This window comes from Micromys minutus (assembly GCF_963924665.1).
Source record: "Micromys minutus genome assembly, chromosome: 4".
In the NCBI taxonomy this organism is placed as follows: domain Eukaryota; kingdom Metazoa; phylum Chordata; class Mammalia; order Rodentia; family Muridae; genus Micromys; species Micromys minutus.
This window is the reverse complement of record NC_137973.1, coordinates 35613814-35757992: the sequence shown is the minus strand read 5'-3', so window position 1 is coordinate 35757992 and position 144179 is coordinate 35613814. Positions and strand designations below refer to the sequence as shown.

The 144179-nt window shown below is 47.8% G+C and overlaps 1 protein-coding gene across 3 annotated transcripts; it reads right to left on the bottom strand.

The window, feature by feature from the left end:
- Positions 1–38907: 38907 nt before the first annotated feature.
- On the bottom strand, positions 38908–120831 carry IGSF3 (immunoglobulin superfamily member 3; the record flags this gene model as incomplete). Of its 3 annotated transcripts, none has more annotated exons than XM_080915127.1 (11): positions 38908–39158; positions 40570–41046; positions 43157–43564; positions 46960–47370; positions 58726–59130; positions 62920–63321; positions 65570–65629; positions 67012–67401; positions 70949–71359; positions 73525–73902; positions 120789–120831. In XM_080915127.1, 11 exons carry the CDS (start codon positions 120829–120831, stop codon positions 38908–38910), a joined length of 3636 nt encoding a protein of 1211 aa, XP_080771253.1. The 3 variants fall into 3 exon arrangements, with proteins under 3 accessions (XP_080771253.1, XP_080771254.1, XP_080771255.1); XM_080915128.1 differs by having other exon boundaries at positions 65570–65626; XM_080915129.1 differs by lacking the exon at positions 65570–65629.
- Between the last annotated feature and the right edge of the window lie 23348 nt (positions 120832–144179).

Below are 144179 nucleotides of genomic sequence, written 5' to 3'. Positions count from 1 at the left end.
AACTCACTGCCCACTGAGTTGCCCATTACACTAAAATAAAGTTTTATTGAAACACAGCTATATATACTGTCAGATCATTCACTGTGTGGCCTTTATAGAAAATGTTTGCTCGGGCTGGAGGGATGGCTCAGTGGTTAAGAGCACTGCACTGACTGCTCTTCCAGAGGTCCTGAGTTCAAATGCCAGCAACCACACGGTGGCTCACAACCATCTGTAATGGGATCCGATGCCCTCTTCTGGTGTGTCTGGAGACAGCTGCAGTGTACTCATATAAATAAAATCAATAAATCTTAAAAAAAAAAAAAAAAAACAAAGAAAATGTTTGCTAAACTCTGCTCCAAGTAATAATGTGACTAATTCAAAGTATTACTGTGTGAAGGTGTTTCCCATTGTGCTGGGTAGTTTCTTGTCAATTTGACACAGTTATCAGAGTGGATGGAGCCTCGACTAAGAAAATGTCTTTATGAGACTGGGCTGTAGCCAAGCCTGTAGGCATTTTCTTAATTATTGATCAGTGGGAGAAGGCCCAGCCTATTGTAGGTGGTACTATTCCTGGGCTGGTGGTCTTGGGTTCTATAAGAAAGCAGACTGAGCGAGCCATGGGGAACAAGCCAGTATGCAGCATGACCCCTGCATCAGCTCCTGCCTCCACGTTCCTGCCCCGTCTGAGTTCCTGTACTGACTTCTTCAATGATGGACAGTGTGAACCAAATAAACCCTTTCCTCCCCAGCTTGCGTTTGGTCATGGAGTTCCACTGTAGCAATCGTAACCCTGACTGAGACGCCATTCATCTCCACCCTCATTGGAAGTCATTTTGAAAGTAGTCCCAGCTGTTCTGCAGATGAGGAAACTGAGGCCCAGAAAGGACACGGTTTGCCCGAGGTTACACAGCCGGCAAGGGGCAAACCTAGAAAGCATGCCCAGACATCGGCGCTCTGAAGAGGGCTTGGTGAACAGCCGTTGCTGGAGCCTGGATGGACTTCTTTGATCCACCCAGCAGCAGAGCAGCAGCTGCTCTCAGTGTCGAATGAGAGAGAGACTTAGGAAGCAACTGCACACTACGTAGACACCCACGAGTAATCTCAACTAGCAGCGGGTGTCACCAGAAGCTTCCTGTGCATAGGAAAGAAGGCTAGCAGACAGGAGGCTGCCCGCTAAAAGCCAAGTTTGGCTTCCGTAAATCTAGAACAGTTAGTCATGACTAATCAAGCCGCAGCAGTCTCACTACCCCGGGCTCGGACAGGCCTTTCTCAGCTTGTTAAAGGGTTGCTCTAAAACCTCAACAGCTGCCACATCACCTGTGTGGGTGGGCTGCCCTCTAGTGTCCATTTCTGGTATCACCTCTCTTGCCATCTGCTCAGCAAGACAGCCAGGACACTCACTAATTTCCTAAGCTGTTTTTATAGTCTTTGAGGAACTCTTCTAGTATGAAAGGCTAAACAGTGTTGCTCTCTTCAAAGTGGCCTGGAGAGGCTGTTACAGGCATAGCCTAACAACACTACCATAGCACACAGCCAGCTCCACGGCCCTTCATAGGCTTTGGAGTTCAATATGCCGACAAATCTGACCTTCCACAACAACTTGACATTTGGAAAGTGGTCTCAGTTGCCTTCAGCCAAGCTTTGTTTCAGCAGGTGTTTTGTGTTGTCTGTTTGGGATGGTTAACTTTTGTGGAGATTTGAAAAATATTTTTATTGCATTTTTATTAATTTTGTGTTGGGGGGTATGCATGTTTATGGGGAGGGCAGAGGACAGCATGAAACAGTCAGTTCTCAATATGTGTCCCAGGGATCAAATTCAGGCTTGGTGTCAAGTGCCTTTAACTTGCTGTCCTCAATGAGGATATGTTTGAAAGGGGGTGTTTGAGGGATGTTTGAGATAGGTTCTTGCTGTATACCTTAGGCTGGTCTTGAACTCCCTATCTTCCTGCCTCTACCTCCTTTGCACTGGGATAACTGGTGTTAACCACCACCTAAGCTGTCATTTTACTATATTTTAATTGTTTACCAATATTATTCACATTGGGACTGTCAGTATGGCTGGAAGGACCAGGTGACACTTGTTTTGAGTCCTTGTGTTCAGAAGTACTCAGAAGCAGTCCCTGAGGCTCGGGAGCTACTGTCCCATCTGACAGGTAAAGATTCTACAGAGGTAAAAGTCCACAACTTCCTGTTGCTGATCACTTCCCATGTAATCATCGAGAGTCATCCTTATGAGAGTCGCTGACCTGGGGGACAGGCGTGTGCTGAACCCCTGTGTGCTCTCATTTCAAGCGCTGAGGCAGGCACTGCGATTCCCAATTTGCAGACGTGACTCGGAGTTCGAAGCTCTAAACAGCTCTCCCACAGCCCAACAACAAGCACCCGACCTATGCGTCAAAGTGCCGTGGCCAGAGAGGCCTGGATTTAACCAGAAAACAGCAGCTGTCAGACTATATCTCCCTCGGGTTGCTCTGAATTCCAGCTATGGGCCTGAGCATCTCCCCTGTTGAAGAATGGAGTCCTCTCAGTGTTTCCTCAGGAAGAAGTTCTCAATCGCGAGGCTTCCCTTTCTTTCTGTACATAATGGATCTGAGAATGGCTAACCTTCACCTTTACCATAAAGGAAGGCAATGGCTTGTGGTAAATACATGTTCCCTTTGCTTTCTGCTGAACATCTATCTGCCTTGAGAGCTTACAGGTGCTGGGTGTCCGGTGCTCTGAGGCCCCCCAAAGGGCCCTAGGGGTCAAAGCTTTGACATGGGGTTTAGGTCTGAAGTCTGAGCATTTTGCCTTCCAGATTTCCCCTCGTCACCCCTTTGCCCATGTGTCCACTGCTGTGCCCTAAGCATTTAGCAGCTTAGCCTGGTCAGCCACTTGAGAGGTTAAATGTTAATGAGCTCATTTGATCTCAACCCTCATTTGCTGTTAGTTAATCCTGAACGTACTTCTAGCTGAGGCCCTGTAGAATGAGTGATTCCCTCCCCCAGTGATGATGCTTTCAGAGGTTACGCCCAGTCTGTTCCCCCTCCTACCATAGAATGTCTAAGTGGCAGCAGGGAATTCTGCCACACAGAGGACTAAGCAATGGAGGCTTACCAGGCAAGACACTCCATGATGGGAAGATGGCCCTGCCTTCCCTGGCAGTACTGTGGCTGGGTTTGTTAGCTGGGTAACCAGTCTAGGAGGAGGAGGAGGAAGTATTACAGATAATAAAGCTGAGTCAAAAGGCTGAGTGAGCTAGAGTCACATCGAAGTAAAAAGAATAACTAGTTGCAGATTCTGCACAATTTTCTTTTCCTTTACATGGTCTCACATAGCCCAGGCGAGCCTTGGGTTTGCTATGTGACTAAGGCTGGCTTTGAACTTCCGATCCTCCTGCCACCACCTCCCAAGTGCTAAGATTTCAGATGCTTACCACCATGGCTGGTTGGGATTCTGAGCAAAGTCTTATTCCATGAGGCAATATAGCCTCAAAACAGAACATGATGCCCGCATGCCTTCCCAGGACAAGAAGAAAGAATCAGATGGGGCTGGAATGAGCTATTACGAAAGGAAGTTCACAGGAAGCTGCTGACCCAGGGGGCCACAGCCCCCAGCTGAATGACACCAGCCTATGGACAGAGAGAAGAGGGGACAGACCAAACTCCAGAGTAAAAGAGGCCCCCACTAGCCAGACATGGTGCTGTACACTGGTGATCTCAGCACCGGGGAGGCTGAGTCTGAAGGCTCATGAATCGAAAGCCCACCTGGAAAACAGTAAACTGGGGGAGAAACAAACCTTCACTTAACCACTACACAAATCCAGTGTGCCCTCTTAATTCATATTCTTGTGATTTGTCTAACCCAAATCCTTACGCCCTCAGTGGCTTTCTATTGCACTGATGAACACCATGACCAAGAGCAGCTTGGGAGGGAAGAGTTTCTTTGGTTCACACTTTATCCCTGAGGGAAATCAGGGCAGGGAGTCAGGCAGAGACTGTGGACGGGCATTGTGCACTGGCTTGTTCTCTCTTATCTCTGCTCGGTTCTCTCTCTCACACAGCCCAGAACCTCACACTGAGACACAGCACTGCACACAGTAAGCTGGGTTCTCCTGTACTGATTAACAATCAAGGAGATGCCTCACAGACATGGGCCAATTTGATGGAGGCAAGGGCTGGAGTGAGTCTCCCTAATGTCACTCTGGGCTGTGTCTAGTTGACAGCTGAAGATGGTAAGAGACCGTCCTCCCTTCTTAATTCTTTCTCAGCCAACTATTTTCTATGATAACATGAGCTCTTTTGCAATCATATAGCCCTGACCTAGTGAGAAGGTAGTGTGTGTGGGGGGGGGCAGTTGTATATCTCAAAGGAAGATGTAGTGCCACTCCGTTGGTCTGAGTGCTGCGGCTTTACATCCTGGTACTGAAAGGAGACAGCGAAGTGGGGGTGCGGGTGGAAAGCATTGTAAGTGTTCTTACCAGGAGGAAGCACCTGCCTGGGGCCTCTTTCAGGGTGTGTGACTTTGGCATTGAATATTCTGACCCTCTTTTCTTACCCACAGAGGACCAGACCCACGGTGTCTTTTTGTTCTGTGGCAGGGTTCCACGTCAGACAGTTCTCAACCTGTGGGTTGCATTCTCTTTGTGGGTGGAATACCCCGCATTATTAGCTACTTACATTACGGCTCATAACAGTAGCAAAATTACACTTATTAGCAACAGAATCACTTTATGGCTGGGGCTCACCACAGCATGAGGAACTGTATTAAAGGGTCGAAGCGTTAGGAAGGTTGAGAAGAACTGATACAGCCTAAGTTGGCATCTAACTCACTATATAGCCGAAGATGACCTTGAATTTTTAAATCCTCCTGCCTCCACTTGCTGGTTGCTAAGTGTGACACCACCTGGCAACCTCTACGTCATCTCCAGCACAAGCCTGGGAGTAGAGGCTGAAGATTAAAAAGATGGTTGGTTAGGTGTCACCTGAGAGAGGAAGGTGGGAGAGATAACCAGAGTGGGGGTTGCGGTGTAGCTGAGTCACACGTGTATCAGGCGTGTGCACTGTGCATAGAGGAGTACACACTTGTGATGTGCCCAGGCATCGATTCAACTCTTTCATGTTTACTATCAGCAATCACATGGAAGTGGGCACTAATGTTCTACTATACAGATGTAGAGAGCAAGGTCCAGGAGAGGACTGCATCCTCACACACGAAATAATTAAGGTTTGAGTCTTGGTCTGCTGATGCAGCCCCACAGAGGCCTGTCACAGCCTCATAGCCACTGACCTGAAGGCAGGGAAATGTCCCAGGTCACTCCTGCTTGGGGCTGCTCTGGGAAGCCCAATTGCTTTTATGTAGTGTACTTGAGACACACACACACACACACACACACACGCACGCACACACTCTATGGGTGTTTTGTTGTTGTTTAGCTGATTGGTTAGTTTTCTTTTTAATGATTATTTGTTTTTATTTTATGTGCATTGACCTTTTGCCTGCATGTCTGTCTGTGTAAAGCTGTCAGAGTATCAGATGCCCTGGAACTGGAGTCACAGACAATTGTGAACAACCATGTGGGTGCTGGGAATTGAACTTGAGTCCTCTAGAAGAGCAGCCAGTGCTCTTAGCCACTGAGCCATCATCTCTCCATCCCCAGTTGGTTAGTTCTTTAAGAGAGTCCTGCTACGGACTCAATCTCGAATTCACGGCAATCCTCCCTCCTCAGTGTCCAGAGGGCTGGAATTACAGGTATGTGTTTGTCTACCCAACTCATCATCGTGTTCTTGAGGGGAAGAGAAGAACGTGCCACAATGTAGTAGCAACACCATCCTGAAGGGCGAGCTGTAGCTTACCATCGCACTGAGACCTCAGAGACATCTGTACTTACCGACTCCTCCGTGCTTTCTGGGACGTCCAATGGCCCCTGTGAGGCAGGGAGGGTCGATGTGATGGCTTCAAGAGGCCTCCTGACTTGCTTTTATGTAAGTGTACTTGAGACACACACACACACACACACACACACTCACACACACACACACTATGGGTGTTTTGTTGTTGTTTGGCTGATTGGCAGCAGGCATGTGATCTGTGGAGCTACACCAACTTCTGCATTCATGGCGTCTGCCACCGAAGTGGCCCCCTTCCCTTCACCTTTGGGTCACAGCCTGTGGCCATTCTAGATCTCTCCGAGTTTTGTCCTAAGAGGCTCTTGTCATGGGAAAGCTGATGGGGGCAGGGAAAGGATGTCGGCAAGAGCAGGAGCACTGAGAGCAAGGCTCTGCCCTCTCTCTGGGGCCGGAGCCAGTAAGAGTGACAGTCTCTTAAGTACACCCACCCTTAAACTTGCTGTGACAGTTACCTCCCTGTGATGACCAGCTGAGGGCGTGAGGCAATATCTGGGCGGGCTGTTCACTTCAGCTGACCCGATGTCACTTGATACAGAGACCCTTGCTAACAGTATGTGTTACCCCTCCCACCCACCTCAGGCCCCAGGGAAGCCTTATATGGCTGAATCCAGCCTTCGGGTCCCCTGAGCAGCCTCAGCAAAGTGCCCACACCCAATGTCAGCACTTCTGATCTTTCCCATTTCCTCTTCAACTCCCACCCAGGCCCAGCTCGGAACCCAGCCTCAATCAGAGCTCTCATGGGACCAGTTTAGTCCCCACTGGAGACAGCCTTTCTGCGGTCTCAGGCTAGGGGCATGGAGCTAAATGATGTTTCTACAGTAGCTGAATCTGACCTTGCCCTGCTGTCTCAGGTCTATAATTCTGCTTTTCCATCAGTACCAAGGACTGCAACTGCCAAGGCTTCGGAAGGGCTGAGAGGGAACCAATACACTTAGCATAGAACCTAACGCACAGCAAATTTGCAGCGAATGGCAGTGTTTGTGTGCGTATGTATGTGTGTGTATGTGTGTGTGTGTGCACACACACACGTGTGCATCTGAATTTTGAACTGACTTTACATTTTCATACCATATTAGTTTGTATACCACATGACTCATAATTTCTATCTTTGCCCATATTTTATACTTCTTTTACGTTCTAGCCTCTTCTACATTGTATACAGGCCTTCTCAGCCTTTGCTTTCTGCTTGTTTTGAATGGTTTCTGATAGCAACAGATTAATATTTATTACCACCTAAGTCTTACCCATCAGCATATAGCTAAAAGTTATGATTCTGTATGGACCAAGTTTTTCCTTCCTTCAGTGCTGGGGACAGAACCTAGGGTCCTGTGCTAGGTAAATGCTTTATTACTTTGTTATTTAAAATATTAAATGCACATACCTCCTGATTAAGTATTTCCACAGAAGTAAAAAGACCCATGGCTGTATGCATGGGGTGTAACAGCCTTCAAAAGCAGAGGGCGTAGAACTGTTCTTCGGATATTTAAAAGGATAATTTGGCAATGTCATCGGATGTTTTCAGGACTTTATGAATCATTGAGATCAGACCAAGGGCAGAGAACTTGAGTGTAAATTTACTGCATTTATGAAGTCATGTGACCTTCCCCATGCGTGGCTGATACTTGGGTAGGGGAAGGATGTCAGGATCCTCTGCTAGCTAGACAGGTTTGGGCAGAGCGGGGAGGGGAAGAAAAGGGGAGGACAGAATGCACTGAAACAGATGTGAAATTCGAGCTCTAATCTTATTTACCAATTACCTGAAATGACAGGTATATGAAGGTTCACATATCTGTCTGTCTGTCTGTCTGTCTCTTTGTCTGTTTTTGTGTTTTTCGAGACAGGGTTTTGTTATGTAGCCCTAGCTGTCCTTGAACTCGATCTGTAGACCAGGCTGGCCTCAACTAAGAAATCCCCCTGCTCCGGCCTTTCCAATGTCGGAATTAAAGGTGTCTGCCACCATGCCTGGCTTTAGGTTCCCATCCCTTCACCAAGATCTCAACACAGAGCCCAGATCTTCACTGGGGGCAAGTGTCTTCTGAGGGCTTGCAGCATCTCCCGTGTCATATCCTGCCACCCCACCCCCAGGGCCTGCGTGCCACTTCTGACTTTGCTTCTGTAGAGGACGTGAGAATGTGGAGGGAGCACAGGAGCATTTTAAAGTGTGCCGGTCCCCTTCATCTCTTCCGTTGTCTTGCCTACACCCCGTCGTCAGCAGTCACCTTTGTGGCATCTCTCCTCCAGTGAGTCTTTGTGAAGCTGTCAGCTCGTTGTCTTTGGCAATCATATCTCACCAGCTTACCTGACGTGGATGCACACAGAGGAAACGCAAAAGGGGCTCGGCAGCACGGCCCGCCTCAGCATACTCGGCAACAGGAAGATGTCTCAGCCGCCTATGGTGGTGACGTGGGCTGCCTTCCTGCCTGTACATCCAGCACACCCACAGCAGGCAGCAGGGAGTGCAAGGTCATGTGACCTGGTGAGCCAACACAGGAAGCAGAACTTCACCTGGAAGCCCTCCTGATCTTCCAGTACTGCCTCTGTCATTGCCTCTGTAGCTGAAGTAGAAGATCATGCTGTTGCTGGGTTTTTACTATTCTCCAATGTGTGGAAAGTATTGGGACAGACAGCCTACGTCACTGTCTCACTCAGGGTTTTTATTCCTGTACCAAACATCATGACCAAGAAGCAAGTTGGCAAGGAAAGGGTTTATTCAACTTACACTTTTACATTGCTGATCATCACTAAAGAAGTCAGGACAGGAATTCACACAGGGCAGGAACTTGGAGGCAGGAGCCGAAGCAGAGGCTGTGGAGGAGTGCTGCTAACTGGATCGCTTCCCCCGGCTTGCTCGACTTGCTTTCTTATAGAACCCAAGTCTACCGGCCCGGAAATGGCACCACCCACAATGGGCTGGGCCCTCCCACTTGGTCACTAGTTGAGAAAATGCCTTACAGCTGGATCTCAAGGAGGCATGTCCTCAAGGGAAGCTCCTTTCTCTGTGATAACTCCAGCTTGACACACAAAACCCAGCCAGGACAGGCACTATTAGAAGTAATGACCCCTTAGGAGATAGTGCCGAGGAAAAAGAAGTTAGGTCTTCGGGGGTAGACCCTTGAAGTAGAAATTAGGACAGCCCTATATAGCCAAGAATGACTATAGGCTTCTTCCCTCCACCTCATAAATGGTGGAATTACAGATGTGTGCCTCCATGCCTGATTTATGTGGTGCTGCAGATCAAAGCAAAGGCTTTGCACGCTAGGCAAGCATGCAGAGCAGCCATATCTCCAATCCTCCTGTCTGCCATTTAAGTTCGTTTCTCTTAGGCACTTTGTCATAGGAATGGATAGCTGACAACCACAGTGTGGTGTGGGGGGTCTAGAAATTATAGTCTTCTTTGTACAATACAATGCACAGCACTTTGCTGATGAAGCACCTTTGGGGTAGGAGGTCTCTCGTGGATAGGGCAGACAAAATGCTTGCCATCCTGTCTTGGAGCAGGTGATATGCACTGTAGAGACAAGACTCAGACCCCAGGTTAATGCTGGGTGACTTTGGATATACTCTTTCGCACGTCATCACATTTGTCCCCTTGTCTACAAGGTGGAATGATTTCATCTGACCTACTAAGTTGTTCTGAGACTCAAGTGAGACAAATGTTCTTAAAGGGATATGCCACCGCAGCATCGACATATGGGATTTCTCATACTTGGACACATCTGTGGCAATGAGAAGGAACCAGGGACTCTACCCTGCCACAAGGTGCCAGACTCCTGTGGAAGAACCCACTTCATGGGCAGGAACAAGGCTCTGCATATTGCTTTCTGTTCTCATTAAGATCTAAATAATCTGACACCCCTTAGCTTCCATAACTATTTCTGACCTGAGTTCATATTTCTCTCAGCTGGTAGAAGATTGAAGCCCAGGTTTTCCTGCCCCCTGCCCCCTGTTCTGACATAGTGGATAAAGCTCTCACACTGTGAAGGAGTTGCATATTCCTTGCCCTGCCGTATCTCCTGCCACTCTCTATTGCTCCCAGGATATACTCGAAGAACTCACACCATACATTAGGAACCAAGAAGGAAATGAGCTCATGGCCACAGAGCAGAGCAGACCTTGTTGGGAACTGCAGGGAGATGCCCACTTCTCTCGCTGCTGCGATCAAATGCCTGACCAAGACAACTTTGGAGAGAAAAGGTTTAGTTTGACTCACAGTTCAAAGGGAAACAGTCCACCATGGTGGATGAGATGGCAGCGGGAAGAAGAGGTCAGCTGGTCACACTACATCCACAACCAAAAAGCAGAGAGGGGGGAATTCTTGTGCCCAGTTCAATTTCTACTTTTTTGCTCAGCCAGGATTCCAGCCCATGGAACAGTACCACCCATCTTTAGGTTGTTTCTTTCTACATCAGTGAGCATACTACAGGTAATTCTTTACACGCCCAGAGGCTTGTCTCTTTGAGTCTAGGACCTGTCCAGTTAATAGTGATTGTTATTAACTACCACACTCATCTAAAGACAAGTAGTAAGAAATGTTTAGCACTGGGGAAGTGGAGGGCTTCCCAGTGTGGTAGGCAGAGAGCCTCCTCAGTGCCCTGTGAATGTGCTAGGACTCTCTGCAGGGCTCTGCTGGGAGTGTTCACCCATCTCAAACTCTAGAGTTCTCTGCCGTCCCCAGTAAGTCCTCTGCTCCCCTGGCACTCTTTACTGGCTTCCCTAATTCTTTCTTCCCTGTGGACCTTTGCCTTGTTGTTTCCTATAATGTTTAGCTGTCCTCAGCAAAGGCAGCTCCACAAGGTGGATTGTTGTTGTAGGACTTTGGGTTCTTAGATCCCAAGTATCTGCAAGAGTACATGGCACATGGTGGGCCCTTGGTGTGTGCTGGGCAAAGGGATAGGGGAGCTCATCGTTGGACTAATGAATTGGATTCCTTCATTTCTTCCCTGCAACACTGGTGCTAATCTGAGCTGCTTAGCAGGGTTGGGGCTGGGATGAACAATAACACATTTGTCTTGGGCATAAGGTTTAAGGAAGCATCAACAACCCTGTGGATTTTACTTGTAGATAGCGTCTTATGTTGCCCAGGCTTGCCTCAAAGTCACTTTGTAGCTGAGGGTGACCTTGAATGTTTGGTCCTCCTGCAAAGTGATGGAGTGATGGGAGTATAGATGTGTGTCATCATGCCCAGTTTCTAAGGTGGTAGGGATGGAGCCCAGGCCTTCATGCATGTGGGTAATTACTATCTGAGCTACATCCCCAGCTCAAAAGGAATAACAGTTTAAAGCAAGCATTTTCCCAGTAGCAGGATTGACTTTGCAGCCTCACATATACTAGACAGGCTCTTGGACACTAAACCAGATCCTAGTCCTCTACCACCTACTTTTTGGCTTGAGGCAGGGTTTCACTAATGTTCTCCAGCTGGCCTGGAACTCACGCTATAGCCCTGGCAGCTCTTGAATTTATGATCCTCTTGACACAGTCCTGGTTTGCTGACATCTCAGACATAGTCACCCAGCCTGTTGTCTCAAGAATTTTCTCCCTAGGTAGGAACAAGGCAACTCCTTTCTTCTATGATTCTAGTGACAAACCCAAGTTGGATTCCCCCAAAGTTGACCCTGGGGAATCCCAGGGTTAATCTGGATTACTTATATGGCAATGGGTTTGGAGTTTCTGACAAGACTGAATAGTCTTTAAGCAGCTACACCAGAGGATCTATACCCAGCATGGGTTATGGCTCCCTGTGGCTGTCGAGGTCAAGCCCCTTCCTTCAGCTTCTCCACTCCCCAGCCTATATACTCTAGCCTTTCCCCAAGACCCCAAGAGCATGTGAAATTAGAGCAAAATTGAATAAAATCAGCTGGGAAAGGTGGCTGGAAACTCAAGTCAGTCCAAAGGCACTTCCTAGTCACACTTTCTTCGAGGGACCCTAAACAGTGAACAAGCTGAGATGTACTAGTCTGTTGCAAGCAGACACAGCTGAGCTCACAGAGAGCTGCTTTTTGGTTCCGAAGGTAGGACTGTATAGTACCTGCATGCCGCAGTTTCAAAGGTCACAGCAAATGCAATGAAAGATGAGGAACAAAATAAAATAAAATATCACTCAAAACACTTGCAATAGAATGAAAGTTAATTAAAGACCATTAAACATCAGCACTTGGTCAGGAGAAAACCCCAAAGATGGCAATGTCCTTAATTGATTAAATTAATTAAAACAAGATAAGCAAAGAAGTGGATATTGAAGTTTTTATTAATGAATGCCAGGAAAGTAGTATTTGAATGTATGCTAGTTTTCATCTTTTTAATAAATAAAATATTTAAACTTAAAATAATGGAGTCTTAATAAACTTACATTTCAATATTTTAAAGCTACCTTAATATTCTAGAACAATTAACTATTAATAAGAGGCATAAAGATATGCTGGTGAGGGCTCACATATTTTTCTTTTGCTCCAGGCACCAGGCATTGTCTGGGCTGGCCGGATGCCAGATCTCAGGAGACACCGGATGATGAGGTGGTTTAATGAACTGTCCCTCCCAGGAAGATGTCCATGAAGGGCAACATTACTTCACAGATGTAACACACAGCCTGAGGAGAATTGAGGGGACCCCAGAGGCTGGTGAAAGAGACCTTGGGGGCTGGGGTGTTTTTCAGCAGTCTCTATATCCAGACATGAAGAGCCCCTTTGACGAGCTCACTTCTCCTGACTTGCCAGTTAGGTGTTCCTGGCTGCTCTTTCAGAAGACCAAGGTTCAGTTCCCAGCACACACATGATGGCTCAAAACTGCCTCTAACTCCAGTGCCAAGGGACCCAATGCCCTCTTTTGGCCCCTGCAGGCACTGCATGCATATAGTGTACTTACATACATGTGAGTTAAACACTCATACACATAAAAAAAAATCTTTAAAAAATACATTTAGACATTTGTTCTCCCAAAACATTTACTCCTTGGATAAAAACTTTTTCAACTGCCTTCTCTAATATTGTTTAATGGAGAGCCAACAGGCTGATACTGCATTACCAAGGTGGGGGAAGGTGTCTTTGTGCTATTTATAGCTTGTAATATGGAAACAGTGCCTTGAGAAATTACATCCGAGTACTAGTGCTCCCAAATAGCCCCGCTCAAACTAGCCAGCAGAGATTTTTCCACTGATAGACTGTCCACCAGCTACTATATACCTCTATGCACCGAGCGTTTGTAATGTGTCTATCATGAGGCCAAGGACTAAAATTTAATTTCAGGTGTGTGTGTGTGTGTGTGTGTGTGTGTGTGTGTGTGGTTGTTGTTGTTTTGTTGTTCTTGAAGAATATCTTACTATGTAGTCTTAGTTGACCTAGAATTCACCATAAAAACCAGGCTGGCCTCAAACTCATGGAAATTCACCTGCCTCTGCCTCCCAAGTGCTAGGATTAAAAGCATATGCCACCATGCCAGTCTGATTAAAATGTAGACTTAAAATATAAAAACAGGACTGATTCTATTAAGTCACCACATGTGGCCCCTACATAGACACGGCGTGCCGGGGACGCTGAAATCTGGCCTGTAAATCTGACTGTAGGATTCCGAAGTGAAATAACATGGGTCTCAGATGCCACTCACTACCTCATGGAGAATCTACTCTGCAGTGTTTCCTGTGCAGGAGAACTGGTCTGGCAATGCCGCTTTGGTGACGGCTGATGGGAATCACCTGCTCCTCACATTTTCATCCTGGTTAATGTCCTTTAAGACTTAGGGGGTTCCTGGTCAGCAGGGAAGGATGGGCTGAGACCAGGCCACCAGCTGTTCAAGGTGTGTGGCTACCCCTAGTGCTCCAAGGGGATGGGAATACTGGGGAAGTCCACCTCGGTACAGCTCCCGTCATCCCTGGACGGCCACCTTCCCCATCCCATGGAAGTGCAGCAAGTAGTAGGCAGGAGAGAAGGGTCCTTGGCAGAGTCTGACTTCAGGCCAGAAGCAGACTATGTGTAGAAACAGACCACAGCCACAGGGAGGCATTGGAATGAGTCCCGGGATCACTAGGCTGTGTTCCCAAGCCTACAAAGTACTCTGTGACTCAGAGCGCCAACGCTCTGGGGAAGGACCTGGCAACTCCAGACAACAAAGAAGACAAAAAAGCTTTTGTTTCTTTTCAACTGCCTAAAACGTCAAACTTTGAATCCTTCTTTGAGACGTTTATTTTCTAGCCTTTGAAAAGCCAAGTTAAGTTTGAAATTAATTTTCTGAAGAAGCGTTTGCAACTTTTAAAAACAGAAAAACACTGGTCACAATGACAAGCAACAGAGCTGTTGTGAACAGCAGCCTGTGCCCTGAATAAACAGCACACGGAAAGAAATGGAATTAGTCAGACTAATCAGAATAGAGACTGTCAAAACAGGGCACGCTGCTATCCTGGAGAGACTGAGGCAGGGGATTACTACTGAGACCAGCCTGGGCTACACAGCAAGACCTTGTTGCAAAACAAAATAAACAAGCCACATATACTGGGAACTGGAGAGATGGCTCATCAGTTAAGAGCCCATACTAAACTTCCAGAGGACCTGAGTTTGGTTCCCAGTACCCATGTCAGGCAGCTCACAACTGCCTGATAACTCCAACCTCAGACGGTCTGATGCCCTCTTCTGGTCTATTCAGGTACCTGCATTCTCCCCCTACCCCACCCCCCAACACACACTATACCAGCAGGGTTCCTACTTGAAATTTGCTCCCTTGGATAAGATTTGTGTGTGTGTGTGTGTGTGTTTGTGCGTGCGCACACATATGTGTGTTTCTAGATTCATTTATTTTATGTATTCATATACATAAAATAGTAGCTGTCTTCAGACACACCAGAAGAGGGAGGGCATCAGATCCCATTACAGATGGTTGTGAGCCACCATGTGGTTGCAGGGACTTGAACTCAGGACCTGCTGGAAGAGCAGTCAGTGCTCTTAACCACTGAGCCATCTCTCTATCCCCCTTAGCTGTTGTCTTAACAAGTATCAGTCAATTTATTTAGTGCCACCTTTTTTGTATGTTTATGATTTTTTGTGTTGATTTTGTGGTTCTTAATGGTTCCTTGTAGATTGTCCTGAAGCTGTTGTATCTTAATGTTAATTCCATTTCCCCAAGAAGTGCTGCCTGGTCACGTGACTCCAACTGAACCTTCCCATTTTAATTAGTACACTAAAGGAAAGCCAGTGACTGGGCAGGGCGAGGGAAGTAGAGAGGGCTGAGAGCTCTGAGGAGGTCAGAGGACGGAACGTGAGGGTTGTCGTGGCAACATGAAGCTTCCCAAGAGCCAGCTAGACCCAGGTGATATTAATTGGTGTTAAATAGCTATGAATATTAAGGATTTTATAGATCTAGCATCTATAAAAGGGCAGTTTATATTTGTCTATTTGATGTAATCTTAATGTGTAGAGGGTTTGTGGATTGAGAGTTGAACATATAAACCTGTATGAAAAGCTATTGTGCTGTAGAGTTGTGTTTGTGTGGGATTTTGGGGTACAGAAATACCCCAGGACAGAGGTGGAGAACAGGCGGTAATAAACCGCCAAAGGAAGGGAGTTGCACGGACAAGTTGGGCTGTGGTGGTTCGAACCAGGCTCCAGAGGTGCGCCTGGCTCCGTATCAGGGTCGGGCCTGAGGAGTGAGACCCCAGGGCCGGTAAAGAGATAAACCGATTTTTATTTTTTAATATTTACTACAACAGTTCCTATGTGTGGTGTTGAAGCATGGATAGTCCCTAACTGCAAGAAAACTATTATGTGTTATTAAGAAAGCATGTGTTAACCAAGCTGTATCCAGGCAATAGCTGTGGTGTGGTTGGCTGGGAGCACTTTACTAGTAAATCAACAGTGTGTGTGTGTGTTGATTGATTTTCTCATTGCTGGGACAAAATACTTGACAAGAGTAACTTTCAGAAGGAAAGGGGGTTTGCTTTGACTGACAGCTCAAGAACTCAGTCTGTCATGGTGGGGAAGGCATGATAGCAGGGTGAAGCAGCTGGTCACTTAGCAACCTCAGACTGTCAGGAAGCCGGGAGAGATGGGTGCTCCTTAATTTGCTCTCTCCTTTTGATTCATTCTGAGGCCTGCAGGATGGTGCCATCCTCAGAGTAGATTTTCTGGATGTACTTTATGGATGTACTGCCTTAGACATACCCAGAGTTTGTTTCCATGGCGACTGAAATCCCAGCAAGTTGATAATCAACATTATCCATCTTTAAACAGAAGTGTGAAACAGAGCTGTCGGGGCTCAGGGGGTGGCTAATGAAGATGCTTTGATCAGAGGTCCCTGGGAGTCTAACCCTATATTCCTTAGGAGCAGTGGTTCTGGGCTCACTAATTCTGTGTTCATTGTGACTTTATGGGGCACAGCTGAGACAGAACAAACATGTCTTAGTGAGGGTCACTTTTGCTGTGATGAAATATCATGACCAAAGAAACCTGGGTAGAAAAGGGGACCCGAGTGACATGTAATTTTAATTTTTTTCAAACCTGATTTTTAAATGATGATTCTTAAACTCTTAACCTCCCTTGTAGCCTGCCACCCACCAGAGGTAGTGGGAAAGAAAGGATGGGGTGGGGGAAGTGGACCTATTTAGAAAGGTTCTTTGGAGCAACCCCCGTCTGTGTTGTTTGCACATTGGCAGTTTAGGTCACAGGTCAGCAGGCAGCGGCAACTCGATTCACTCGAAAACACCTCACAATACATCCAGTCCAGTAGAGTCGGGTTAGTAACAGCGGTGACACGACCTAGCAGAGACAGCCAGGCCTCAGCCTTGGCTTGAGTCAGCAGGAGGGACCATCAGGGACACCAGGAGCCGTTCTCAGCTGTGCCTCCCTCAGGGAATCAAAGACCAGCAATGATTCAAGGCGCACTAGCTTTGCACAGCCGGCTGTACCAGCACCCGGGGAGTCCTATTTATACCTCCAAACACCATGTGTCCTCCATGTGGCTTGTCTCAGCACGTGCATCCAATCAGCCTGCGTCCGTGTAAGAAGCTAGAAGCCGCAGCACACCACCAGGAGTTTTTTTGGTGCATTTCTCTCTATGGCGTCCTGACAAATGCAGCTCAACTCTGCAATGTAAGGCAGACCAATGCGTGTGTGTCGTTAGCAAAGAATCTCTCATCACGTGTCCTTTCACATGTTTGCTTTAGCAGAACATCCTCTATCCTGTGGCTGCTTCAGTGAAACATTTCTTCACGAGTCTGCCTTAGCTGTTACCTGTGTCCACCTTAACGAAACATCCCTTTATGTATTTGGCCCCAGCAGGACACCATCCAACAGACTCTCCACAGGACCTTAAGTTTCTACACTTGTGGCAGCTGAGCTGGTCAGCACACCAGCTCTCCCTTATCCACGGCACGAGGACAAGCTCTCCAGCCCTGTTCCATCTAGCCCACTCATTGCTACCACGGGCAGGAGGCAGGGTCAGTTCTCCCGCTCTTGTGTGCCAGTATCTTCAGGACCAGCTCCACTGTGGCGCCCAGTCCCTCTGGACTGGCTCACTGGTGCCTCTGCCATCAGGGCCAGAGTGAAAGGCCAGCTCTACTGTGCTTCTGCCCACAGGGCTGGCTCACCTGTGCCCCTTCCACAGGGCTCTCCTGTGTAGACGTCCAGGTAAGATGCAGGCTCTGCTCTCCCGAGTGCTGCCGCCATGCACAATAGGGCCAGCTCACCTGCTCCCATGACTCCAGGGCCTGCTCTCCTGACTGCCTTAGGTGGTGAGGAATGAGGTGGTGGAGTACATCACACACACACACACACACACACACACACACAACACACGCACACATACAACACACACACAACACACACACACACCACACACACACACACACACAACACACACACACATACAACACACACACACACAACACACACACACCACACACACACACACACACACACACACAACACACACACACACACACACACACACACACACACACACTGCCTCATTGAAGACCAGTGGCAGGGCACAGTTCTTGCCCTTGGGCTTGGCTCACCAGCACCTCTTGACCAAGACCAGCACTACTGTGCTGTCCAGATGGTGTGTGTTTTCAAAGGGTCTCATTATGCATTCCTAATGGTTCTGGAACTCACTACATAGACCAGGCTAGCCTTGAACTCAAAGAGTTCTGCCTGCCTCTGCCTCTTGAGTGCTAGGGCTAAAGGTATGAACTTCTGCACTCTATTCTCATCAATAGTCAATAATCCCACCAAGCCAGCCAACCTCTCTAGCTATCTAATCTTCTAAGGTGTTCGTGGATTGTAACTGATGGGCCTGTGTGGATGAAATGCAATCCTTTTCCCTAATGTGTGTGGGTGTTTGCCTGTATGTGTGTCTACGCACCACTGGTGTTCCTGGTGCCTGAGAAGGACAGAGAGACATTGAGTCCTCTGGACCCAGAGTTACAGACCGCCATGTGAGTGCTGGGAATTGAACCTGGCTGCCCTGCAAAAGCACCCCTGTTCCTAACCACTGAGCTGCCTCTCCAGCCTCCAAACCAGCCTTTTGCTGCTGGCTTTGTTCACCGCCGGGACTGACATGACCTTCCTCACGTATGCATGGATTTTGTATGCATAGGATGATGATCCCGGAGTGGGGCTAGGGCTGCCGAATCAAAGAGCAAATCAACATTGTGTTTTCAATAAAAGCTGCTGCCCTCCTTGCAAAAGAGATGCTACAGTTCCCATTTCCATTTGTGATGTCTGAGACACGTTTTCCCGGTGCCCTTTGGTGTGTGCCTTGCACTTGCTACTGGCCACCGGCAACCTTTCGTTGCTATTTGAAGATACACTTTTCTGACCTTTGGGCTGGAAGCATTTTCCCTGGTGATGGTTTACATTGCCTCTCCCGAGATCAATCTCCTCGCATCCTTTGCTGTCTTCTGTCAGATGCTTGTCTTTTTCTCATCAAAGTTTAAGAGCTCCTGGAAGATTATGGTTTCTTTTTTTTGTTATCAGTCTTAAAATATATTTTTTTTAAATCCAGCTCTGCTGGATGACTTTAATAAATGGATGTCTTCTGCATAAAGTTTCTAAATAATCAAAATGTCTACCTGCTCTGGCTCGGTATGGGAGGAGCAGGGTGAGAGAGACCGGTCAGCAGGTCAGGTGGAATACATAGTAAAACCCTACCTCAGAAAAAAATGTCTACAACACCCCCATTGTGATAGTTCATCTTGTAAGGACTTGTACCATAACTGCGGTTCAATTGTTAACCCTTTTAGTTAGACAATATGATTATTTTTTATCTATGCTGTTGATGAGTAAGGAACGCTCAGCCCCAGCCACAGACTCCTCTGGCAGTTTTCACCTAGGTCTTGAGGTTGTTTGTAGCTGATAGCGTTTCCATCGGTTTAATCTGTTACTGCATGCTACTTACCTAGAGGCTAACCGGTCTTACCAAATTTGGAGGGCAGGATTTCTTTGAGTTTGTTCTTAGAAATAAGTGATGTAAGTATTAAAACTTTATTTTCATGCTCCTTGTGGTCTATAGATTTAAGCAGTTATGACGCTTCATTTTAAATTTTAATTGTCGATGTGACATAATCAATAATCACCCAGAGGGACTGGAGAGATGGCCCAGTGGTTAAAAACACTGACTGCTCTTCCAGAGGTCCTGAGTTCAATTCCCAACAACCACATGGTGGCTCACAGCCATCTGTTATGAAGTCTGGTGCCCTCTTCTGGCACACAGTTGTACATGCAGATGGAGCAGTTATGTACATAAAATTGATAAAAATTTTAAAAATATTTAAAAAAGTAATTACCCAGCAATGAATTCTCAGTGAGGGTTGTGTTGCCCCATGGAAGCACCCATGTTGGAGGAAGGATTATTAATGTAGTTTTTGAAGTGGAAAGACCCTCCCTGAATGTGGACTGCACCATTCATGAACTGGACCCTGGAATGAATGAAAAGGTGCCAGCGAGCGAGCAAGCGAGTTAGCACTGGCTCCTGTGCGTGTATTTGTGTGTGTGTGCGTGTGTGTGTGTACGCACATGTGTTGTCTCTGTTCTTGATTACACAGACCATCTGGGCAGTTGTTTTATGTCCCTCTTTCCCCCCTTCCTCCTTTTCTGCTGTGATGGAATGTAAGCTGGAACTGTGAGCTAAAATAAACCCTTTCTCCCCTGATTATTTCTTTAAAAAAAAAAAAATCATCGGACAACAAGAAGTCTCCCAGAGTTTCGTCACTCAACTGTGTAGTTTAGATCTTGCCATTTCCTTCTGGATATTGACATCACAGATTAAAGTCTCATCCCAGCCCTCAGACATGGGTGGGGGTTGGGGGTGGGGCAGGGAGGGACAGCTTTGTTTCCCATGGAGCTCTCTCCTCTCTGTAGCTTTGGGCTCACACAGTGGCTCCTCCTTGTTCTGCATGTCTGCATCAGAGCGCACTTCCATGAGAAGCTCTCTTGGACAATCAAAGCAATGGCCACCTGGGAAGCAACGTCTTCCTCCACATATCTGCTCATCCACACAGCAGGAACAGCTGTCCTTCAGATATCTAGGCCTGATTGGATAATAAATTATTGGCCCTAGTAAGTCCAGAAATTCTCAAGTGAGTTGTTCCCAGTTTGGGCTGTGCATGTTCCCTGCCTATGTAGACGGTAAAGAAGACAGCCACTGTCTTTATACTCATACAGGCGTGAGCAGCTTGTTTCTTCCACCCACCAAGCTCTGTAGAGCTCCACTGCAGTGACACTTCGGCTAAGTCTCTTCAGAAGGAATGTTTAACCATGGAAGCTGCACAAACATTTTCAGAGAGTTCACTGTGTGCCAAGCACTTGTTCTAAGAGATTTACCTACCAACTAATTTAATCCTCAAAACTGAGAGTCAGTCTTAGTTCTTTATTCATTAATCAAATGTTTGTGGAGTCCCTCATATGTGCCAGGCACTAAAATTAGTGCTTGAGGCACACTAGTGAGCAAGGAAAACAGACCTCCTGTGCTCTTGGAGTCTGTGCAACAGGGGCTGCTGAACACACACTAGAATCTCCTGTGATGGGTGGTGTTAAGTGCTGGTGAGAAAAAACAAGCAGAATATGGAGGGGGGTTGAGTACAAATGAGGGGTGTTGCGACAGAGCATGGGTGATCCTCAGCAGGCACCTGAGCAGAAAAGGTGAATCTGAGCACATGGGCAGGGGGGGTAGAGCACCCTGAAGGTAAGAGTCATTACACCATAGATGAAGACTGTCTCAGAGTTTTATTGCTGTGATGAGACACCATGACCACAACTCTTTTTTTTTTATTATTATTTAATTTATTTATATGTAAGTACACCACCGTAGCTGTCTTCAGACACACCAGAAGAGGGCATCAGATCTCATTACAGATGGTTGTGAGCCACCATGTGGTTGCTGGGAATTGAACTCAGGACCTCTGGAAGAGCAGTCAGTGCTCTTAACCACTGAGTCATCTCTCCAGCTCCCCCCTTCCCCCAGACCACAGCAACTCTTATAAAGGAAAACATTTAATTGGGGCTGGCTGACAGTTTCAGAGGTTCGTCATTGTCATCATGGCAGGAAGCATGGCGGTGTGGAGGCAGACATGGTGCTGGTAAAGGAGTTGAGAACTCTACTTCTGGGTCAGCAGGCAGCAGGAAGAGAGCCTTTGGGTCTGGCTTGAGCTTCTGAAACCTCAAAACCTACTCCCAGTGACACACTTTCTCCAACAAGGCCACACCTACTCCAATGAGGCCACACCTACTCCAGGGAGGTCATACATCCTAAGCTCTGTCAAGTAATGCCACTCTCTAATGACCAAACATTCAAGTAGATGATCCTATGGGACCTATTTATATTCAAACCACTACAAAGACTGAGCTCAGAATGGGGCTGACAGGGGGCACTCAGCCAGACAGAGACATAGCAGATGTCCTAGCTCTGACCATAGCTTTGAAGCTAAGTGACACCTTGGTTGGAGTCATCTGTGTCTTAGTTTATCACTTTACCCTCAGTCTGAGTTGATGATTTCATTTTTCTCTGATGGCCAGAGGCAGAGATCTGCCTGTTTCAGCCATTTCATTATGGCTCCACAGTTTCAGACCATAACTGCAGCCATCTACCCTCCCAGTAGGTTTCAGGCTTCCTGGAAGCTTGCCTCAAGTGTACCCTTAGCAGCCAATCTATTTCGTGAATGGCTTGTGCAGAACTGAGCTGGAAAATCAGTGTCCTTTTGTTTTTTCTTTTTCTAAAAGTATGTAAAAGGTTCATTTTATAACTTGTGTGTGTGTGTGTGTGTGTGTGTGTGTGAGAGAGAGAGAGAGAGAGAGAGAGAGAGAGAGAGAGAGAGAGAGCTCACAGGCACGTGAGTGCAGGTGCCTGAAGAGGCAGGAAGGCACAACATCTCCCAGAGCTGGAGTTACAGGTGATTGAGAGCCACCTGATGTGGGTGCTGTGAACCAAATGCCCCCCCTTTGTAAGAACAGTGCATATACTTAATTAACCTCTGAGCCATCACTCCTGCCCACCTCTGTGCTTTCTTGCCTCCCATCCAACTGAATTTTGATTTTTTCATTTCTGCCTCTGCTTCCCCAAGTGCTGATAGCAGAAGAGTGCACCAACACCACTTGGCTCTTTTATATTTTTATCTATTTCAAGTTCCCTTTAGATCTGCATGGTCCAATGCAGCAGCCACCAGCCACTCACCACCAGAACAAATTGGAATGAGGTATGAATGTATAGCCCACTCCAGACTATGAAGGTTTTAATATAACAAAGCAGACTAGAAAAACTTTCATTAGCGTTTTCTTATAATAACGACATGTTGAAAGAAAATGTTGTAGACTGACGTCTTAGTTAGGGTTTTCATTGCTGTGAACAGACACCAAGACCAAGGTAACTCTTATAAGGACAACATTTAATTGGAGCTGAATTATAGGTTCAGAGGTTCCGTCCAGTATCATTAAGGTGGAAGCATGGCAGTGTCCAGGCAGGCATGGTGCAGGAGAAGCTGAGAGTTTTACATCTTCATCTGAAGGCTACTAGGAGAAGAATGGCTTCCAAACAGCTAGGATGAGGGTCTTAAAGCCCATGATCACAATGATACACCTACTCCAACAAGGCCACACCTCCTAATAGTACCATTCTCTGGTCCAAGCATATCCAAACCACCACATTCCACTCACTCTCTGACCCCCATAGGCTCATTCAAACATGTGAATCTATGGGGGTCATACCTACTCATAGCATAATAAAAAGACATTTATTCCAAATTTCAAAGCCCCCACAGTCCATAGCAGTCTCAACATTGTTAAAAGTACAAAGTTCAAAGTCTCTTCTGACACTCATCCAATCACTTAACTGTAATCCCCAAAGCAAGACAGGAAATCAACTGGGCAAACTCCAATCTCTGCATCTCCATGTCTGATGTCAATGCAGTCTTCAGATCTCCAACTTCGTTCTTTATCTTTGCTGATTGCAACAAACTTTTTTTCCCTTGAGCTGCTTCCACTCCCTGTTAGCAGCTTTTCTCAGCAGATAACCCATGTCTCTGGCATGTTTTTTTTTAAAGATTTATTTATTTTATATATGTGAGTACACTGTTGCTTCTTCAAACACACCAGAAGAGAGCACCAGATCCCATTATAGAGGGTTGTGAGCCACCATGTGGTTGCTGGGAATTAAACTCAGGACCTCTGGAAGAACAGTCAGTGCTCTTAACCACTGAGCCATCTCTCCAGCCTCAGCTCTGGCATCTTAAACATCTTGGTGTCTCCAAGTCAACTTCAGCTTCACAGCTTCTTGTTCCAATGTCTGGGATCTACACATGATCTTCTGGGCTCCTCCAAAGGGCTGGTTTCACTTCTCCAGCTCTGCCCTTTGTAGCACTCTAGGCTCTGGTTGACTCCATACACTGCTGCTGCTGTTCTTGGTGGCCATCCTGGTACTGACATGTGCAACATGCATATGGTGGGGTCTTCCACTACAACTAGGCTTCACCAATAGTTCCTCATAGGCTCTATTCATGGTGCAAAGACTCAACTATTTTGCATGATTCCTTCAGTCCCGGCCCATCAACTGCAACTAAGGCTGCACCTTCACCATTAGCCTTCCCCGGCCTCTCACAGTGCCGAGCCCCAACTGCTCTCAGTGACTCATGTCTTCAAAACCAGTACCATCTGGGTGAGTCCTTCATATTACCAAGTACAGCTGCAGCATGAGGTACAACCTTGGCTGTCTCTGGAACACAGCTTCTTTGTGCTCTCCGAAAACATTACCCAGAAGATTTCACCTCAGTGATGCTGGTCTCTTCTCAATCACTGCTAATTTCTTAGCTCTAGATAACCAGCATCACTTGTCCCAATGGTCCCACTATTCCTGACTCGAAAGCCAGAGCGACACAGCACTTTGCTGAGGCTGGGACATGGCCAGCTGTCCCCTTTATTCTACTACCAGCTGTTTTCAACTTCCTCACTGCCTAAACTTGGCTGTCCTGGAACTTGCTCTGTAGATTGACCTTGAACTCAGAGATCTGTATGGCTCAGTCTCCCGGGATTAAAGGTGTGTGCTACCATGCCTGGAGTTAAGTTTTTATTCACCTACAACTTTATTCAGTCCCAGTCTGACCTTGTACTCAGAGATCTGCTTGCTTTTGCCTCCTGGGATTAAAGGCTTATACTACCACATTTAGACTTAAATTTAGGTGAGTGAAATCTTGCCCCAAGGTCACCATTCCCTTAATTCAGTTTAATATACTTGAACACAGGATTCAGCTCCATTTCACTTCCTGGTGCCCTTTAATACTGGAACCATATATTTTGTATTTTTCCTTTCTAGGCTTGCTATGTCTGTTCAAAATGCTTGTTCAAAATGAGACTTACATAGAACAAAGTCTCTCTCAGCTTTTTTTGAGACTTCTTTTGTCAATGCAATTAATCTGAGTCTCTTCACCTTAGCCTTAGGCAGACTCTTCAGACAAGGACAAAAAGCAGCCACATTCTTCACCAAAATACCACAAAAATAGTCTCTACGCTGCACACTGAAATTCTCCTCTGAAACCTCGTAGACCAGGTCTGCACTGTTCAGATTACTCTCAGAAACAATCTTCCTCATTCCTACTAGGATAGCCTATTAAGCCTTACTGTGGATTTGCTACTTTCCAAACCGCATTCCTCCAAACAATGTGATGGTCAGGCCTATCATAGCAATACCCCAGTCCCTGGTACCAACTTCTGTTTGGTTATGGTTTTACTGCTGTGAACAGAAACCATGACCAAGATAACTCTTATAAGGACAACATTTAATAGAAGGATCAATATCATTGGGGCTGGATTATAGGTTCAGAGGTTCAATCAGTATCATCAAGGTGGGAGCATGGCAGTGTCCAGGCAGGCATGGTGCAGGAGAAACTGAGAGTTCTACATCTTCATCTGAAGGCTGCTAGGAGAAGAATGGATTCTAAGCAGCTAGTATGAGGGTCTTAAAGCCCACACCCGCAGTAACACACCTACTCCAACAAGGCCACACCTCCTAATGTCCTTCCCTGAGCCAAGCATATACAAACCATCACAACTGAGGTTAAATAAATACACATCATTAAAGTTAATTTTACCTGCTCCGTATTACATCTGTATTTGACTGCTCTGTTCCAGCCTGGCCTTTCAAGACGCTCAATCATGCTTGAGGTCACTTCTGACTCTTCCTTCGTTGGGTGGAAGGGAGCAGAGAGCTAAAATACATTTGGAGGAAATGACTCTTACAGAGCTATTTAAAACTCCACAAGGCTTTTAAACTCTGTTCTCCAAAGTCTGATACATGGTATTTCAATACATTATTGATCATTCTATTAAAATCGTATAAAATCCCTGCTATTTTCTAGACACCCAGTGCCTAGTTAGGAAACTGTACCACACCTCATCCATAGTGCACAGCTTATGTTTCCGTCTTATTAATCCGAGTGCCTTACTATTTTCTGATTTCATCTGTGGAACGTCTTGCTTTCTTCTTGCTTTTAGTTGTTGCAAAGGAAACCGTGCACAGACCTTCAGATCAGGCACCTCAGAGGAAACTCAGGCATGTACTGGAAAACCACAGTCATACTGGAGAACACTATGTGTTTTCATTTGGTTTTGTAGTGCTGGGGACTGAACCTGGGGCCTTGGGCGTGGCGGGCAAGTGCTCTTCCACTAAACTACATCCCGGAGTTCTTGGTACCGTTGTGAAAAGGGAGCAAACTCTTTTCAAATAGTTGTGTCTGGCTTTCACTCACAGGCTTGAGTTGGGTGGTTTAATTTGTGGGCAGCTCCCTCCCCCGAGTACAAGTGTCTGGTCACCACACAGAAGAAGCTAAGGACAGTCTCCTGTAGCCGAGCAGAAAGGACCTGGGAAGAAGCCCACGAGAGACGTGTGTAAAGTGTGTTTCTTGTTCTAACTCTGTTGTGGATGTCTTGCTTTGGTGGTAAATAGGCTCATAAAATGTGTTTGACACTGAGAGTGTGAGGTTTAAGGAAGCTCCACAGCGTCCCTCTTAATGCCAATTCTAACTGCACGGAAGTCCATTAAGTGGTATAGTCTTTGAGTCTGTTTAATCTTGGGTGTGGTGTTTTTATTTATTCCCAGGGCCTCTTTTCTAAGAAAGTAAATAATAATAATAATAATAATAATAATAAAAAGAAGAAGAAGAAGAAGAAGAAGAAGAAGAAGAAGAAGAAGAAGAAGAAGAAGAAGAAGAAGCAATTGTTGCTGCTTTTCTAATGCTTGGGGAGGGTGGATCATGTAACTTTCCAAACCTTCCTTTCTTTCCTCTTCCCAGGAAGAAATGTTTCAGTTCAGAGGAAACAGATATGGAACACTCCAGCCCTTGTCTGCTCACACATCCTTCCCGTCCCTCCTCCCACAATGTTTTCTAAGGCTTGGAATGGGTAATATAGACATCTATTAGTTTCTTTCTTCAAGTTTATGAGTCTCCGCAACAAAAACCAGCAGACAAAACCAGCAATCAACGGCTGTGAATACTAATTATCAGAGGACAAATTGACAGGCATATCACATCCATTTAACTAAAACAGTAATGGCTTCCCCACTGGGGCCTACAACCTCCCTGGCCACAGGCTTTTGCCTTGTTTTCCTGTTTTAGACTTAAGTTCCCTCCTGTGAAGCAAGCCTTAGATCCCACCAGCACGGCATTGACTGCATTCCTAACCTTTGTGCCCTATTACACCGAGCAGGCGCATCTTTCCTGGTGTCTTGGTGGTATAGCAGCCAGGGCCAAAATAAGGACTGCTGGTGACCCCCTCCCCCAGCAGCTGGGGACCACCCTCCCCCAGATGTATGCCCAGCACCTTCTCTTACTACAGATGCCACCCATCAGGGAGCCATCAGCTCAGCCTCAGCCTGATCTCCCGCAGCCAAAGCATGCGTTTTCTTCAACAGTAGTCCTAGCATAAAAGCAATAACCGCGGCAATAACTTTTATGGCTTATGGGACGTCAGGGGGCCTCCATGGCTAAAACTTGTAGAGAGATTAACTAACCCTTGACATTGGGATTTCTGCCTAAATGTATGGGTTTTGAGACTGCCTCTTCCCACCCACACGGGATGTTCCCACTCAAACTCGTTAGCTTCTGTTTTTTGCTGTTCTTTCAGCTGCTTTCCAAATCCGCAGTGCATTCAAGTATTAGCGTTATGGAATAGAACACCTCCACAGTGTGTTCTGGACCATGTGACTGGACCATGGAAGGCCACTGATCTGCTTTAGCATCTGTTGGTCTTGCACTGGCTAAAGAGATACTAAAAAGGTCCAGGGCAGCATGCTCAGACGCTGCCCCCATCTGGCCTTCTGAATCCAGTCTTTTCCCATGATGCATTCTGCTTCCTATGCTGGGTGCCATTGCTCTTGTAGAGCTACTGTGCCTCCCTTTCAGCCCTACTGGTCTTGGCGGGACTAGCTTATGTTGCATAGCGTAGCCCACTGTGCTGGACCAGGATCTGACAGGCCTTTCCTCTGGCCCACACCTAGCTTGTGAAAGAGCCCTGACGCTCTGGATGAACAGTCTCCACCTCCATACTCCTGTACACTGCCTTTTATGGAAGAAATGTATACCTCATACTTGCAGAGGACACTTATCTACTTCATAGGCAAGCTGCAAGTGACTCCAATGGAGCACCTCCTCGGCCAGCCGTCATTTCCACTGCCTATAATCTCGGGGAGGGGGCCTTAAAAACCTTGTAGGTTCCTTAACTCCCTAAGTCTTGTAAGTTGTGAGAGTTCACTGAGTTTTATGACACCCCCATTCCCCAGCAATGGAGAGGGAAAAACTAAGCACAGGTAGGCTTGAGCTACCATGCCATTTATGTGCTGTGTGAAGTTGTGCGAGGTACTTAACCTGCCTGAGCTTTGTTCTCTTCACCCAGTAAAACTGATGTTACACCCAAGTGCAAGGGCAAGCACTTACAGCCTTGGGTACTTTGGCGACTGAGACAGAAAGACAGTTTAAGATCAGAAATTGAAGGCCAGCTGAGACAACAGGTCAGATTTTTGGAGAAAGTGGGAATGGGGAAAGGAAAGAAAAGAAACGCATGGGAAGCTAGAGAAAAGGAACAGAAGTTAGGAGCATTGCTGGTCCTCCAGAGGACCTTGGTTTGATTCCCAGCACTCACATGGCAATCCACAACCATCTGTACCTCCAATTACAGGGACCTGATGCCCTCTTCTGACCTCCATGGTACACACTAAATGAAATGAACGTAAGACAGAAGATGGTGTCCAATACAGAGCATAAAATAACATTTCACTGCTACTAAGCATTACTTGTCCACCCGCTATAACAGCTTTGACTTGAATTACTATGTCTAAAGAAAAACACACGGCTGTCTGAATGTGGCTACAGCAAGCCATGTGGACATGTGTCATATGAGAGTGTGAACTAACCACAGATGGACTGACAAACACTATCCTGCTCCCGTTGAACACTCTATAGCATGAAAGAAAAAAAAAACAAAAAAAAAAAAAAAAACTGAAGCAAGTCCATGAAGGGAGACTTTCGAAAGAGGAAATCAGCTCCTCAGTACGAGGAACTCAATTTCTGGACAGGGAGACAATTGGTAAGTCAGGGCTCAACCACAGCAGAATAATCGGGGTCTGCGGAAGGTGGGAGATGATAAGTGGTAGACGACAACCTGGAGAGATGACTCAGTGGTTAAAAGCCCTGACTGCTCTTCCAGAGGTCCTGAGTTCAATGCCCAGAAGATGGCTCACAACCATCTGTAATGGGATTCGATGCCCTCTTCCAGTGTGTCTGAAGACAGCTACAGTGTACTCATATAAATATAATAAATACATCTCTTAAAAAATAGTGGTAGATGGCAACCAAGGTGCTAATATTTTTTGTCAAGGCCAGGTTAACTTGAGTAGAATATGGACTTTGTAAGATATTTCAAAGAATAAGGTTCAGCACATTTAAAAATTGGCCAGACAGTAGTGACATATGCTTTTAATCTCAGTTCTTGGGAGGCAGAGGCAGAGGCAGGCTAATCTCTGAGTTCGAGGCCAGCCTAGTCTACAGAGTGAGTTTCAGAACAGCAACACAGAGAAACTCTGTCTCAAGAAGAAAAGGAAAGGGAAGAAAAGGAAAGGAAAGGAAAAATACCCATACAACAGTTTATATGTCATATAAGGTATCATTTGGACAACTCCTGTCTTTTATTTATTTTTTAAATAAAATATAATTTCCTCCTGGGGGCCTTGCCCATGTCCCCCCCATTTTAGGCCCTCAAATAATCTGGGGGTCCTTTTTCTTAATCATTTACGGATACTATATATATATATATATATATGTGTGTGTGTGTGTGTGTGTGTGTGTGTGTGTGTGTGTGTGTGTGTGTGTGTATGCATATATGAATACCACCTGCTGAGCCTGTTTAGTGTTGCTTTTATATACCTGACTTCAGGGCTGACCACATTGTTTGGCTGGAAGCCCTCCTTGACCCCACAGAAGCTGAGAAATCCCTTCTGCTCTTCTTCCCCCAACCCTGCCCACACAGAAAAGACTCCGGGCCAGCATATCATCACTTCTCACCTCTTCCTTTCCGGCAGCCCACCCGAGAGGAGCTGCCCAGGGGCTCAGTTCCCTTACCATCCTCATGCTCCTAGCTGACACATCATCATCCCCGCACACACACTTATTAAATGCCCTTGTGTTAGCCCAGGCTTGCAACTCCACTGATGTCCTCCTGTGAGATCAGTGAACTAGCCAGAAGACCTGCCTCTCAATAAACCTTTTATTCTCTTGATTTGGCTTGAATTGGCTTATTGCATCAGTGGAGAAACCTATTAACATCAGGTATTGAATAATCAATTAGAGGACTCATCTGTGGGGAAGACTAACCCTCCCTTCCTTTCCAGTTGGTAGTTGCCTATAGTCCTGTCTAGGGTGGGGATCCCATGAGGTCTCCCCCTTGTCACGTTAGGTTAGTATGTTTACTGGTATTGTAATTGTAATTGTCTGTGTCTTATTTAAGCAGCCATATCATTGCAGCATCCCGAGTATAGCTTCCCTGTCATGTCTAGGCACCATTGTAGGCAGACCTCACATTCATCTGGACCTTATGATCTGTCCACTCCCTCTTCTCTGAGCCTTAGGTGCAGACTTGTGTTGTAGGTGTTTCTGTTGTGGCTGGACACCCCAGGATTGGCTCTTCACTGTACTTTGACCAGCTGAAGGTTTCTGCAATGGTCTCTGTTACAAAGAAAGCATCTTTGATGAGGAAGAGAGCTACATTTATCAGGAAAAGGTGGCTCGAGAACCACACCCTCCCAGCTTGCTTCTTGCTCAACACAAGCTGGGTCCTGTCAGCATGTCCTTGAAGTCAACCAGTGCCAACCAGTGACAGTTCTGCCGTCACAGCAAAGTCAGGCATTTCTTGCTTCCTCCGATGCCAGTCCAGGCATCCACTCGTTTGTATGAGTGCTGTTTCTGGGGCCCTCTCCTCTCCACAGGCTATTCTTCACACAGCAATAGAATTATTAAACACACACACACACACACACACACACTCCTTAATAGATATCGTATTGATAAATCAACATGTGTTCTCTCAGCCTATGCAGGGTGTGCCCAGAGGATCCTTTGTCCCTTTTCCAAATGCTGGCCCCTTGGCTGTGTGATGGGGAGAGGGGAAAAACAACAAGCAGCTATTAAAAACATTGTGTCCTTGAGAACAGCTACAAAGGGAACCTTTTCCATAAGAGGTTACTGTTGCTTATTTCAGGATGTAAAAATGCCTGCTGTGGGAACAGAAAGCCCATCCACGGAATCTCCCAGGTGGTTCCAAGTCTATTTGAGTTGAGAATGAAGTTTTTAAATACCAAGGAAAATTACTACCCTAAGCGCTTGTGTCTCCTCTCCTCTCCTGCCTCTCCCTCGCCCTCTCTCTCTCTCTCTCTCTCTCTCTCTCCCCCCCCCTCTCCCCCCCCCCTCTGTGTGTGTGTGTGTGTGTGTGTGTGTGTGTGTGTGATCAAAGGTGAAAATACTGATCCAGCTACAGAGTTGGGGCTTCTCAACACTGTTTCAGGTTTCTGGGGAGACAGGCTAGGCCCCCAGGGGGCACACCTCTAATGGGACCACAACAGTTGCAAACACTCTTCATTCATGGCTATGCAGAACAGATGTTATACACAGGTTTGCTGGCTGAGATGACCTGTGAACAGATTCATGAATTCAAGGAGACACATTACAGAAGTTTTTAGGGTACAACATCAGGTTCTGGAAAGTCCAGAAAACTGGGTTCAGGAAAGCTCATGGATTTGCTAATGAAGAGGCCAGAAAGAAAGGAATTTAAGATAAGTCATGGGAGACTAATTCAATGCAATCTCACTGGGAAGAGGAACAAATAAAGGAGTCCAGTGACCCCCTAAGTCCATATCTAGGGTCCTGACATGAGGTTTAGTTTTAAATAGAGGGAACAATTAAGTATCTTCAGCCCATCACTCTCCTGTTGTCCCGAAACCTTCTCTGAGGTTCCTGCAAACCCTGCTGTCCCATAGCCACTTCCCCTGACTGGAAACAGTTCCTCTTGGCTGGAAGGAGGCTCTGGGCATGCAGATCTCCATCACCCTTCACGGTGGGGTAGGCTTTGTGGTGATGCACTTACCTCTGAGCCACCCATGCTCCAGGAAGCCCTTGTCTATGCTGTGTGTGACGGTAATAAATTCATTTGTTCACTAAGCTAGACCTGGGTGGAATTCTATGGCCTACAGCAGGGCCCCAATTTGAGTGGATGTGCAGTCAGGGAAACAGGCCTAGAGCAAGAGGAGGATGGAGGAATGCCCAAACCCTAGAAATCTGATCTGGAGACCAGTGGTAGCCAGGTTAAACTTCCTTTCCCCTTATAAGACCATGTCCTTATGCAAACAATGCATTCCCATCACCTTAGTCCTGGCCAAAGTTGTGGGCTCACCCCAAAACCTCTACCTACTGCCCATAGGTTGGACTAGCCTTGTTTCCCCTACTTAAACCAGGTTCGCAGTGAATTTGGGTGAGAAGGACCAGTTCACAGGCACACAGTGCTTATGTATCTCTGGGAATGAAGCTCCCCTCAGGTGCCCCCAGTAGAAGCAAGCTCTGCTTCAACAAGAAAAACAAAACAAAACACAACTTCTAAGGCAGAGAGTGGCTAAGTTCATATGGCTGAGTTTTAAACCATTCTGTGGAGCCTGACCACAGAGCAATGGCTGGGAACTGGACAATTGGATGGCTGTCAGTTTATGTCCTGGAGGTGTGGTGGGTTGATTTGAGAGTCACTGCCTTGGGAACACCAGGTGGACAGTTGAGGTACCTTGGGAAGGATTCTGAGATAGGGCAAGTTCCCAAACAGCACAGGAGCTCAGTCCCTCTCCATCCCTAACAGAATGAATGAGCCCCTAGTCAAGGTTTTCCTCCAGGATGAGATAGCCTCTCTGAAAAAGGCTCCTGCCCACTGACATTCCCCTGCAGCAGGGATGGCCGTCCAGACCTGAACCCACCCAAATCCACCCACCCCCGGAGCCCCAGGGACCTCTTCCATAAGGGTGGACTTCACCGCCCAGGACAGGGGGAAAGTGGCCACAAGTGACCTTCAAGTCCCTGATCTGCTCACACTCCTCCTCCATCCCGAGTAGACAGTTGTCCAGTCCCCTGCCTCGGTGCCTTCCATCCCCAGCTACCACTCTGTGCTCAGGACCCACAGCATGTTTTAAAACTCAGCAATATCTTCCTTTGAACCCCACAACTCCAGCATTTATCCTTGACCATATGGACCTAATAAAGGCAACTAGACCTGGGATTATCAGGCTGGGACTGTTTCTCCTAAAAAATGTGCATATGGGGCTGGTCTTGAACAGACACTGTGACAGGACAAAAAGCATCATTCCATTGAGAGGTGTTTATTCTTTTCCCCTCATTATTCGGTCTGCACAAGATAATCCCCCTCCTACTTTTTCCTCAACTACTAAAAGGGGCCCTTTGAGACAACTGCTAGAATGTGTGGATTTCCTGGAATGCCTCATAAACTTCTTTTTCTTAATCCTCAAGGCACTACCCACTGCCCTGTTGCTGGGTGTATGAGTGCTTATACACCATGTGCGTGCAGTAGCCATAGAAGGCCAGAAGAGGGCGACAGAGCCCCTGGTACTGGAAGCACAATCGCCATCTAGGTCTAAGGAATTAATTGATCTTAGTACTCTTAAGAGCTCTCTCTCTCTCTCTCTCTCTCTCTCTCTCTCTCTAGCTCATTGCTTTTTGTTTACAGATAGGGTTTTTGGTTAGCCTACGCCAGCCAAGAACTTGAATTCCTGATCCTCCTGTCTCCACCTCCCAAGTGTGCGGGCTACAGACCGTTCTCACTCAGTACCCCCAGGGAACACAGGGCAAGCATATGTGTCAGCAGCCACACCCCTGCTCCTCTACCTCCGTCTGTGCTTAGGCTGTCAGATGCACTCTCCCTCAGGACCCTACCTCCGCTACCTCCTGCACCCCAGCTGTGATTTAGCTTTCAAAGGCTTGGACTCTTCCACTCCCTAGACCCCAGACCTGCACCCCCAGATCCTTTTTCCTTCCCGGCTGTCCCCGTTCTTGCAGAGAGAAGCATCCTGCTTGGCCTGGAGCGGCCGAGAGACTGAGGGAACACTTACTCTGCGAGCATGACTCTCTGCTGTCCAAATGGACACTACGCATGCTGTCACGTTGTGAGCATGAAGCACGCTTCTTGCCGTCATCTTCCTTACTGTCATGCGGGGCCCAGTCACATAGGCATGTGAACAGAAGTCCATGAGTCACGTCTCAATCCAGTCTTAAAATCTTAAAGGTCTTTCACTAAAGCCCTACCCCATGAAGCCTACTTTACATCACCGGTAGATCCTGGGAACCCAATCCTTGACCGTCAGAAAGGCAGGAGAGGCCAGACTACATGTACCAAGCAGCTGTCAGAACTTTGCCTTGGAGCTAAAAAGGGGACAATGAACGTGTTTGGGAATGGATGGGGGGGCTTGGTAAGCATGTCACCTGGCTGGATGGAACAGGATTGCTGCCTCTGTCTTCACAGCAAGCAAGGTGGCTTGGAGAAAATGAATGGCTTACATAAGACACGGTGAAGGGCCAGGTCTAAAGGCTCCTCTTGGGTTTACCCACACATGAATGGACTGAGATGAATGGGGTTTAGGGACAAGCTGCAAGAGCTGTCAGTACAGTCAGGGGCAAGCAGCAGAAAGGACTGCCTGACTCCTGGGGCGGGGGACGTGCCTTGAGTCATGGTCCCCATGTACTGACTGAGGATGGACTTGTTGGACCTTCCGTGATTGTACTCTGACCAGTGCCGGCTCATTAGGAGAAAGGCCATGTCCCCATCAAACATCTCTAGATGAATGTGCTGATGGGCCCTGCCTAGCAGACTCCATGAATCAAAAGTGGCTTCCGATGCCTCCTAATGAATTCAGCAGAGCCAACGAGCTCCCTTCACATGCTGAGGTTTGTCTCTACTTCTCCTTCTTAAAGGATTGCGTGTGTTCATCCTGTGACTGCTGTTGTGTGGTCCAGTCTTCCCTTCTTGTCACTGTGGGTAACTGTGGATGAGAAGGGTAAGAAAAGGTGGCCCAAGAAGCTTGGACGACACTGTGGCATGCCACTTTCTGTTGCCCTGGACTTTAGCAGACCTGGAACATAGTGACAAGACACAGCGCCTAGGCCCAAACACACTGATGGTCATTTTCCTCATCAGCAGGTACATGGTCACTTAACCAAGGGCTTAATAGGGGTAATCTTACTACACAATACTTACCTTTTAAAAATTTAGCTCCTGGTAGAAATAGGGCATTCTGGGTGGAGGGAATCATTAAGAAATAATGCGTAAGACTTAACGGGAACCATTTTGTGGCTACCTAAGAAATGAACAGCCACGTTTCCACCTCATAAGCAAAAATAATGCATCTGAGACTTAACATGGAATGGCTGTGGGCACCTGAGGGATAGGCAGTTGCAGCCTTAACTTGTGGCAGCTGTAGAGAGGTGATAAGAAGGAAGCAAACTGGGACCAGAGGGAGGCAGACAGCTGAGCCTTGGGGAGGTGGGCTGGAGAAGGGAGATGGAAGGCAGGGGAGAGGAAGGGAGGGTGAGGGAGGAAAAGGGAAGGGAGGGAAAATCTCTACTTTTAGCCTTCTGTCCCCGCTCCTCTGCATGGCCTATAAACTGCCAAGACCCAACTAAGTGTGATCGCTTCTGGGGCCTGCAGAGTTCCAATGTTTCTCAGTTGGCAGCTGTCAGTCACTAACAGCAATAACTGGTGTCCAAGTCTCACTGCCTGGGACTGTCCAGCTCCTGTCTAAGGCCTAGCCAGGAAGAGCCCCGTGGGCCTCTTCCATTCAGGAACATTAGCAGGGCTTGGGAAGGACAGTCCGGTCTCGCTGCAGAGGCCCCGGTGAGCTGTCCTCTTACCACACATGTCCCACCAAAGAACAGACAGTCATATAGCCCATAGCAACGCCAGCTTCCCAGTCTGCCTAACAGGCCCCAGGGGCACAGGTGTCAGCTCCAGGGCTGCACCCTTAACTGGGTAGGTGTAGAGTTGTGATACATTTCAGCATGTGGCAAAAAGTGTTTTGAGAAAGTTTTTTTTTTTTTTTTTTTTTTTTTTTTTTTTTTTTTTTTTTTTATCATTTGTACAAAAAAAAAACCATAATTTAGGCTGGGTGAGGGCATGCATAGAAAAGCTACAGCTTGTAAAACTCGAATCTGGTACATCAGTGCCAACAGCAAAGCTCCTGACCACCCACCGAGACCACCCACCGAGACCACCCACCGAGCACTGTCCCGAAGCAGGAGGCGGCTGGTTCAGTGAGGGGCAGGACATCAGACTCCGGAAAATGTAAACAGCGTATTGTCAACATAATTTACTACAGGTCTCTGCAGTGGATATAAAACGTCTTTGTGCAGTGGCTTACAAATAGCTTCTTCTTTAAAAAAATGAAACAAATCAACAGTTCTCTACTTCATGCATGGATAGTCTTATCCCATCTCTGTCTTCAACATGAATGCAGAGACAGCACTGTTTGAAACAAATATGAAAACTTGCTACAGAAACACCCGGATGAGAGAGGGTGTGGTCATATAGTGTCCTGGGACATGCCTAGCACAGTGGAGATTCTCATAAATGTGACACTGGAGAGGACAGATGTCAGGAGTCTCTGAGTACTCTGAACTCAGAGGACCAAAGCCCCAACAGACAACATGCAGTGAAGCCTGTTAGCCACTGGAGGGCACCATGACCATTTATCTGACAACACGTGTTCATAGAACCAGCTACAGAGAGGTCCTGAGGGTTTTTTAGGCTTTTCTTTTTCTTTCCTTTTCTTTTTATCCTTTTCTTTTCTTTTCTTTTTTTGTTTGTTTTCATAGAAAGCTCAGAGTTTAACCTTTGATTGCATACCCCATCCCCTCAAAAAATGCACGCAAAAAGTGGTTGTTAAAATACTGACATAAATTTCTTTGCTTCTTGCAAACGTCCTGCGGTTGCTTCACATGTCTACTTGCATGGTGAGTTTTCTGCTGCTCCAGAGCAGGTCTGAAATCTTAATCCAGGCCAGCCCTCTGCAGTCAATCTTCCCTCACTGACTCGGCCTAAAATTCAGGAGTCAGCAATTACCCACCAAGAGCCCACACCCATGAAACGAAGGAACAGAACAAAAGACATTCTTTCTTCGTGACTGAGCCAATTTGGTCCCTCTGATGTGTTCGTGCAGCAAAAGTGAGAATCAGCAGGGCAGGCACAGGAGGGATTAAGGTGGTGCTGCCTGGACACTTCTCAGAGAACAAGGGACCATGACGGAGGAGGGAGGATTGTCAGGCTACATCCTGCCTCCCTTTCTCTGCCCAGCACAGGACCTACACCTAGCAGACACCCTGGAAGAACCCATACCAATCTGCCCAACGGCCTGAGAGTCCTGCAGCGTCTGCGTTGTCTGTTTATTCTCAGGACCAGGCTTTGCAGAAACCTCTCATTAGATTTACTTCCACGATTTTGGGCAGCTTTTTCCAAGGAGCTCTATCTTGGGACTCAGAATGCAAATTCCCCAGAAAAGGTATGGCCACTGACGGATTTGGGAGAGAAATGGAGGCAGTGAACTTCGGATTGTGGGCTGAAAATTAAAAGCTACCAGTACAACCAAACAACCTGAACACACGTGCATACACACACACACACACACACACACACACACACACACACACACACGTGCATACACACATACACACTCGTGTACACACACACACACACACACGTGCACACATGCACAATCCAACAAAGGACAGTGACAATTCCTGCTCTGAGTCATCTGTTGAAAGTAGAGGGCCAATAACGATTGCAAAGGGCTGTGCCTGGTCCTATCCCTAGGACAATATCCCCACAGCACTGAGATTCGGGAAGAGCAGCGATGGAGGAGGCCCTCACCGTCTCTGAGGAGGAAGAGGTTAAGTATTCCTCCAGACTCTCAACACCAGGCTCTAGACCCCTTTTAACCCCCAACTCCCCTAAGCTCAGTGTGATAGCTCAGCACTGTCCACTGGACCTGTGCACAGTGGCCACTTTGGCCCTCCGCTCAGGGCAGCCCCTTCTGGCGACACTGGACATGTCCCCTTGAAAATTTGGCAAAGCGCCTACAGAAGAAAGCTACCTGCTTGGGGCTAAATCAAGAGACAGAACTTGCCAAAGTCAAGCCAACAACTAGTCCCCCTACCCTCCAATCATTGCCTTCAATACAAAGGTCGGTGTGCTCAGGGCAACCCTCAGAAACCGGGTACCATCTGGAGCCCTTGACCCATGAGACTGAAACGTTTTTGCCTCCCTGACAGACCGGCTGGCTGGACACCATCTACTCCTAATGGGGTTCTGCGTGGTCTCTTCTGCACATGCGCAGTCCTTTGAAGCGAAATTCAATGCTTTCATCTTGACTATAAAGTGGTTCCAACGACTCCGACTGAGGGAAGAGATAAGATACAAATTGGGCCCACGCTACACATATTTTTCAAGTCTTGCTAAGAAAGTAAAAAAAAAAAAAAAATGTTTGGGTGTATTTTGATCCACGGGTGGCATTTCCAAATGTGCAAAAACAAAAATGTCTTGGAAGAGACTCCTTGTTACTATGAAGACGTATCCTCTTGCGTATCTGTTGTGAGAGAAACTCTTCCACAGCATCATGGGATCCAAATGGAGACGACCAAAGGGGCTTCAAAGAGTACATTACACAGAAGAGGAAACCCCGTAGCACCGATCTGAGAACTTGAGATAGACTGTCGGGTAGATGCGGCACCTGGAGCTACGCACTAAGTTACCAAAACCAAAAACTAGGAACCTAGGACGTTGGCATCACGACACCTGGGTGTGAATAGCTAACCAGGACCGCCGCCCGGAGGCAGTGATCTCCTGTCACCGGAAGCTTCCAACACGTTCCAGGTCTGACTGGTCCCTGCAGAGAAACTGCAGAGTTCGGGTGCTGTCGCCTGTCCAATCACAGAGCACGAAGCAATGAGGAAAAGCCCACAGGGCTCCCCTGACCCGACCCTGCCATGAGCACCTCCTTAGTCTATGGCTCCTGGGTGGATACTGAGCACAGGGGGCTCCAGGCAAGTCGGGGAGTAGTTGAGGTGCGGCTCCTTGATCCACAACAGGGGCACCCCGTTCTTCCCCTCTGAGTTCTTGCTGGAGTTCCGGCTTTTGAAACGTACCAGCAGAATTGTGATGATGAGGATGCCAAAGATGGGAAAAGGGTAGAAGAAGACAAAGTAGAAGAGGGCATCGTTGGAGCAGATGAGTGACTGCAGCGTGGAACCTGGAAGGCAGCAAGGAACCATGAGGGCAAAGCTTAGACTCTATGGGCCTGCTCCCTGCTCTGGAGAGCCCACCTGCCTTGATGAAGCTCCCCCAGACACCCTCCTAGCCCTCCCTGCCATCGGGGTAAGAAGCTCACTTCTATCCCTTCTTATCCTCCTACATGGTAAGAGGATAGCTAACACGGCTTTCTGTACCTAGTTCTACTGTAGACTTCCAACTCAGGGAATCTAGCACATTCCTTTCCTGCCTGCTTCAGGGAGTAGCTGTCCTAATAAAGGCACTTGCTGAACATTATCAGCTCATATACTGTCGCAGACTAATGACACTGTCCAGGGTCTGTGGTCCACAGGGTGGACTTACAGCTGGGTATGGAAGAGAATCAAACCTGGAGCCCTGACAGTCAGCGCTGCTCGCTCAGTGATTCCTATGTTTGTGAAGCTTAATTAACTACAGATGTCCACAGCGTGGGTCCACAGGTCAAGTGTGGCCTCAACATTCTCTCTCTCGTTTCCAACACCAAATGCATAGTTCATTCGGGCTTTCTCTATCTTCCCTTCCATTGTACAGAATGGCAAAAAGTCACACAGTTTACTCTCACGCTTTGCTAATATATATCCAATTACTGATGGTCAACACTTTCAACCCATAAACATTTCAATTTTACTTAACATGGTGGTGAGAAGGTGGAACGGGCAGAAAGGGAGCTGAGAAGCCCGAACCTCTATTGAGAGGATGAGGTAGGGCATCTTAACTGAAAAGAAGTTGGGCACTTGAGAATTCTTTGGTGTCTGTATTCTGACATGACTCTACTAACTCAAACACTGTTTCTACTCTACATTTTGAAGACGGTCAATCAAGAGACCTCCAGTCTTTGTTCAGAGTAAAAGCTCTCACAGGATGGAAACTCTGTTTGGGGACCATTTGGAGGTAACAGGTTACTCTTGTTGCCTCCAAACTTCCCCAGCTCTGTCCTAGGCTGGTCCCAGTAACCAGGCAAAATCTACTGCAACTGCCCCTAAGTCAGCCCTTAAAATACAAGTGACCCAGAAACATGAGGGAAGTATGAATAACGGGCTTTTCCCCTTTTCTTCCTCCTGTGAGTCTAGAAATACTTGCTAATTCACAGCATACTGACTTGGCATTCTCCAGTATAACTAAGACACACTAAGCTAGACACTTGCACAGTGAAATCTTACTGAAATGGACTCAGTCAGAGGTCGGGGTGATCACTCCTAGCCCTGCTTGGTTTTTTTGTTTTTTTGTTTGTTTGTTTTGTTTTGTTTTTCATGGGTAACTGAGGGTCAGCTGTGTGGGCAAGTATGGCAAATTCTACATCTCAACTCCTGCTAACATGACAGACACCTCGGGGACAATGGTGACACCCCTCTTCTGTAACTGGGGAAACTCACTTGTGTCCAGAACCCGGATGCCAATGGGGGCAGACTCCTCCTCTGTCAGCCGATACCACTCCTTCTGAGGGCTGGGCAGCCACTCCTCCACGTGGCAGGAGTAGTTGCCTGTGTCCTGGGGGCTCGCCTCAAGCACTGTGAGGCGGTAGAGCAGGGGTGAGAGCCTCTGGAAGCGCAGCCTGCCCTCCCAAGGACTGCCTTCGGGACCAAAGACAGCATCAGGTCCCACGCTCAGCAGGACTGTCCTCTCTGTTGGATCTTCAGAGTCCTCCTCTTCGGACACCTCCTCCTCCTCCTCTTGCTCATCAATGCCAAGACTGCCTCTTTTCCCTCCGCCTTTAGTCCTCAGGGAGTACCAGGCCACAGCGAAGCGGGAGTCCTGGCTTGATCGAGACAGAATGCTGCAGTCCAGTTGGAAAGCTGTCTTCTCAGTCACGGTGGCATTGGGGACCACTGTGTCCACCTGGAGGGCAGCGTCTGCGGAGGGACAAGGAACAGAGAAGGGAGAAAGGACTCACTCATTTCCTCAGAACAAACAAAACAGGACAGAAAGGCGGCTCAGCAGGTAAAAGAGCTTGCCACGCTGGCCCGGCAGCCTGAGCCCACACTGGCCCAGAGCCCATGTCTGTAAGCCAGACCCCTGGGATCACAAGAAGAAGACGTATGCAGAGAAATGGCTCCACAGTTAAAACACCTGTTGATCTCACAGAAGACTGGTGCCATTTCCAGCACCTAAACAGTGGTCTAAACCACCCTTGATTCCACTTCCAGGAGATTCAATAACTTGTGCTGACGCTGCAGGTACCAGGCATGTGATAAATGTAAACACACACATACACACACACACACACACACACACACACACACACACACACACACACACACCTCATACACATAAAATTTAAAAATGTAAATACATCTTTAATCCCAGCACTTGGGAGGCAAAGGCAAGCCGATCTCTGTGAGTTCAAGCCCAACCTGGTCTAAGAATTCCAGGGCAGCCAGGGCTACATAGTGAGGCCTTGTCTCACCACCCCTATAAATAAATTAATGCATAAATGAACAAGATGGGGGAAAGAAAGATGGAGGGGGATCTAGACTGTATACAGGGTCTCAGGCTTGGGGCCTCATCGGGATCATACAGGTGGCAAGATGGCAGCCACTTGCAGCCACTGCGTTTCCTTTTGTCGGCTGTGTAGAAATCCCCTTCAAGATTCATTTCCCTTGTCAGAGAAACGGACTCCTGGGAGCTTTAGGAAGACTAAACATCAGTCCAACTGGCAGGGATGTAGCTGGTTCTCCATAACCGTCTGTCTCCTTCCTTTCCATGGGAGGTGGGGTGTAGGGGAAGTCCCCCCAGTGTGAGTATGTGTGTTCATTTTTCATTTCCTGCACTGTCACAAGCAGCTGCAGCCGCAGCAGGACAGCCAGCTACATACACAAAAAAAACCCGCTAATTCTGGTGGTGGTGGGGCATCTCCTCCAGCAGGGGCAAGTACAGGTAAAGGCAATTAATGCCCCTCTCCCAAGACAGAGGTGGATGAACGGGACACAGCACAGCTGGGACCACAATAAGTCGTGGTCAAGGGCAGCTCAAATCGGATGCCCCAGTATAAGAAGAACTTGTAACCGTCAGAGTGAGCATCAAGACAGAAGACACGAGGCTAAGTGTTCACACCGACAGGTCACAAGTTCATTTCCGCTCCATGTCCTTTCTGCTCTGATAAGGATCAATGGTGCTTCGATGCTACTCTTCTTAGCTCTAATTATATGTTAAATCTAACAGTAATTACACCCAGTAATTATACGCATTTGCACACATTGGGAGCAGCAATAGAGATGAGAGGAACAAAAGGCCACATGGAAGAGTCCTCAGAGCCGATGGAATCACCGCAGCCGAGTGGAGGCTGGAGGTGCTCGCCACTTAAAGAATCAATTCTTGGCCACTGCGAACCCAGCAGCAGAGCTTCTCAGCACACGGCTCCTGCTTCAAGACGTCTGTCACACTAGTCACCCTCTCTGATCAGAGCGCATGCTTTAAAAAGAAAATATTCCTGGGACCTAGAGTAACTAACGAATTGCTGGCTTTTATTCTAATTAAGAAATCTAATCACCCGAGGACCAAGCCAGATGTACAGTTTTCCCCTCACAGAGAAGACAAGTTGGGAGAATTTAGAATACAGATGTGTAATGTAAATGTTCGTATGCTTAACTGCAAATAATTTCATAGCCTCATTATACTGAGGACCGTATTTTGAATCACCTAGGAGACACACCGCTGAGCGCATCTGTGAAGGATTTTCCAGAGAAGGCTCTAGAGAAGGCCCACTTACCTGGGGTCTGGGCAGCATCACCCAACGGGCTGGGGTCCTAGACTGAACAGAAGGCAGAGGAGAAAGCTTCTAAGTACCAGCGTGCACTCCCCTCTGCTTCTTACTGGAGCACAACCTGCGGCCTCAGAGTTGTCAAATCAACCCTTCCTCCCTTAGCTGCATGTCACGTACCTGGTCACTGTGGTGAGATAGGTGACTAATACGAGCATCCGAAATATTTTTAGAATGAAAACACCGAAGACTAGGGGCCTTACCAGGTCGCATGACAGTGACGGCCGTCTGTCCAGCTGTGTCCTCAGCCCGTTTATACCACACACCACTGGGGCTGGGCAGCCACTCCTCCACTCGGCAGCTGTACGTTCCGCTGTCTTGCACGGCCACGTTCTGGATGAAGAGCCTGAACACGCCGGAAGATGGGCTCTCCAAGTGCAGCCGGCCCTTCAGGTTGTTTTTGGCAGCCTGCTCGCCATAGTGGAAGGTAGTATCTCGACTCAGGTGGGCCACTACTTCCCGCTCTGGGTGGTTGGGCTTCCATACGAACCACTCCACCACGAGCTGGGAGGCCATGCTGGTGCGGTTCAGGACCACACACTCCAGCTGTATCTGCCGGGTCTCCAGAATCGACAGGCTCCCCTGGGCTTGGCTGAGTTTCAGGCGGCTGTCTGAACAGGGAGGAAAGAGACACTGTAGCAAGACAGCCAGCAGTGAGCAGCACCCGAGAGAGGGTAGCTGAACAGGTGGAGCACAGGAGAGGTCTCAGGCATGTTTCTCAAGCATGGTACCTTGAGTATGTTGAATCCCTGGCCATGTGGGAGCCTAGGGTTCGGCAATAGCTGTCTCTGGTTTAGAACCCTCAGAGGTTCCGATGTTTGGGGGAGAAAAAAACATGAGCAATAAAAGACGAACAACGTAGCCTCTGCAGTGTGTGGCTGATGGACAAGGTAACTAGCAAGATAAGGGTGGGCAGGGGCAGAGTGCCAGCTCTTCTCTAAGTAAAGGTAAAGCTGAGGTTGAACCAGGGTTCTGCAAATGCCAGGTATGCACTATACAGCTGAAATATTACTGTCGTGGTTTGAATGAGAAAGGCCCTCATAGCTCATAAGTTTGAATACTTGGTTCCCAGTTGGTAGAACTATTTGAGAAGGATTAGGAGGTGTGTCTTTGCTAGAGGAGATGTGTCACTGGGGCTGGGCTTTGGGGTCTCAAAAGCCTACACCATTCTCTCTCTGTCTTGTCTGTCTGTCCATGTCTCTGTCTATCTCTGTTTCTGTGTCTCTGTCTGTCCTCCCCCCCCCCCCCCGTCGCTCCCCACTACCTTGGGTTTGTGGATCAGATGTAAGCTCTCAGCTACCGCTCCAGCACCCTGCCTGCCTGCTGCCTGCCGCCATGCTCCTCACCTTGATGGTCATGGATTCCCTCTCAGAACCTGTAAGGAAGCCCCTAATCCAACACTTTCTTTTATAAGTTGCCTTGGTCATGGTGTCTGTTCACATCAACAGAACAGTAAGTAGTATAATCGCCAACAATTCTAAAGTTTTGAGGCAAGGTTTCACTACACTGCCTAGGCTAGCCTTGAGCTTCTTTAGCCTGGCAGGCCTTGAACTTGTGATCTTCCTGCCTCAGCTCTCTGAGGACCAAGGATTATAGGTCCTCCCCACCAGACCTGGCTAGGATAAACGTTTCAGTCTGACCATGTGATAAGTGGACTGACTTGCGCAGAGCCAGAAACACAGAGGAACTGCTGAGGAGAACACAGTTTACTATGTGTGGGCGCTGTGCCTCCAAACTGCTTCCTTTTCAGGTGGAGCGAGAACAGTGTGACATCAGCAAAGGAAAGACAGTACTGATGGGGCTGAGAGAGCTAAACACCCACAGACAAGGTTTTCCTCTGTGGAAGAAGCATCATGGACCATAGCTCTTGCTGATAGCATGCCTCCGACATCATAGGTGACCCTTTCTGGACCAGTAGATGCCAACAGCCATGATGCTGTAAACACACAGCAGAGCACTGGGGCCTCCATCCCTGAGTGACTTGACGAACATGCTCACCCTTGCTACTCTCCAGTGCTGTTTGCGTGTTTCATAGTGCATAGATGAGCACTTGCAATCAAAAAGCCGAAAAACAAGACGAAGAAGGAAACCTATTTCTCAACAGTCTGGCCAAAATATACATGTGAGATGCTAACTCTGGCATTATCTCTGAGGGCATTTCATTGTAGATCCCCCATTGCCCCCAAAGACTCATCAAGAAAAAGGGGAAGGAGGAACAAGGAACAAAAGAGAGAGAGAGAGAGAGAGAGAGAGAGAGAGAGAGAGAGAGAGAGAGAGAGAGAGAGAGAGATGCAAACCATAAAGTCAACCGAAAAAGCCAAAGCCGGCACAGTGAGCATCCCGTGAGTTTTCAGTGCTAAAGTTCACCCCGGGAGAGATGCTGCCACGCTCACAACAGGTCTTTACGGCCTTCTGCACTGTCTCACTTGGGTCCACAGCAGCCTCAGACAGGGAAACCCCTCCAATATATTTAGGACCCAGAAATAGCTTCTTGGCATCAAAGCAAAGAGAAAAGGAAGAAGACTGGGGAGTAGAGACCTTGGAGGTGGGCTCGGAGCACCCAGAGCAGTGCTATACTAACGGAGAGAAACTGGGGTGAAAGGCAGAGGCAAAGCAGGCAAGAGAGCATGGGTGGCCCAGACCACAGCCCTCAGCTCTCAGAATCCCTGCAGCACAGACTGTACCCTCAGCTTCTTGGGGGCTGAGGCAGGGGATCTTAAGGTCAAGGTCTGCCTGGATTATGTGGTTGAGTTGGGAGAAGCCTGGAGTTCATAATGTGGCCTGGCAGCAGTCGGGACCCCGGTCGTGGTGACGGCCACAGGAAGCCTCTCAGAGGTGGACCTAGTGCTCTATGCAGGAGAAATGGTTATCAGGAAATGTCACCGTGTGGCCAGAGGGGATCTCAGAACACAGAATGAATCGGAGGGAATGGTGTCCTGGAATCTAGCATGAGTCAGGCCACATCTGGATTTCTATCCCCAGCCCCATGGCTTTGCTGGGAGTCTGATGAATAAACAAAGTCTGTGTACTCACTGAAGGAGCTTCATCTGTATGAGAGACAGGCAACAAATATACCTCCCCCTCTCTCCCTCTCCCCTCCTCTCTCTCTGTGTATGTGTGTGTGTGCCCATGTGTGAACATGTGTGCGAGCATCTGCATGCGCATGTGCTTGTGTGTATGTGTGCATGCATGTGTGCATGTGTGAATGAGTGTGCATGTGTGAGCGTGATTGTGAGTGTGTGTTTGTGTTTAAATATACAAATAACATGTGAGCTGATAAATGGGTTCTAAGTATAAACATGAAGAAGTGCTTCATAATAGTTTACATATGAATAAGTAAATGAACAGGATGGGCGGGGCTATGTTCTGTAAAGGCAATGGGAAGAGAAACCAGTGACAGGATGCTACTTTAGTCAGAGTGATGTGGGAATGCCTCTCTGAGGAAGATGGAGACACATGGCCCTGAAGGAAGCACAGATGATTACAATACACAGAGGACACATGAAGGAAGATGGGTGGACAATGCATTGAAGGCCACCCTACAAGAATTCAGAAGCCATGTTAACTTAACAAGAGCAGAGATTTGTCATGTATTGTTCTGGGGCCTGGAGTTCCAGGGAGAAAGCTAGCCAGGGATGCCAACAGTCTAGCCAGGACCACCAACAGTAGAACTGAAGCTTGAAGGTCAGCTTGTTGTTCTGGATGTCACCTGCACCTGGAGACCTCAGCTGCCCTCAGAAGCTCACTGAAGAAGCTCCCATGAGAGAGGTGAGGATGCTCCTGAGCCCCATCAGCATCAGGACCACAGCAGGTCCAGTAAAAAGCCTGCAGGGCACCAGAGTTGACAGCCCATGCACTTGCAACCATACCCATGGTATCTCTGCATGCATGCGTGCATGTGTGCATACGGGGTATGGGGGGATGGCTGGAGGGGTACAGAGCTCTCCATGCCCTAGAATTTGCAGGAAACCCATGGGCCAACAATGGCCACACCTTCTAGTCTTACCTGGCTGCTTCACAGTGACCTCTGTGCGCCCTGAAACCTCCTCAGCCAGCTTGTACCAGGCATAGTTGGGGCTCAGCAGCCACTCCTCCACATGGCAGTAGTAGCTACCACTGTCGCTGACCTCAGCTCTCTGCACAGTGAGGCTGAACAGGCCCCCTGACACGTGCCTCTCGAACTGCAGCCGGCCTCGCAGGCCCTCCTCCTCGGCATAGGTTCCGTACTCGAAGGCTGAGCTGTGCGTGGTTTTCAGAATGAGCTTGCCATCCGCGTCCGAGGGCTTGTGAACATACCACAGGACGGCGAAGTGCGAGTTCGGGCTGGTTTGGGACTTGACTGAGCAGTTCAGCTGAATTGGCCAGTTTTCCACCAGTGTGAGGGTTCTCTTTGATTTGCTCACCTGAAGCTTTGTCACTGTGAAGGGAAGGGGGCAACTTAGAAGGAGTGACATGGAGCGTGGGCCTGTCCCAAGCTCACTTGTAAGCTGGAAGGCTGTTCCAGCAGGGAACAGCATGAATGGGCATCCTCCAAAACCTCCCCGTGTCAGCCGCCCATCTGTCACATCCCGTCCCTTGTCCACTCCCCCTGTGCCACTGACCACACCCAGCCAAGATACCAATCTGCCCAGAGCTTGACCTTGCTTAAAACATTTAATGGCTCCCAACTGTCTGTAGAATCTAAGGAAAAATTCATTTGGCCAGCACAAAGCCCCTCAGAACTTGGCCCCAGCTCAACTGTCTTGACTCATCTCCTAGGACTTAGCCTCAGCTCCTCCAGCTTCCCTGACCCACACACTTTACCCTGAACCTTGGCCACTGCCCCACTGTTCAGTCTTCTCTCTCCCCTCCCCACCAGATTCTCCTTTCCTTTCCACTCAATCTCTTCCTGACACCCAGATGCCCCCCCTTCTCTCCTCTCCCCTAGACCCCAAGCACCCAGGAACAGGGATGAAGGTTTCCATCCAATCAGCAGATGTTTTCAAGCATCGCCCTATTCAGGAGACACCCAGAAAGTGGGAAAGCCCCAGCCTCACAGAGCTTGCTGCCAGTGTGCTTTCTCCCTCCTGCACCTCACAGCCTAGCACAGTGCCAGAAAAGGCCCCCTCAGTGTCCAATCAGATATCAAGATGTGGGGGCAGGCAGTCTAGGAGGCCGGCACAGGCCCTGAGGTAGTGAGGGCAGCGACGGTCAGAGCAGAGCCAGCACCAGCCGTACCTCTCCCACCATCGCGGCCTAGAAGCAATGGGGATGGGCCAACTCCAGAGAGCAATAATAGAGATGGGCAGCTCCACAGAACAGAGCAAATGTTCATCTTTGAGTTGCCAAGAAGCCAAACCCCAGTAAAATGTATGTTTGTTATCGGAGATTATCGGAAATTATTGGAGAATCTTCTATATATCGTTGCCCCTGTGTTCCTACTACCCTGAGAAGGAGAAGACAATTCTCTTAATGGACCCCCGCCCCCCACATCTTAATTCTGTGCCACTTCGCCAGCTGAGGAAGACCCAGGTACGGTACAGGTCCCACACGAGGGAACAACCAGAGCTTTCCCATCTCCAGGCCCTGCTGAGCATCCTTAAGGATGCAGTCCAGGCTCTGGAATGTGCAGAAACTACCCAGGTATTCCACTGGACCCTTGGTGGTGCCCTGGGATTCTGGCCAGTGAGCTGGCCTGCTTTATTAGAGGCTTCAAGGGCTAAGACCCATGTGTAAAGAAGGAGAGTGACAGCCACAGACTGCTCCTCTGTGTGTCCAGTAACACAGACAAATGTTCTGAATAAGCTCAAAGCCTTAGTGAGAAGACACAGCAGGGTCCCGAGCCAGCACCATTACTACAAAAGCATCTCGGAGGACCTGTCTCGTGTTCCTAAGACTCTCCCCTCATGGAGGACCTTAGAATTCACACACAGACCTTAAGCCATGGAGAACACATCAGGACGAGCCATGGCCCCGTGCTCCGGTTTCACCTGTTTGTACCAGCCAGTTCCTCCACTTTCCCCATCCTTCAAACACAGGTCCTTCAGGGCACACTGGGAATCCTAGCCCGGACTGGCACTGGCCTGCTGGTCAGCTAACCTGAGTGAACTCCTGTGAGATCTGGAGCGACCTGTTCCCTTTTCACCCCTTTCCAACCCAATTCACCACTTCCAAATGGATCTCGATCACCAGATGACACCACCTGAATTATCTGGTATTTGGCCAGATGAACTCAGTTGTTCTGTGTAGAGTAGAAAGAGCTTTAAAATGTATTATTAATTGGGGCCAGATTATTTTTGCAACTGTTACTAAGGAAACCTCAATTGCTATAGTAACTGCATATGTTAAACTAGGATCCTATGACTCAACTTCTATTCCATCACATGGTCAAAAAGCCACAAGCCAAGGAAGAGAAATATTTCAAAGCATTTCCAGTTTCTTCTCTCTCGCTCTCTTTTTTTAGCCATCCCATGTCAAAATATTATGAAGTGTTGGGGAGCTTAAGAGAGAGGTACTTTTGAATTTTGGTGCATTTCTGACAGATGGGCAGGAGGTCAGCTCTTACTATCTGCTCTGCATTTCCTCTCACGTCTCAGGGGTCGGGAGGGAGGACACATCTTGAAGGCAGGAGGAGTCAGGAGGCTCCACAGCTCATTAGGAAGCAGTCACAAGCCCGCCTCTGCATTGCCCTGGGCAAGGTGCATGTGTGAGCTCGGTCCCCCACTCCAGCCCCCCACCCCAGCCCCCCAGGACCAGTGTTTTTTCATCTGCACATGGGAGCAGCAACAGTGTGTATCTAATTCACCCAGAGTGGCCTGCAGATCAAACGCATTAGCTCTGGAGGAGTTATGGGTGAGGCTGAGTGTACCCTAAACAATAGGTACGCTTAGCTTTCCTCACTGCCTGTGGTTTGTATTCCTGGTCCCAAGCTCAAAGCTCTTCCTGACAAATATAATGGCAACCGAAATTCTTTTTTCTTTTTCTTTTCTTTTTTTCCTTTTTGTTTTGTTTTGTTTTTCAAGACAGGGTTTCTCTCTATAACAATCCCTGGATGTCCTGGACTTTGTAGTCTGGGCTAGCCTTGAACTCACAAGACCTATGCCTGTGCCTCCTGAGTGCTTATACCCTACACAACTGCTTTTTCATTAATTTTTAAATTTACATTATATCCCAATCACAGCTTCCCCTCACCCTACCCCACCCGAACTTTTTAAAGGTATTGCAGACAGGGTCATCAAGATGGCTCCGAGGATACGGTGCCTGCTGCCAAGCCTGGAGACCCAAGTTCAAATCCAAGGACCCAAGGAAGGAGAGAACTGACTCCCAACAGTTATCCTCTAACTGCCACATGTATGCTATCTCAGTACCTACTTTCTCCACACCACACATACACAAAACAAATGAAATAGAACAAAGTAAGTTCTAGGTCAGCAGAAATGGCTCGGTGGTTAAGAGCACTGGCTGTTCTTCCAGAAGGCCTAAGTTCAATTGCCACCAGCCATATAGAGGCTCACAACTGTTTGTAACTGCAGGTCCAGGGTATCCAATACCCTCTTCTGGTACCAGGCACACACAAAGTATACAGACATACATGCAGACAAAACACTTATGTACACAAAGTATTAATAAACAACCCCCCAAAATCCCATGCTCTATGGATCAGCAGCATGAGATCCACTGGGCAGATTTCTCAGAAACAGATGCTCAGACCTACTACATCACCATCTCCAACAGAACAAGGTTCGTGGAGATCCACACTTGCCTTCAGCCATGGAAACCCCGAGTGTGGCTGCTCAGCATGTGAACTTGGGAGAGCCAACGAATGCAAAGAAGGTAGGCTTGGTCAGTGCCCTCACTCACACAGCAGGAGAAGAGAGAATGCAGCAGGAGCAGGGACAGGCAGCCTGGATGGTAATGCTGGCCCGTGCAGTACACGGTACACTGCCTTCCCAGAAGCCCCCTGTAGCTGGACAGCTTTCTTCCCAGGCTTTGGATCAAAGCTAAGAGAATCTGTCCACCAGGTAAAGGATGCCCCGCTATGGGCAGAAGAGGGCTGCGTGTAGGACTCAGCAGTGGAGAGCAGCAGTTGCTTCCCTAGACTGACCCACCCCTCCTCTGGATCAGTTTCTGTGTGCACTGCCCATGCAGAAGGCACTTACTCCTGCAGTAAATGATTCTCCTTAAACCCGACCATAACTGCCTCACATCAAAAGCCATTTTAAAAGGACTCCTCTTTGTGCAAATGCCTGGGCAAAAGAACTATGACCCAATCATTGCTAATCACATTAACTAATAGGTGATTGAATTAAAGAGCCAATTAATCTTTGAAAAGAGGGGTCATTAATTCTGACTGTGATGAAAGAGAGAGAACCTAGCACAAAGTTGTGATCCCTGAGCAGGGCTCTGAGAAATGAATGAGCTGAGGTCCTACAGGTGAAGAAGAAAAAGAAGAGATCAACCACAGCATGCAACAGGGCCAAATTCCCTGTGTACTCATGGGCAGGAGCCAGTGGTCAGGCGTGGCGGATGGTGTCAGAAAGGGGAGTGGCTAAGACTGAAGGAGGAACTAGTTCTTGTCCCTGCCCGCTATGGCTCTCAGATGGGATTTGGAGGATGGCCCAGGAACCTGGCAAGTTAGAACTGTACTGGGTCAGAAGTGGGGTAAGAGCAACTCCAAGGAACCTGTGGTGTTGTGAGCCTGCGGGCTCTTCTGTGTGGCAGATTCTGGCAGGAGAGCAAGGCAAGAGCAAAAGAGAGTCGAGGAGAGGTCAGGAAAGAATGACGATAAGGAAGGGAAACTGCTCTTTCTAAACATATGACAGGAACAGCAGGGACAGAGGAAGCCAGTGGCTGAGGTGGATAAGATCCTTCAAGTGCAAGGAAATCAGGTCAGTCTGGAGACTAGGGGACAATGGGGAGCTCTGGGGATAGCCCTCACTCAAAATGCACACATGCACACACACTCTGGGAAGCAAGTGGAAAAGGCACCTGTCATTCATGAGCTTACTGCACCTGAAGTGTTCATGTCCCTGTCGTGCCTTGCTTCCTGTTCTTTCTCTGCATGACCGTGCCCTACCTACCAAGTCCCTAATAAGCTCTTCCTCAGACCTCAGCCTCAAGGCAAGTCTCCAGCCTCCATTTCAGCTTCTCTGAAAGGAAAGCAAGAGAGTTGTCACTTCCAAGCTGAGAGCCTGAACTTGGGACATCAGTTCTCTACAGGGCAGACACCCCCCACCCTGACAGCCCTCTGGGGCCCATTCACACGCCCCGCCCCCAGGCCTGTCCCCCAGGAACAACTCCCCCCTGTCCCCTTCCCCATTACCACATACAATCCCACCTCAACACAGGAATCTGGAGGCAGAAGGTCTTTTGGTTTTTACATTGGTTTAGGGAATGGGAGATATTTAATGTCTCAAATTCTCTCCAGCAAAGCTCGGTCCTGTGTCCTGTGTGATTTTCAAATGACATTCATGAGAATTCTGCCTTTGAGCCTGGAGCCTACTTTCCTTTTCTAGTACATACAGCGCTCTCTTTTTTCTCCTCTTCTTCATGTTTTTAATATATAGGGTCAACCAGGAGAGACCTCTTCTTTATCTTCTTCAGTCATGCTTTGTAATGGCTGTCACTCTACGGCTAGGGCAGTAGTCACAGTCCCTTTGGCCATAATTGCACCTGTCTTCAAGTTATCATATGGAAGGATGCATTTGCTACAAAAACCTTGTTTATACATCCATTTCTCCTAGATAGGTATGGTGGCACACACCTATAATTCTAGAACTTTGGAGTCTGAGGCAGGAGGATTGTGGGTTTGAGGCCAACGAAACCAAACAAAAACAAACAAAAAGCGCCACAGGGGCTTGGGGGAGCTGATGATGTCTAAAAATTATGACTAGAGATGCTGTATCAAATTTTATTTAATTTCAGGTTAGCAAAGACACACTGTCATTTAATCTGTCATTTTAAAGGAGGGCACGAGGGCTGGAGAGGCAGCTTAGCACTCAAGAGTGGAAACTGCTCGCAGAGATGTTCCGTTCCCAGCTCAGATTAGGCAGCTCATAACCACCTGGAACCCCAGTTCCAGGAGACTTGACGCCATCCTCTAGACTTTCCAAGTACCTGCATTCCTATGTGCGCACACACAGACATACACACATGGTTAAAAATAGAAAGAAACTCTTTTAAAAGTGGCATATTACCTACACATGACCAAAGTCTCAGTTCCCCAGGTTAGGGTGCACTGATGTGACAAACTCTCATCCCAGGTTATCCTCTACCATAAGCTCTTTACAAATACTAACTATGCTCTCCTCACCGGTCCTATCAAGTAAACACTACTCCCAATTTTACAAGGATTCTTCCTCAGTCACAGAGCCAGTGGTCTGGTGGACTGGAACTCCCACCAGGACACGTGGCTCACCCTCACCTTTAACAAGAATGAACTGTGGCCTTCTCGGCTCCCATACATCCATTCCTGGTGCTGGCGCAACCTCCATTCTGGAAGGTCTAACCCTGTTCCCATCCGCAGTCCACACTGAAGTCCTGTGTGACACACCCACACCTGCAGTGCTAGCAGGTGCTCAAACATGCCCACAGAGGCACAGGCAAGTAGGCGAAGGGAAAGCAGCAAGGGTTGGGACATAAAACAGCAAATTGGGAGAAGCCAGGCACACCCTGCCCAAACTGTCTACAGACAGAGCATTGACCTTCACTGACTGCCACCAGTCACTGACATCAGACAGACACCTGCTGCCACCATGGCAACAAGGCTGAAACATAGATGCAGGGATGAGACTGTCTCTCGAGGCCCTTACACTCAGGCTTGCTCTGTCCCGCATAGACACCAGGCAGGTAGAAGCTGCTGGGATTGGAAGGAGGCGAACCCAGGCTGTCCAGGGAGAATGCAGGGCTACTTCCGTGGTCAGGACAGCCCGTGTTCACATACCCTGGACTCTCGGCTAGCCCAATCTGCCAGGTCAGCAGAGAACATGAAGGAGTCAGATTTGGAAACATGCAGAGGGCATTAAATATTCATCTGACTGCCCATCAGTCTGATCCCAGCAGAATACACCCACTGACAAACAGCCATCTACCACCGGACGCTGTCCGCCTGGAGGCTTGTTTATTGCTTTGTCAATTTTAATGCACAATGTTTAATAGCTAGACCAAGGGATGGCTATAAACATTTGCAAAGTGAGTGCTGACATTTCCCTTATTGCTTCTGTATTTAGCCACATGAAATTGGAGGGTGTTTTTGGAACTGAAGAAAATCAGAAGGAAGCGAGATGATGCTTCACAACTAAAAGAAAGAAAGAAAAATCTAAACGAGAATGGGGCACACTGAGCTGGTCGTGTCTTGCCTCAGTGCCCCATGAGGGTCACAGTATTGAATCAAATGGATAAGACTAGACTAAAGCAAGGACAGAAAGGGAGGCTAACTATGGATCGATCAATTGATCGATTGCCTTGGGGATCACAGGATCCGTAGCAAGCCTGTGGACTGGAAGCAGCCAATGATAAATCCACAGCAAGTCACTTCCCCACAGCAAGGTGTCCACACCAGCTAACCAGAGAGCTCGATGAAGTGATCAGCAGGAAGTAATCAGGGTACAGACCACCCAGAATATGGGACAAAGGCCTTTGAGGCAGTGGAATCCGATGATAAACAGACTGAGTTAGTCACCGGTGCCTGGGTTCCTTGTTCATTCTCCTCAGATAAGAACATTCACTAAGATATTCCTGAGGGGCAGAAGGCATCTCTTTGGAAGATGCTAAACCAGGCTTGGAGAGGCAGGCTCCACAGGGATGGGGGGAAGCAGGCCAGCCCCGGTTTTCCCTGATCCTAGAGCCACCTTGTGGCAGAAGTTAGAAGAAATAAAGGAACCTGACCGAGGTAGAGATTTGGTGCTGCCTTTAACAACAAATGTCTCAATGAATGATACCCAAATGTTTTGTGTCCCTAATGCTACAAACCAAAGACCCAGGGAATCCAGATGACAAACCAGAGCGGACACACAAGGAAAGTGCCCGGTGCTGGGTACCCTGGGAGTACAATGCTTGTTTGTACATCAAGTCCTGCATTTCCTGTGTTTCTCTCTTTCCCTCTCTCCCTACCCCCCTCACACACACACACACACACACACACACACACACACATGCACACATGTACGTATGCATGAGCACATTGTGCCATAGGCTGCCAGCAGGAGAAGAAAGCATAAGTCAGTAAAAATTTGGCTCACCGTCTACAAAGTATATGATAAAATTAAAAATTTAGCTCTGGGCCAGACAGACTGCCTGTTTAGACTTGAGTCCTGGCTCTGCCACTCATCATGAATCACCAGGCAACTTATTCACCCTGGGTGGCAGCGTCCTTATCTGTAGGCTGCGTCAGGCACCCACATACCCATTGACCCTGCATGGATTAAGGAAAAATCAAGTTAAGTTATCAGAAGTGAGGTGTTCACAATGCAGACAGCCACACATTGCTACTGTTATTTTAAATCCTACCACAGCTGAGGCTCTGGCACACCAGGGACATGCAAGGAAAAATATGTTCCATAAAGGACGTCTTGGTTCGAATGCAGAAGGAATAAATGAGATTACACGGTTTCAAAAAAGGCAGGGGGGGTCACAGTCTTTCCACAACCAGAACATTTCATTAAAGCATGCCTGGGTTCGAATTCCAATCTCCCACTCACTGCTGAGGGTGGCAGAGTTGGGGGGCACTGTTTGACTGTTCACTCATCAGAGGAAGCTACGCTCCTTCTACCTGGGTTACTGCAAAGACTCAGGGAGATAACACACACCAAGTACCCCAAAACGTCTCCAGCACTCAGGCTTCTTTCCCCCAGATGAAAGCACCTGTGCTAGCCCATGCATTCTAGAGAAAACTTTTGGAAAGTATTCAGTTATGAGTGCATAAATCCTTAGCACAAGACAGTAACACTTAGGGGGTGCACTCTCCCTCACTCCTCAGCCATGCTGGGAGTCACACAACTTTCCTTTGCTCTTCCCAGTCTCCAAGGGAAATGTCAGGCTGCCAGCTCCTGCCAGGACTCTCGCCATAGGAAAAACAAGGCAACATCTCACCCCCTTAATGTCCCAATAACAAACGGGAATTCAATTCTACCCAAGTTTGCCTGGAAGAACCAATGACCTTACCTGGCTTACTGGTAGAGCAATAGGCAAGAGGCCAATAACAGGAGCATGACCTTACAGCAGCGACACGGGGAGATCTGCACTTAGCAGGGATGGTGGGTTTACCACAGCTGTGTAAACGGAGTTCACTCTCCTAAGTCTTTTGGCTACATATATCCTCTACCCTGTTCACAAATCACTTAAAATTAATGCAGAACTGTAATACAACTAGTTGGAAGAGGTGTCAGGATACTCAGGTAAGGGTTCCATGACCCTTCCTGACACCTCCCCCTTCTTCAATGAGAGAAAGTCAACAGCCAACAAGCCCCGGTGTGATGATCATTTGCAAGCAGGCCCAGCAGCCTCCTGAAGGCAGTGGCAGATGCTCAGAAGTCCCTGGTGCTGTCTACCCTCTACCCGAGTTCACTTCAGTCTCAGAGCCAGGTGGACACTCAGGCAGATGCTGTTGCTGGATACAGCCTTCTTAATGGCAGTCCAAGTTTGCAGAGTGGGACCTGCTCCTCCCTAGACCCCTCTAATCCATGAGCATGAGGCAGTCAGACGGCCCCAACTCTGTAGTAGGAAAGTCAGTAAGATGATGGGAAGGGCAGAGGTGGAATCAAAGGAATCTGGGCTCCACCCCGGGCTGGGCTCTGCCACTTAACTTGCCTTTGTCAAGGCTTACAGTGCCTCACAGTGTCACCATAAGTTTGAATCAGAATCCAAACAACGAGCACCTTACTGAACTAGCTGTGCATGTGTGCTTCAGGGCTCCAATCTTAGATTCTGAGTAGTAACAGAAACAAGCAAACAGTAGGAGCTTATTCAGCAGCAGGGCAATGACAAGCAAGGTCTGGGGGTCACTGTAAAACCATGTGACAGGTACTGCTGCTCAAACACTGACCTTGAGTGATAGACAACAGAAATACAGTTACCATCACGAGGAACTACTCCAGAAGGCAGTGGGCGGAAGCCACATCTTCCCCAAGTGCTGACATCAAATGGGGGTCTCTGCTTAACCCCCCATTAACCCTAACACCACTTAAGAACAGCCTCTTCTCCAGCATCCTGTTGGCCCAATTCGGCTCTAATTGGCCAGATAGAGTCTCAACATTTTTAAATCCCATTTGTTCCAAATGTGGTACAGAAGAGGCTTCTGTGACAGGGTCAGGCAAGGGGAAGGATGAACTCAGACATTCCTGAGAACTTCCCTGTCTGTGGCTCTCGGAAGTGACCAGGCTGGGCACAATCATAGCAGTTACGGGAGGAAGCGTGCTCAAAGCATCTTTGCAAAGTGGGTGGGTCAGAAAGACAGGGCAAAACAAAAAACCAAAACTCTCTGTAAGGTGTAATCACCACTGGCTGTACTGGGCGTGGGCTGAGCAACCAGAGGGGGGCAGGACCCAAGGCTGGGCTCTGCTCCATCCAAAGCAGCCAGCCACCAGGACAGACGGAAAGTCCAAGTTACTCCTCAAACCAGGCCTCAAACCTCTGCTGCAGAGTGAACCCCAAATGAGCACCTTCTGGGCCACTTGGCTTACACAAGAGAAAGGAATTCAGCCCATAGGATAGGATCTGAGGCAAGAAAAGACTGACCCCCATGGTTCCTCCAAAGACCAGCCTCATGACCTAAGGCTACCCTTTAATTCTTCCGGGGAATGTGAAATTCTAATCAAATGGTGGATCTTACCTATGGGGGCCAAAGCTCAGTAAATGCCAATGTTTGTGTTTTTCTCATGAGTTCCTGTATCTAAACAAGGAACCAGGAATCCTTGCACATAGTGACCGCCAGGATTATGAGATGGGTTTAAAGGTTGGAGTGGCCCACTCACTTTTTAATGCCAATGTGTTAACACACACAGAGACTGGGGACTGTTCTAGATCAAAAGAGTATAAAGGGAAGGTACAACTCAAAGTGCTGTGTGATCACTAAGTGGGTATCCTTGGAGTTGTTGGTGACGTGTGTGTGGGAGGGTGCGCACGGAAATTGAACAGTGCTGGGACAAATGGGGAATTGTGGGTAATAAAACTATACCACTGCTGAATTCCTGAGCGTAACGATGGTGTTGGGGTTGGTAGGACAATGTCCTGTTCTTAGGGGTCATATGCTAAGAGCATTTATAAATGTTCTCCACCTAGTGTCTCCCACCTACTCAGGAATGCAAACAAGGAAAGGAAAATATCCAAGCAGGAAGAAAACACAGGCAGCGAGACGTGAACCATCCACCAAGCAGAGGGATTGTAGGGGATTTGAATTTCTCAGAGCTGGGGAACAGAATCTACTTTTCTTTCTTTCCTTACATCTCCCAGTCATGCAAGCATACACCGTTCATGTCTTACCATGTCACATGAGCAGACATGGCTCATGTATCCTGGAAGAACATGCTCTCATATATTATGCTGTGTCAGATAAGAACAAGCACTCGTATCTTGTGTCATATGAACAGACGTCTCATGTCTCATATCACACAAGTATGCATTCTTGTATGCCTCGTTGCATCGTATACGCATACACCCCTGTGTCTCATTAGATCACATAAGCATGCATCTTCACGGGCCTACCATACCACGGAAGCACACACTCATGTGTCTCTCTATGCCTTGCAAGACACACCTGGGCCCTCCAGCAGAGAAGCCCTGAAGCCTGAGTACCCACCTGGCTGCAGCACCCGAATCTCCAGCAGGTTGGAAGTCCTCTCTGCCAGCCTTGTCCAGGTATTGTTGTAATTCCTCCGCCACAGCTCTGCCACACATTGGTACTTGCCTGCCTCTGTGTCACTAGCCCGGCTGATGCTCAGGCGGACATTGTTGCTGGACTCAGCCTTCTCAATGGCAGTCCGAGTTCGGAAGGTGGATGACTTGTCCCCCCACTGAACCCCTCCATCTCGTGTGAAGGTCACCAGGTCATGGAACTCAACTGTGCCCACTGGCTGAAACCTCCATGTTACAGACACGGGGACTCTGGCTGGGTAGTGGGGTTTGATGATACACTGCAAGTCAAAGGAGTCGCTGTAGGTAACCCCTGGTGTCCGGGAGATAGCTGTGACAGCAAAGCCCGTTTCTGTAGGAAGAGCAGAGACATGAACCAGAGACAGCATCTGGCTTTTCTGGGGCAGTATGCTATCAAATATAGGCAAAGCTAACAGTCAGAGCATAGGCTGGCCAGTTCTTAAGCCTTCTTGCCACAGATAAGCTATTACTTTGGGTGTTGTGTTGGGGTTCAACTCAATAGTTCCTAAGACTTCACACAAAGTGGGTCCAGGCTGCTCCTCTGAATAACCCAGCCCATTCCTTCCCAGTGAGACGTGAGATCCTCATGTGGGTTTACAGTGCATCCTTCTCCAGGGAAAGACACCAGCACCCTCTCTCTCAGTGACTCATATCACACAGCCAGGATCATTCCTGGAAATCCCAGAATTCTGTGCAAAACTAAGAGGAAAAAAAAAGTTCCAAAGCCAATTTCCTTCCCTGCATGTATCCAACACCCAGAGAGATACCTGTCCCTGGTCTTCTAGTGCATGGCATCCTGAAATAGGTAAGTGGGCAACGCTGACAGACTCTCCTCTATTCCCCAACAAAATCTAGGTTCAGATAGGTTTTAAGAGACATGCAACAGGAATGCCTAGTCTTCAGTAGATGGACACCTGAGGTGGGGTGAGGCATTACCCCTAAACTCAGGGTCCTGAAGTCTCAATGGGAATATTCCTTACAGGCTTGGAGGCCTCCTGACCTCTGATTCATAGCTCCTTCCGTGTGGATGAGCACATTGGCTATGCTCATGAAAGTAATGGTGGCCGGTATGTGCGGAATGCTACCTGCCAAACCTAGTGTTGGAGGCTTTGCTTTCATCCCCTCTTACTAAATCAACACTTGTAAGGTCAGGCAGGCTTGTTATCCCCTTTGCAGGGTGCAGAGCAGAGAAATAAATGGCTTGATAGAAAGTATAGCAAATGGTAGAATCAGGCTAAAGACCTATCTATGTGCACCTCACTCTAGGCCCTGCCCAGAGGAACCATCACTCTGGCTAAAGGCACCACCAACTCTGCAGCTATCACCTTCTCAAGACACCTCCTAGCTCTTTGACACTAAGCCAGTGGTTCTCAGCCTTCTTCATGAGGCAACCCCTTAATACAGGTCCTCGTGTTGTGGTGTCCCCAACCATGAAATTTTTTGGTTGCTACTTCATAACTGTAATTTTGCTGCTGTTATGAAACGTAATGTAAATGTCTGAAACCCGACCTCTGTGGGAGTTGTGACTCACAGGTTGAGAACCACTGTATTAAGCAAATGCTCTAAGTCTCCTCTGCCTATGTTTTCCTTTCTGTAAAGGGTTCTAGTGAAGGTTAAATGGGTGAATAGTCCATCATATATAGTCTAGAAAATAGGTAGTTTGTTTAAGAAACAAAGGAACAAAATACTTTAAACTCTGCAGGGAAAACACAAGGCACAGAATCTTCTGGATTTCCCTGGGGAGTCTTTAGAGAGTAAGTTGGCAAATTTTGCTGAACTCTCTGGATCTTCAATTTAAAAAAAAGAAATGAGGAGAGGACAGCACTGTGTGGCTGTAATGGTCAGGAGTGTATGGTATACATGTCTTGCATTGGTACAGATCAGGGATGCCAGGAACAGGCCCTGCGCTGGGTATTCCTGACTTTACATATGAAGCCATGGTGCCCAGGCCTGACAGTGGATGCAGACCAGAGGGTACATGGCCAAGGTCTTCCTCCACAGTCACAGTGGTCTGTGGCCTATTAGTTCATCCACACATCTGTCACCGCTGAGGGGATCCATACCTAATAGAAGCAATCTAGAAATTCGTGCTTACTGCTTACTTTAGGCAAAAGATTAGGACTAGTGAGACAACCTTGGCCCTAGCTCTAGAGGAAACAGAGAGGGGGTCAGGTGAGCAGAGCTGGCCTCAGGATCCCAGAGGAGTACTACTCAGCACGTCCTGGCTGTGGGAGCTGCCAGATATGCGGTGAATTTAAGAATACCCCAAGGACAGATAACCTGAAACCGTAAAATTACTTCTAGGGAAACAACCCTGACTCACCCTTCCCTGGATACCCCTAACCTCCCAGGATGGGGACAAACCATATGCAGCAGATCCCAGAGCCATCTCCCAAGCTCCCCTGCCTGGGTTCACAGCCGTGCCAAGCATAGGCACAGGGACCATGATCGAAACTGGAGGGGGTTTCTAGAAACCGGAATCTGAGCTACCTAATGACTACAGAAGGCAAGCCCTTTCTTTGGTAGGAAGCTTTCGGGCAGCAGATATAACCCCAATGAAGTGGGAGAGGACACAGAGGCTACATCTGGGTTTACACTACACTATGTCCATTCCAAGTCCTAGACAGCGAGCCAGTCTAACCAATGGGCACCATAACAGAATGCCAGGGGCCTGGAGCAGCTTCTTGTTTTCTTACTGTTTGCATGTTTGTTTTTCTCTGTTTTTACTCAATGCCTTTCGTGGGGAGACACCTTGTTACCCTGAATAGCTCAAGGGGGTCCCATAACAGCGGCATGCGACTTCCCCCTTTGAGAAGCAGTTGGAGGGAAGCCCTGGCATGGGGTGGGGGTTAAACAGCACATAGATAATGTTTTTATCACCATGCAATTGAGAAGAGACGTTTGAGAAGTAAGCAAATACAAGCCCAGTCTAGGAAGGGGGAATGTGGGCATGGTCTTGGGCAGATCCACCCTGGGCTGCCATCTTTATTAGTATTTGACAGCACCACCAGCCCCACCTGAGGGAAAGTGGTAACACAGTCTGGGCAAATAGAGACTGACAAAGCTTTCTGACAAACAGAAGGCCTGCCATAGTAAGTTATCTTCCCAGCAAAGTAGCAGGCCGGTCTTTTAAAATCCAATGGACTGATTGCATCGGGCAGATAACACGAGCGGAAACCTCTTTAGATCGCCTGTGAGAAGCAAATCTAACGTTACTTGGTTTCAGCAAACCTCAAGATATCTTCATTCCCTGGCAAATGAGGAAATGATTTTCTTAAGTGGGGGCTTTACAGAGAAGGAGATAAAAACATAGGCCTAAATGGAACAACTGATCTGAGAGCTACGACTCTGGAAGGCATGGCCCAAATACTGTACCATTGGCAATGGGGTCTCCACCCCGTTCAGCCACACTTTTGGGGTGCTGAGCTGTGAGCTTCTGGGCAACACACTCTGTGAACAGGAGATACTTGTCCCTGTACCCAGTCACTCCCCTCTCTAGGCCAATTTTGTCCCAGACATGCTCCTCCTGCTGGTTGGTGGTACCAATCTGTCTAGAATCTTGACACAGCCAACCCCAGGGGTGGTAACAGCCCACCAATGTCACTAGTCCCCCGTGGCCCACCATCTTCTGTCAGTTCCCTCAACCCTGCCCATACTACCACAGAGTCCCTTCAGTGAAACCCTCCGGAAGATACCATTATCTCCGATCAGAATTCATTTGCCTTTTATGTGTATATGTGTTTTTATGTGTCTGGTTGCATGTGCACACACACACACATATATATATGCATGCACAGGCTCATGACTGCCATCAGGAGCCGTCCTCAATCACTCTTTCACCATATCAGCTACGACACAGTCTTTCAATCAAACCCAGAGCTCACTAGTGTGGTCTTGGTAGCTAGCTTGCTCTAAAGATCCCGTATCTGCTTCTGAGGCTGGGATTACAGGCATGGGGCCAAGCCTACTCAAGAGTGTACTCGGGTCCGGTGAACCTCATGTCTAGATCCTCATATAAGCACTCTAGTCACTGGTGTCTCCCCCACAGACCCTCCAACAGCAGTGAGACTGGAAGGAGTGTGACAATAAAGCACCTTCTACGGTCCTATTGCTCACTCACCCAGGGCCGTGATGGAGACCAGGGTGCTGGCGCGGCGCTCTCCCACGATCTGCCACTCTCCATCCACGGCCCGCACCCACTCTGTCACATGGCACTCGTACTGGCCCTCATCTTCCTTCCTGCTGTTGAAGATGCCCAGGCTGAAGGAGTTGGGCTGCACCTGCTCCATCTGGATGCCTCCGAAGCTGCTGCGCTCCCAGTATGATGAGCCCGGCTGCACGGTGCCGTCCCGGTCCAGCCACATGACATTGCTGCGGCGGTTCTGCCTGTCCACAAGCTGCCAGATGACAGAGAAGCGGGCCTGCAACCTGCCCACCGTGCGGACAGTACAGGAGAAGTGCAGGTCTTCACCCTCAAGGATGACACTGGCATTGCTGGCCACCTCCACGGAGATGCTGCTCTCTGGGGAGAAGAGAGAATGCCACGCTGGGGGTTTACGGTCTCCATGTGCGCCCTCCTCACGGATGACTCGGGGAGAAGGGTGCAAACCAAATCCCGTGATCCTGACAGTGAAGCTCAAAGGACTCAAAACACTCTGATTCGTTTTGAAACACAACTTGCTGTTGTGAGGTCTGGCTGGTTGGAACGGGGCACTGCTCCCTAGACCTGGCATCCTAGAATGTTCTTTGCTTCGTGTAGTGGATTAGAATAATGGGGTACTAAGACCTAAAAGTGAATCAGAACCTGGAGAATATGACACAATGCCATAGTGTTTATGACCAAAAAAAAAAAAAAAAAATATTCATGGGTGATCTGCTCAGCTGCAGCTCAGGGCTTTTGTCTTGGAGTTTTTAGCATGAGGAACCCCCAAGTCCTACTGCACCTCCATTTTTTACCACTTGGAGCTACAAGAGTCAGACAAAAGCTCTATACATCCTCAGTGTGCCATTTGAATCCTTCAGGGAGCCATTAGGAAGTAGAAAAAGAATGTGAGGAAGTATTCGGAAGATGGCATGTACATATGTGTGGGAAATGGGGCACAGATGCTCTAGTCTCGCAGAGCTCGTGGAGAGCAAAGTCTCATGCTTTCGGGAATAGAGAAAAATGAGCCGTGGCCAGTGGCTCACCGTCTACTGCTCTCCTGTTAGAGCCACTCAGCCTGGGGGCACCACGGCTCTCTACCCTGAGGGTCGGCCAGACAAAGGTGGGGATAAGAACTCTCCCTCCCTAGCTGAGTCTAGCCTTTGCCACTCCTTTGGATCGCTGATCTCAGTTGAGGGGATGATTTAAACTCTACAAGCCTCAGCTTTTTCTTCTGTAAGATGCTATTTTTAACCCACAAAAGATTAAACAGCAAAGGAGACAATGCATACAGATTATGCAGCACACAGTATGTTTGTAAAATGTGGTACCCACAGTCATGATTGATTTTTACCATACTGAGGGATAGTTCTGTTTTCATAAACAGCATGGCTAACACTTTCTTAATTATGCATATGTTATTCTGTATAATTACCTATATTGAGTTCAACGAGCTCATAAGAATTAACACAATACATAGTGTCATAATCAATTTGGATCCAATTTTCTAGGCACCATTCACAATTGATTAAGTCAAACCCCAGATCAAGAAGCACACCCGATTACTGCAGCGTATGGATCTACTTTATTCTTCTTCCCTTTCATTTCCCCCACAGGCAGAAACAGGAAAGAGGAGCACAAGGCCTTAGCACCTAGCCTTTGTCAGAGAGTACGCTGTGTTTGTTTCACAGGAAGGGGATCTGGACAAGGTGGAAACAGCAATCTTCAGGACAGCCTGCCCAGGACAAGGCTCTTGTAGAGCCACTGCCCACAGCAGGAATGGTTCGGAGCTTGGCTGTACTGCCTCCTGACTGTGGCGGTGTTTTGGTAGTCTTTCTCCCCAAACCTCAATTTATCATGTGCAAAGTTGAGATCCTGCTGGTGCCTCCTTAGGGTCGTGTCACTGAGGGGAAGAGACGGGAAGGCGGAGCAGTACTGAGGGCTGAACCAAAGGCTTCCGCATGCTCTGTACACACACTTTACATGAAAGACAATTTCAGCATCAAGGAAGTAAACCTTTTTGTCTGTCTCATACAGAGGAGTATGTAGACATCATATGGCCTGTAGGACATCAGTCATTGCCCTCCTGTCCCCTTAGCAGACTCTTACGGACATGCTAGATGGCTATCTGGAGAAAACCTATATAGGAGAGAAGCCCTCTGGCAGCCGAAACATGGAGAAACACAGATCTGGTGCTGTGTAGCCCACTGTAACCACACAGGTCCCCAGGCTTATAAAAAATAGCCTACAAGTTAATATCCTCCAGACTGTGTGAAGACTAGAACTAATGAAAATCTGAGCGTGTGTTCACAAATGAAACTTCCAACCAGTAGGCTGCTGGCGGGGCATGGGCTAAGCACAGAGCAGCAGGTTCAAAGTTAGAGCGAATGTTCCTAATGCAGATGCAAGCTCAACCACAAACTGAAACACCGGACCAGACACTTCCTTGCGTGTGCTCTGACGGCTCCATTCACAAGACGGATGCAGCGCTGGCTTATACACGCTTGCAGGATTGAGAGCAGAGAGATCACATATGCAGAAGCACTTTTGGCTCTTAGGAGGAAAGGTGCCATTAGAATCCAGGGCGTTATCACCATTACCATTGATTGTGGTTCTTCAGTAGACTTACCCAAGTGGCCTTGGGGCAGGATCTGGTGCTGCTGGGGGACTTTAACTACCCAGTTATCTGCTGGAAAAGCAATATAGCAGGCCACAGATCATCAAACAAGTTCTCAGAAGGGCTGGGGGAAATCTTTTAGTACAAAAGCTACAGGAAGCAAACAGTGTGGCTGCCCTTCATGCCATCCTTAAGAAACAATGAGGAATTAGTTTCAAAGTGTAGAGTCTGTGATTGCGGCAGGCAGAGGAAAACAGTATAAGGAGTATGGGCATTCAATCCAATAGTTTCAACTATACAGACATTTAGCAAGCACCTACTCTAAGCAAAGCACCATGCATTGCGAGGAAAGCACAAGAAAGAGTTCAAGGTTACGTGTGTGTGTGTGTGTGTGTGTGTGTGTGTGTGTGTGTGTACGCTCAAAATATAGTTAAGTATGATAGAAAACAAGCCTCTTCTATTTTAGACTTCACACAACAGAGAAACATTTCAAATGCATAAATGTGTAAATAAAAATGTAAAGAAACCATGATAAGGTTATAAACCATTATAAGAGGAGGAACAGTCCTGGGAGCTAAGAAAAGGTTAAAGGTTAGTTCTGAAACTGGACCATCTTGCTTAAAATCAGAGCATTGTGAGTTTTGATTAACTTTCTGCTAAAAACAGAACTGTGAGAGAAAGAAGATTAATAAGAGCATCTCAACACTACGGATGTTTAAACACGGCATGCACACACATTGTTCATCTCTGGAGTCCCCAGGAAAGGGTACCACCCATCCAGACACTGCAGTGCACATGGAGGCAGAGTCCCTGGAACCATCTCGAGAGGTCCAAGCTCTCCAAGCACATCCCAGGAAGGCAGAGAGCCCATCCACTGACTGCTGCGTGTGCACATTAGGATGAACCTAATGCTGTGTACACCCACTGACTTTTAACAATGCAATTTCAGTACAGAAAAAAACAATTAGGGAAATGCCCACACTGATACCTGGAAATGCCCACACTGATACCTGGAAATGCCCACACTGATACCTGGAAATGCCCACACTGATACCTGGAAAAACCCAGATGGCAAATCCTTCTTAATAATGCAGTTGATGATGTCCAAATCCTCCCTTAAAAGATGAGCTCTCTGTAAGTAAGATTTCATGGCAGGCTTCTGCCCACTTCTGGGATTTAATTCCCATAAAGGTGCAAATGACTTCCTGGTCTTACTCCTAACTGAGCCGGCAAGGCTGATGTCTTACACCAGACTGCTTGAGCTCAAGTGTGTGGGCACCATCTCTAGTCCAAGACATGCCCCTGATACTCTGTAGTCCTGGGGCTGGAGGAGGTAAAGAGGCCCCTCTTTGATCAGCTTTACCCCAAAATTTGCCCCTTCTGCCTATAGCTATTCTTTCTGCCACTTCTCCATGATGTCACCAGAAGCTAGTAAGTGGCGTGTTTCTACTTACTGAGTGGGAGAACGACGATGGGGATGTTCTTGGGCCGCTTGCTTTCCTTGTCGATGAACTCGCCGGTGACAGTCTTCTCCCGCTCCGTCACCCGGCAGTTGTATTTGCCACTATCTTCCTGGCGGAGGTGATATATCTTCAGCACGAAGACACCATCACCCTCTTTGGCCACCTTAAGCTGTCCCTTGGCTTCTCGGTGGGCAAATTCGCTGTTGAGGACTGGCACGGCATTAGGTCCCATGGTGGCAATGAGTGAGCTGTTGAAGGCCCAGGAGACAGCAAAGTACCGGTCGGGAATGTTCTGAGCCTCTAGGATACATCTGAACTCCACCGGCTCACCCACTGTGTGCAGCCTCTTATCTGTTTCCAATCGCACGGTGAATTCTTTGTCTGGGAACACAAACAAACTGGATGCATTCTGGGCAAATCACAGCTTCGGCCTACCAAACTGCTTCAGGAATCCCATCTCTCTGAAATTCATGACACTAACCACAAAGAAGACTGAGTATTCATCCTGAGAGAAAACCCAACTCTAGCTAAGGATATCTAAGGCCAAGCAAACCCTTAAATACCAGAATCCCAGCCAAATCCAGGCAGCCTATTTTTGCTTAGCATTCACTCTTAGACTAACAGGGCTCTACTCACAGTGGAAGTGAGAGACAAGAAAAGGAATTAAGACTGGGAAGTGGCCTTATGTCTCCTCACTGTGGGAGTCTCTAGCTCCTAACTCCTTACAGTTCTAGCTATGTTCCTTGCAGAGAACATGGAGAGGAAAACCACATCATAGTGGTGTGTGAGAGATTTATCAACCTCGACCACATCAGCCCTCCCTCTGGGGCATTTTCAGGCTGTCACTATCATTTTGGATCCATACCTCTGCCATGCCCAACCCATCCTTCACACACCTCACGTGAGAGTACTCTTTTCCTGTGGAAATGGATCATGTGAGCCAGGTACACACTTCTCCACTCCAATCCAGCTCAGCTTCTGCGTCTTTTCTTCATCTCCTCTATCCCAAACAGGCCAGTCTCTTGAGCCAACCAATCATTTCTTGCCAGTGACTAGCTCCTCCTTATATTACCCAAACCTCCTGACAGATCAAAACTCTCTCAGCAAGGCGTCAGGGACCCACCTGATGACTGCCAAGCAGCTGGCTTCCTCCATCACCTCTCTCTCCTTCTGCCTCCTCCCAGGTGGCCACCACAGCCTGGCCAGTGAGTTCTTTACAATCCTGTCTCTTGACTTCACACCTAACCTGCCTTACCAACTTCCACATGTCCCCCTTCCTCCACATCTCTGAGCACCTCCTTCTAAATTACCCAACCAGGTGGTTAATCCCTGACTAAAAATCTCTATTCTCTGCAGTGGGCATACTGGAAGTTCATCAGGAGGTGTGGGGGGGGGGGGAGGTTTCCTTTATTTCATATCAAACTTTTACTGATCAATAGGGCAAATATCTGGTTGAAACAAGAGAGGAACTCACGGGTTCTTGCCCTCTTCTCACTGGTCCTGACACACCCATGTGAGTAAGTGCACTCATCCAGCATGTATCTCTGAGGCACACCCCCACAGACCTCTTAAATCCCCAGGAAGAATGGCTTGACAACTCCTGGTTCACAGAGCCCAGCCCATGTTCTACCTCACAGCTCGAAGCTGCAGGTGCCCTTCTCTCTTTCCCTACTGCTCAACCTAGAACTCCACATCCGGTCACATGGCTTTCTTCTGCCTGCCAGCTGCTGAATGTCTGATGCCCTTCCCCACTTCCTGCAACTGTCTGCCCAACCTTGACACGGCTCAAGGCATCTGAGGAACTAGAATTCCTAGATTTGCTGTAATAGCCATCTTATCCAGAGAGAACATAAAGCGAAAACAGCCTCCAGTATTCCAACAGCACTTAGGACCTAAGTGCACAGAGAGATGTCATGCACCTTGGCATCCCTCGCACAACACCTTCAGTGCTGTAAAGCCTGATGTCTATTAAAATAAACATGAAAGAAACAGACTCTCGAAGGCAGAGCTGCAACTCCTCGGTCTGAACTGGAACACACAGTGAAGTTATCAATGTCTTTTTATTTCCATTAACGTTTTCCTTCCTTGGCTCAGTCTGGATACATTTACAGGGCAAATTTGAAATGTCCTAATTCCAAATTGGTAAGATTAAAATAAAGAAGATTAGCTGATCCAACCTAATTTAAAAGCATTAAGACCGGAAATTAGGCCCAGACTTTTTTGACACTGATCTTAAAACCAACCAGTAAGGAAAATGATAAACAGGAACTAAAGCCTCTTGGGTAAATTTCTTAATATTAGAAGATTCAGAAGCCAGTAAGAGCTCTGAGTCCCAAGTGTGGATCAAGTGTGCCCTCTCACCATGATCCAACCTCCTTTTCCTCTCACATCCATTAGGTGTCCAGAGGATCCTTTTATCCCTGCTCCCTCCAGAGCTGTGCTAGGCAAAAACAGAGACAGGTGAAGAAAGACCTGGGAATACCTCAGAAATAGCTTCCCAGCCCTGCCCCAGGAGTCTGTGAACAGGGACTTGAGGAGTGTGTCAGAAAGTTTACTATTTGGTGAATCTGAAGCATTGTCTCAAATGTCTGAGTGCCAAGCACAGAGCAAGGCAACTGACCACCAGGACAAGGACAAGAGGCAGGTTCTGACAGGAATACTACCACCTGTAATGCGAAAGCTCCACTCTCCTCATCAGAGAGAAGAGAAAAGGCCTTCCAACAGCAACCTCAGTAACTGCATTATATCCCCTCCAACCAAAGACCCACAGCTTAGCCCGAGAACCTGCCCCGGCTTAGCCAATGTCATCAACTGCTGTCAGTTCAAAATTGGAGGCCTGAAGGCACAAAAACTAAAGAAAAACAGAGTCACAAGAGACATTAAGACGCTGTGGGGACTGCAGTTTGCCAGGCCACCAAACTAAATAATCAAGGCTGGGTAGAAACCCTGGAGTGGGATTAAAACTTTCTACAACAACCACCATTACCTTGGCTCTAAACATACTATTCTTCCTCTCAGAAAACCTGCCCAGGCCTTCCCTTGACAATGTGGCCACAGTAGAACCTGACACTCCACACTGGCCTCATAGTACACACTATAGGGCCACACATTATTCCTAAAGGGTACTCTGCATTCAGAGTGCTCACCCACAATGAGAGGAAGCCACTGTAACTGTGTCACAGACATGACAATATATGTTAAAGCCGTTTGGAATCTTGTTTAAAATGGCAGAGACATTAATATAAAAATAATGATACACTAACTTTTTCTTAGCTTACTGTTTCATGCATATAACAGAAAAGGCTCATCATCTCAAATGTCCTCTATAATTCAAACATCACCAAACTGGGTGGCATTCATGGCTAACAGGAATAAGAACCCAGCATCATAAGACAAAGATCTTCTGTGAAATCACTCACTTTTATTTATTTATCTTTTTTTAAAAAAAAAAAAGATGTACTCATTTTGTGTGTGTTTTGCCTGCATGTGTGTATCACATGTGTACTTAGAGATCAAAAAAAGGCAAAGGAGACCATGGTACTGAGATTAGGAAAAGTTGTGAACCACCATGTGGGAGCTAGGACTTGAACTTGGGTCCTCTGCAAAAGCAACAAATGTTCTTGACCACTAAGCTACCTCTGCAGCCTTATTTTTCTACAAAAATCTCTCATTTAAAAAATGTCTTATTCAAACTAAATTATGGCACCATCTAGTAAAGTAAACACGACAAAGGGCAGAGGCCAGTATGAGCAGCTGTGTGCAGCTCACTGAAAGGTGTATGTACCTGTTTCTTCAGTCTGGTTACAACCACCTCTGACCTCGCTCAAAACCCTACCATGTTGTTATGGTCATCAAACAAAATGTCCCTGAGGCCTCCTAGTATCTGCCTCTCCATCAGGTAAAGGACAAGAAGCTGAGAGAGACTGACCAGTGGGCTGGACGTTGACCACGGCACCCTCAGAGCGCTTCTTGGTCATGGCATACCAAGAGCCATCTGGATCCTGGATCCACTCCGCAGCCTCGCAGTAGAACTCGCCCTGGTCGGAAGGCTGCAGGTGGAAGATGGTAAGGCGGAAGGTGCTTCTCCCCAGCTTGTCCAGCCGCACCTCGCCCAGGCTCTGCCTCTGGGCATATTCACTGCTGGAGTGTAGAATGAAGTCTCTGCTCAGGGAAATAACCTCCACAGGGTTCTCGCCACCCTTTTGCCGGAGCCAGGATACCGAGAGGTGGGTGTGCTGGAGGGTCTCAGTGGCCACTTCGCAACTGAGCTCCAATGGGTCCTGTTCCACTTTGTGCAGAGTCTGGGGGACAGCTGTGGTCTGCAGAGAATCTGCGATCACTGCAACATAGAACATTCCCACCGAAGAAGGTTACAATGCTACAGAATCTCAGACCCCCACACAGAAATCACTGTTAATGCCATAACAGGGGCAGCCTTGACAACTGATTCAAGGCCACAGACAACCCATAAAGGCATATAAACCTAAATACACTCTTCTGTTGTGGTACCTAAGACAGTATTCTTGGTACTGACACCTGCTTGGTATTTTAATGACAGTTAGAGCAAAGGTGGATTTTATTTTGAAAACGTATGAGAAGGGCTCCCCGAGAATACTATGTAAGGATAACTGTTGACATCTAATAAGATTCCTTGTTGGTTTCGGTATTGCTTTGACATAGCTCAACCTCATGCCTGGCTTGACATTCCTATGCAGCCCCTCCCTTTTCCCTTCCCCTAGACCTACTCCCCACCCCATCTCCTAGTCTTGCTCCTCAATGTACTGTCCTTAGAAGGCTATTTAAAAAGACACTGGGGAGCAGGAATAAAGAATACCATTAGCATTCCTTATATTCTCCTTGTACTGGGGCTAGAACCTGTGACCTTATGAGTAGCAAGCAAGTACTCTACCCACTGAGTTATAATCCCAAACCCCACCTCTTAATTCAGAGACCAATCTCACTATCTTGCCCAAGGCCTTGATCTTGTGATCTTCCAGCCCTGGCCTTCCACGTGGCTTGATTACAGACTGGCACCACCAGGCCTGGCCTGCTCCCCTGTAGTTTACGAATAATTCACCCAAGTGGCCCACAGCAGGAGGAAGTCACAGAGCACAGAGGACTCGGGCAAATGAAGGCACTGCTCTGTATCCTGCCTCTGTATCCCCACTCTGCTGTCAGAGGAAGGCATTCACTACAGGGGCTTGCTTTTCTGCCTGTACTCATCTCAAGATTGAGGCCTAAAGGCCTCTGACTAGGATACAGGCTCATTACAAAAAGGAAAAATAAACAAAGGTGGCATCCTTATTGACAAAAGACCCACCAACACGCCCTGCTTAATTGTGAGAATAAAAGGCAGAGATCAGAACTTTGGTATAAACTGGAAGAGCCTAGCTGCTGTCTGTCTTCCCCCATCCCCCGGCAGTGGGTGGCCTGGGATGCTCCCCAATCTTCCACTCTTCCAGCTTCATCTTCTCCATCATACACAGAGCATCATGGGAGACAGGCACTTCACAGCTTCTTAGTATGCAGCCAGGGAGGTCTGGGTACCTGGAACCCTACTCTCTCCCGAATCTCAAAACCTGTATTTTTTTGCTCTTTATCTCTGAGGGGTAGAGTCCAGGGAATTTCAGCCCAAGATAGGAACTCTTGAGTGCTGATTACTTCACATTAACGACTCTTTGCGTAGTGGTGGGGGCTTCGAGCAGAAATGTTCTGGTGTCTGTCTACCCAAAGAGCAGGCCTGCTGAGAATGCTCTCGCCCAATAAATCCCTGTCTACCAGCAAGGAAATTAGGGAACACAACTGTACTGTCTGCCTCTGAGGTCCACTCAGCTCCCAAAAGAACCATTACCACTGTCTGGCAAACCACGGGGGTGGTCCCCAAATATCATTGTGACACCTCAAAATGGTCTCAGCCCCTTCTCCTTCTCTCTCCCCTCTGAGCATCTGAGCAGACACCCTCCTGAGATTCCCTCACACACACATTACTGCCCTCCTGTAATGATTGTCCTGTCCCAGTGTGTCTACTGTCGCCTCACACTGGAGGGGTGGGAGTTTTGCTCTTGCTTGATTTGGGGGCATTGCCTCTCTTCCTGCTGGTCTCACCCACTTTACCCTCCAAGCCACACCTCCAAATTATCACCCACAAATATCCCTGCCACAGGGCAGTCCGCTATCTCAGCCTTCTGTATGCTGGGATTGCAGGCGTGAAGTTACCCCACTTGGATCTTGCCTCTATAAATTTATTTTGCCTTTCACCAGCAAAGGTCTGCTTAACCACTGAGGTTCTTAATGTTTTTTGCTCAAAAACTTTCCAAGTGTCAGCCTCCACTGTCTAGTGTTCACAAGTGTATATAGGACTCATTCATGCTCCCTCATGCGGTTTTCTAAGATATCTGGGGAATCTTTCTTTCTTTTTTAGTCCTATTGATATGCAGCAAAACCACATGGCAACAGAAGGGACTCAGGCCTGACGCTGGCCGTGCGGAAGCAGAGTTTCCTTACCCACTAGGTTCATCTTGGCACTGTAACTCCCAAAGTAGCGCTCATCAGTGTTGGGGGTGTGACATTCATACTCCCCGGCATCACGGGCTTGCAGGTCTGTGATGTGAAGTAAGGCCGAGTTCCCCTGGACCCTCTCCACATAGATCTTCCCACCTCGGACGCGCTGGGTGTAGATGGCGTAAGGGAAGGAAGAGTCCACCGTGCTAATGATCTGCACTTCACGCTCCGGAGCCGAGGGCAGGTAAATGGACCACTGGAAGTTCTGCTCAGAGGGACCCTGGTAGCCACTCACGTTGCACCAGATGGTGATGTGGGAGCCCTCTGTGCGGTACAAGGGTCCTTCCTGGACGGTGACCTGCCGCTGCGCATACGCCATACCTAAGGGGAGACACACGCAACTTTTCTGACTGAATGCAAAACAGACAGCAGTCCCCAGAGGGCTTGTTATTTATGTGACATGATGGCAGCATAAGGAGGTCACTGGCCCTTCCCAAAGCACGCTGTGATTTATAAATATTAATTAAAACGGTATAGTATCTAATTTGCATATGTGGGAATTTGATCCAGAAAGGACGAGTCTCTGTTGCTTATTCAATGGCGACCCTTGTGAATTTCATTTGGTCTCTCTGTCATTTATATACCGGCTTTATATCTATTTATTAATGCTGTTTATAAACTTTTTAATAAAATGAACAGGAAAAGTTGACAGGCACAAACCCAGGCAAAACCAAACAAAAGCAGCCGCCTGGTAATCTGGCTGAAATTAAATGTTTCTCCCATGATTAGCAGGGCTGGTCTAAGAAAGCCATTGAGTCTTTTTAATGGGGCAGGGGTTGGGCAGGGTGCTGCATCTTATTTCCATCTCCTCTCAAGGAGTAGCTCCCTTTTCCCTGTGCAAACAGGCAAGCAGATCCCGCCATGGCTGCTGGTTTACGAGAAGTGAAGAGGAGTGTGAAGGCAAGCTGACAAAGCAGAGAGGGACGGTGTGCAGGAAGATCTGAAACAAGGTCGGTGCCCTTGGGCTCTTGGCTCTGACTGGACCACCAAGCCCCTGCCTTCTGGTTTGACACAGTTTTCCAAGGTCACTTCTCCCTCTACTTTCCCTCCTCCCATGTCCCTCCCATTGCATCCTCTTCTAAGGGCATAAAGTAAATACGGAGATGCAAGTTTCGCATCCCATGGCATCCGAAATGCTTCTATGAGCAAGGTCTAAGTGTGCCTCACTAGGGTCCATATGCAGGAAGCTGAGGCCTTGGTGAGGCGAGGAGTCCAGGGCAAGGCCATTGGGAACACTGGAAGGGATCAACGCTAGAAGCTGGGATGAGTTAGTTTCCACAAAGATGTACTATTATGAAACACACACACACAAATCCTCCATCCCTGACTTCTTGCCTCACCAAAAGATGGCATCTTTTCCCACTAGGATACCATCTGCCTTGTGACACAGTCAAGTGACCCTCAACAGAAGCAGAACACAAGGACTTTGGTTGTGGGCTAAAAACATCTCTTTTTAAAAATAAAACACTTCATTTTAGGTACGTTGTTACAGCAATAGAAAACAGATTCGGCAATCAACACAACATTGACTATCCCTAAGCCACTCAAACATGGGTGGGACATATCTCAGCTCCCTGGGCAGCAGCTGGGTGTGGTGGATGCCAGGGACAGCCATGTGTGGCAGAAAGAGCGTCTGAGACTTGGTCTGAGAAGTCAGCACAGCTCAGCCTAGAGCCAGCCACATCATCTTGGACATACATTTTTACCCCCAGACCTTGGCCTCATCTTACAGAAAGGACTTCAGAGAAGACAATGTGGCAATGCTGGCTTTGTCACTTACCAGCTGAAACCTTGAATAACTGACAGGGACTGTGAGCCTCAGTTTCCCATGTGCCAGATGGAAAAGATTGAATAAAATGTCTATAAAGGCCCTGACTTGGGGACTAAGACACGATTAGCACTCAATAAAAAAAAAAAAAAAAAAAAAAAGATGCTGAGTCTCAAACTGGCTAAGGCAGCCAATACACCTGGATCTGAAGACAGATCTTGGTCAGTAACTGCTCAAGGGCATTTCAGGAGCCTGCTGGGAGTGCCACATCTATCCAAAGCTGCAGCCCACTCCTGTGAAACCTTTCCTTTTACCAAGTAGAATCTTCTCTCCAGCAGACTCAGCAGCTAAGGGGTGGATAACACCAATCCTATCCAGATGCAGCTCAGTCCAGCCCAGAAGGCCCTAGGACCTCAGAGCAAGCTGGCTTGACATGCAATGGCCAGATGTGCAGAGCATGGGCCAGTGCACTTAGACCTGTGCAGAGCTGCTTCCAAGTCTTACAGGAAACTCCATCCCGGCTTCTGAAGCAGAAAAATGAGAACAATAAAAATAAATAGTTTCTGTTTGTCTTACCAAAGGCAGGGAGGGGATGAGGAGAGAGCTTAGTCAGTACTTACTCTTGCCACACAAGAGTTAAGTCCCCAGCACCCATTGGCTAGGCATGGTGACCCACACCTGGAATCCCAGCACTGGGAGAATAGCAATTGGAAGCTGCCTTAGGGCTTGCTGACTAACCAGTCTGTTTAGCCAGCATCTGAGGAAGGGGCAGAGCAAGGGGTGCTCCAAGATCAATGACAGACCTTGTCTCAAAGAATAATGTCAAGAAGTGACTAAGGAAGATACCCAACACTGACCCCTCTCTCACACGTACATCTGGGCATGTACACATCCCTCCGCAACCAAAGCCCACCTTCCCCTCCAGCGCTTCCTAGACACATACACATACATGGCCAGGACAAAGTGACATGTGAACCTGTTACATTCTGCTTAATGGTAGCCATTACTATATTTAAAGTCTCAGAGAAGATAACTATCAGTAACTGTTAGTATGTCAAAATGTGGTGCCTAACATGAATGTGGGGTACATTTATGACAATTTAAATACACACATAGGCTGTGACAGTTTGTTCAAACACATGTGTGCTCCTGGAAAGCACAGCACTATGAAAATAACTTAACTACAATCCTAATGTTAGGCCCCCTTGACGTGTGGTCTGCTTTGTAATCCAGTGACCTGTCACTGAACGGCTATAGACACGCCACACCCACTGCAAAGAAGGCTGGGGGCCACTCAGAGAACTCAAGTACCTTCCTTTATAAATTGCTTTCCATCTTTGGACCAATAATGGAGTCACAGAGGCACTAAGGTAGGGGAAGCCTCAGAAAATGATAGTGCCTTCTATGATGTCATCAACCTGGGCTGCAACCTTGTGTATGTAGTGGGGGGGGGGGGGGGGAGGTCCTGGTTTTCTCTTACCATGTGGTTTCCAAGGACTGAACTCAAGCCACAAGTCTTACGATCTCACCAGCCCCGTGGAGTGCAGCATAGACATCAAAACTTTTAAATGCTCTCATGTAGTCCTAAATACGGGTATCAGACTCAAGAATATCTGAGTTGGGGTTAGGGGGATGGCTTACTTGGGCACACAAGCATAAGGACAAAGCTGACAATGGTGCAGACCTGTGACCCAGTGCTGGGAAGGTGCAGACAGGTGCAGCTAGTTTAGCAGAATCAGTGAGCTCCAGGCTCAGTAAGAGACTCTGTCTCAAAGGAATTAAAGCTGAAAGCAATCAAGAAAGACATCCAATGTAGAATGCTGGCCCCAAGTGCACACACATACACACGGGGGGGGGGGGTGGAGGGGCAGACACACACACACACACACACACACACACAGAGAGAGAGAGAGGCAGAGAGAGAGGCAGAGAGAAATAGAGAGTGACAGAGAGAGAACTGTCAGCCTTATGATGTCTCTTTATGTAGAGGATCAGTTAGGTCCCCAAATAAATGGACATATTCTAACTGAAAGCTCTCAATAGTTTTGAGGATGTCACAAAGTGCCATTCTCCTCTTGTCCAAAGCAAACAGCTGAACCCCATCTGAGGCAATCTGATAATGAGCTTATTAACCATCGTGCATTCAGCTCACAGACCTTACACAGCATGGATCCTATACTGTCTGCTCAAAACACACACACACACACACACACACACACACACACACGGTAAACAGTGTTATATGGCCTGAATGAGCCAGGGCAGCTGTGTCAAAGCAACTGACTCAGACCAGAAGCAGATGACAACCAGTCCTGCCAAACTTCATTCTTAGCCACAGCCAGCCATAACTGTTGGCTGGTTAACTTTCTGACATTTCCCTCCCGCCCTACAAACAGCTCTGCATCCCCTAAAAAGGGCTGTTCTTAGAAAGTGGGGGCTTTGTTTGTTTGTTTTCCAGACAGGGTCTTGTGATATAGAAGTGTTGGGTTTGAATCTTTCGCAATCCTCCTGCCTCAGCCTCTCAAATGCTGGCATTCTAGGCATGCACTACCATATGCAACAGGCAGTGGAGCTTAACACAGAAATAACATGAATTTTCTCTTCAATAGACCAGCCCTCCTTTCACATCAAACTCTTCAATATCCTGGGAAGTCTCTGCAATGCTGGTCTCTGCTGCCTTCAAACAGGGCAGGTCCCCAGCTTTGCCCAAGGAGGCAGCCTGACCACCTCCCTTTGTCTATAGCAGTAGGGTCCTCCCCATGAGGACTGTATCTTTAAAAGATGATAGTTAGAACTTCAGACACTCTGTACCCTCTAGGTTGCTCTGCAATAGGCAAATGCCAGTTCTTTGGTGAAAATGACCCAGTCTCATCTGTAGAAAGGACTAGAGAGTAAACACCGGGCCACAGAACAAGTCATTTTATTCTACGGCTCTCCTCTGCAAGCTGTGTGGACCAAAGCTGCTTTACTCCAAAATACAAATGATGCCCGAATGCTGTAGAAAGTTCTACAGCTACTAGTATAGTATAAAAAGCATTTGCATGTAATATGTGTGTGTGTATGTGTGTGCACGCACGTGCATGCGCACACGTGCAATATACATTTGCTTCACTTACATAGATGCTTGGTCTAAGCCTTAGACCTGAGCTCCTAGCTCCCTTGCAGTGTTAATGACAAGAGGCTTCTGTACCCTGAGAACCTCTTCCAATCACATCAGAATTTGTGCTAATGAGATAATTCAAAGTGGCCCCTTAGAGTTCCCAAAGTTGACCATGAATTACAGGTTGGGAATTTCAGCTCCAGCTCAGACCTACAGGAACAGGAAAGGGGCTGGGGATTGAGTCTAATCCCTAAGAGCCACCAATTCAATGAGGCAGGCCCATGTAAAAAAAACTCTACACAGAAACCCTCAGTAAAGGCCATGCATGGTGGTACACATCTTTAATTCTAGCACTCTTGGGAAGGCAGAGGCAGAAACAGGCGAAACTCTATGAGTTTGAGGCCAGCCTAGTCTACACAGCTAGTTCCAGGCCAGTCAGGGCTATACAGTGAGACCACCTGAAGAAATGTAAGAAGAGGAGGAGAAAAAGAACCCCTCAATGGTGGGTTAGGATGCTAACCAGGTTCATAAACACACTGTCCCAGAAGGGCGGTCCCCAAGGCAGGCACAAAGATCGAGCACTAGGGGCTCCATACTTGCTGAGTTCTGCTGACCTCTGGGGACATAGGAAATGCAGAAACCATGCACTTGGCTTCTGAGGGTGAATCTCCTGCTCTCTCAGACCACAGAGTCTGCGTGAGGACATCAAAGCAATCAGATGGGGGCTACCTGAGGCGTGGTGCCACCAGCCAACACTAACCTGTTAGCTGTGGACAGAGTCACCAAGAGTGGATCTTCCAGCCCTAGTCAATCTTTCCCATGACAGCTGGCCCAGAGAAGAACTGGATTGTTGCTTTCTGGGAGCCTCCAAGCCTGAAATACTATTGAATTCCTGAGTCACAGAGACCCCCCCCCCCCCACACACACACTACTCTGAAATGTCAACATTTGTTTTTGTCATTAGTTAGAGTTAATTCATCCTGAGTCACGTGTGTGTGTGTGTGTGTGTGTGTGTGTGTGTCTGTCCTTCCAAGTCTAAGATTAAATGTAACTGCATCATATGCATACTTATATATTCTAGAGGGAAAGTCTATTTCAAAAGAATTATTCAAGGCCCAAAAGAGCCATGGTCAGTGGGCAGGTGAAGCTATCAGTCTCGGCTGTATTACTTACTTAATTGGTTTTCAAGACTGCTTGTCCAAGACAAGAGATACTTCAGCTGTTAAAGGTTAGACTCACAACCAAAACAACAAGACATTACTTGTCTGAGGATCATCCATATTCACTATGTTAAAATCCTAGTGAGCCTGGCTCCAGGTGACATGATTCAGCAGTTCATGACCAGGAAACAGCGCACACACCTCACATTCATTTTTTGAAACATGCCTTAGGATTCAGAGACATACATCTCTTATTACAGGATTCAATTTTTCATGTTCAAGATGTATGACTGAGCACGTATTCAAATATGTAGGCCATGGGAATAGGGCTCTCATGTGACAACTTGTATCAGCGAAATGCTTGTGGTATGACTCGAGGACATGAGTGCCAGCCCCACTCCTAAATGTTTTTTTACTTGTGACTCCGGGACACTGATTGACCAAATGGCCTAGAATATGGAAACAGGGCTCGGGTAATGGCTAAGCCGGCAGAGTGCTTGCCACGTAAGTATGAGGACTCAATTTTGATCCTCAGAACACACTTTTTAAAAAAAAAAAAAAAAAAATCTGAGTTCAAGGCGAGCCTGGTCTACAGAGTAAGTTCCAGGAAAGCCAGGGCTACACAGAGAAACCCTGTCTTGATAAACAAAAACAAACAAAAGGCTGGCTGTGGCAATGCCCACTTTAAGCCCTAGCTCTGGGGATAGAAATAGGCAGATTGCTGGGCCTTGCTGGGCCTTGTTGCCCAGCAATTCTAGCCTACTTGGTGAGCTACGAGCCAGCAAGATAGCATATAATCACAAAACCAAGGCTGATGGGGTCAGAGAGCCGGCTCAGTACTTAGAGCATTGGCTACTTTCCAGAAGATTTGGGTTCAGTTCCCAGCATCCACATGATGGCTCAAAACCATCTGTTAATTTTAGGTCCAAGGAATCCAACAACCTCTTCTGACGTCCACAGACATTAGGCACTGTCTCTGTCTCTCTGTCTGTCTCTCTCATACACACACACACACACACACACACACACAATACATACATACATACATACATACATACGTATACATAAATGTAGAAACAGAATACGGGGGTGACGTAACACACCATGTGCCAATCTCCTGGGAAACCCTGAAGAGCAAATAAAACTTGAAAACTGACAAATGAGTATTTTAAAATTTCATCTCTTACCAATATGAGATATTGATCTAAAAATGGGTCTCATGAAAGCTCCAAATATAGAAGTATTAAAAGGAACATTGACGTTTAACTCTGGGCTAAAGATGCAACATGCACAGAGTTCGTCCGTACACAGTGAAAACGTGCTGGAAACCCTGTCCCTGGAAAGAAGCAAAGCAGTCGCAATCCTGCACTGAGCAGCTGAGTGGAGAGGGCAGGGCTGCCTCTCGCCTGTTATAAGAACAGCGACAGCGACGTCTCCTGTTCTCCAGGTTCTCGTTCCCCCCAGTTTTTAAATTAGCAACTATATGGCACCTGAAGGTGAAGATGAATGAGGCTGGTGAAGGGCCCTGGCCTCACAGCTTTGCGCGCATCACCTCACCTGGACTCGTCTTCGACTGAATGAGGTCGATTTCATTATAGCCACACTTACCAGAGGAGGAAATGGTCTTCAAGGTTAAGTAACTTTCTCTATGACACCAGACGTGACTAATAGCTTTCCCAGGCGCCGTGGCTCAGTCAGTCTCCGAGATAAGTGATAAAGTGCCTATCTGCCCTGTAGCCTAGCTGGCCCTGAAGGAAATGGTGGGGTACCCAGAGAGCCCCAAGTGTCTAGGGGAACGAATCTAAACCAGGCCAGCTTCAAGACACACAGCCTCGAGACAGCAGAGGGCACAAAGGGTGTGGAACCAACACATTGGTGACTGCATCCAGGGGGACCGGAAGTGCAGGGCACAGGCAGACACACTCGTCATCTGGCCTCTGCAATCCCTGAACAGTATGTGACACACTGATCTACATACTCTGCACAGATGACGTGACCCTCACAGCAAATTATGAGTTATACAGGTTTGGTGCTGGTACAGTGCAGAGGCAGAGCCTGAAGCAAGGACTGGAGGGTGAGCAAGTGGGGCTGAGGGTACCTACACTAAATAAAGTACATTAAAAATGAAGGTCACGTCCGGGTCAGCGCTGTGTCGGGCTAACTAGGCTCCCGATAGGACGTGTGGGGTGCGGAGATAGTCAAGGCTCACTGTGTAACACCACAGGCCCATGAGCCTGTATGTATCATTATGACTGTCCCTTCAGAAGGGACCAGGAGCACAGGGGTGGGGAGGGATGAGACAAAAGAGGGTACTGGAATTAGGGGTGACAGGTGTGATCCAAGTGTGCAATGTATCTCCCAGCCTAGACTTGTCCTCAGCTAAGGCCTCAGCCATGCCTACTGTGCTCAACCCAAACTTCCCAGTCCACGTACTCTGTGAACATAACCTGGTGGCTGCTCTAAGCCGCTGAGTCTTCGGATGGCTTGTTACGCAGCAAAGCTAGCCAGTGCACACACTCCTCTCTCTCTCACTGTGGTTTCAGAGTCTATCATGTGATGGGCACCAAGATACAACCGTGAGGGGAGGATAAATAAGACAGTTTCTTCTAAGCTGGTATTCCCAACAGAAATGACAGCAACTACTATACTCAACAGGGTGTGTGCAAGGCGCCAGGTGAAACCCCCTCAGCCTGCTCCAAAAAGCTTCACAGAAGCTGGGGGCAGAGGGGCATCGGAGCCATGTTTCAGAAGATGTGGGACAGAACCTGACATCATCTCTGCTGTTCCAGACCGAGCAGGAAGCCGGCCTAGATCTAGCCTGTGACTTCAGGGCACTTCCATCTCAGTTAGAAGGTACTGAGAGACATATTAATAAAGGTGATCTTCCTCCAGGACTGGGGAGTTAAGGAAGGCACTGAAACAAACAGGGAGATGGATCAGATTCATATTTCTGAACCATTGCTCTAGGGCCAACTGGAAGACAGAGCAGAGGGCAAGGCTTTAGAAGCAAAGATACCAAATTAAGGGTAGAAGGAACCAACAGGAGGCCTGCCTGCTGAGAGGCTCAAGGGCAAGCGTATAATCCATTCATCTTTTTGGTCTTAAAAAAAAAAAGTGAATCTCCTCCAGTGGGTACCCAAAATAGAAATGGCCTAACGATGATTAATTAATGTTAAATTATTAATGCCACTTCTAAGAAGGTGTAACTACCAATGATTCACTTTGCCCCAGATGACTTTATGTCCCTGACTCCTGCAATGTTGAGTGACCTAGCACAAGGCCAGCTCCTGTTCAAGGACAGGGTGGGTCTCTGCTTCTAATGTTGCTAAACCACAGCTTGGAAAAACTGGAGACACCGAGCTCTTTACTTAGGTCAGAAGACCGGCTTTGCTTAGGGTTTTTGTTTGCTTTTTGTTTTTAATCAGAACATCACAAACTTGTCTGATCACTATACTAATCCTGCCCCTCTTCATCTCCTCAGACCGTCACAAATGAACTTCAGGGACAACTCTCTCAGACTATTGATAAAGGGCTGTGTGTGCATCACCAGTAAAACATGCAGTGTTGTTCAAATTTTTTATATAACTATTATACTTTAGGGGCTGAAGAGATGGCTCAGCAGTTACAAGTACGCGTTGCTCTTGCAGAAGAGCCCAGTTGAATTCCTAGCATCCACATGGTAGCTCACAACCAGCCATGACTACAGTTCAAAGGGGTCCAGCTCTTCTGACCGCCAAAGGCAGCAGACATTCACGTGGTGCACAAATACACATGAATCAAATAAATCTTAAAGCGCTTAAATAAATATGCAGATATACAGTATATCATCATAGGGTCATCTCCAATTGATGGATATCTGGATCATATATATATATGTTTGTATTTTTTCTTAGTAGTAACAAACTCCTTTTTACGTTCCATCTCTTTTCCTCATCTGAATTGATATGATTCCCTCGCTTTTGTCTCAGTGACCACTTAGTGTGTGCTCCAGTAAAAGGATTCCATTGCTCAGGCTTGCTTCCAGAAGCCCTCCCTTTTTCCTGCAGTGACAGGCTCAGCAGCACACAGCCCAAATACCACATCTCCCTCACTATCAACTCTGCCCGTCCCCTCCCCTCCTGAAGAGGTAAGGAAGTAGCCCAGACTCTTACCTCCCTTTCATCTCTCTCCTTCTCTCCCCCTTACAGCCATGTAAAGATGGCATAAAAGAAGCTTCCAGATGGATAGGCAACAGTGGACAGTCTGCAACCTGTCCTAAAACCCAATGCCCATGGCCACAGGGTAGATACTTCTCTCCACCCGGTTGGAGTCAAGGCAGCTGTCGATCACTGTGTTTCTGTCTGAATATAAGAGTATCTGAGTGTTTTCTGTTTTCTAGATGGGGGTGGATTAAAGGATAGGATCAAATTACTTGCCTGTAAATGCTCGCCTCATAATTACCCTGCCCACTCTTTCTCTGATCGCAGAAATGACAGAAACAGGCAGGGTTTAGGCTGCCTGCACAAAGGGCAGCCTCGTGGCACCACAATCTGGGTATAGAGACCACAGGCTTAGTGCAGGCTCCTGTAAAAGACCGTGGCAGAAAAGCAGCACAGGCCAGGCTTCACATCACCGTGCATCCGTAACTCCTGCGGCCACTACTGCGGGCCCTGGGCCCCCCAGTCTCCCCAGATTCTCCATCTCTGGCAAAGTAGCCACAGTGTCTCTGCATCTTCACTGGTCCTACCACACAAGGAGGCTCAGAAAAACTAACTCCACCTCGTCTTCTGGCATTTAGTCCTTTCCTGTGTGCCCTCCCTAAAGGTGCAGGGTGTCATCTGTCCGCCCTCAGTGCATGATGTGGCCACTAAAGGAGCCTGGTAGGCCTGGCCCTTGCTTAAAACAAGCCAGCAGCTTCCCTGGGGTGGGAGGGAGAGGAGGGGCGGCAGGGCAAGAAGGGCTTCTCCAATGGCCTTCGAAACAAGGCCTGGTTATGAAGGAGTCCCCACTGCTCTGGGAAATTCGGTCTGCTACATACATCAACACCCCGTCTTCATTCACCCTCGTACCCCAGCAGTGGGTTAGAAAACGGGGATACAGCCCTCGAGGAATAACAGGCTTTCAGTAGGGATGGCTGGAGAAACGGGGCCTTTCCTACTCCAGGAAGCCCCTGTGCAAATCTCCAATGCTCTTCTCACTTGCAGCAGGCTCTGCTAACCACTGCCTTCCTGACAAGGTCCCTCTGGTCCCCTGGAGGTGCCGAAGTGGGTCCCTCAGTAGTCAGGGGGAGTGAGCAGGGATGAGCCATACTGAGTGTCTGAGGAGGGGGAGGACCAGTAAGCACAGGCCGTGCATATGAACCGATGCATGGCAGGATTTCGGAGCAGCCCAAAGGATCAATGTCACTTGTCAGCTGGATGAGGAAGGGGGACTTGTCCCCCTGCTGTAGGAAGCACAGCTTAGAGAAAGCACTGGAGGAACCAGACTTGTTAAACATGAGGGGTTATTGGCTTCGAAGGAAAAAAATTACTGACACCTGCTCACCCGGAAGGCTGGAGTGGCTGTTGTCTGACAACCTGGTGATCTTTTTGCTCTTCTGTGGAGCCAGCCTTCCCGAATCCTCTTGAGCATTGTTTAGGCCCAGAGCTTTGTCTTTCAGTGAGAACCCCTCCTTACAGAGAAGCCCCATGTACTTTGCATCCGCCATCAACAGAATCCATCCTTATGCTTATTACAAATCCTTCCTCCTTAGGCCCTTACCCTGAGCGAGGTTTATCAATCAACAGAACACAGTCTTGCTGTAAAGGTCACACAGGTGCTTTGCCGGGGAGTTTCTATGTCGCTATACCTAAAGATTAGTTGTGATGATTGCCATGTGGAAACCTCCTTCCAAGGTTTTACTGGGCTTAAATGTGTAAGGAAAAAGAGACCATGAGGTGAGACTCTGGAAGTTTTGACCCACATCTGCTAACGTGGTGCTGACCCAAGTTTCATTCTCCACTTCATGCTGCTAGGTTCCCTGCCAGCCATGATGTTGGCAGGGCCCACGGCCTTCATCCAGCCAGAGTCTGAGCTCCAAGGGCTCGGCTTACATCACTGTTATTACATCCTTGCTGTTCTTAGTGCACTTGTGTGTGTGTGTGTGTGTGTGTGTGTGTGTGTGTGTGTGTGTGTGCGTGTGTGCTATGGCTCATGTGTGGACATCATGTGGCAACTTTGTGAGTCTGTTCTCTCCTCCACTCTGGGTGGCAGGTCTCCAAATTTGTGCAGCAAACACCTCAACCCCCTGAGTCACTTCAGTGGCTCAGTTTTGGGGTTTCCCTGGCTTTTTCTTTTAAAAACACTCCTCAATAGCATGGATCTCAATTGGCGTGTGGCATGGATTCATTCTACACAGGTTGAGCTGTGTGTGGTCAGACAGGAGTCTGTCATCCGGACGTCACTGCTTAGGGCAATGACTTAAACATGGGTGGCCAGGCTCCTGAAATACAACCAGCATTTCCCAGAGAGCAGTTTCTGCACTCAACTAAAAATAAATAGCTGTGAGTTCGAAAAGGTTCCTGGGGATTTCTCGAGCACCTGTCACTTGTAGTGACATCCACCATTCCCCTTTCCCTCGTCCCTGGCGTTCACTGTTGGTGGTCCAGGCTGATGCACACAGCCCTCACCCGTGGGAAGCCCTGAGGTTGCACAACTCAAGGACGACACACTGAGCCTGACTACACATAGGGAGTGACCTCTGGCGCCCACCTGGCCCTTGTTCTTCAGAGGAACAAATGCTAGTCAGCATCACAGACACACAAAGTAACCCTGGGGCAGAGATAAACCCTGGAGCAATCCAGAGAGGAGAGGACAGGGCTGGGGCAGGTGGGTGTGGCAGACTGTGCTGAGGGTGGAACTCACTAAAAAGAGGGGAGGAGGAGATCCACTAAGAAACAACAGGTCAGACAGGCTTGGCACACAGCAGGAAGCCAAGCACTTGGGAGACAGAGGCAGAAGGATCAAGAATTTGAGGCCAGCCTGGGCCACAGAGTGAGTCCTTGTCTCAACTCCTTAGAACAAAGAAGGCAAACCAAAGAATGTATTAAGTAAATCACAGCATCTCTTTACAAGCAAAGTATTATCTGGCCATTAGAAAAAATCACAGAAAAGATACTGGGGGAGTGGGCCCTGCAGTAGAGAGCTTTTGCAGAACTGTGTTTGAAGGTTCAGAGGTAATCAACATGGAAGTGCAAGTTTAATAACTCAGAAAATAAGTTTTCCCCCCGAAAAGTGAGTAAGTTCAGTCTCCCCACCAACCCCCCAAAATCACAGAGAAAAACATAAACATCTAAAAATGTGTAAAGCATGTTACCAAGTAAAAGGAAAAAAGAAGTTATAAAAGAAATTGCAAATAATTTTCTGGGAGAAAAAAACCCTACTCCCTCACCTTCCAAGTGCTGTGGGGTGACACTGGGCTCTTTAGCATCTGTGCAACACGTGTTCTAATACCACACTACATGGGTCACTCTATGATCACAGCAGTGGATCAGGCCAATTCCTAAAATCACCTGCTTTGTAGAGCCCACAAAAGGAGGCAGAGGGCAGTATTTTGATGCCGACCACTCTGAGGTTTGTGTAAATGTGATAGGAGTTGTGACCAAAGGCGAGAGGTGGGAACAAAGACGGGAAGAGAAGGATGTCTGGGTGAGCCAGGCAGGCGAGTGGGTGTCAGTGGCCCTCTGTGGTGTGTGGGTGTCCGCTGCCCTGTGCTTCAGATTCTAGCTGCTGCCTGGAGGGACAGATGTGACCTCATTTAGTTGTATTTTTTTAAGTCCAGCCACTTTCCTGAAAACTCCTCATTTTCTGAGTTGTTAAACTTTCAATTTCATGTTGATCCCTTCTGAGCCTTCGAACACTTGCTCTGCTGTTGACGTTTCCCAGTTGGATGCCTCCAGGCAGAATTAACAGATACCAGAGCCCTGATTCAGATCACCCTTCCAAGACATAGAGAGGGCACAGAATGGAAGATGACCCTAGGAATCCCGAGAAAGCAGAAACTGGAGCATTGATGTGCATGTGCGGCTTCCTCTGACTAACACTGACAGGCCAAGGATGGGACACACACTGGCGAGCTCTTTCTAAACCCCTGCAGTGAGGGCCCTACCGCAGCAGATTGGGGCTGTGAACATCTGCGGCTGGGCCTGACCCAGCAGGGTGGGTTCAAAGCTTCGGGAATGCAGATTCAGAATCGGTAAGGGCTCCCAATGTGCACCCCCCCCCCCATTTCAGAGTAGCTTAAGCCTTCCCTAGAAGCATTATCTGAAACCACCCTTCTTACCAGGATTTTCTTTGTTCTTGGTGGGGTGGTAGTTTTTCTGCTTGTTTTGCTGGGAGTGGGGGTTGTTTTTTTGAACTAGGATATAAGGCAGGCTGGTCTCCAGCTCACAGAAATCAGCCTGCCTCAGCCTCTTGAGTGCTACAGCTAAAGAGGTGACCCCATGCAGCTGGATCCTGGAAACCGGACTGGGGAGATCAGGGAACAACGAAAAGACAAACTCAGACACAGAAGAGCTGGGATAGGCTGGGCCCGCAGCTCTGATGGGGCAGAAGCAGCAGCAACTCATTGGTTGTACTCTGGTTTGAGTAAACAGATTTCTACAGGGAGTGGGGAGGCAGTTTAGCTAATGTGGGGAGGGGGTGTCTCTGCAAGGGCAAATCTCAGGCTGTAAACATCCCAGAGGGAGCTGCGGTGAGGTTTTCTGTATATTCAGTCAATAGCTCTCCTGGGACCAGCGGGTTTGCCTTAACCCATGGATCAAGGGCATTGGGGTCCTTCAGATGGCTGTGCTCATGTTCAAACACATCCTTTCAAGATTTCACCCACTTCCTAGAGGCATGCCCCACCTTGGCAGCATAAGGTTTCACTAGGAGAAACTGAGGAGCTGTCATTCCAGGCACCATCCAAACCTGAGTACACTCCTACTTCCATGGGCGCCCCTCATGTCATCTTGTGGAAAAGTGTGCTGCTCCCATTTTACAGACTGCAGGGACTGTACAGCCCAAGCATCCCAAACATGGCTCTCCCCATTTCCTCTGTGTGGTAGTTTGAATACGCTTGGACCAGGGGGTGGCACTACTTGGAGGCGTGGCCTTGTTGGAGGAAGTAGATCACTGGGCTTTGAAACCCTAGTCCTAGCTGCTCGGAAGCCAGTCTTCTGTTTGCCTTAAGAACAAGATATTTAACTCTTAGCTCCTCCTGCACCATGCCTGCCTGGACGCTGCCATGCTCCCACCTTGATGATCATGGACTGAACCTCTGAACCTGTAAGCCAGCCCCAATTAAATATTGTCCTTTATAAGAGTTGCTTTAGTCATGGTGTCTCTTCACAGCAATGAAACTTTAAGATACTCTGCCTGGCTAAAAACCAGTAGATAACATTCCTAAAGCTGACTGCCAAAGTCTATTCCCTTATTTAGCCACTTCCTCTTCCTGAGGCTGATCAAGGTTCAGCTATTAAAGTATTAAAGTCCAGCAGTCAAAGCCCCCCTAGGCAGCCCTAATTAACAGGCCCAATTAAAAGTGAACACCTCATCCAAATACGGGGTTCCCCCTTTACCTTTACAAACTGTCATTTGCCTATGGGCCATGGCTGTCTCCTCTCTATCCAAATAACTGTTGTCACCCCTCCCCCACTCCCAAGTTCAGTTCATTCATCCCATAAATACTTATGGCGCCTCTTCTTGGCAGAACAAGATGCTAAGTGGTCAAACTAAAAGACCACCCTCAGTCTAGGACGGAGAAAAGGCATATGGTGCTTTGAAGGATACATATTAGACAAAGTGAGGAGTCCTTTCCCAAAAGGAGGCAGCTAGGAAAGGCCTCACAGAAAGAAGGTGGATAAGTAGGGAAGGGGCGGAGTCAAAAAAGGCCTCACAGAGAGAACTTGGTATTTCCACACAGGGACACAGGATCTCTTTTAGGCAGTCTAAAGATAAAAGAGCCACACTGGGAACCTTCGGACGCAGAGGACAATGGCTTGTATTGTTGAGTGGCAGTGGCAGGCACACACAGGCTTAGAGGAAAACCATGAAGGAGCAGGGCATAGGAGCCTGATCTAGGGGCCCAGGATGCTGGCTGTTGAGCTTCATCCACGGAGGAGAAAAGGGGCGGAGCACTTCAAACTGTCTTAGAAGAAGGTCCGACTAGACACGATCAGGTCTAGAGCTGCTGGGGTCTCAGCTGGAGCAGTCAGGGCTGGAATTCGGGAAGCAGGGGGTGAGCAAGCTACAAGGGAGGTGCTACAGAAATGTGTCCAGGAGACAGGAGGTCATAGGGTGTCTTGAGAGCTGTCGGGAGCTCCTCCCTTTTGAGTGACTGCTGCTGCGGGGAATAGATACACCCAGCCTTGCAACTCTAAAAACCATCACCTACAGCCGGTGCTCAGCAAGACAGGAAGAAGAGACGGCAATCTCAGAGCTGGCGGGATGGCAAGCATTCTGACAGCAGGGAGCCTCCGCAGGCCACAATAACCTGCCCATCGATTGCAGAAGGATGCCAGAAGACAGTCAATCCAAGGCCACCTTAAAATACCCGCCATTCGACCCCCTCACAGTCCCTACCAGCCGCATACCCTGAAGCTCCCGCACAGCTTTGCTGGCCACAAAGGTCAAGGCAGAGGGAGTCACCAAAGCAGGGCCTGTTCCTGGAAAGCAGTGGACTCTGAATTTACACAGTCAACCAAGGAAGGGCTCGGGACACTCACTGAGAGGAGGCATTCATGCTGGAAAATAACCCTGGCAGGAGGGAGGGGGTTGGTCTCAGTGGCAGGCCAAGTGTTTAGCCTAGGGGAGGGGACTGGGTTCCCTCTTCAGCAACACACAAAACATCATGCCAAAAAAGGGGGGGGGGAGGAAGGGGGAGAGAGAGATCAATCGTCAGCTGTAAAGGCTGACACTTGACGGGCTGCACGTTTAAAATGCCTTTTTGAGAACCAAAACTCAGAGCTGATCAGTGCCCCCAGAAGAGTCCCACTCTGCTGCTGATGGGAAGATAGGGATCTGGGGAGAGGGCCAGCATCCCTCGGCAGCAGCAAGGCAGACCGCTATCAAGAGATGGGATTTAAGCAGCTCTGGTATCCATTCCAACATAACTCCTCCAGGTTGGGGGAGCACAGAACCACAGATCAATGAATGGGTATGCGCATCTGAGGGGTGAGAGTTCAATACTCCTCTCAATCTTTTCCCCAGATTCAGAAGAGGCACCAAAGGAGGTTCAGCTCTAGCGGGTGAAAAGGGAGATTATGCCCATTAATTGTTGCTGACCTTGTCTGGCAGGATGACCTGGTCATACCTGTACAGCCTCAAGGCTCCACCCCGGTGCATGGGGCAAGCAGGGCAGGCCCAGGAAAATGAAAGGCCGCCGTGAGACAGAAGAGGCTTTGGAGAAATTCACAAGTGTGTTTACTGGGTGTTTGATTTACTTGCCAAGGCAAAATTCCAGAAGAGCGAGTCTGAAACCCATGTAGATCTCCACTGCTGCAAACCCTGCCAGACTCACTGTAAAGTAATGAAGTTTGTGGACGCTTGCAGAGAAAAATAGCTTCAGATGCTGTGGCTCAATGGTGCGCACTGCAGAAACACAGCTCTTGGCTTCCTCGAGCTACTTTTGGTATTACCCAGAGTTCCGTGGCAATCTGTCCTTTGAAGGCCAGCTAAGAAGTTAGCCCCGGGCCTAGGCAGGGCACACAGTCCCATAATCCAACCACTGTGGATGCCAGGGTTCAGGCATTTCTCTCATAGCTGAATCAAGCGTTTCCCTCTTCCAGGGCATTGGTTTCGGGGGGGGGGGGCCTCACAAAATATCACAATCTACCCCATAATATTCAGCCAGTGTTCCTTTGGGTTTGAGGGCATTGTGTGTTGCAGGAGTGAATCTGACATTATAATTTCCTTTCTATGGATAAATTCTCTATATTCCAACTTTAAAAAAACAAAACACAGATAATCCTTAAAATCTCATCTGAGCTCCAAGACTGTGTTAATTCCAAAAACCGAACTGTGCGATTCAAAGCACCTGTGTTTCCTAACTTACACACTCCTTCCTGCCAGAAAAAGACACTCCCTTACATGATGGGAGGGGGATCGTGCAGACTCATAGTCTTAGGATCAAAACAACTCTGAGAAACCGTAGAAAGCCAGATGAAGAACAGCGTGGAAGGATCTGACTGGAATTAGACGCAGCAGCACTGAAAACTGCAGGTTTAGGAACAGCCGGGCAGAATCCAGAGCTGAGGTTATCCCTGAGCCTGCAGGCTCTGCCTTCCCTGAAATGGGTAGCCTGCTCTGGAAGAGATGCCCATGGCCCTGGCAAGGCCTCCAGGCTATGGGGCTGAACCCAAAGGCTTCAAACGATGGGCTGGGCTCGGGTGTGGGCAGTTCACACGAGAGTTGAAACCGGTGGAGGGCAGACACGGGAAGCGCATGAGAAACTGACTTACTCTGAGCAAACTCTTTTTTTCTTTGCAGCAGGGTTCACTGTGCAGCCCCTGGAACTCACCATGAACCACGTCTTACACTCAGATCCACCTGTGATGGGATTAAAGTCTGTATCCACACCCAGCTTTCTTCTACTCCTTTTAGGTAAGAACATATATATGCATTGCTTACTCAGAAATACATGAATAAAAATTCAAGCTAAAGTAAACAAGGGAGATGGTAAAAAAAAAAAAAAAAAGAAAAAGAAAAAGAAAAAAAAACAGACTAATAATTTTAAACTTTCCTAATAAAATATTGCTTTAAAGTATCTTTGGGTAACAAAGAAAAAAAGGAAGGAAGGAAGGAAGGAAGGAAGGAAGGAAAGAAAGAAGGAAGGAAGGAAAGAAGGAAGAGAAGGGGGAGGAAGAAAAGGGTTGAGGGGTGGCTGGAGCAAGTAGGAAAAACACTAGAAAACAAGAGCATGGTCTGACCCAGCCCGCCTCCTTTCCGTCCTCACTTGCCCACAGCAAACACCCATGTCTACCCTGGCTTGTACCCAGAATGCCTACTGATGTTCTTCCATCCCTCGAACAGCCCTGGGTCCTCTGCCGATCTCCTGTCTCCTGACTGCCAATGCCCACCTTTAACCATGCAATGAGGCAGCTCACCTGCTCACGTCACTTCCCCACGTGAGCCAACAGTGCGCGTCTCAAGTCCATAGCAACAATGCCCGCCTCCTCACCTGGCTGACAGGTGACACTGATCCCACCGGAAGGGTGGGCTCCGTGCAGTCTGATGAGCTAGAATTCTAGCAAAGTCACACTCTGGGACTTCAAGTCTAGGTGAGAAAAGTTGTACAACTTCTGCAGGCAATCGAGTATGCTCATCTGGAGCTGGGAGCTACTGTGTATACTTTGGCTCTGCGTCCACCATACTCTGAAGAAGCCTGAGCTAGCGCCAAATTCCTAGGGTCTGCGGACCAGTCTGCAACCTGAGCTAAAACCAGCCCATCCCATGAAAGCCACCAAGACTTGAGGTACTTACCATGGCCTTCCTTCTGCCTCTAAGCAGCAGGCCTGGAAACCCTGCCCCTCCCCCCATCCCTTCACTCACACTTTCTCACTGGACTCAAGGCCTGGAGCCACAATTCCAGACACTAGATAAATTCACCACCTCAGCCTGCTCCGCCTGCACCTCAGACCGTCCAGCACGATGGCTTCCCCTTGCTCTCTTTCTGGCCTCCGGGAATCCTCCTTCCCCAAGCTGACCCTTACTCAAGAACTGTCCCTAACTCTGCTCATTCATAACACCTGGTGGCCAGCCCTGGCCCTCTTTCTCCCTCCTCCTGTCACAGCCTGGCCACCTCCCCAGGCGCCTGTACCTGGGGCTTCATCAGCCGCCTTCTAGAACATCACCCTTTCCAACTCCCCACACACAGAGGAAAAAAAGACTATTTTTTATTTCCCACCCACAGTGTTCCAGAAAAGACTTAAGGCTCACACACCAAGAATTCTCCTCTTCAAACACCATAATGCCCATCCTTTTGGGAGCATCGAACTATAGACCCACTATTGCAAGAATTAAATAAATGCCTGCCCATGGAGTCTCTGGCCTGCATCCACAACAGGATGGGGAGCTCAAAGCACTTCAAGTCCTTCACCTGGGACTAGGCCTGTTCTCCACACTTCAACCAGCTCATGGCTAGTTACAATTTAAAGCCCTTTTGTCTACTCTGCTGGGAAACTGCCTGCACCTCCTCCTCCAGGAAGTCCTCCAGAGCTCTGAGTCCACACTACACTGAAATTTCCCTATATACTCACCTACCTCACTGGGTTGAAGGCTGCCACCATGTAGAGTCTTATCTTACCTCATCCTGTGTCCCCTCAGTGCCCTAGAAGGTCAGTGCCCAATATAAATGCTTTTGAGATGAATCACCAGCCTTTCTCCTGCAACCCCCAGCCCAGTGCAACAGCAGTTTAAACAACAGCACTCCCTGTCCCATCAAACCACACTCCGTCCCTGGGAAGGAGCCCTCCCCCAGCGAGCCTACCTTTCTCTGTGCCACATGTGTGCCCTGCTATCCTCTTGTCATGAACACTTCTTCCCATTTAGGCTGCAAACACATCAAGAGCAAAGGCCAGAGACTTCTGAGCCCAGGTCCTACATCTGAAGAAATGTGCTCAAGTCACTAACAAAATAAGGTGGTGTGTGTGTGTGTGTGTGTGTGTGATGTTGGGTCTACAGGCTAGAAATACCAGTACTAGATCCCCAGACCCTATATAATAAAAGCTTCCAAAAAAAAATGGTTGGCTGAAGGAATGAATGGTCACCCTGCTTCAGAGGGGATGAGGTCTGCTCTGTCCCCTTTGCACCAGGCACCGGGGCAATCACCAGCAAACCCTCGAGGGGATACCAGGTACATCTTCCTGGCAACACAGCACCCTCCCCTGATCAGCCCTGGATTTTTCACCGCCCACCCCTTCCATGATCCAAATGCAGGATTCCATGGGAGGGTCTGGACAGCATCCAGGACTATTAATCTTCCAGGCTTTGAAACAAAGTGTGACAAATGGCTCTGCAGATCTACTGGGCCATGGTACAGAGCAGATGGAACTACAGTTCACACCACCAGCTCAAATTCTATCTAATACTCTTTCAAATTAGGGCATTTTATCTAGAAATTTTATAAAAAGCATTGTTTGAGGGTAGGATTACACTTGTAAGTTTGCCAGCTGCCTTCATGGATCAAAGAGTTCCTTCAGTCTCCTCTCTGCACCTGACCAAAGAGCCCAGACGTGAAGAAAGATGGGTTTCTAGGGTGCAGAGTTGTAAAGTAACCAACCAAACACACACACACACACACACACACACACACACACACACAAGCTTGACTGCCTATCTATATAGACATCTCTCCAGAATGTCTCTACTGACAACGGCCCAGGTGAGAGGCTTTCCCTCCGGGACCTGGGGTGTTACTCAGTGGTAAGGAGCTTGGTTAGCATGTGTAAGACCTAGACCAGGTTCCAGGCAGGGAGAGGAGGAGGGAGGGAAGAAGAAAGGGAAAGGAGGGCATGGAAGGTGGGAGGAGGGGAAGGAAGAAGGGAGGGGAGAAGAGGAGGGAGGGGAATAGGAAAGGAGAGGGGAGAAGAGAAGAAAGTCCTTTTGAGCTGGCACCAACAGGGCTCTGAGGTCTTGGATATGGGACAAACTCAATCTCATGTATCTATTCAGTGGGTAGCAGCTGAGTGTGCACCACCAACAGGATGTTGGCACTGGTACCAACACTCCAGGACATCATGGCCGCAGTCTGCTCTTACTGGCCAGGGTTACAAACAGGTTCCAGCCGGTCGATGGCCCTCAGTGTGTTGTCAGAACTGCAATTCTGTTCCTCTCCAGGTCTGACCAGGATGGAGCAAGCAGGCCCAGGGATACAAGACAGCACTGTTGGGGGCTTCATTGCACAGGCGATGCCTGCCAAGTAAAACCCTCCACCTATCCCACCCGTCTCCGCTGCACAGTGTGCATCTGGATTCAGAGTCCAGCAGACCCAAACTGTTGGCCTTTCCTCTTCTTGCCAATCTGAGCACCAGCTGCCCTTCTTGCTTTAGAATCATACAGTAAGGACTGAGCATATGGCCTGGTGTAAAGCACCCAACTAGCATGGTGAGACTCTGGGCTTTAATCCCCAAGACCATGAAGACTAACAGACACAGACATGCAGACAGATAGACGGACACTCAAATTAGTATAATTCCTACTTTCACCAAACTTACTAGGAAAATGTGGTTAAGAGTAGATTCCCTCGACACACCAAGACAGAATTCTGAAACCATCCTTCCTCTGCAACATTCAAGGTCTCACTGGATTTTGGAGGTAATCTGCACTGGCTCCAAACAATATACCCCGCCAGGCAGATCAAGTACAAACTTGTCCAGACACTCAAGGCTTTGACCTTTTTTGAAAAAAAATAGTACCTCATGTAGCCCAGGCTGGACAGAAACTCATAAAGCTGAGGATAATCCTGCTGCCTGGGCCTCTGGGTTGCTGGGATGGAAGATCGGTGCACAGGTATGTACTAATATACATGGCTCAGGGTGTTGATTTTCTGGCCCCATTACACCTCTTGTTGCCTGACTCCCACTGACCCCCCCCCCCAAACACTAGTCTCTGACCTGGTGACCTAATGCCACCACCCTCAAGCCCAACTTATAATTCACAGCTCTAGGTTTTTCCATATATAGTCCTTTGTGGGCAAACAATAAACAAGAAGGAAGAGGATGGAAGGGACAAAGTACAGAAGAAAGAGAGGACAGAAGGAACAATGGGGAGGGACAGCAACCAGCTTGACAGCCCAGGCCCTCCACTAAGGGCTTTCCATGTGACTGCATTCAGCTCCACCACAGACATACATGTAGATACCACGAGTCCAATGGGGCCAGCACATCTGCCCAGGGTCCCACAGAGCATGTGCAGCCTGAGCCATTCCATCTCTACCCATGTGGCCTCCAGGGGAGTCCCAGAAAAGGAGACAAGCACGGGATTAAGGACAAAGCAGATTTAGTGCCAATGTATGATGGGAGGGTAGCTCACCCAGGAGACACCTTGACCAGAGTTCGGAATGATCAGGAAAGTCTTGCAGCCCAGAAGCAAGTACCAGGGAGCACCATTCTATTCTATATGATTGGTCAGAACCCTTGTGGAGCTAGGGACAGCAGTGCAGTCACTGAGATGGGGTATGGGGTCTGCTGGAAGGAAGCCGCAGAGGTGAGCCAGAGGTGATGGGCTCTGTCCTGTAACATCTATTCAACCCTTCCTTCTTACCCATCTAGAGCCCACTGTTCCTCACATTCCATTTCTTCCACGCCCATCCTTCCTACTGTGTGCAAACCACAGGTGTGGAGACAGATGTGAGCCAACTGTAGGTGACAGCCGGAAAGCAAGCCACCTTTCAGATCTGACTCGCAGAGGCCTGGGGCACTCCTGGCTCAGCCTTCTGTCTCCACGGTTCCTACCTTCTCCAGGAGGAAAGGAGTACGTGTGTGTGTGTGTGTGTGTGTGTGTGTGTGTGTGTGTGTGTGTGCATATAGCACATGTCACAGAGCGTGTTGTTAGAGAACAAGTTACAGGTGTCAGTGCTCTCCTTCAATCGGCTGGGACCTGGGAACCGGACTCTCGGTTATCAGCTTTGGTGTCACGGACCTTCACCCATGTATCCATCTCACCAGCTTCCATTTACTTTTGAGTCAGGGTTTTGCTGTGTTGCCCAGGCTAGCCTGAAACTCCTTCCCCCACCCTCTGAGTAGCTGGGACTACAGACAAGCAGAGTTATACTTGGCTTTCTTTTTCAGTGGGGAAGATTTTTAAGCATTCAGCAGGTATAAGTAACAAACACCCATGTACATCCATGGTGTGCCAAACCCTAACATGTCGCTCCCTTTGCTCTAGGCCAGTAGTTCTCAACTGTCCTAATGCTGTGACCCCTTAATACAGTTCCTCATGTTGTGGTGACCCCAACCATAAAATTATTTCATCAGCACTTCATATATCTGATATGCAGACAGACTTAGGGGACCCCCTGTGAAAGGGTTGTTTGGCCCCCAAAGGGGTGCTGACCACAGGTTGGGAACCGCTGCTCTACGTTTTGTCCCCAGGAGGAGAGCACTGTAGATTCAGATCAGGTTCCTATTTTGTCACTTTCCCAATCCTGTCACTCCCACCTGCCCCAGAGCAGCCATAGGTATCAGTCACACTCACACACACTTACTGCACCACGGTAACCAACACAGAGCTTTGCACGTCTTAAAACTGTCAAAGTGGCATCACTCTGCAGGTATCCTGCCTTTTCTGGCTTGAGGAAGCCTTTTCTACAGTAATCCTGTTGACACGGGTCAAAGCCTTCGTTTCCACTGCTGTGTGCGCCGGCTGTACCAACTGTGGGTGCTGCCCAGTGAACTCATTTTCCAACCGAGGGACTTTCATCCGGCCTGTGACTTTCCACTGCAGTCTAGTCTTCTAGCTGTCCCCGAGGGACCTCTCCCCTACACCAGCATTGTTCAGATCTCTGTAACTACGCTACCCCTGATTTATAGTCCCCAGACAGCATTCCGGTGTTCTGAACTTGTGTCTTCCTCAACTCAAACTACTGTCTGACATTTCCGCTGATCTAGTGGGATTGAAAGGTTGCCTTCTTGTTACTCTGAAAATGAATTTTTTAAGTGGAAAAATAAATGCCTAATAAATTCAGCTTAACAGACAAGAGTTTTGAACAGTACATGGGAATACACTAGCAGACCTTGTATTCTCTTGGACATCATATGGGGAGGGGGTATGCAAAACAAGCTGAGGGGAGCTGGAGAGATGGCTCAGTGGTTAAGAGCACTGACTGCTCTTCCGGTGGTCCTGAGTTTAATTCCCAGCAACCACATGGTGGCTCAGGACCATCTGTAATGAGATCTGATGCCCTCTTCTGGTGTGTCTAAAGACAGTTGCAGTGAACTCACATAAATAAAAATAAATTAGAAAAAAAACAAAAACCAAGCTGTGCCATGAGCTGACAACTGTGAGAAGTGCGTGCATGGAGTTTCATTATCTGACTCCGGCCCCCGTCCCGACATTTACCACAGTGGTAAAGAAGGAAGGCTGTGATGTCTGCCCAGACTGTCCAGAGAAGGGCAAGGGTGACTGTTGAGGGGGTGGGGAGCAGAGGCTTCTACAAGTACAGGTGGTATCTGCAGGTGAGGCTAAGGGGAGGCCTGGAGAAGTTTGTGAGTTGTGCTATGTTTTCACTCAGAAGATAACCAACACTAGCAAACTCACACTCCTAGTGACCCTGTACAACCTGGCAGCACTTAGCAAAATGTTTTGAGATGATATCAAAAACCCTAAAGCTAGAGAGATGGTTCAGTGGTTAAGAGCATGTACAGTTCCTGAGTTCAGTTTCCAGCACGCAAATTAGGCAGCTCACAACTACAGCTCCAGGATTTGGATACCTCTGCCCTCTCTGGGCACCTGCACTCTTTATGCACAAGTGCATGCGCGCACTCGAGCACACACACACACACACACACACACACACACACATACACACATACACACACACACACACACGCACACACACACACACACTTTTAAAAAAGGAATTTGAAAACTAAGTAATTTTTTTTTAAATCACTAAAAGCCAGGGATTGTGACATATGCAGACACAGGCAGATCTCCCTAAGCTCAAAGCTAGCATAGTCTATATAGTAAAATCCTGTAGAAAGAAAGGTAGATAGGTAAGAAAGAAAGAACTCAAAATTTTAGTACTAAATTTTTATTTGAAATAGACCATTTAAATTTTTATATTCTTCATTAAAAAAAACATTTGTCCAAATTATTATTTGAAACACAGGCCAGAGAAATGTCCCCATATGTAAAAGCACTTGCCACACAAGCCTAGCAACCTAAGTACAATCTCCAGAGCCCACAAATGTTCTGGGAAGCAGCTGTAATTCCAGTACTCAGGCAGAGACAAGAGAATCACCTGGAAGCTAGCAGGCCAGCTACACACAAACATAAGGCAAAGAGGCAGAAACAGGTGGACAGAAAGAACCCACTACCAAAAACCTGTCCTCTAACCTCTACATTTGCACACAAGCCTGTAAAAGCACAGGGATGCACACATGTGTGTGCACAAACATGCAGGCACACACACACTTATAAAACTCTTCACTTGGGGGAGGGGCACTGAGTTTGCTGGGTTCTGGGCAGGAGGGAAATTCTGGGGTCACTTGGCAAGGATAAGAGATCAAGCTATCTTCTTCCAAATGGAAATGCAATGATAGTCAAGAACACCAGAATTCCAGATCTCCTGGCATCTGGGAGGAAACCCTTGCCTAATGAAAGGGGTCCAGGAGCAGAGGTTGGTCAGGGTTCCCAGCAGAAGCTGAGAAACATTAAACAGAACAGCAGAGCATGGTGATTCCCATCAGTGACCCAGGACTGGGAAGAGAGGCTGAGGCAGGAAGACTATGAATTCCAGGCCATCCTGAGCCACAAAGTGAGACCCTATCTAAAAACAACCAGAGTGGGATTCAAGACATTTGCCCTGGAAGGAAACAAAAATTCTTCTCGTACCAGTAAGTACCAGTAAGCACACTGGCTCAACAGGGCAGGGAGGTACACAAGAAAAAAAGCCCTATCAGGAATCTGAGCCCATGGACTGAAACAGGGAACACGGAGACCATTGGCTAGTGTCCAGAAGCCAGGGCGCTGGCATGCAGCAGGCACAGGACTGCTCTGCAGAAGCACTTCCACGGCAGTACCATCCCTCATTTCCCTGTGCTAGACCCTGGAGCCCTGGGAGCAGATGTCAGCAGGGCCTCCTCCTCGGGGCCACTTGCCAAGAAGCTATGGGCAAAACTGCCTGGCAGCATCATTCCTGGGTGCCTCTGCCCAGTATGGCCTAAGAACATCTCCCTACCTGGACCCTCTCTGTCCCAAAGTGGGCAGTTCTCCCATCCCCACCTCTGCCCCTGAAGCAATTATCTATTAACCACAGGGACTTTTCTACCCAAGAGGCTGCCAGAGGAGGCAGCACCTCTCTGGAGCTTTCTTTACTCCCCGGTGCAATGAGATCATCTGATTCTGTTCTCTCATCTTACAGAAAAAAAGCTATGAGCCCAACCTCTGCACTCCCTGCTCATCCTAACTCCTGAGAGGACCCGGGACCTTAGGTTTCCTGGTTCCCAAATCCACTCTTGTCTCTGCTCTCAAGACCCATTTAGAAGCCACCCCTCTGTGTGGCATCACAGCTATCTCTCCCTAAAACTTCCAGGCCATCGACATCCCCACACCCACCTATGCCCAAAGGCAAGAAGGAGCCAGCCTGCCAAATCAATCCTGAGCACATGGTCCTCTTGGACAGGGTTACAGGGAGAGACAGTAGGTGGCTTTCTGAGTGCTGCCTTTGCCTCCAGTTAAGCACATGCTCAAGAGACAGGGCCACCTCTAGATGTCACACTGTCACATAGGTTAAAAGGCTTCTGATGTGACACATCCTCTCTCTGCCTCATGAGACTAAATGGGACTTCTATCCATGGTAAGAAAGACAAAGTCTGGAAAGGCCAGATTAATCTACAGTTGCTGGTGCTGGTGGGAATAGGGAGGGGCCAGGAAGAATGTCCCATCTCAGACCTTCATCCTGGCAGGCCGGCCAGCTCACCTGCCTACCTCTGTCTTTCCCAGACATGCATTGCTGAGGCTACCTCCAGACACACATACTGCAGGATGAGCTTCACAATAGGCACGCTGGCCGAAACAACAGTCCTTTAGGAGACGTGCGCTTTCCTTCACTGGGGCCTCTGAATCAGAGAAAGCCTAATTATCAGTGGGGCCCCCTCAGGAAACGCTGCCTCAAATAAGGGAATAAAAAAGTAAATCCAACCACATGTTCCTGTGGTCCCTCTCCTTTTCAGACTCCGCACTGAGTAGAGCTGTAACCTGATAGTGCCCCTGTCTGGTTTTGGCTCTTTCAAAACACAGGGGACCTTGCAAGAAAGCAATGCAGGAAACTACAGTCTGGCTGCCAGTCAAGAGTAGCCCTGAGCAGGGAGAGCCAGGCCTGAAATGGGCCATAAAGCAGGGACAGCCCTTCACAACCTCGACACCAGCAAACAGCAACACACACATACACGCGCGCGCGCGCGCGCACGCACACACACACACACACACACACACACACACACAGCTACAGAGATGCCTAGGCAGCATCCCCAGTGTCCCCTGGCCTCCTCACTCAGGTGTCTGTAACTCCATCTCTGGCCAAGAGCCAGCATCTTAAGTGTCCACAAAAACATGGGAAGTGGGCCACACAGCACAGATTGTTCCAGGACCCACCGAGTACAAGTGGGTCCCCATTTGAGCAGAGGGGAGCTCCACCAGTGAATCTTAATGACAGCCAAGGCCATAACAGAGATGAGAGCCAGCAGCAGGAGGGGGCGTCCTTTGGGGAAAGCAGCCATGTACTGGCTAAGGGTTTCCCCAAGGAAACATCTCCACCATCAACTGGCTCCCTGCGGGTTACACTCTGCCTGACACCCTACGTTAAAAGGCAGGCTCACAGTACAGGGACAAGCACTGGTCAAAGACACTGTAATGTAACAGGAGAGGTTCTGGGTTCGAAGTCAGGTTTCAGGTTCTTTCCTAGTAGGACTGGTGAACGTGCAGGTTGGTGCGGTCACTGTGGAAAACAGTCTGGATATCCCCTATAAAGTTAAGCATAAGGTTACTGGGTGGCAGCAATCACATCCCTAGGCATCTACCCAAGAGAAACAAAAGTCTAGGTTCACTCAAATACCTAACTGTCATGACAGTTTTGTTCTTAATAGCTACAAAATGGAAGCAACACAAATGTCCAGCTGCTTCTCGATGGAAAACATGTGGTACAGAAGCCATGGATTTGGGAAATCCCTGAACTCAGGGAAGCCATGCATGTGGGAAAACCAAGGACACATGGAAGTCAGAAGACACACTTGCTGCTTGCTGGAGTGTGGGGTATAGGAACTGCACAAAGCAGGGGTTTGGTGGCCACAACCCGACCACTCTACTCAGGGTCAACCACTTGCTTCAGCATCTCACTTCCTGGACCCTTGCTGAGGGTTTGTACACATGTCCTGCCCCGCCCCGCCCCAAGTGCAGCACAGAGTTCCCTTTATAACTTGCTGTGACTTGCAGCTTGTTCCCCCTTGCTCTGTCTGACCCCTGCGGCTGTGGCATGGGCCACAGTCTTTGGCAGTTCTCTGTCATTTCCCAGGGGCATCAGTGCAAACAGAGTACTCCTTGGTCTAGCCTTGAATGGAATGCTTTTTTGATCCAGGAAGACGGGGGCTTTGTGGGAGATGAGCCCAAAACAGAACAGCCCCAGATACTTCAAGAAACTTGAAAAGATGAGAACACACACGAGGTTGCACACGACAGGAAGCGGAACTCATGCCTCTCAGCAGAACACGACTTAGCCATCAAGAGGAGGGTAGTGCTTGCCTCACCTACAGTGAAACAAATTTCCTCAATTAACTGAAAGGGAGCTGGAACCAGGTAAAAGTGGCGTCGAAGGTGTCCCAGATGGCCAGGGGCAGAAGTGAGTAAGTTGTCATCTGTGACACTTGGAGGAAGATGGAGCTCAGCTGAGATGTGAAAGACTGAGAGAACATGCCTGAGGCTACTGCCACCAGCCAGGACAGCCTGCTGGCCCGCCTGCCTTCCTGCCCATTAACTGCCAATATTGGAACTCTAAGTCAGGTAGCAGAGTGACCCTCCTCCACCCACCTCCCAGTGATCAATCACGTGCTTTCCCCAGACCACATCTAATAAGTGCTCTAACACTGCCCTACACTCAAGAAGGCAATGCTGGTTCCAGCCTCACACACAGCCTAGGACATGAGAGGTCAGCCCTGTTCACTGTGGTACAGCAAGAATGGCAGACAAAAAAAAAATCCTTGCCACCACGCCAAAGGACAAGACTACCAGGAGCCTGGAAAGACAAAGAAGGGTCAAGGTAGAAATGCTCAAATGATAGTGCTCAAAAAGGTCACACTGAAGGGCAACAGAGACTCAGGCAGTGATGTCCAAACAAGCATGCTGAGCCACCTCAAAGCTGCCTGCAGTCACCTGTCATGTTCTGGGCGGGCAAGCACTCAGTGGCCACCAAATATGGGCTCAGCCTTCTGGAGTGCGGTCACAATGGCCTTATCAAGAGTGAAAGAAGAAAGAAATTCCAAGGGAGGTAGCAATATGATCAAAGGTCACATCTTTATGGCTTAAACTATGTACTAGGGCATAAACCCAAGCTCCAAACAGCCATGCCATGCTGAAGACAATCTGTACCTCATCCGCCGAGGAGTGCGGCCTGGCCAACACTGATGGTGCCTACCACCAACCAGGGCAGGAGCTGTGCAGCAGGCGCCCTGCCATGTGCTTTCTCTGAGGGCTCCAGTTACCTCTCACCACCATGTTCAAATCTCCTTCGTGGGTTAGGAAAAGGGGTTCAACAATTTGCCCAAATTCATGTTGCTGTCTCTAAATGTTTGCTGAATGCCAGATGGATGGATGACTAGAAAGACAGACAACTGAAAGACTAGTTGGGCTGATAGTATCGCCCTATTCCAGGGACTGAACCTAGACATGGGCTGGGGGGCGGGGGTAGAAAGCCCAGGGCATAAAATACAAGCAGCTGCCAGTGAGCAAAACTGCCTTGACAAATACCCATGATGCTCTGGGTTACGGGAGAGCAGAGGGAACAGCGCTCTGTTAGGAAGACAGACAGTGCTAGAACTATCTTGAAAAATTTTCAACTCAGAGAGAAAAGCTCCAAGTGGGCAATGGCATCTGTCTCCCGATCCTGAAGGGTTTTCTTCTGGGTGCTTCTGGGGTGAACAATGAGAGCGCCCAGAGCCGAGAGTGAGAAGAAGGGGGGCTCGCCTCAGCCTCAGCTTTGTTTAGAGAAAAAGCCCAGACTCCCCCACGTGCACTCACTTGCTGTCTGATGAAAACCAGATGCCAAGTGCCCCGCCGGCACTCCCGGGGCCCTGTGCTTTTGGGGGAAGTAATGGGAGCCAGACAGCAGGCAGATTACACCTTAACTATGTGTGGAGCGCAGGCTGGCAGCACCTCGCTCTGGGCTCCAGCTCCTTTAACAAAGGGTGTCTTTTAGACGTCTTCAGAGCAGAAAAATCCATGATGTGAGTGAACGTTTCAGCCTAGTTGGGGCCAGAGCTTCTTCCTGAAGCTCCATGTTTCACTGGCTGACAAGCCCATCGTGGTCAACCAATAGATACCCTTCTCCACACACCACACGGTGCCCTCTGCAAGACACTTGACACACTGACCCATGGAGAGAGCGGCCATGTCACTCATGAATAAGGATTCCCTCCCTGGATAGCGGAAGGGACCTGAGCCAGGATGCAAACCCGTTGCCCAAAACACTGAGAATCCCAAGGATAAAATAAAGTTGGCCTGTAAGCTCTACCCCTTTGCTGCAGAGCCCTGAGGAAATCCAGACAACAGAAGAACGAAACTAAGCCTGAAGACCATGTGCCACTCAGACCCTGCACCAACAGTGCCCTCCACCGTTCAGCGTGTGTGTACTGATCCACGGATTGCTACGTCACAAACTCCTGTAGCTCCTGGCCTTGCATTCCTAGTCTAGTTCATTGTTTCACCGAATTCAAGGTCTCTTTACTTGGATCTCCCATCACGATCTCAAAGCCCCAGTGGCAAGAACCAAATACCATCTCCCTGAAAGCCACCTCTTCCAAATTTCCACTGCATGTCATTTTCCATGTCATTACACGCAAGCCCCCAGAGTCAGCTTGCAGGTTTCACTGTCCCTCCACAGCCAAGCTGCTATTCGATGGCTGCTTTGTTCCTTTACAATCTTCCTGGGATATCTTCACCACCATCCCCATCCCCTACACCTCCCAACTTGGAACTCACTCCCACAAATGAATGATTCCACTAGCCACTTAGCTTCCACTCACTCCCCTTCCAGTCAGAGTGCTTCACAGCTCCTTAATCCTATTCCCAGCCAGGTCCCTGCTCAGTAGCCTCTCCCCTACCCAAGGGCCCGTGATACTTTCATGTATAAACCAAACATCAAAGTCGACATGCACAGTGTGAGGCTCTGTAGAATGCCAGTACAATTGGGATCTAATGCCACCATTCTGTGCCACCTCCACACCCACGCCTGTCTCCGTGGGCCTGCTCATGTTAGCTCCCCCTCCTCAGATGCGCCCTCCCTCTTCTTCCACACAAACCCTAATCCTTTCTCAGAATCCACTCCAGATGCAATCTCCTCACTCCTGTATTCCCTGTCAGCGCATTTTCCGCTCTTCTTTCCGGCTTACTGCAGGGCTGAACACTAGCTCCAAACAATATGCTTTTTGATGACAATCTGAATGGCACTGTTTTATGAAAAGAAATCCCATTTCATGCTCACTCAGGGAGTGTCTGATATAGGTTGCCTCCAACTATGAGCAGTCAAAAATATCAACTCGTCTGATAAACACGGAGAACAGAAAGTATGGAGCCTGGACTGCTCAGTCTCAGAGACCTCAGTCAAGCACCATAATTCCTCAGTTTCTTCTCTGCCCATCTTGACAAACTTGCCTTCCTCCTGGTGACAAAACAGCTGCCCCGTTTCCAAGCATTGAGTGGGAGGAGCTTTTCCCTTTCCTATGATTCCTATGAGAAAACATTTTTTCCCAGAATCCCTCAGCAGACTCCTCAAGTCTCATTGGTCAACTTCACTGGCCCAAATCTGACTGGCAGACTGCTGTGACTAACTTAGATGGATCAGCACTTACTCCAGAGCTCAGAGGAGGATCATCTTTCCTGGAGTGGTACGCGGGGAGATGCAGCATCCAAACCAAATTAGGCCCCACCAGCAGGAAGAGAAAGAATAGCTGTTGCATGAACAATCAGTTGTCCATGTACCAGCAGAGGCCAGGTCATACATCTGCGTTTCCCCACGTCCTGCAGCCCCATCCTGTGCTGGCACAGAAGGATGCTCGGCAAATAACTGTGGGCTTAAGCAGAACTAGAAATTACCCCGTGTGTGTGAGAAAATGCTGAGCATCATAGCATGGTGGTACAATTGGACATTTGTGTACAGAAACTACAAAGACGGCCATGAAATCCTAACAGATGCAGAGACATTCTCATAAGAGAAGGTTGGGATAGCTCTCATCCAACTCTCGCCTGGGCCCAACTCCCAGTTCCACAGATAGGAACTGGGACCCTGGCCAGAAGCTGGGCTTCCAACAGGCCCAGCTGGGCTTTTTCCTCAGCTCAACTCTTGCCCCAAACCAGCCCATAACTCACCACACAGAAGTTCCAGGCTCAAAGGAGGCTCATGAGGAGGAACATGAATGTCCGTCAAGTACCTGGGCATCCTGTGTATGCCTGGCGGTTCTCCTTTACTATGACAAGATGGGTGAGACAGTCAACTTAGAGAAAAAAATGTTCCTTTGAGCTCCAGATTTCAGATTTCATAGTTGCTTGGTCCTTTTGCTTCCAGGCTTGTGGCAAGGCAGGGACACCAAGGCAGGGAGCAAAGGTGGAACCATGGGGCTCTTGGGGGGGGGGCACAAAGACCTAACTTCCTCCCATTAAACCACACCCCCTATAAGGTCCCGTGGCTTCCCAGTAGCATTAGAGGTTAGTGACCCAATCTTTTTTGGGCCTTTGAGGGACAGTCAAGATTCAAGCCCCAGTTCTGTGGCCACACAAATGCACAAGCACAGGAGAGGCCTGGAGAAAGCTCCTTCACGCACACCTTCTGTTTCTCTGCCAAACTCAGCTCACCACTACCCCGTTCCAGCTCAAACATACTCTCCCAGCTTCTCAGGCTATTGACAGCACCCCAGATCCCAAATACACATGCCCCCAAAGGGGGCTATAAAGGGACGTAAAACCTTCACGGGAACCACATAGGAAGCAAGGCCCTCTAGCACCTCTCCTTGCCGGCATGTCCCCAAGCTGCATCAGAAAACTACCCATTCTAGCTACTTGAGGTTTAGGGGATCCTTTCTAAATGCTGTAGCTGACATCTCCTTGGCTAAAGACAGTTGCTGGAAATACTAAGATGCAAACCAGCAGGCCTGTCCAACCCACAGCCCCAAGGCCTGCACAAGTATAGCCCAACATAACTTCACAAACTAACTCAAAGTGTTATTAGACTTGACGGTGCCATTTTCTGGCATCGCCTTTGTAAATGACAAGTTCGCGTTGCAATATCTGAAGGTTGGACACGCCTGGACCATGCATTCAACCTTCAATCCATATTAACTAAACAAGTACTAGGTTGCCCTATGGCCCTGCTGATACTTGGCTCTTTTTCTGACCTTTGAAACTGGTGACATCACACAGTTCATCTTAATGTCAACCCTGTGCCAGGCAAGATCGAAAATCTTGAGACACTACAAGAAGTTACAGAGTCAGTCTCTGTAACAATAAAGATGCACAGTCTGGTGTGAAACCATTAATTATGAAAGTAACCCACAGTATACTGGGTTACTGCTGCCTCAGTGCTGCCACCGATAGCAAGTGTACCTTTCGTCTATAAATGGCATCCTGTGGACTGCCTGCTAGCCCCGCATAGGCTGGCAGTGACGGCTGAGTCCCCTCCATATGCACACACACTGCCAAGCACACAGAACACTCTACACATGCACCAAACGTATTGGTTTCTATCGTGCCAGACAGGTATAGGTGTGTGGAAGCATTTGGAAGGGAGAACTAACCTAATCCTTAGGAGGCAAGGATCAAAGGCATCACTAAGATGAAATCTCAGATGCTGCCGATATGGTTGAGTTACATCTTCACAATACAGATCTTAATGCAGCATATAAACTACCCGCATCCTGGAGTTTCACGGGGACTATTTAAAATACTTAGGAGAACAAACAGTTCTCAGGCACAATCTAGTATCTCAGAAACTCCATTTGCATCAACAATGGGTCTGCTAATTGCAAATCATTCCTCCTTCTTGCCTATAGCAGGTCCCCCAAGGATCTTTATTAGGCACTCCATTAGCCTAGTCTGAGTTACAATATTTACTTACAAGTAATAACGGTGAATTTCTTGAAAAATATTTGGTAATTCAGGCATTTCACTAATTTGAACTAATCTTCCTCATTAGTCTCAATTGTTGGGATTCAATCATTCTACCAAGAGAAACGACTGGGGCTGCACTTGGGGTCTTGGCCACCAAATTCTTTATGGTAGCGGGAACGTGAGCTCACATTCAAAGTGGGTGGAAACAGAAAAATCAATACAGGACAACTCAAAGAGCCCCTGTGATCCAATTTAGTCCAGCACACAGCATCCGTGTGAAGTGACATCCAAACCATAAGCAAAGCGCATGGAAATGTCAGATTCTACCCTCTGATGTTTGATCAGCCCAATCTCATTTGTGGGCAGCGGGTGTCCTGTGTGTTTAGCTGCATCTTCTCTGGAAGCCAGTTCCAGACACACACTTGAGAGAGCTGCACTCCTGTTTGGCTTCTTATTGTTCTGGATACCAGCATGGAGGTTTAGAAGCACACTGGTCACATTCATGGGGCATCCGGAACTCCCTTGACATGGCAAACAAACATCAGGTTTTGTCCCTGTACCAGTGACATTCAAAAAAACCTGGCCCCAGACAGAAAGACACCCGGCCTCTCCAAAGAAAGGCAGGCCCAAACCATCCTCCTCTGCATAGCCCTTACAAATCTCCCAGATGCAGGCAGGATGCTCATGGGCTGGAGAGATTACGTTCTGAACATCTTAAGAGATTAGTTACTTAAAATCCTCTCCGTGACTTCAGTCATCCCTGCCACAGATCACGGGGTAAAAGCCTCCTTGATTAAAGCCAAATGCCTATGCACTGGCAGAAGGGAAAATAGGCTGAAGAAAACAAGAGTCAGATTCCTGATGGGCATAGCACCAGCTCCAGGATGGGAGCTGAAGAACAGGGGAAAGAGAGGCATGTATAGAAATCACATGTTCAGCAACAATGCCAGGCTCCTGTATTTGCCCTGTTTCCCCCAAAACAGAGATATCAGAGATGGAATCTGGATTTATTCCCAATGGAGGCCCTGTTCTCCCCAAAAACCAAATATGGGAAACTCCTCCACAGTGGGGCTGAGAGTGGAAAGGCAGTTTGTTTATCTGGTGTGAGGCTTTAAGTACAATAAAGCTGATATACAGCAAACACGTTAAGGGAATGTTCCACCCCTTCACTCTCTTCCCTCAAGACCACCTCCAGCCTGTCCTAAATTTTACCCTATTATTAAGAGGACTGCACAGGAGATCCGCCAGGATACTTCTGAAGTAAATTCAAGTCTAGGGGCATATTCGTTCTGGGTTTACCTTCTCTTTCCCAGAAACCCACTGTGTTCTAGTCTCCTAGCCAGAGACTATCACTCATTCCCAGAGAGGCAGAGAGGATGAGCCAGGCTGGGTGCTCAGAAATCTTGCTTTTTATTTCAACATGCAATACCGCAAGCGAGCCCACAAGACTGCCCAGTGTACAGTTTTTCATTCTTAAACATCAGAAGACAAAACAAAACTGTCCAGCAAATCATCTCTAAGCAGAGTCAAAAAGGGCTGTCTAGTTTGGGGGTGAGCCTGGAACAGATGCGCAATGCCTCATCCCCAGCAAAATAACAAGTGTATGTGCATCTGGACAACAGAATTCCCACTGCCAAAGAAAGCCGATGAAGAAAACCAGAAAGGCCTGAGGCCAGCACTGCCCACAGTGGAAAACAGGCCTGGCACAGAGGCTCTTGGGGGCAGCAGCTGCCTATGTTGGACCACAGCCAGGTCCACCAGGCACAGTTTAAACAGCTTGAACTTCCAGACTTAGAGATTACTGGAGGAGAGAGAAGCCCCTGGCTACCCAGTTGTCCAACAGGAACTTAGGAGTAGTGCAGAGGTATGCCTTCTCAGAGTTGCCACCAAGGCTGTAAGTATGACCAGCAAGGTTGGAGCCCAGCAGTGTGTGGCTACTCTGACAGAAGTCTCATGGCAGAGGGCAGAGGGAAGGTACAGAAAAGGAACCAACCCTACCACCAAAACTCTAAGACATGGAGCAGACCACCCCAATAGTCAGTAACAACAGTCAGTCCCTGTATCCACACAGCATCCCCAACAGGAAGAGTCCACATATCCAGGGCTGAAGATCCTTGCAGATATTCAGTAGGAACAATTTCTCCTGTACCATCTATTGCTTCCACCTCCAAACAACCAGCAATATTCTAAATTCTTTTCCTAATGGTCCTTTGTCATAGCTGTCCTGGCTATTAGTAATCCATGGCCACTAAAAAGCCGAGGGGCAAAAAACCCAAACAAACAGGAAGTAAGGATGTTGACGTAACAGCCAAAAGAACAGGCTTACTTTAGGGATGGAAAAAAAGAGGGAGGGGAAGGAAGGAGGTGGGGATGAAAATGTTCATCATGGTGCTAACTTTAATTCTGTGGCACTGGAGATAAGGGGACAATGGACACTTGGAGTAGGCACTCAAATGTTTGCTGGGTGAATGGATAAAAAGGTTTCAGGGAGTCTTAAAGTAGATTCTAACAGAAAAGGGCTCCTCTGGTGGTCTCAAGAAGGGTGACAGAAGGTCATACTCTGATGTTTAAGAGTTTCCACTAGGATATGTGAGTCCGACAGTCATCCATTCCCCCAAAACAGCAGCTCTTTTTAAGGCAGAGGAAAGGTGAACCAGGCTCTGCAAAGTCACAGCAGTGAGCCTGAAAAGTAACCCATGCTCTGAGGCAGAGGAGATAACGTTTTCACAGCAGCGGCAGCAGCCGCCCCAACACTGCATCAGGAAGGTCTTTTCCTTGGATGAGCCTTCAGTGAGGGGCCATCCACCAGCCCAAGCTTGGAGACCAGTTGCCTTCACTGTGAGTTGGGGGATCATGTGGAAACAGGAAACTCAGTTCTTTTCCAGCTTGCAAACAAGAACGTTTGATTGAGTCAGACACAAAATCCAGTGTTTACTGCTGTCTCCTTAACAAATTCTCAATGGGTTTCGTTTTAATCTAACATTATTTCAACATATGACAAACCGGTCAGTAAAACACGAAAGTATGTCAAATGTATGTGTTTTTCAGGGAAAATATTCAGGATAAACAAGTTGATTATTCTCATTAAATACACTTACGTTTGAGGCCAGTGTTTTTATTATGACTCTTGGTTGCCCGATGATGGGGAGACAAAATTATTCTGTTGTATAGCTACTGAATGAGTTCACAATTCCCCAGTGACTTTACAAATTACAGCTTCAGCTAGCTATAAAATAAGCAAATCATTTCTGATATGACTATAAAATTAAGCCTGAAAAAAAAGAACTGAGGTAAATCACCCCTTTAAAATCATGTTGTGGAACAGAATGTTCTGTGTGGTTCCATTTATGTCAGAAAAATGTGCATTTGAGTATACACAGAAGTGTCTAAGAGACTATATACTAATCATAAGGAAGATATATCAAAACCAATAAGGGGTGTGGGACAAAGATTGCAATGTGCACATTTTTAAATTCTATTTTCCTTTTTTTCTTTCAGTGTTAGGGATGGTCCTCAAGGCATCCCCAACGGAAAGCAAGTGCGTACACCACCGAGCCAGCCTCCAGCTCCTACCTCCTATAGATCTTACAACAGGGTATGTTCTTGTTACCTCTGCCAAAAAACAAAGGCCTCAAAATTAAAAAATAATAAAGTAAATATACACTATCATCTAAATTAAAACCAGTATCTCATCTTCCTACTTTTATACAATACTCTAGCCTACAGCATTTTATTAACTGTTTTAAATTATGGCTTAATTCAAACCACATGCTCTATTTAAACAAAAAATAAAACAGAAACAAAAAAACCTCTACATTTCCTGTGGGCAGGTCCTAGCTGATGTTTCACTCTGGAAGTCTTTTTCCCTTTCTCTCCTGGCTTCCCCTTTGGACTGATAGAAGAATCAGGAGTATTTATGGAGGCGACTCAGTGTTTTAATTACACAATGTGTACATTCTCTAGAAGTCTTTTAGCAAACAGCAGGAGAGTCCTCAGGGCTGGGCTGGGCAGGAGCAGCCGGCCTGAAGCATCAGGTGATAACTCAGCTCCAGGCTCCCCTCCCTCTCCAAGGAAAGTGCTTCCTGACTAAGTCAATCAGGATCAGCAATGCACCTAAGGGACACACACTATCCTGACTTGCCCCAGGTCCTAAAGGCCTCAAGCTGCACTGTGGTCAGGTTGGCCACCTTGAAGGTGATTTCAAAACACTTGAGAATGCTGCTAACTCCAAGACCGGGGCCAAGGGGCCAATACTCCCATAGACAAGTGCATGTAGACTTCAGCCATCTTTGCTGTCCACAGCAGGATCACGTGAAGGTGAGCTACCCTACTGATCATCACATAGGAAAGGCACACTAATTATTACTTAGTAGTTGTCGTCTCTGTGAAAAAGATTTCAGAATGGGCAACTCTCAGGAATGATAAAACAGGCCCCTTGAGAAATATGGAGGTTGGAAGCCTGCTCTAGATCTGGGTCCTGCAGAGAGCAGAGGTCACCACACACAGGAGGTGGCAGTGGACAGCACTCTGGCGTGTCAGATAATGGTACTGTATGCAAAATAACACCAGCCTAAGGCCAGCCTGGACAAAAAGCATCAGGGAAGAATCACCACAGAAAGAGCGTAGGACCAACATCCCTTTGGATTTTGTTTTTTCTCTGTTTCAATAAAGAGTGTTCAATCATAGGAGCAGCTGTAGGCAAGGGGGCAAGGCAAGACCCTACCTCCTTTCAATTCCCAGTTCTGTTGGCTGCTTTTGCTCTGGTTTTCCGGTGATGAGCACTGAACTCTGTCCGGCTCAGGAGCAGGCAGGCAGCTACCTTCCCTTCCACTTATGGACACCCCCACCTCTGGCAACCACCTGGGAACTGACACCCTGACCACCAGGATCCCCACCGACAACTTTCTGGTCTCTTCCACCTGTCTCTGACCCCAAAACCCAGATTCCATACCGACTGTCTGCTCCAATTCTTGGCACCACAAGGACCTGGCTCACTGTCAGTCTTTCCTCCCCTACAATGTCTAAAATTTAAGCTGTTTCAGAAAACATTTCCAGAAGGGATGAGGACCAGCTTCTTTAGCATCTTTCTCTCCTGAAAGCAGTCTCTTTGCTGCTCTTGCAAGGCACACACCAGCCTTGCTTCCCCACCCCCAACACAAGACACCCATCCTCTAAGAGTGGTGATGTCAATATTGGCCAGTCTATTTGCCAGTCAATTTGCCATTTCTCTGGTGGCCTTTGACCAGTGGTTCTCAACCTGTGGGTCGAGACCCCTCTGGGTCACATATCTGATATCCTCTATATCAGATATTTATATTATGATTCATAACAATATCAAAGTTAAAGCTATGAAGTGAGGCTAGAGGGTTGGCTCAGTGGTTAGGAGCACTGACTGTTCATCCAGAGGTCCTGAGTTCAATTCCCAGCAACCACACAGTGGCTCACAACCATCTGTAATGGGATCTGATGCCCTCTTCTGGTGTGTCTGAAGACAGCTACAGTGTATTCATATAAATAAAATAAATAAATCTTTTTTTAAAAAAGCTATGAAGTGATAATAAAAATAATTTTATGGCTGGAGTCACCACAACATAAGGAACTGTATTAAAGGGTCACAGCATTAGGAAGGTTGAGAACCAGTGCCTTGGATTATCATGTCCTAGAGGGCTAGGCATGCTCAGCAAAGCCTCACCTGGATGTGGAAGACACTATCCAGTGAACTTAATTAAAGGGCTGCAAAGAAACTTCCCCTGAACTCTCATTAATATCGAGCCTGTTATAAACCTTTTTTAAAAACGCATCTGACACCTTCAAGCCTGGCAGAGTTAATATAATTCAATCTTCGATTTAGGATCTTGTGGGGTCCCAGGCCCATTCTCTCCTGTTCTATAATTACAGATGGAAATTATAAGAGAGACAGGGTGGACAAAGGCTTGGAAACTAAGTTGTATAATACGCCTCTAGCTTGTGAGTTTTGCCCTTCTGGAGGCAGAGTTAAAAGATGGAGAACAAACTCCACTTTGGGTTAGAGGAGGTCCTCTGCTCGGGTCTTTGTTGAGGACCTGTCTCTGTGGTTCACTGTTAGTCACTTAATAAAGGGTTCTTGGTGAGGGAATTTGGCAACATGTGATTTTCAACAACGACATGCTTGATTTTTATGTAACTGTTCATTTCTTTGAAAATCAGGGGGGCATTCACACACAGGTGTCCTAAATTTCCTTAAATTGAAAAATCAACGTTTTATAAGGAATTGCTGCGTCTCGCTGTGAAGCTGCAAAGAAGCAGGTGTCTGCTTGTGGCAAATGCTGAACTCCCAAAGGAAGCTAAAACTGTGGGCTCCCATCGGTTCTCACCTAGGGCCCCTTCCCTGCTCCCAGCCCGCCCCCCTTTGTGAGAGCAGGTTAGGCTCTGGATTCTAAGTCCAAATTCCAAATTCATCCCAAGCTACAACCATCCTCTTTCTAGCTTCATCCAAGCTTCCACTTCATCCTCAGGTCACAGGCTCATCAGCCCCTAAACTGTCTCCCCCATCATTCGCCACTGGACCTGTTCACTCCTGTTCACCCCTCCACACCCTGCCCATTCCAAACACTGGGAAAGGCCCTGCACTAGAGGCCTTGAAAATCAAGGAGGCGTTCATACAGAGGTGATCTAAATTTCCTGAAACTCCAAAGCCAACATTTAGGAATTAGATTACCCAGGCTTCTCCCCCAACCCATACTAAATAGCTATGTTGGGCTTGCTTTTGAACCCTGCCAACCTGTGGGGAGAACTCAGCTTGTATGTAAACCAGCCTCTAAGGGGACCTTAACAATCCCTTTGATTGCTCCAGTAATGTTTCTAGAATCAGTGGTTTCTCCAAGTACAAATCACATACTTTCACACCTAGTGAAGTAGATACACCTCCAAAATACCAACACCAATGCTTATCAGGTTGCTAGTTTAATAGTAGGCACGCTGCTAAATCACGTAGTTCTTTTTAAATATGTCGATAGCTCTATTTCAATGTGACTGATTTCCTTGGGGTAGGGTAGGATTGCCCACAGGATTCTCACAGACCAGAAAAGGCCCAGCAGTCATGCCTGACAGAGTGCAGACTTGAGTGCCACAGTCCAAAAGACCTAGGTTCAAATCCAGCCTGTGCCAAATTCCAGCTCTTTCCAGAGCAAAATTAGTCCCTTTCCCTCTGATTTCCTCAGTGTGCGCACAGTGGCAAATGGGAAACCAGTATTCACTTTGGGAGGGCTGGGAACAGAGCTCAGTGGTCATCAAAGCACCTTGGGTGTCCCAGGTCCTGGAATCCATCCGCTCTGCGAAACCAACCAAACAAAAGCATGTCTATTTACCTGGTGAACCCACTGACCAAAATTAACTGAACCCCTACCTACTTGGTGGCAGACACAAGACAGTTCTCAAGCTAAGTAAAGTACAGAGACCATCCCCTTTTGTACTGGAGGCTACCATACAGAAAGTGTTCGCTCAGGTCACCCTATAAGCACACCATGACCACAAGTTAAATGAACTACTACTTGTTTGGTGGCAGGCAGAAGAGAGTTCAGGGGCTCATGCACAGACATCGTCCCTAAGCACTTCATACAGAAAGCTGCAGTATTGGAAGTGTTGGCACGGAACACCCTATAAACACGGTACTCACTTCAAACGTCACAAATGTTCTTTGTAATTATATGCTGGCTTCTGTTGCTTCCTCGGCAACAACTGTTGGTTCGTCTAGCTCATATCTTCCCAATAAGGCTCCTTATTGGCCAGAGCCTGGGCCTCATTCACAATAGAAGAACACAGGATTTAATGCTGACAGTCCGGCTTCAGTACTTGATTCTGCCACTTACACGCTTGTGGCTATGGTAGAGGCCGATGTTTGTCAGGCAAAACCTGCGCTCTCCTTAAAGCAATACAACCCCATGTTTTAAGCAAGGCCCCAGCCCTTCGAATGAGCATATTTCCAAACCTTCCTTGCAGTTAAGTATAGCCATTATGTTCAAGTTCAAGCCAATGAGAATATAAGCCGAAGAAATGTACATACCTTCCAGTATCCTTAATATACAAATCTCATCATGAATCCTTCATTAATCCTTTCTTCCCTCCTGATGGCTGGAGCCAGAATGCCCATATTGGACCCTGAGGTAATACTGAGAGTAAATGCTATGCACAAGAAACAAGCCAGAAGGAGCCTAGGGCCCAAATACTGTACAATACATTAACCTGGCCAGCAATCCATCTTAGGAAAGTTAATCTCCTTGGACTTTGGGATCACCATCCATAAAAGGATGGAAATGTAAGGTGCCTATTGCCTAGGGTTGTTCTGGAGACTGGGTGATGGGTTTGGTGGTTCAGAGAGCTGATGTTACCACTACTGTAGTAACTGCAGCTCTGTTAGATACAGCAAAGGGGACAGAACACAGCCCTAGTACAGAGAGGAGACTCAACCATTTTTACAGACTAAGGATGCTATTGTTTGGATCTTAAATGATCCTTATACATCCAAAGGTCTGGAGCACAGTGTGGTTGTATTGGGAGAAGACAGCACCCTTCAGAGGCAGGGTCTAGTGGGAAGTCTTGGGGTCACTGAAAACAGAACATTAAAAAGTATAGTATAGCCCAGCTCCTTCTCCCCCTTTTCATTCCTCAGCAATGAGGTGAGTGTTTCTTGCCTTCTCCTCCCCCAAAACCGCTTTCCCATCATAATGGTCTGCAACACAGCCAACCCTTAAAACTGTGGGGCCCAATGAGCCTGTTCTGAATTAGTTATGTCAGAATGTTTTGTTAGAATGATGAGAAGCCGACTGCCACAAGAGGCAGCCTAGCCAGTCCGGGCAAGAATTCGTCTTCCCAGCACCTTCATCAGCTAGCCTTATGAAGCAGTGTACCGCCTTTTCAACAGTGTTAGGACCAGTAGTGCTGGTTCATCCATTAATCATGCCGCCCATCCCAGCCACCCACCCCCAATGCTGTAAACCCCCTCCTCTATCATCTGCTTCCTCCTTCTCCTCTCTGCCTTTGATCACCTTGATCCTGCCTCTGGGTTCATGCCTATCAAGACATCAAAGTTTCCTTCCTTCTCCACTGGAAGCACCCTCTGCTCTCTGCTTAATCACTGGAAGTGATAACTTGATCCCATCCTGTCCAAACACAAGGCTTCCCAAACTCTATAAACACGTGCGTGGGTTCCCTGGAGAAGAACACAGACACCCACTAACTATCCCGAGGTTCTCCTCTGTGGCTCATCTTGTTTGCAACATCTGCCCTGGTCTGGGAGCATCACTCTTCACAGTACACAAAATCCAGCCATGCTCTCTGTGTCCACAGCTACGTGCTTCTTACAACCCCTACCTTCTTCTCTCACGCTGCTGCCATCTTCCCATGTCACATTTACGCACATGGGCTTCACCCAGGCACAGACATGGTGACAGTCACCCTGGCTCTCCCACCCCATTCCCTCTTCTTCACACTCAGATGAGCGCTCGCTTTCTCTCTCTCATCTTCTGCCCCTCTGGCTCCATCCATTCCAGACAGTGGAAACTCTGCTGTTCACCAGCCCGGGCCTAAGATGCTTTTAGAATGGAAATGAGGGGGTGGCAGAAGTCAATGGCTGAGCTTGAAGTGGCCACCTGGGACTCCAAAAGAACAGGAAACTCAGCAGTCAGGAGAACAGGGACAAAGACTTGAATTATCCGTGTCCTAAACAGGCAATAAAAGAGACACCTGAACCAAACTCCAGACACTGGCAAAGGGAGTGAGCAGAAATACAAAAACCTGTCACACGTATCTCACAGATTCACCCTGTGGTCCCTCTCACAGAGTGTCACAAGATTTTCTAGCTCAAATGTGCAGTTTCTGAAAGGTCATTTCCTCTGTCTCCCTTCCACAGGGCTTAGCCTGACTCAACTTTTATACAATTTTATCCCAGGTATGTGACTCACATGGGTTCAAAACCTTGGGATTCTTTATCACTGTTTTAAATTCACAGGACACATTAATTCATATCACACAGCAGGAGTGCTGACAACAAGAATCACACAAGGCAGCCACCAGACTTGAGTGAGGGTTTTGTTCCCTCCCCAAACACCCTGTGCTTCTCCCAAGTTAAGACTAGTACAGGGCAGGCCCATGTTGTCAGCTCTCAGAGGATAGGCCAAGAGCTTGAGAGTCACCTCAGACATTAGTGTGCCTGTCTACAGTTCCCAATGTCTCCACTTCCACACAGATCTGTCTTCCACCCCAGGATCCCTTTACAGTCACCTGGAGACTCAGCTTCCTCCAGGGCCTCTCTGGGGTGGTTGGAGTCAGGTGGAGGGAAAATGACTGCATTCTCTGGGTGCCAGGGTCCCAGCTCCCCTCCACAGAGGGACCTGAAGAGGGGACAGCAGGGAGACCAGCAGGCAGCCTAGCATTTCCTCAACATCCAAAAAGGAAGGAAGGAAGGAAGGAAGGAAGGAAGGGAGGGAGGGAGGGAGGGAGGGAGGGAGGAAGAAAGAGAGGGAGGGAGGGAGGGAGGGAGGGAGGAAGAGAGGGAGGGAGGGAGGGAGGGAAGGAGGGAGGGAGGGAGGAAAAGACTGTCTTCCCATTGGTGGCTCCTTCTGCCCTGAGCCCCACCCTCAACCACACAGCCAAAGCTGGTAAAGTGTGGGGGTGGGGCTTTCCCAGTTTGTGTCCTTTTCAATCTCCATGAATCACCAACTGCTGATTCAAGCTGAGACACACGGTAACAAATACTGTACAACACATATAAATGTAGTCTCATAAAGAGGCTGGCCAAGAGAAGCCTAGCTCCTGATTTCCTTTACCTGAGCACACAGGAGACATGGAGATTGTGTACCCTAAGAACAGGACAAACTGACTTAAACTCACAGCCACACGTGTGTGCTAGGCAGGGAAGGGCAGGCACTAATGAGCTCACAATCCAAAGAATTGCAGTTCACTGCTCTGAGGTGGCGAGACTTTGTTTGAAAAGATGCCTTAAAGATACCAACCTGGGCCGCAATTTGAGAGCCTCCAAATGAACACATTGATTTGAGTTTCAAGCATTTTGCAAGGCAATCAAGATTTTTTTTTTTTTTTTTTTTTAGGACATCTTACATCCCTTAGATGCAGATTTACTGAGACTCACATGTGAATCACGATGAAGCTGAGCTAGGAATTCAAGACTCTAAAGTCCATCCTTTTTCCAGATGCCAGTTAACTTTTATAAGGGTACAGATAACTCAGATTCTGTAAGTGCAAGAAACTTAGAATGGAGAAGCAAGGGGCAGTAGTAAGTTCTCTGAATGCAGAGGGTGGAGAGTCACACAGAGAAGGTAGGGGGTGTGTCCATTCTTGAGTACCAGGTGCTGGCTATGGGTTTATGATAAACCAGAGCACTGGGAAATACATAATGTAGACTGCTCCATGATGTCATACCAAGAAGAGACAAGGGGTTTGGAATCTGTGCTGGGATTGGAGGCTTGCAGAGAGAAGTCGAGACTCACTCCTGAGACCACAGTTTCTTCTTCCTACTCTTAGCCTTCAGATTTTTTTTTCTCTGAGGGCATGAAAACCAATTGGAACACACCCCTTTGCCAGGCAGTTCCGGTCTTCAGCTTCATCTCCTGCAAGGACTAGGAGCTGGGCTTCCTTGGTGAGGAGACACAGGACTAGTGTCTTCGATATACACGTAGCCTACAGACTTCTTAGACAAAACAAAGCATCCCTTCAGCCCCCATCCTACTCCCATCCTCCCCCTCCAAAGACAACAATAAAAAAAAAAAAAAAAAGAGCACCATCATTCATGAAAGCACCATTCCCAACACAGTAAGAATCATGTTGTAACATCCTTGGAACTGATACAAACCAACACAAAAGTAAGACACTGGAAGCCCTCAACCCCACACACCATCCCTAAGCCACAGCCCTGCAAGTGTGGGGCTTCACCCAAAGGCCCAGGACAGCTTAAAGACAACCAGTATTCATTCCACCATTCTTCCTGGGTCAAAAACAATCGGACCCTCTTGGAACTTTAATCCACTCTGTCACACTCTGGCTACCCGCCCCCCTCTGCCTCCTGAAGCCCAGTGTTGATGGGAGAGAACCACCAGGAATTAGCAATGAGATCGGGTTAAACTTTCACAGCTCCAGAAACTGATAAGCAGTCACTTACCCAGCACAGCCAGACAGCTCCACACTGGGAAAAAGCACTTCATGTCGGCGGCGTCGGCAGCAGGAAAAAGGACACTGCACAGGGCACCGTGCTTTTCCCACCGCCTAATCTCTCATTACTGCCAATCCACTTATAGCTCCAGGGAACAGTTTGGAAACAGAACTTCACGGCGAAAATGCGAGCCAGTCGAAGACAGAGTAGTCAGAAGGAGGGAGTTGGGGGCAGGGGAGGGGAGTGGCTTGTGAAAGAGTCCTCTCTGCCTAAGGCAGGGTCCAGAGCAATTCCGAAGGCGCTCTAGGTTGCTGCCACATTGTATATGCCTTGCAGTCTCCACCGGAACTGTGGATTCTGGTGGATTAATCCTCGAGGAAAATAGGAGGAAAGAGAGTCTGAGAAAATCCTTTCATGCGCTGATTATACAGAAATGTCCTTGGCTTCGCAGTGAAGGTGTCTGAGATCTCTCATTCGGATCCCCCGAAGGGAACCAGGCAGGTTTTGTCAAAACCCAAGACTGGTAAAGACACTTCGGATTTATTCATCAAAAAGTCCATCTCCATCCATGGTGATGGGTCATGGTGCCGTCACCTGCCCCAGAACCTCCCAGGGCATACGAAGTAAGCTGGCATTTGGTAGCCCGAGAGTGGTCCCACAAAAGCCCGCAGATTCCTAAAACAAATACAACAGACATTTATCTAAGGCCAACACAACCGCCGCAAAACCGAGAGAGGCCAAAGCGCCCGACTGGCCAGTCCAGCTACCTGGGTCCTCCCTGGGCGAGGACAGCCCATGTGTGCATCCTGACCTTGTACAAATCTTACCTTCCGTGCCCTACGCCTCAGTTTCCCCGCCCAGAGCAGGGCAATTATGATTGTTCTCAAAACACTTTCACCAAATGCCTCTCTCACTCGCGGGCTTTTCCTGTCGCGGTCTACGGAGCGGGGCGCGGCGGGCAACCCCACCCTCGACAGCGCGGGTCGCCACTGGGCTGGCACGGGGCCGCGACTCGGGGCGCCGGCCGTGGGAGCCGGGGCGCGCCGCGTCCCAGGTGGCCCGCTATTGTTTTACCTCCCCGGCGGTGGAGTCTGAGACTACTGGCAAAGAAAAGGCTCCGAGAAGGGGGCTCGGGGCTCCGCTTGCGGCAGGCTGAGCCCGCTCCGCTCGATCCGGGTGCAACGGAGAAAGGGGCTTGGGCCCGGAGCGGGACGCCGATCGCCACGCCATGGTCCCCGCGCCCCGGACCCCGATCCGCGCCCGCCCGCGCTCACCTCACCCGGGGCCCCGAAGCTCCCAGCAACCGAAGGTTCGTCCGTCTGTGTCCCGCACGCCTCCCAAGACGCGCCGCTTCCTCCTCGCCTCCCGCAGCGGCTCAGGCCCTCCTGCTCCCGCCCCGCCCCAGGCCCCGCCCTCCAGCTTCGGCCTGGCCCGCAGCTCCCCGCGAGGCGTGCAGGGGCGAAGGCGGTGGCCTCCTGGGGACACGCCCCCGCGACGCCCCGCCCACCGCCCGGGCGCTCTGGCTGCACCCGCACGCAGCTGCGGACCACCTGGGGTGAGCCGATGGAAAGTTAACCCCGGGTTCGCGCACCAAGGGCCCTTCTTCCCAAAGCCCAGGCTCCAGGGGACACGTCTTTTGCCCGATAAACAATAGCAAAACGCTTGGATGGAGACTTGAATGTATCTTTATAACGAACCTCCACATTGTGCTTCACTCTAGCATAGAATCTGGACCCCAAAGACAGCCTGGGTTCCTAGCTGTGGGTCTTGGCCGGGTGGCTTAACCTCTCTATGCCTCAGTTTACTCATCTGTTACAAAGAGTAAATAACCTCTGCTTAATAGGGTTGTGTGAGGTGTCCACGTCATCCTTGGAAAGCACTTAGCAGAATGCCTCATATGTCAAAAGCACTCAGTTAAAAATGAACCGTCATTATTTTATAAACAGTGTTATCCATGCAAGTGCCTCCATGTTTATTCAATATTATCCAACACACGGTGCTAAAAAAACGACTCGTTACAGGAGCAGGGGCAGGTTGGATGGTACTGCCCTTGCAGAGCTTGTGGTCTACTTCGGAGCACTAACAGGTAAGCCACGTTTCGATGGTGTGGAGGAAGGCTTTCCAACCCTGTGTTCTTGGGGTGAAGTGCTGGCCAGGTTAAAGCCCAGGGAGTCTTCTCCTAGAGAAAACTGAGCATAAAACCGAAGAACAAGGGCCGGGAGCAGGGGGCGTACAGAACAGTCACCGGCCCTGGAGAGACTCAGTACTTACTATGAGAAACTGGGGGGAAGACTGACAAGAATAGCTGTAACCAAGAATCGGAAGCCAGAGGGACAAAGGGCTGGGCCTTAAGCTTGTGTCCTAGAGAAAGCCCCCGAATGGTTTGAGTAAAGAACCGTGGCAATCAGAGGTGCGTTTTAGAAAAATCTCTTGACCTAGGAGTAAAGGGTGAGTGGGAAAGTTTTCCGGAAGCCTGAAGATGTTGTGGTGTAGGATGGCTGAAAACTCCAGGAAATGGAAGTAACCACACAGGCAGCTAAGGGGACAGAGGCCTTGGCGTCGGGAGGTGGGCATCATGGAAGTCTAGGTGAATGTGAGAGAGGCTCGGTGTCAGAGATGGGGTTCAGAGACAGAAGGGTGAAGACTGGAGTCTGAGAAGTCCAACCCCTTTATTTGATTGATAGCCATGTCCAAAGAAGCAACCAGGGAATTTCAGAACTCAGAGAGGGGCTTACACCATGGTTTCATCCCACTGGACTGCATGACAGCAAACCACTGTCCCGAAGCATTGATGGGCTGGGGAGATGGCTCATTTGCTAACACACCATGGAAATTTGCCATGGAAATGTGAGGGCCTGAGTTTGGTCCCCAGAATCCATGTTAAAAAAGAAAAAATGTGGCTGGCACCCGAGGGACCACGAATGTCTGAGGTTGTTGTCCTAAACCAAATTAATATACTAATAACTCACTCATCCCCAAAATTCAATAGCTCTATTGTTCAAGACAATGAAGTTCTTGTCATAGGGCATGCCCAGATAACTGAAAAGTCTTTATCTGTCCTTTCCCTTCCCCCTTGGCTGTAAATTTCTTTAAGTCAGTCTGCCCTATAATTATCAGTTATCCCCAAACAACTCTTGGCATTTGATCTGCATATGTAATTGAACTATAAATATGCTGATCATATCAAATTGAATATTTATCACATATTTAAAGTATTGTATTTAAAATTCTCCTGTAGTATATTACATATTCCCTCTTACAGTGGCCTGCGTGTTTCTCAACTCTTGCCTACTGGATGTTTATTTCCTAAACATCTGTGTGTGAAGCAATGTCTCTATTCGCTTCGTACCTTCTCGTGAGAAACACAGACAATGAAACAATATATAACACAATGATATGTGTTCTAAAAAAAAGTGAGGTGACGGCATAGTGTGTGTGAGAATGTGTGTGTGTGTGTGTGTGTGTGTCTGTCTGTCTGTCTGTCTGTCTAGTGGGTGAGGTGGGGAGGGAGATTCTATTCTAGGTGGGATGATGAAGGAGGATTTCTCAGGGCGGTATTAGAACAGAAACCTGATTTAGCGTCAGGGAGAAGAAGAAAAAGGCAATGTCTGCAGGAAGAGTCTCAGCTGGAGGAGTTGGCATGTGCTAGGCCAGTTAACCTGTTCTGAAATTAGAATTATTTCTAACATGGCAGAAAGGAGAGATGGGAGAAGTGTGATCCAAGAAGCCACAGAGCACAAAGGCCCTAGAACCTTGCTTGTAGTCTGGGAAGCACTTCGGGTCATGGGCTGCTGAGAAAGAAGAGCAATGGGAATAGAAGAGGAAGGGAGAAGATGAACAGGGGCCTCTGACATGGTGCAGGTGAGTTAGATGAGCATCATTAGGTGAGCTGAGGGTGGTAAATATGAAGGTTGTAAGAAAAGTGTGGAGTTTGGGAACCTTTCAAGTAATGGCACTCTCTAAAGACTATGGAGAGAGACAGAAAGGGGAGAAAGGGAGATATTAAAGAACCTTCTTGAGGGTCCATCTCAGCCAGCTTCAGAGCTTTCTGACCCTATCTAGCTGCCCTAGATACTCACAGTTTCCTGGGTCCTCTCCCTGGACCTCCAGTCTTGACCCTCTACACTCAATAATCCCTGTCTGTTCCCAGGTTTTCCCTTCCCGGCTGCCTGTCCTCCACCCCCGGGATGCCCGGCCGGTAACTTTCTCCTTCAGCCTTTGGCCTGCAGCACCATGGCAGATCCGCACAGAGTTCTTTCTACATTCCACATCTGGGACTATGCAGAGGATTGTGCTAACTTCTGGACAGCGAGAGAGAGGCACAATTAAACGAATTCCTTCGCCTCCAAGACACAGAAGAAATGAGATAAAGCCAGTGTGAACCGTACCTGGTGGCCCCTCCGGGAGATCAGCAGCAGGTGCAGAACTGAGCTGGGAAGGGTCCTTAGGGAAGCAAAGATATCAACAAAAAGGAAGGTACAGACTGGTCAGCAAATGCACCCTGTGATCCACCCACCCAGCCCATCTACCTATTCACCCACCCAGCACACATCCACCCACCTACCCCAAACACCCACTGAACCTCATCTGCACATTAGTGGCTTGGTTCATAACATGTTACAATTCAACTCCCAACCCTGCCCTGAACTGGCCTGGAACAAGGTGGGTGTTTTGTGAGTCCTGGGAGACCCCTTAATCTCCATCAGGGAGCTCTACTGAAATGGAGCGAGATGGAGAAACAGCAACAAGGAGAGCTGGAGTGGGGTACACTGAAGACAGCCCCTCAGAATCCTAACCAAGTACTACCATTAGGCATAAAAGATTCTGGTCCCTGAAGTTCCTACTTAAAGAGAATCAGAAAATCTAGACTTTCCTAGAATTCTTCCTGATTTCTAATTCTTTAAAATGTTTATTATTTTGTGTGCTTGTGTGGAGATCAAAGGGCAACATATAGAAGCCATTTCTCTACGATGTGCGTTCTAGATGTGAAACTCAGGTCATCAGGATTGGCAGCAAGCCCCCTTGCCCACCAAACCACATCAACATCCAAATGTTTCCTGCTTTTATCAGCTAAAAATTAACACGTTCTTTATTGTTGCTTTGACAATCCTGGGGACTGAATTTAGGGTTGCCTACAGGACAGCCAAGTACTCGACCACTGAGATACATCCACAGCCCCCTTTTGATTTTGAGGCAGGTGTACTGTTACCCACTCTGATCTAGAATTGCCTAAGCCTCCAGAGTAGCTGAAGTTACAGGCTTGCTTGCACCCAGTGTTTAAATTAAATGTTGTGGGGAACAAAATTCATTATTGGATAAGGTATGACCAAGAGATTCTATGAGTTTGAGACTTCCAGGTTCACAGTTACAATCAAAAGGATCAATTACAAACCAAACAACAAAATGTTCAAGGTTTGAGGAAAAACAAACAGTTGTCTACCACAAGGTTATTACCTGAAAGAAAGTTTAGGGCAAAGCATTTTGTCTAAAGATATCAGGCACAGACTGAGCCCCTCCCCCATACCCCCGCTGTTAGTTCCGACTGTGCTTCAATGAGCCAGAAAGTGTCCTGTGAAAAGAGCAGAGCCTCCTACCTCACAGCTCAGCCTAAGCAAGGCTAGAAAGAGTGTGCGGAACAATTCTTCTGAAAGCCAGCCTTCCTCGGTGATTACCCTCCTACACAGACAAGGATCCCCGGAGCTGAGACTAGGAATAGCTTACACTGGCTGCCATCTGTCTTCAAACACACAGGGACTATAATATCTTGAGACCAGGGTAGAGAGTGGGTAGTCCCCGAAGGCTTCGCCCACAGGTGGGTGCGCAGAACCTGGGATGCGCCACCTAGCGTTAGAGAAGGGAGTAGGTTTGCCTCCTGGAGCTCTGATGGCCGGATTATCCCAGCGGGGAGAGCCTGATTTTATTTAGAGAACATTCTCCATTCTCTACAAAACTGGGCTTGCTTCCTTCATTCTTGATAAAGCGCAGTGGCTCTAAAGGATAATGCAGGTGCCAAGGTCTTTACTGACACCTAACTCTGCCTCAAGCCGTTTTGTTTTGTTTTGAGATAGGTTCTTACTCTGTATCCCAGACTTCCTGGAACTCACTGTGTGGTCCATGTTAGCCTTGAACTTGAAGCAGTTCTTATGCCCCCAAGTGGACTGCAGATGTGAACCTCCATTCTCAGCTATGTATCCTCTCTTGCCCGAGGTTCCTCTTTATAAATGTGGGCTATGGTAGAACTCACCTTCAAGGAAAGCTGCACGTGTTAGTGTTGTGATGAATGGAAAGGACCTAGCCAAGTGCCTCATGAGTTATTCTCGATATCCAAATGTTGATCCTTAAGTGATGCTCTAAGAACACTCTGGACCCCAACTTCTGCAAAACGAGGTTGGTTATATTAGCTAGAAAGTCTTACACTGACTATGCATGAGTTACTGCAGGCACGGTTAAAATGATAGGTTCAATGGGCAGTGGTGGCACACATCTTTAATCCCAACATTCAGAGGCAGAAGCAGGCTGATCTCCAAGTTCAAAGCCAGCCTGGCCTACAGACTCAGTGCCAGGGCTACACAGAGAAACCCCGTCTCGTAAAACCCAAACAAGTATAGGTCTCCTGGCCAATCTAGATTATATTTCTCAAGACTTGCTTGAAACTTGGCTTCAGAAAACTTTTAAAGGCCCGAACATTGGAATGTGCTGACTGAGGTTTGAACATGGTTCCTTGAAATTTGGCTGCCAGTGATGACATACTGTTTAGAGGTGGTGAGACCATGAAGAGGCGATTAGATCATTGGGTTCAACCTTCTTCAAGGGGGTCACACCACAGGAAAGAAAGCAGGCTATGTCTCCCATACAGGCTTCCCAGTACATCCCCATTCCCCTGTTCCCCCTCTACTTTGCCAGCATGTACCAATATGTCACATGTCAATGCTACCGTCTTAGATCCCCAAAACCGCAAGCTAAATGAACCTCTTTCATTTATAAATCACCCAGTCTTTTTTTTTTTTAATCCCCTGGTGGTGGTGGTGGTGGTGATGATGATGATGATGATGTATATGCCTCACCATATAGACCAGGCTGGCTTCAAACTCACAAAGATCCACCTGGCTCTGCCTCCTGAGTGGTGGGATTAAGGGTGGGTGTGGCTGTCTTTTACTATTTTGTTGGCTCTTTTTTCTTCTACCCTTCTCCATCTTCTCAATCCCCAAACACTAGAGAGGAGAGAAAAGGGAATAAGAAGGAAAGAAGGCAGCGATCTCATTAGACTACTTCCTGCTGATTAGGGGTAAGTTTGATCTTCAACATCAGGATATCTAATTTCTTCTTTGCACATGAATACTTAAAACTCAAACAACAGCAACCAACCACCAAGCCACTACCCTCTCTGGGGGCCCTAGCATTTATATACCCTCTGAAAAGTCCCTATGTTTCAAAAAACCTGGCAAAATCACACCCCTACTCGAGCATCAAGCAAATAATAGCAGCTGTGGACAATCTGAAGCAGCCCCAATATCCCACACCTGGGATTAAAAGGAAAACATATTCATAGAGTGCTTCTGTGTTTGTGAAAGCAACCAATATTCCAAAATTGTCACTACAGGTGTGTGTCACTTAGCCTGGTTTATCTCGTAGTGTTAGGTATTTTACAGCAACAGAAAGACTAAAAACAGATTCACAATCACACCCTCTCTGGTTTGGCTACATAGCATTACCTGGAGCCAAAAGAATCAGAAAAGCTAGTGTTGATCCCAAGTGTGGTCCAGATAACATTCTTGCTCCCAGCCTCAAGCACTGAGCGTTTGATTGGTCCCCCTTCCCAAATCACAGTCTCAGCACATCTTTTGTTTTGTTTGTAACCTAACAGCCTTAGCTCACCTCCTTCTTTTACCCAGCTCTTCCCTTTGTGAGATTCCTCCCTTTGCTAAAATACTGAGCCGCCCTAGAGGCTGTGGGTAGGCTAGATGCCACGTTGCTTGTCATGTCAGAGTGACTTCTCAGCATTAGATTGGCTGATCCCCAAGTGCTCTCCTGCTCTGTGTCGAGGAGCTGCTGGGCTGAGTGCCCAGGTTGGCTGCCACTTTCAGCCATGCTGTGGGCCAGGTGAAGAACTCTGAAGAGTTTTATCTTGGTCCCCCTGGTGAAGAAAAAAAAACGTTTGATTACAAGGCCTGTCCTTGTATACAGGGCGGTGTGTCAGCACAGGTCTGAGATTCTAAGAATCCCAACACTGAGTACAAAGCCTTCCAGAACCTTTGGATGGGGCAATTTTTTTCTGAGACATCTGTTACCCCATGATCGCCAGGGCTGTCTGGGCTGATTTGGCTGGCATTCTGCCTCTCCCCGTAAAAGAGTACAAAGACTTTGGCAAAACCTCCCCCAAATATACATGAGCCTGGCTGACAGTTTCAAAGTTCACTTGCAAGCTAATTATTTGGAACTCAGAACATATTTTCCCGTAAGTGTCATGTGATAGATGCCAATTATATTTCCAGAATAACATGTAAATATGTTTAACCCTTCACATGCCTAGATGCAAGAAAAGGAGAAAGAATATTCAGTTAACTGAAAGCAGTGCTCTATGTCCTGGGGTGTTAAAGAAGATAGTCCTTGGGGCAGGAGAGATCACTCAGCAGTTAAGAGCACTTGCTGCTCTTACAGAGGACCCACATTTGGTGTTCAGCACCTACATCAGGCAATTCACAATTGCCTGTGACTCCAGCTCAAGGGGATCCAATACCTTCTTCTGGCTGCCACCAGTACCCACATACATGCAGCATACAGACACACAGAGATACATATATAGATAGAAATAAATCTTAATAAAAACCAAAGGGGGAGAGTCTGTCCTGTTTTCTACCCCCAAGGGATTCTGTTTCTGCATGCTTCTCTGTTTATTGTGGGTTTTCCCAGGAGGATGGAAGCTCGGAGTAACTGGTTCTGTCCTGCCTGGTTCTCCAGGGTATGCTCAACACTTAGAATCATGTTCGACAAATACTAGTCAAATGAATAAGTAAAACCCAGCTGCAGAGAGAGAGAGAGAGAGAGAGAGAGAGCAAGTCAGCAAAGAGAGATGCTCTCAAAGCTGGATGTGGTGGCATCCAGGAGGCAGAGGCAAATGGAGCTCTGAGTTCAAGGTCAGCCTGGTCTCTAGCAAGTTCCACATCACCCCAGGCTACATAGTGAGACGGTGTATTTTTTTAAAAAAAAACAAAATATCAAGTAAGGTTTGAAGAAGCACAAACCTCTACTAGAGTGAATGGGGCGCTGTCATGGCTGAGGGACAATCAGGAAGGCCAGGCTTGGCCTATCAGTGGAAGCTAGAGCAGTGGGTGTAAGGAAAAGATGACGGGGCACCAATGAAAGGAAAAGTCACAGGGCACCAATGTTGTGAAAGGATAACGATCCGAGTCACGGCACCAATGTTAGGGGAAGGATGAAGAGAGTGGGGGGCATATGGCCCATGGAGGTGCGGCGAGGCATGAGGGTAAGGGAGATGCCTCTGGGGGATCCATGTTGGGAATCCCTTCTCTGAGGGACCAGCCACACAACAGTATAGTACGGAATAGAGTTTATTCAGGTCATGGGAGAGTTAAGAGGGTGGTAGAGGCAGAGAGAGAGAGAGAAGTAGAGGAGTAGAGGCCGGCCATGAGCACGTGGGAGAGGGGGGGGAAGGGAAGGGAAGAGGGAGAGCAAGGCTGCAAGAGCACAAGGGCAGGAGAGGCCAAGAGAGGGAGGAGGGGGCAAGCAGCTCCTTTTATAGTGTCAGGTCACTGGGGCGGAGCATACCTGGCTATTGCCAGGTAACTGAGGGGTGGGGTTTACAGAATCCCAACAGTGGGAATGATCCAGACAGCAGAGAGCTATGAGAGGAAGGCAAAGGCACATCATGTGGGGCCTGTGGGACTCTGGGCTTTGTTCTGTGTGGGGATGGGGCAGGGGGGGCCATCCAGTACTTCAGAGCCATAAAGTGACCATTCGAATGCCCACTCTCTTCCACCTCCCCCTCCAAAGGATGCACCCTCAGTCCTCCAGGCAACTGAGGCAGCAGTACACTCTAAGTGCCAGTTTGGGCTAGCCTAGGCTACATAGTTGAGTCCCTGACTCAAAACAAACAAACAAACAAACAAACAAAAACAAGCAAACCTATCCCCAAAAGGGCGCGCATGTTTCTAAAGTACAGACAGGACCCCTCTGGGGCTGCCGCATAGGCCTGTAAGACGCAGACTTCCTCCAGTGCGTTCTGAGTTTCTCTCCAGGCTCCTCAATTGCTGCCCAACTTCCTTATGTACTTGGTTTCTGCCTGTTATGACTGGAGTTACCAGTAAGCTGTGGTTTTCCAGCCATGAGTGTGTGTGCGCTCCAGGTACTCTGTGGGCGAGGACTGCTGCCATAGCTTAACAAACACTCGCCCTTTTTATGAGTGGGAAAAAAAAAAACAAAAACAAAAAACCCCAAAAAAAACCTCTCCTCCTCCTCCCCGTGTCTCCACCAGCTCTGCCCTCGGTAGCCTCGGTAGAGATGCCCAGAGCAATGCTTTCCCGCTGACTTAGGCTCTTTGTTTAATGTGTGGTTTTTCCTGGTAAGTCTCTCCAGGTCAGCCATTGCCCACTGTGACTGTGTAAGCACGCAGACACGCACCGGAAGCATGGCAGAATGGATTCAGGATAATTAACTGATCCCATGAACGAATGCCCTTGGACTTAACTTTCACCACAGAGTGGGCCTCTGGCCCTGGGCTCTGTGATGTTTAGGTAGCTGGGGTGAGGAAATCTTGTAAGTTTTCAGATTGGGCGACTTGAACACAGTATCTGACTCTCTCCTTAGCAGCTGTGAGAGGTGATTGACAGACACTAGGGAATCCAACTTTTTGCTTTGACTTGTACAGAGAACTTTAGTTACTTATGGTTCTCTTTAGTTCATCTATCAGAGCTGGGAAGTACCATCAGCTGGGATCTCCAAATCCCAGACCCAGCCCAGTCCCAGGGGTGCTTGGTAGGCAACCAGCAGCATCACCCTCCCCTTCCTCTAGGCGCCAGTGCTGCCTGGTGCTTAGGAGCCCACAAGTGGACCTTAAGTTCCCAGTGCAAATTATCCCATGTGGATGCCAACAAGCTTTCCCCAAAGTCACTTGTAATTTCCACAACACTTAATGATCTCTCATCTTTCCCTTCTCTTTATTTATGATTTGCTATTTATGGATGAGGGCTGGAGAGGCACAGCAAAGAAAGAAAAATGCTGGGAAAAGAAAGGGCAAACCAAAGGAGAATTGGAAGGGGCCAATATAGAGGATCAGAAGGGACAGAAAAGAAAAAAGGAGGGAAAAGTGGAGGAGGGAGAGAGGGAGCAAAGGAGGGAGGGGGAGGGGGGAGGGAGGCTTGAAGTTACCTCGGGTATCTGTGAAATAAGTCTGAAGTATTTCAAACCCAGCAGGGACCTCACGGAAGATCTTCTGCAATTAATTGCCCAGAGAATCCAGCACAGAACAAAGCCATGTTTTTTAGCGATCACTCATATGATAACCCAAATGCAGGAAATGCTATTTTTCCTCCAGACTCTATCAACTGCAGCCATCTGTCTTGGTCCTGAGCTGTTCAAAACCATTTTTTTTCCTTCACATGTGAGTGAGTCTCTCCCCCTCCCCCTTCTCTCTCTTTCTGTGCATACACATGGCGTGTGTGTGTGTGTGTGTGTGTGTGTGTGTGTGTGTGTGAGAGAGAGAGAGAGAGAGAGAGAGAGAGAGAGAGAGAGAGAGAGAGAGTAAAGTACCCTTTACTACAGCAATGGCTCCCTTGTGGAATTCCTCAGCAACTCCCCTAGCCACCCCTGACCACCAGATTTCAGTCAGGCAAGCTGGCCTTCCTTTCATCCTCACCTACCACAGAGCCATTTTAGCTTCGTGGTGGAGGGGTTCGCAGACATTTGTGGTTTCCACCACAAATAAGGCCTGCTGTTCTGAATTTCGCCTGATCTTGCTAGGCCTGCTGAGGGGGAAAGAGCAGAATTACCTGGGACTGGGACTGGAGCAGGGGAGATTTGTGCCAAAGGTCCAGCAGCTGCTGCTTGATGAATGCTTGCTCCATCTGGGAGTCTGGCCATTGTCACCAGGAGAAAATGAGAACAAATACCAGGATATGCATGGAGCCCCCGAAAACAGAGGACGAGGAGAGCAGGGGCTAGGGCTCCTTCCCTGAGGGTGTTTGCCACATGGGTTTTCCCACCCCCCTCAACTGCACACTAGGACCCGCATGATCCCTAGACATCATCCCTTCTACCAGATCCTCCATCTTTTCCTCTTTCGATTTCTGTTTAAATGCATGTTTTACCCACCCCCCTCCTTTTTCCTTCTTCTTTTTCTTTCATTGCTGCTGATTCACAGTAACAGAACCAGAGCAAGGTAATCAGATGTCCTACCACACAAATACACTCATGTCAACCAGAGGGCCACAGAGCTGGCATCCCTTCTGTGAGGCTATGAAGGGACAGATGAAGACAGGTGACATTATGCTCAACAGTTAACTCAGACAACACTTCCTCTGTTAACTGTCAAATGGACAGGATTTTAAACTGGAAGGCAAGCCTCTAGCCTTCTTTTGCCCCTCCCTTCCTACCCCTCTCTCGAAACATAATCCTGGCTAGCCTGGAATTTGAAATGTAGCCGGAGTTGGCCTTGAACTAACTTACAGAGACCCAGATAGCTCTGCTTCCCTCCCGAGTGCTGGAATTAAAGACATTTGCCCCCTCCGCCATGCCTGGCTGGGATTATCCTGATTATGTTAATTGGTGTCCAAAGCCCATCATAACTGTGGAAGGGGATCCTGAACTGTATGAAATGGGAAAAGGGAGCTGAACACAAGCATCCACTGGTTGCCCTCAGTGACTTGACTATGGATGTGCTGTGCTGTGACCAGCTGCTTTAAGCTCCTCAGGCTCCCCTCCCCCACACACACACCTAAATGCCTGGAGAACAAACCTTTTCTTCCTTAAGCCGCTCTGGTCAGGATATTATATCACAGAAACGGGAAGGGAAAAAAATTAAAACAACTAAGATCTTCTATTTCATTGGTGGAGGGGTTTAAAAAGAAAACCTTTCTTCTTCCTGTCAAAGGTTCACGGAAATGAATCAACAATAGACAGATAATAGAAAGAAAAGGAATATAAATTCATTAACAGGAACAGGAGGGCATATAAGCTCTGAGTCTCCCGGAGGGCCAGATGGTGAAGGCTTAAGTAACTGCTGAGCTTGAACACTGAATGCAAGAAAGGTCATCTTATTATGCAGATGAAGTCTCCGGAGGAACCTCTCCAGTCTTGGGGAAGAACTGTCAGATACAGGTCTAGGGGACTGGTTCTAGGACAGACGTAGATACTTCCTTCTCTTTCTAGGGAGGCTTAAGCTTTCCTAGTTATTCATCGAGATTCCTCAGGAGCAGACAGAAGACAATTAATTGCCTTTGTTTTTCCTTCTGGAAGAAGCTGTCCCCAGTCATACAAAGGAATTCCTGAGAAAGTCCCTCCCTGCCTGTAGTAAAACTGGGAAGGACAGGTCAGAGAGCCTGATTCTCAGGCAAATCTTAACCCCTTCAGCTGGGCCAAGGGCTCAGTCCTTGAAGCTTTGTTTTCTGGGTTCTTAACATTGGTTGTGTGGCTTCAGATTTTTTTCCGTTTTGGTTTTTGAGACAGTTTCTCTGTATAACAGTTCTTGTTGTCTGAGAACTGGGTCTGTAGACCAGGCTGGCCTTGAATTCACAGAGATCTGCCTGCCTCTGTCTCTCCAGAGCTAGGTTTAAGGCATATGTCACCATTGCCCAGCTAAAACTACCCCCCTTTCTTCTTCTTCTTAAATTAATGGAACTAACATGTGGGTGCTGGGAACTAAATGTGTGTCCTACAAAAATAAAAACCAACAAATGTTCTTAACTGATGAACCATTCTCCAGCCCCTCCTCACTTAAAAAAAAAAAAGATTTATTTTAGTTTTATGTGTTTGAATATGTCTGTTTGTATGACTGAGGAAGCCAGAAGAGGTTGAGAATCATCCATTGTGGATCCTGGGGACAGAACTTCATTCTCTGGAGACTCGCCACTTTTAACCGCAGGGTGGTCTCTCCAGGGAGAATGTCTTAGTCAGCCTGTTACCTCATCTGCAGAGTGAAGACCAGAACATCCGCTTTATCCAGAACAGGGTGAGAGACCAGGCTTGTCTTCACTGGCAGCTTGACTTGTAGTTTCCTAGGGGACATCCAGAGGTGCACCTCTGAGAGGGTTTGCTGAGAATGTGAGGTAGGAAGACGCACCCCGAATGTGGGTGGCGCTGATCCTTGCACCAAGGTCCTTTGCTGAGAAAAAAGAAGTGAGCTAAACACTAGGTTCATACCACCCTGCTTCCTGGGGCAAACACACTGTGAGCAGCCATAGCCCTACTCCTGCAGCCATTGCTTCCTGTTAAAAAGGAGCACAACCCGCACATCCACCTTTGGATGGGCTTTTTGTCCCGGTATTGAGAAGAGTAGCTGACATAGTTAGCATGGGAGATAACAGCACAGCGGCCGTGTCCAGGATCAGCCATTTAACAAATATGGCTGCGTGCCTGCTCAGTGCAGTGTGTTCTGTTCCAGGTCACCGAAAGAAGAAAAGACAGAAAGTCACCCTGCCCTCATGGAACTAACACCCCACAAGAACGAACCTGAAATGTATGACATATTAAAGAGAAAAAAACCTAAAATACAAAGCATGTCAGACAATGAAAAAATGCTTTGAAAAGAGGCTTGGTGTGGGGCCTCACAGCTTCAATCCCAGCCCTCCAAGGATGAAAGAGGAGAATTACCATAAGTGTGAGGCCAGCATGGACTGCAGAGCAAAACCCTGCTTTAAAGCAAAACAAAACTAAAGTGGAAATTTAAGGGTTGTCTAGAGAGTCAGTTGTGTCGGACAGTGTTTTGCTGGGGCAAGCCCGTGGAAGGACATGTGACGAAGGATTCTCTGCTAATGACACACGTGTATCCGTCTGCCTTACACTGCATTGTTGAGCTTCATTTGTCATGACTCCACAGAGAGAAATGCACCAAAAAACTTCCGGTGGTGTGCTGGCAGCTTCTTGCTGTTTCTGTGGCTGATTGGCAGAGTGATGTCAGCTGTTACAGACTCACATACTGAGGCAGGACATGTGAAGGACACGTGATGCTTGGAGGGAGTATAAATAGGACCCAACAGACTGTGAGAGGGGCCTGTCGGCTTTGTGATGCTTTTTGGCTTTGAGTCTTCGCTGATCTTCACTTTGTTGAGAGAGGCACAGCACAAAACTTCTCCTGGAGTTCCTGGTGGTCCTGGTCCTGCCTGCTGACTCATGCTGATTCGCTGAGGCCGGGTTGCCTCTGCTAGGTTGTGCCAAAGTGCTGGTTGCTGTTTGTAATCTGACTCTACTTAACTGGAGTGCTGGTATATCCCTGAAGTTTGTGTGAGTGAATCTGCTGCTGACCTGTGAACTGAACTGCAGATTTCCTGACAATGCAGATGGGATTTGCTCCAGAGAACAAATTCTAAATAAGTCCACGTCCCCCTTATCCTAATAGCCTTTCTTTCCCACTACCTCTGGTGGGTGGTGGGCTAGAAAGGAGGTTAAAGTGTTTAAGAACCATCATTAAAAGTAGGCTTTGAAAAATTAAAGCTTACACAAAACTCAAACAACAACCCACACTAAAACTACCCCCTAAATATAAAGAATAAGGACCAAAGAAGAATTGCAGAAATGTGGCTGTGTTAGAGGGACAGCCAGATATTTCCTATAGATGTGGCCTCTGTATATGACCGAAAGGAGGTGAGGGAGTCCAAACATGCCCACATCTGAGGAAGGAGCATCCTGAGACCGGAAAGTGTGCCAGACCTGACAGGCTGCTGAGGAGCTCAACTAGGGTGGAAGAGAGGACCTGTGAGGGGATGAGGACAGAGAGAAGGAGCTCTAGAGGGAAGTGTGTCCTCGGGGTGGGAAGGAGCAGATGGTGTCAGTGTGAGGGGCCTTGCCTGCCACTGAAAACTAGGAGGGAGCAAGAGGAATGTGGGATCGGGTTGAAGGCTTGGATAGGGTTTCTCAGGCTGCAGATGAAGGGGGAAGGGATATAGTTTAGGATTAATGGATAATCCAGTGAAACATGGTGTGTCATGGCCCAGTAGTGGTGACAAGTGATTGAATTTAGATTTCTAGTTATCTGTTTTAATTATAAATGTTTATTTGTGGGCTGGAGAGAGAGCCAGTGGTTGGAGAGTGGTTAAGAGCACTGACAACTCTTCCAGAAGCTCAATTCCCAGCACCTACACAGCAGCTTACAACTGTCTGCAACTCTAGTTCTAGAGAATTTGAGACCCTCACACAAACATATATTCAGGTCAAACAATAACACACATGAAATAAAAATAAATACATTTATCTTTAAAAGAGAAAGAGGGGTGGGGATATTTATTTGTAAGCCGAGCAGTCAGGAGACAGAAGCAGTGTGTGGGAGTTTTATCCAATCCATGTCTGTGTGTCATGTGCACCCCTGGTGCCCATGGAGGACAGAAGAGGATATCATATCTAAAACTGGAGTGACTATTGTGCCATGTAGGTGAAGGGAACTGAACTTACGACTTCTGGATCCCATGTCTTAACAAGTAGGTCACCTCTCCAGACCCCAGTTATGTTGTTTGTTTGTTTGGTTGGTTTGTTTTGTTTTGTTTTGTTTTAAGAACTGACAGTTTGAGAGCAGACTCACCAGACAGTGTAGACGTAAGAGAAGAGTTTAAGAGTGTATTGAGTTTGCAGCCTGAGCAATTGAAAGGATGGGATGGCCATTTGTTGAGGTAAGGACAATTGTAGGAGTATTAGGTTAAAGTTAGATATGGCCAGACATGGAGGCACATGCCTTTAAGCCCAGCACCCAAGAGGCAGACACAGGTAGGGATCTGTAAATTCAAGGCCAGTCATGTCTGCATAGTATGTTCCAGCACAGCTTACAACCACATAGAGTTCTGTCTCAAGAAACTAAACACAAGCAAACAACAACAACAAAATCCCCTCATGATCTGGTCACAAAATCATGAGCATTCTTGATACAAGCTGGGTGTGGGTGGGGACTTGCACTGGGGGAGATAAACTTCAAAATAGCCAATCTTAAAGCTGCCAATGAATAGGGAGACAGATGGATGATTCAACTGAATGACACTGAACAAGTTTTAAACATGTAGACTGTCCAGGCCTGTTGATACATCCCTTTAATCCCAATGCTCAGGTGACACAGGCAGACAGATATCTCTGAGTCTGAAGCCAGTCTGGTCTACAGAGCAAGTTGCAGACCAATGGGACTACATAGTGAGACCCTGTCTTGAAATATACAAATGTGAACACAAAGGAAAAAAAAAAACATGAAGCCTGAGACCCCACGGGCTGACCCTCCCCCATCTGCTCCTATCTATAGAATATGCTTTTCCTCAATACAGTCTGCTTGCTTAGATTCTGTGGGTCCCAGTGAAATCCTCTCAGTGGAAACATAGGACTTGAGGTGTCACCGTACCAAGTAAAGCAGATTTGGGCTTGGTAATTGTAATGCTTTGAAAGAAAATAGCTCCAACGACTCAGAGGGGCTGAGTGATACTATTAGGAAGTGTGGACTAGTTGGAATAGGTATGGCCTTACTGGAGGAAGTGTGTCAGTGGGGGTGGGCTTTAAGGTCTCAGAAGCTCAAGATAGGCCAATGTGTCTCAGTCACTTTCTGCTGCCTGTTGACCAAGACTTAGAATTCAGCTACCTCTCTCTAGCACCATGTCTGCCTGCACACTGCCATGCTTCCCACCACGATGAGGATGGACTAAACCTCTGAACTGTAAGCCAGCCCCAATTAAATGTTTTCCTTTATAAGAGTCATAGTGTCTCTTTACAGCAACAGAACCCTAGCTAAAACAGCGGTGGAGTAGAAGATGGCAGATGCTGTCAATTGTTCTTGGACTTTGTGAGAGATTATTAACTTTACCAGCCCCTCCAAAATCACTCATTGGGATTTACACACTGGTGCATTACTTTGAATGCAGCCTTAACCACATGAGAACCTCTGGCTATTCTTCTGGAATACCACTGAAGGAAAAGAGGAGGCAAAGGTTACCAGCAGGCCCAACAGATGGACCTCATAAACCACCTAGTCCCAGTACCACTTCCAGGAACTTCTTTAGTATGGTTAAAGCCGGGGAAGGTCAGAGTCATGTAGCCAAGCCAACACCAATTTGCCACTAACAGTCACACTGTTTAGTAGTCATAAGTAACTGGTGCAGTGATGTGACATTTGAGATGTTAGGTGGACGTTTAAATTAAGGTGGCATGTGGGCAGTTGGTTGGCTGAGTTTAGAATCCAGGAAAGATATCCAGACTGAAAAGACACATTGAGAGTCCTGAGCATATGGAAAACAGTTTAATCACAAGGGTGATGGAAACATCGAGGAAGGTCAAAGCCCAAGGACAGAGACCTGGAATACAGTAGCATCTGAAGAGGAAGGGGGACTTTGCACATGTGACAAGAAGGACTATCCAACGGGTAAAACACCAGGCATGTGTGAGAACAAAGTACCGAATGAATTTCCGGGAGAAAGGAGAACTCATTGTGTTGAAAATCTCTATGCAATTACATAAGAGGGTGTGATGACTAATCATCACCAACCTGATGAGATTCAGAACCATTGTGGAAACTATTTCTTGGGTGTCTATGAGGGTGTTTTCAGAAAGGCTTTACTAAAGAGAGAAGAGTCACCCTAAATGTGGGTGGCTCCAACCCGCATAGACTGGGTTCCTGGAGAAAGCCAGCAGCCCACCAGCATTCATCTCTGTGTGCTTCTTGTTGCAGACAAAATGTGAACTTCCAAGACCCTGTCATGCTTTCCCTACCGCCATGGACTGTATGCCTTCAAACCTCAAGCCCAAATAAACTCTTAAGTTGCTTTGACTGGTCTTTTGCCCTATGAGAAGAGTAAGTGAAATAGACGGGGACCAAGAATGGATCCCTGGACTTGGTCAGTGAATGCTTTGGTGCCTTGTAAGTATCAGTAGAGAAAGTGTGGAGGCCTGGCCTCAAGAAGTTACAGAAAGAACAGAGTGAAGGAGTTAGAATTAAGATGATGGATAACCCCTCTGAGAAATTCTAGACGTTTCCGTTTTACAGATGGAAAAGAGAAATGGTACATAGTAAAAGGACATAAGTTTAAAAGAGTGTTTAAGGCTCAGAGCATGTTGTTTAAGTCAAACAGACATTTAGAAGCTTCATTCCCAAACCAAACCAACCAAATAAAAACATTGAGTCCCTCACTCAGGTCCACATACAACTTAAGTAAGCAAACACAGATGAGCTCTGTATCTTTGTTGGATGTCTGCCTCTTATATTTTGGTTCACACACTCATTCCTGCAGGTCAGTGTAGTCACCACTCAAGGAATATATTTCTAGGCCTGCCCCACCCCTTCCAGGCTGCAAACACAAAGATCAATCACCTTAAACTTGAAATTATCTTCAGTTCCAGGTAGAAGAAAACTTGGCAGGATGGACCATCCCCAGTTGAGAGCAGTTATTTGTGTAAAGGAGGCTGTGTCCTGGAGTAGAAGCGACCATCTTGGAGCAACCACTCAGATAATGACAAGGATAAGAGCTTCTTTGGATCTTCTTGCCAAACCAGAAGAGAGACAACAATGGGCAGGACCACACCTTTACCAGGTCTGTTTAACTTGTCCTCTCTTGAAGCCTAAACCTCATGGTAGCACACCCCTAAGACAGACTTGGGGGACTATATTCCTTTGTTTTGTTTTTCCCCAATATGACCATATTGAATAAAGCTCTTTGATTTTCACTGTTACTCCTCTCTCTCTCTCTCTCTCTCTCTCTCTCTCTCTCTCTCTCTCTCTCTCTCTCTCAGTTTTCAAGACAGGATTGCTTTGTATAGCTCTGGCTATCCTGAAACTCTCTGTAGAACAGGCTGGACATGAACTCATAGTGATCTGCCTGCCTCTGCATCCCAAGTACTAGGATTAAAGGTGTGCGCCACCACTGCCAGCCACATTTCTCTTTCATTGGTCTAATGCAACAGGTGGCCAGGCTTAGCCTTTCAGACAGACCTGCTGGAGCCCAGGCTTTTTACCCCACAAACCTTGGTAACAGAAGGGTCTAATAGGGAGGAGAATATTAGTGATGCAAGAGACAGGAAGACGATCAAATGGATGATGTCCTGGAGTAAGTGACTGGACGTGGGAGGGGGAAGGGCGAGGGGGTGCCTGGTATAAGTGCAAACTGGCCTAAGCTGGAAGCAAAGGAGTATCACATAGAATGCTGGAGGAAAGGCAGTGTGGTCACTGATGTATTTAACTCTTGGGTAGCTGTCAGAATGAGAATAAGAGATTTCTTGGTAGAGATGAGGATGGATGAGGATATTTTAGAGGATTCAGGAGATGAAGAGAGGAACATCAGGAGTATCCGTTGCTATTATATCCTTCTCTGTAGAGGGCAAAGGTTCCCAGTGAAGGCTAGCAACTTTCCCTGTGCACCAGCCTTTACTTTCCCCTGAAGCTCTACATAATTGCATTATACTCAATAAACACAAAAAGCATGAGCCATAGGAAAGGAAGAATGAGAAAAACAATAAACACATTTAGGGGAACTGGAGAAAGCAGATTACATTGGTAGCTAAGAGACTCTAACAGTTGAGTCAGCACCATTTTAGTTACTTCTCAGTTGCTGTGTAAAAACACCAGGACCAAGGCAACTAATAAAAGTAAGCATTTCATTTGGTTTTCACAGGTCCAGTGGGTGAGAGTCCATGGCCATCATGGTGGGGAGCATGGCAGTAGACATGGTTCTAGAGCGGCAATGGAGAGCTTATATCTGATCCACAAGCATGAGGCAGATGGAGCTAACAGGGAATAGCATGGGCTTTTTGAAATTTCAAGGCTATCCCCAGTGTGACTCTCCCACCCCCAAACCCCACAACAAAGACATATCTTCTCCAGTAAGACGAGACCTCCTAATCCTTCCCAAACAGTTCCACCAACTAGGGACCATGAGCCTATGTTACCGTCTCCATTTAAATCATCACAAGCCTAATCTTGTTCAGATGTATGATGGACATGGTATTAAGCTAATCTAATCTTTTTTTTTTTCTTGTTGATCTTGACTAATGTGAGTCGATCAAAAGAATTCTACTTCCTGAGCCAGGAATGCATTGCAATTCTGATCAATAATATACAAGTCTTCTGGCTCTTTATTTGTAAAGATAAAAAGATAGTCCTAGAAGTACTGGTTTTTTCGCTTTTCACTGCTGTGCACAAACAGAAATAGGATTTACAAAAACTTCAGTGTGACCAAGGCTGGTCAATAGCTTGGTCGTCTTTAATGATGTTATTGAATGAACATCAGGTGCAATCCTGGAGCCTCCCTCGCTCCAGATCTCTTTATATGACACGTTTTTAATATGATTCGGTTACATATTTTTCTCACTGACAATGCCCTTTTGTATTGAGTGATGTGTGATTTGCAACTGGAAGAATCAAGATGCAGCACATTGGCAAAACAAATGCTGAATTCAGTCTAGCATCATTGAGGACAGAAATTGGATTTAGTATAGAAAAAAACAGGAGCAACATGCCAGACACAGTCTAGACACAGATGAGCAAAACTCCCTACCATGATTATTCTATACAAGAGTCTGTAGCATAGAGTTGGGATAACAAAGCATAGAAACTGAAAAAACAAACAAACAAACAAACAAACAAAAAACAAAAGATGTTAGGCACCTTGAAAGGTATCTGAGATGTCAAAGAAGCTGTGGGGTAGTGTTCATCAATGGACCAGGGAATCCCTAGAGTCTAGGACATGGTGACAACCAATGTTGAAGCTAATTTCCGGGTGATCTGGAAAATCAAGTGGTCAGCCCAGTTTGGCAGTCTGACAGCCTCTGTCCGAAGACACCGTAGAGATAATGGCCCAGAGCTGCTGAGGCTCAGGATTGGACAGGCCTTAAAGACTACACCAAGAAATCAAAGCTTGGTTTACACTGGAAACAGTGGCTGTGAAAGATTTTTGTTGTTTTGATTTTTGAGACAAGATCTTACCATGTAGCTTTGGCCGGAGTTTTTCATTTTAAGTAGAGAAGGGATATAAACAGAGCTAAGCATGGTGGAAGGGGAATGGGAGACACCTCTTTCTTATCCAATAACAAATAATTGTCTTAGACAGTAACCACACCCTCAGAATCCACAGATGTGGAAGATAGACACACCCAAAGCCACAATAAGGGTAAACAGAACAGAATTACATTTTAGATCCAAGCAGTGGGAGGAAGCAACGGGGGCAGGGTATGAGGTGGGGGAGTCTGAGAATTCACCTTCACCTCAGACAAACCCCTCCAGCCCTTTTCTCTGGATCTTACCGGCTCCAGCTCCGTGTAACCCCGAGGTTACCTATTCCAACCAGACTCTGCCTCCCAGCCCAAGTTGCTCAAGCATTTTTCATACCACGAGCCTGTCCAATCGGTTACACTGCCTTTGCAGAGTACCGTGAAATACCGATAGATTCAAGTCAAACTGCGGCCTGTGAATTAGCACAAAATTATACATTTAGCACCTTTATGCCTAACTTGCTTAAAAATGTTAAATTTAATTAAATTTATAGACACTAGCAGATAATCTAAACCCACAACCATAAGCCCAAACACCTGTCCATATTAAAAAAAAAAAAAAAAAACAACAACAACAAACCAATCTGTCAAACTGACACTGTGGGCTGGGTCTGGTCCCATTAATATTCATTTGCTACTTGCTAATTTTCCTTGTCATCTAGCCAGTGGACAAGCAACAACAGGTGCCAAAGATTTAATAAAAATGTAGTGAGAAAGAACACTAAAAGCAGAAGAAATTCTATCCATTAACTTAATTTTTCTGGGAATTAATATATTTCGTTACTCACTCGGAGATTGATTGAGCAGTTACCGTGTGCCAGGCACGGTGCCAAACACAGAAACCAGTGTGGAATCAGCCCTGACTTCCAAAAGTTCACAGGATGAGCACAGTCTGGTGGTGTAGGCTTATGATCCCAACTGAGGGGGAAATGTAAGTTCAAGGAGCTGCCTGGGCTAACTCTAGTTCAAAGCCAGCCTGGATAACTCAGTAGGAAGCACTTGCTCATATGGGTGGGGCCATTGGTTCTATCCCCAGCCGTGACTATGGTACCCCCAGGTAGGGGTTGCTCTACTCTTGAGGAAGAAATACTGGGGCCTGAGGAGCCAAGGGACTGGGGATTGACAGTCACAAAGCTTAGGAGAGGATGAGTCAGAAGACTAAGTCAGTGTTTCTCATAGGGGATTACACAGACCAGCCCTTTGTCCATGGAGTTGGGGGAGGAGTAATTA